The sequence below is a fragment of the Kogia breviceps genome, chromosome 14, assembly GCF_026419965.1.
Source record: "Kogia breviceps isolate mKogBre1 chromosome 14, mKogBre1 haplotype 1, whole genome shotgun sequence".
Classification (NCBI taxonomy): domain Eukaryota; kingdom Metazoa; phylum Chordata; class Mammalia; order Artiodactyla; family Physeteridae; genus Kogia; species Kogia breviceps.
In genome coordinates, this window is record NC_081323.1 from 52544370 (window position 1) to 52687145 (window position 142776).

The 142776-nt window shown below is 44.3% G+C and overlaps 4 protein-coding genes and 1 long non-coding RNA gene across 14 annotated transcripts in view; 2 read left to right on the plus strand and 3 right to left on the minus strand.

Moving 5' to 3' along the window:
* Positions 1-27257: 27257 nt before the first annotated feature.
* On the plus strand, positions 27258-81345 carry CSNK2A1 (casein kinase 2 alpha 1). Of its 7 annotated transcripts, XM_067013038.1 has the most exons (16): positions 27295-27413; positions 29607-31435; positions 49125-49191; positions 57005-57050; positions 57160-57369; positions 59403-59514; positions 63848-63949; positions 64460-64510; positions 66560-66619; positions 68101-68184; positions 72752-72862; positions 73761-73862; positions 75390-75490; positions 76317-76465; positions 77492-77578; positions 79969-81345. In XM_067013038.1, the coding sequence occupies exons 5-16, from the start codon at positions 57269-57271 to the stop codon at positions 80082-80084; spliced, it is 1176 nt and encodes a 391-aa protein (XP_066869139.1). In that variant the 5' UTR covers positions 27295-27413; positions 29607-31435; positions 49125-49191; positions 57005-57050; positions 57160-57268; the 3' UTR covers positions 80085-81345. The 7 variants fall into 7 exon arrangements, with proteins under 7 accessions (XP_058895141.1, XP_066869136.1, XP_066869139.1 ...); XM_067013036.1 differs by lacking the exon at positions 49125-49191; XM_067013037.1 differs by lacking the exon at positions 49125-49191 and having other exon boundaries at positions 29607-29862.
* A 9062-nt stretch (positions 81346-90407) lies between these two features.
* Positions 90408-92269, minus strand: LOC136792573 (uncharacterized). The gene is made up of 3 exons (XR_010836526.1): positions 92128-92269; positions 91596-91706; positions 90408-90774 (listed from the first exon to the last, which is right to left on the minus strand). It is a non-coding gene; the product is annotated as an uncharacterized lncRNA (long non-coding RNA).
* On the plus strand, positions 92039-109443 carry TBC1D20 (TBC1 domain family member 20). Of its 2 annotated transcripts, XM_059039157.2 has the most exons (8): positions 92039-92293; positions 98088-98273; positions 101411-101491; positions 104317-104503; positions 104695-104796; positions 105732-105873; positions 106700-106887; positions 107150-109443. In XM_059039157.2, exons 1-8 carry the CDS (start codon positions 92224-92226, stop codon positions 107403-107405), a joined length of 1212 nt encoding a protein of 403 aa, XP_058895140.1. In that variant the 5' UTR covers positions 92039-92223; the 3' UTR covers positions 107406-109443. The 2 variants fall into 2 exon arrangements, with proteins under 2 accessions (XP_058895140.1, XP_066869142.1); XM_067013041.1 differs by lacking the exon at positions 105732-105873 and having other exon boundaries at positions 92102-92293; positions 104695-104764.
* A 3726-nt stretch (positions 109444-113169) lies between these two features.
* Positions 113170-133516, minus strand: RBCK1 (RANBP2-type and C3HC4-type zinc finger containing 1). Of its 2 annotated transcripts, none has more exons than XM_059039147.2 (12): positions 132823-133516; positions 131618-131762; positions 124565-124658; positions 124255-124453; positions 122783-122904; positions 122530-122703; positions 121051-121331; positions 120030-120141; positions 116995-117174; positions 116164-116262; positions 115686-115829; positions 113170-114667 (listed from the first exon to the last, which is right to left on the minus strand). In XM_059039147.2, exons 1-12 carry the CDS (start codon positions 132842-132844, stop codon positions 114587-114589), a joined length of 1653 nt encoding a protein of 550 aa, XP_058895130.1. In that variant the 5' UTR covers positions 132845-133516; the 3' UTR covers positions 113170-114586. The 2 variants fall into 2 exon arrangements, with proteins under 2 accessions (XP_058895130.1, XP_058895131.1); XM_059039148.2 differs by having other exon boundaries at positions 121171-121331; positions 132823-133513.
* Positions 133517-141382: 7866 nt separating this feature from the next.
* TRIB3 (tribbles pseudokinase 3) overlaps positions 141383-142776 on the minus strand; it is a 10961-nt gene continuing 9567 nt past the window's right edge. For both annotated transcript variants that reach the window (XM_059039156.2, XM_067012652.1), the window contains exon 4: positions 141383-142669. In XM_059039156.2, coding sequence (XP_058895139.1) covers positions 142180-142669 — 490 coding nt within the window. In that variant the 3' untranslated portion in view covers positions 141383-142179. The remainder of the gene's footprint in view (positions 142670-142776) is intronic.

The following is a 142776-nucleotide window of genomic DNA, read 5'->3' on the forward strand; positions in this document are numbered from 1 at the left end:
AGGAGGGCCCAATGAAATGGGAATCCTGAGGCTCCAGCTCACCCCCTTTCTCCAGAGAACCCAGTTATGTTTTGGGGCGGGTGTTGCTCTGCTGCCAGCAGCTTCCCTCCTCCCAGCACTGGGACTCCAGCTCCGCATGTTCCAGGAAATCCAGGCCGCATTTCCCTCCAGGAGCCACCGCCCAAAGCGACCCTCTGGGGAGAGACAGAGCATTTTTGAGGAAAAGGGGGGTGAGGGTTGGGGGTGTGGGAGAAAGAGTCACCAAAAAAAAAAAAAAAAAAGTGGCTGGGCCAGGAATGTGCCTGGGTGAATCGGAGCCAAGCCTCCTGTCACATCCACAGCTGTGCCGGCCAGGGCGGGTGCAGGGCGCAGGCGGGGCCAGGTCACTCTCAGGACAGGACACCAGCTGCCAACCTGCTCCTGGTGGATTCCCTGCCACCAGCCTGGCGGGGGAGGAGCCGGGCAAGCGCCTGGGCCCAGAGTCAGGACCCGGGGCTCTGCCACCCCAGTCCACTCACCAGCCTGGGCCTCGGTTTCTCCATCTGTGCAACAACGGGACTTGGAGAAATGTTGAGACGGTGACTTTTCCATAAGAAACTGGTTGAATAAAGTGAGGGCGGCCATAATTTTTAGCAGAGGTTCTGGACCTGGGGTTCAGAACTCAAGGGCTCTGTGAACTTGGATAGGAACGAAATAACAACTTTATATTCACTAACCTCTAACTGAAACGCAGCATTTCCTTCAAGTACAAATGTGGACCACGAGCCCTGGCAGGGTCAGCAGTGACCTTGTGACAGTAGAAGTTGGAGACACTTAAGTCTGACATCACAGCACTTGAAGACCCCTCCATGTATTGTTTAAGCTCACTGAGACCCCATACCTGCCTGCACACCTTTTATTTAATGTGTTAATAAAGAAGCGTGTCTATTACTGCATCACAAACCCTTGTTGCTATTGTGGTAATGGCATCTCAGTATGATTGGCTCCCTTTGTATCCTATGCACTTTATTTTATGTGCTTAAAAAAACATGATTATGATAAGGGGTACATCCTATCACCAGATGCCAAAGGGGTCCATGGTACAAAAAGTCCCTGCTTTATATGCAGCCATTTTTAGTTTTAAATGGGGAAGTACTCTGTATACTGACTTGGAACGATGTCAAAACACAGTGCTAAGTGCAATGCAAAAAGCAGGATACACCGGTGTCTGTGTAAGAACCAGGCTGAGTACCTACATTTGCTTGATGTGCAAGGAGCCCCGAACTGGGAACAGTGGTCATCTCCAGGGTCTCAGGGAGACCCATCACTCAACACCTTGAGTACTGGTTTTTTTCCATATGCATAAGTATTCAGAAAGAGTCAGGATTCTGGGAAGATGGCTGTGACTGTGGTGGAAACACAGTTTTTGAATCTTCCCAAATCCCCACATCAAAACAGGCAAAGCAACTAGTTGGCAAACCAAAACCCCATGGACAAGATTTATATCAAAACCAAGTGACAGGGCTTCCCTGGTGGCGCAGTGGTTGAGAATCCGCCTGCCGATGCAGGAGACACGGGTTCGTGCCCTGGTCCGGGAAGATCCCACATGCCGCGGAGCAACTAAGCCCGTGAGCCATGGCTGCTGAGCCTGTGCGTCCGGAGCCTGTGCTCCGCAACGGGAGAGGCCACAACAGTGAGAGGCCCGCATACCGCAAAAAAAAAAAAAAAAAAAAAAACCAAGTGACAAGGTGTCCTCACAAATCCCCAAATACAAGTGGATGGAGACAAACCTGCACAGAATCAAGGTCTGCATAGGAGAACATTCACTCTGTATTTGTCTCGAGGGATACATGAATTAATAATAAAGTCTCAGTCTCTGCCCTAAGGTCCAGGTTTAGTGGGAGACACAGATAATCACAGAAACACATATATAATTGCAACTGTGACAAGAGTAATTCTAAGGGTTCCAGATCCTGAAAGTATATAACAGAACCCATGTCTGAAATATATAATGTTTGAAAAAAAAAAGAACAAAGGAAGAAAGAAAGAAAGAGCCCAGTATACAGACAGACACACAGATAATCCCTCCCTTGTAGGCCCATCTCAGTGGCCACAGGACAGTGAGGGCAGCTGTCCACCAACGCAGGCTCCAGGGGAGCTGCCCAGCCCCCAGCTCAGGGCTCAACACCCACTGCCCAACATCTTCCTTTGCGATGAATCATGATTGTGGACTAAAAACAAGGTGATGCAGCCAGGAAGTCTGTAGAGTCATAGGCATGGAGGCAGCCCCTCAAAGTGGAAAAAACACTACCCTCAGAAGCTGGAGACATGGGTTCAAGTCCCAGCCCGGCCACAAAATTCACAGTGTAAGCTCACACAGATCTCGGAGGTTCAGACAGAAGGCACCCGCCAGGTCCCACATGGCACACCTGCAGATGCCTCTAGACTTCCAGGAGGGCTCTTCAGCACCTCAGCTCCTCTGTTTGGGGGGAAATTGGAGGCCCTTGCCAGCCACTGAAAATGGAACAAGGTTAAAGGCATGTTATGCCCTCTCGCCTCAGGCTCTCCAGATACTCAGGTAGCACCCAACCCCCGCATGGACAAGAACAGAGCCCTTGGGACCCAGCCACACTTCTGTTCACTCTCAAGAGCAACCCCAGCAGGTAGGGGTCCTTATCCCCATTTGACAGATGAGAAAACTGAGGCTCAGAGAGAGGAAGAAGGTGACCTGAGGTCACACAGCCCTACTGTGCTTTGACCCAGGTCACTCGATGGGGGCGCATCACCCCCCGGGGACAGCTCTGTCCTGGCAACCCCAACCTCACGCCCAGCCTGGAAGCCCGCTCAGGGGTGCGGCCGTCTCCCTGTGAACAAGACTATTTTTAGTGTCAGCAGCAGGGGCTAGGGGCCAAAGCCAGGAGTGACAATGGGGGGAAGGGGGTGGGGCTGCTGGCGGCCGCCCCCGCACCCAGCAGCCGCCCCATTTCCTCGAGGAACCAGGCTGCGCACAATACAAGGAAAGCCGAGTGGGGAGCGGCTGGGGGCTCCCGTGGCGGGGGCTGACCTGGCCCATCAGGGCAGCTGGGGGCCTGGAGGAGGCCTCCGGACCAGGGGGAAATGGACCATTAGTCCAGCTGCCTGGCCTGGGCAGGGGTGATCTTTCATGCTCTACACACTCACACACACACAATTTATTCTCTCTCACACATACACACACTCACCTTAATCTCTCTCTCACACTCAGATTCATTCTCTGTCTCCGCCTGTTTCTCGCATGTACTCACCCATACACATACATACACACACACACGGGTCTTTTGCTAACTCCTAAGCCAGGGCATGGTCTCACCTCCAGCCTTGGAGGCAGAGAACTGGGCCCTGGGGACTCAAAAGGTGAGATGCCCACAGTGGCAACTCCCAACCAAGAGTTGATTGGGAGCCCAGGTGGGAAATGTCATCATGAGCATCCCAGAGACTCTGCCAGGTCATGGCTTCTTGGGGAGGGGTGTCCCTGCTGGGGAAGGCCCTAGCCTAGGGCTCCCAGTCAAGGGGGCACTGTGCAACAGGAGCAAGAAGGTGGCTCCCCACAGCCTGGCAGTGAGGGCTCCTTCCTTGGCCTCTACAAAGGGGTCTCCAGTGTTGCTGCATGGGGGCCCTGAACTGAATTTGATGTCTGAGGTTCTCACGGGTTCTCCCACAGCTTAGGGCAGGAGACTGTGTCTCCCATTCCCCACCCCTGCACTGCCATCCATCCCACCTCCACACCCTTGCTTATGCCATGCCCCCTGCCAGGGATGCCCTCCTCTATGGGGTGTCTCCCCATTCTCCTACCACCAGTAAAGCTCTGAGAGCAAAGACAGTGACATTCTTGTCTGCCATCACATTCCCAGAACCAAGCACAATGCCTGGCACAAAGTAGGTGTGCAATAAACACCTGTGGGATAAAATCCTTGCATCCTGCTGGAGGCCTCCCCTCCCCTCACCACAGACAAAGTTATCTCATTGGACCTTCTCCACTGTCCAGTGACAGTGAAGACAGACACATTCATACCCATTTCAGGGAGGAGAAAACTGAGACCCGGAGGGGATGCAGCTTACTGAAGATCATACAACGGATAGCGACGTAAGCAGGACTCACATCTAGACCTTGGGGTCCCCAGCTGTGTCTTCACAAGCCCACATCCGCCCCTGGCCATCAGCTCTCAAGTGTGAAACTGATGTTGTCTATGCAGCTGCAAGGGGTTCCTGACATCAAAGTCTAGCTGACAGATGAAAGTGACGGTGGGGTTGGGGAGAAGGGATGGGATTCCAGAGGTATGTTAAGAGATGGGACCAACAGCACCAGTTGATGGACAAGAAGCAGGGGTGAGATGAGAGGAGGCAAGGAGGTCCCTCCTTGGTATTGGGCCTGAGCAGTGGCTTGAAGGGCGGCCCTTTACTGAGTCCAAGAGAATCGCAGGAGGAACAGGTGTGGGCACATTGATGGGCAGCCAAATATCAGTGTCTAGAGCTCAGGGGAGAGCCTGGATCTACATCTAGATTTTTTTTTTTTTTTTTTTTTTTTGGCCATGCTGTGCAGCTTGCGGGATCTTAGTTCCCTGACCAGGGACTGAACCTGTGCCCTCGGCACTGAAAGCGTGTAGTCCTAACCACTGGACCGCCAGGGAATTCCCTACATCTTAGATCTACATTTAAGAGTGATCAGGGCATGAGTGGACTAAAGTCACAGGGCAGGGTGACATCACCTGGGAGTGAGTCCACAGAGGAGAGAAGATGGCAGAGTTTTACTAAGAGAGAAATCAATGATGGCAAGAGTGAGGTTTGTTTGCCCCAAGACTGAGGGCTTCTCCAGCCCTCCCAGGACCTACGCAGAGCTGGGTTCCCCTTCAGTGGGATGGAGTTTCACCCAAGGATCGGGAAGGGAAAGCAGAGGATTTCTGGACATGCACTGGGGGCAGACTCTGCACAGAATGAAAAATGACCTGCTGGAAATGTTTAAGTAATATTTGGTGGAATACTACTCAGCAATAAAAAGAAATGGACTGCTGATACATGCAACAACATGGAAGAATCTCAGAGACATAAAATGAGGAAAGAAGCCAGGCACAAAAGAGCACATGCTGTCTTATTTCACTTCTATGAAATTCTAGAAAAAGCAAAACCAAACAACAGTGACAAATCAGATTAGTGGTGGCCTGGGGCCAGGAGGTAGGAGTGACAGGTGAGGGGCACAGGGGAGTTTTAGGGTGATAGAAATGTTCTGCATCCTGATTCCATGGTGGTTACACAGGGTGCACATTGTCAAAAGTCATGGGAAGATACATTTTAAATGGATAACACTGGTACCCTTGATTTTATATTAATTATATCCTGATACAGTTGATATAAAAAGTCTGCACCATTTTCTCAACCTTGAGAATTAATGATTGCTTACAAGATGGACTGCGTTCTTTCTGGTAATAGAGGGTGCCTCCTCCCAGATGGCTCACAAGGCCCAACACTGAGGTTCATTTAGGGATTTGCTCAACTTATTTCTAGGAATGCAGGGTGCTGAGAAGGGAAGGTGGGCTGCTGTTTACTGAGCACATACTATGGGCAGGACTGAGCTCTAGTCCTGGGTAACTCACTTCCCCCAATACCCAAAAAAGTGAGTGCTCTTATTGTCCCCACTTTACAGAAAAGGAAAAAGGTGGAGGGAGAGGGGTCTTGCTCAACAGCACACAGCTGGTGGGCGGGGGAAGCAGGACTTGAACTCAGCCTGGCTCCAGAGCCGGCATTCCCTACCCTACCGCCATGTGGGAGAGGGTGCTCGGGCCACTATTCAGTGGTTCCCTCTTTTCTGGCCTCAAATGTTGCCCACCCCTTCCACAAAAGCCTAGGAGGGGCACAGGCGCACCCTCCTTAGAAGGCAGTTTGATGCTGTCACCTAGGGGTGACTGAAGGGGACCAAAGGGGCTCGAGTCCATCCGAGGGAGCTTGTCGATGTGTTTCTCCCACACCTGCAGCCAGTTTGTTCCATTTTCCTGGCTGGTGACCTGGGGCAAGTGCCTCTACCTGCCAGGCCTCTGTGTGTTCATGTGTAAAATGAGGATAGAAATATGATTTCTCCTTAATGGTCACAGAGTTTTCTTTTGGTGATGAAAATGCTTTGGAACCAGATAGAGGTGGTTGTGCAATGTTGTAAATGTACTAAATGCCACTGACTTGTACACTTTAAATGATTAATTTTATGTTATGTGAATTTTACCTCAACAAAAAAGAAAAAAGGGAAAAAAGAGAAAATCTGTGCAGATATAAATGGACATACACAATAAGAAAAAACCTACCTGTCTAAAAGTTGTAGTGCGGATTAAAAGAACAGTAAATATCAAGCACTTAGAATAGTACCTGACCCATATTACAATACGTCTTTAGTTCCATTGAAAGTTAGAGCCCCGATTGTTGCCAGGCTGCCATCCTTGCTGCACAGCCAGCTGCACCAGCCTCCTCCTGGGCTCCCTACTTCAGCCCTTGCTGTCCCACCTCCCCATCTTTTCTCCAGTGGCAGCCAGAGGGATGGGGGAATCATGTTAAAACCCAAGTCAGGTCATGCACTCCACTGCTGACAACTCTCCAAAATCTCCCCATGTCACATGAGAAATAGCTAAAGTACCTACAGGAGACTTCCAGGCCCTACGTGACCTGCCCCTGATGCCACCCCTGTCTGCCCTCATCTTCTATCACCCCCGTATTCACCTGCCTCTAGCCACGCTGGCCTCCTTGTCTTTCACCAGCCCCGGCCATGCCAGGCATGCTCCTGCCCCAGGGCTTTGCACTGGCCATTCCCTCTGCCTGGACTACTCTTCCCCAGATTCACATAGCTGCTGCCTCACCTCCTTCAGGTCTTTGTTCAAATGTCACTTCCTCAGAGAGGCTCTCCCTGACTACCCTCATAAAACAGCTCTGCTCCCCTCATAGGCTTTACAGTCTGATGTGATACTGTACATGGGATTTGTTCTCTGTGTTTAGCTCATCTCCCCATGAGATTGGAGGTTCCTTGAAGAGGACCTCAGTGTCTCTTCAGAGGGACTTAGTTTCTTGCTAGGAGCCCAGCCTGGCACATGGTGAGCCCTCCATAGATATTTGTTGAATGAATGAATGAATGCCCTAGACAGTGCCCATCTGGTCACTCAGCTGAGCTCAGAGTGTGTGAGCCACCAAGGGCAGGGACCCTGAGCTCACCTCAGCAGCCCCAGCATAGCCTAGCACAAGGGTGAAGGGGCATCTGTTGAGGGAACGCCTCTGCCCAGTCCTGGGTCCTGCCGCTTGTGGGACTCCAGACTTGTAGTGACAGGGGTCCAGAACCCCTGGCCAAGGGCCTGGCCTATCCCCAGCCCACCCCCAGCTCTCTCCCCTGAGACTCCAGACTCTGCTTCCTCCCTTGCAGCTGTACCTTCCGCCTCCCAGCCTCTTTCTTTCCTCCTCATCAGGGCCCTAGCTACGTCTCCTCAGGTCTTTATCTTCCCCTCAGCTGCTCTGGAAGGACAGAGGCCCTCCCTCCATCCTTTCCTTCCCTGCCTCCCTGGCCTGGGCCCTAAAGCCTCCCCCTCAGGCTCAGCACCCCACCCAGCCTCCCTCCTCACCTCCAGCCACTTCCAGGGGGCACAGCAGGGAACAAGGCCAGGCAGGAGTGGCCAGAGGAGCCTCAGGTCCCTCCAAAGGCCTCTGAGCCTCCAACTTGCTGTGTGGTCTCTTCACTCAAAGGCCAGCTCAGGAACTAGGCTGTCTGTGCTCCAGTCCCCACTCTGTCACTTGTTAGCTGTGTAGTTTTAGGCAAGTCATTTAACCTCTCTGTGCCTCAGTTTCCTCAGCTGAAAAGTGGGGGTCAAGACACCACCTACTTCAAGTGTTTGGAAGAGTAAAATAAAGCATGTCAAGCACTTGGAGTGCTTGACACAGAGAGTTTCTCTTAACACAAGGGTGCAATGCCACAGTGTGGAAGGGCTTTGTAAACTGCAAAGCCCTAAACGACCCTTGGCTGTGTATTTGTGCCATGTTTCTCACCCAATGGACCCAAAACTCTGAGGAAGAACCTCCCAGTGGCCCCTATTCTATCTCACATGTTCTCTACTGTCATCCTTATCAGTACATGATCAATAATCTCCTCAGGTTTCAGAAAGGCCACAGTCAAGGGTCTGTCTCCTTTATACAGGGTTAAGGTTCTAGGGAACATTCTAGAATAGCACCCCTCCAGCTAAGCCCACTGTCCCCAGAGGCCTCACATTAATCCAAAACAGGGGGCTTCCCTGGTGGCGCAGTGGTTGAGAGTCCGCCTGCCGATGCAGGAGACACGGGTTCGTGCCCTGGTCCGGGAAGATCCCACATGCCGCGGAGCGGCTGGGCCCGTGAGCCATGGCCGCTGAGCCTGCGCGTCCGCAGCCTGTGCTCCGCAATGGGAGAGGCCACAACAGTGAGAGGCCCGCATACCGGAAAAAAAAAAAAAAAAAATCCAAAACAGGGAAGAGTCATTATTATTCCATTTTACAGATCTGGAAGCTAGAGCCCAGAGAGCTTCAGGCTGCTTGACTCCAAAGCCCAGGCTCTATCGCTGTCCCCAGCAGACTGACTGGAGTCCCTGCCCAGTGGTCCACACCTGTGCCCACCTGAGCTCCTTGAGGACTCCTATAAGCTCCCCCAACACTCCTGCTCAGCACCTCCTCCCTCCAGTTTTCCCCAGGCACTGGCCTGTCCTTCCAGGATCTTTCTGATGCCAGTCAGCCTGGGAACGGCCAACACCAGATCAACTGCTCTTTCCCTCCTGATTCCAGAACAAGAGAAGCTGGTGTCACTGAGAGCCTGGGGGCCCTGGGCCTAGATTTGTTTGCAAACATTACCAACAGCCACCACATGAAAGGGGCTCTTCTTCCCATCTTACACTGTGGTTCAGAGCAGTTAGGTGAGCAACTTGCCTGAGGTCACATGTCTAGAGAGGGCATGAGCCAGAGTTGAAACTCAGGTCTGTCTGACTCCAAAAGGCTTCATGTTGGCCTTCAAAGAGTTCAGTGACATTGAGTGACTTCTTTCCCAACCCTAGTCCTCAGTTTCCTCATCTCTTAAATGGAGACAGTAACATGTCATTTGCTGAGTTGTGAGAATTAAATTTGAAGAGTTTATAAAGTGCCCAGAACAGCACTGGGCACATGAGTGTGGCATCGCTGAAGGACCGGGCACTCTGAGGTCAGGCTGACCTAAGGCCAAGTCTCAGCTTCACCACTTTTGCTCGTGGAGACAAATATTCTACCTCTCTGAGCCTCACTAGACCCATCTGGAAAACAGGGATGATCAGTGCCTCTCATAAAGATGGTGCTGGTCCCAAAAGCTTAATTTTTTAAAAGTTAAAACATAGCTCTCATAGAAATAAAAAGTAAGCATGTGCCAAAATTATATGTAATTCATTAGCATTTAACTGATCAGCAGGACAGAGAAGCTGGTTCAAAGAGTATAAGAGAGTCCGAAATGTTTATAATCAATGAAAGACAAAATGTTGAAATATGACTGCAGAGTGAAACTGGCAAAAGAACTGTAACCTTCGGGGTGATCTTTTCTACTGGACAAAAATCATTTGCAAGATAAATCTACAGGTGATTACATAACTTCCCTGCATTTGGGCCCTAACAAGTAAGTAAATGACGAGTCAAATAAAGATATGTTTCCCTAGAGAGTTAGATAAACCCCCCCCCCGGTGGGCTTGTTGGACAATGCTCCAGCATATTTCTGAAAGGACATGAAGCTCTCCTTTTGCATTATTGCCAAGTTTGGGATACTTTTTTTTAACCTGAGGGTGCAATGCAGTAATAGAGGATTTATAAGGGATTTTATAAAGGATTTATAAATTTATAATAATAAATTTATAAAGGATTTATAAATTTATTATTTGTGCAGTGTCTCTGCCCACCAAACCCAGAGCTCTGAGGGAGTCCCTCCCAGCAGCCCCTATGCTAACCAAGTGAGGTAGACAGTGAGCTAGAAACACTCACAAGACTGTGAACTATTTACAAACATCGTCTTACTCATCTTTATTTCCTTCCAGAACACTCTGAATGTCCGGGTTGGGACTAGGGTGAGGCGATGCTGAACATCACACAATCCATAAGTATCCTTTACATGGAGTCCCCACTCACCCACTGGCTCTCTGGTAGAGTCTGGAAAAGTCTTTGGTTTTATTTATTCAACAACTATTTCCTGGAGGCCTACTGTCCTGGGTACTTGGGATGAAGCAGAAAGCAAGACAGATCCAGTCCCTGCCTTCAAGGGCCTAGAATCTAGACAGGAGAAAATTAACCAAGATAGAGCCTAAACCAGGGGTCCCCAACCCCCGGGCCGCAGACCATTAGTGGTCTGCGGCCTGTTAGGAACGGGGCCGCACAGCAGGAGGTCAGCAAAGTTTCATCTGCCGCTCCCCATCACTCCCCATTGCTTGCATTACCGCCTAACCATCTCTCCCCACCCCGTCCGCGGAAAAATTGCCTTCCACAAAACCGCTCCCTGGTACCAAAAAGGTTGGAGACCACTGGGCTAAACAATTACAAATCACCACAAGCACTCAAAAGGAAAAGAACAGGGATGAACAGGAGCAGGGCCAACAGCTTCCTTGCCAGCAGAAGAAAAGCTCTCTGAATGGTGACATTCAAGTTGAGGCATGAGGAATGAAAGGATGTTAACCAAAGAACAGGCTGTGGGAAAGGCATCCCAGGTGGGAGGTACAGCACGTGCAAAGGCCCTGATGCAGGAACTAGCTTCAAGGAACTGAGCAAAACAGTGTGGCCACTGTTTAAGAAGCAGCAGGAGATGACAGACCAATTTTGTGCTTTGTATTTGCAGTGCTGACCTTTGAAACAGAATTTCTACTTTCTGTTACCATCTCGAAAGGGGACAGCTCTCCATTGCTCTCCTGGTTGTCTGAAAGCTCCTATTCTGTCTGTACCAAGTGATGGCTTCTTTCTCTTGTCCAAGTGCATGTTACTGTAATGTGGCCCTGAAAGCAGTTTTATAATATGAAGAATAAACAGCTTGAAAGAAAGAAAGAAAGAGAAAGAAAGAGAGAAAGAGAGAGAGAGAGAAAGAGAGAAAGAAAGAGGGCTTCTCTGGTGGCGCAGTGGTTGAGAGTCTGCCTGCCGATGCAGGGGACACAGGTTCGAGCCCTGGTCTGGGAAGATCCCACATGACACGGAGCAACTGGGCCCATGGGCCACAACTACTGAGCCTGCGCGTCTGGAGCCTGTGCTCCACAACAAGAGGCCGCGATAGTGAGAGGCCCGCGCACTGCGATGAAGAGTGGCCCCCGCTCGCTGCAACTGGAGAAAGCCCTCGCACAGAAACTAAGACCCAACACAGCCATAAATAAATAAATAATATATATTTTTTTAAAAAGAAAGGGAGGAACGGAGGGAGGGAGAAAGAAAGAAAGAGGAAGGGAGGGAGGGAGGGAGGAAGGAAGGGAGGGAGGGAGGGAGGAAGGAAGGAAGGAAGGAAGGAAGGAAGGAAGGAAGGAAGGAAGGAAGGAAGGAAAGAGGGAAGGAAGGCAGGAGGGAAGGAAGGCACTGGAGTGTTTTGGTCAGACACCTCTGATACCCCACCTCTTTTTTTTTTTTTTTTTGCCATGCCCCATGGCTTGTAGGATCTTAGTTCCCCAATCAGGGATTGAACCTGCGCCCTCGCGGTTAAAGCATGGAGTCCTAACAACTGGACTGCCAGGGAATTCCCACCCCACCTCAAAGGAAGGAAGCAGTCCTAGTTACCACCTCAGGCCTCCAACCAGGGGCTTTGACAGTGAGACCCCTGAACCAGCAGCATCAGCACCACCTAGAACTTGTTAGAAACACAGACTCTTGGGACCCACCCCAAACCTACAGATCAAACACTCTGAGAGTGGGACCCAGCAATCTGGGTTTCAACAAGCCCTCCAGGTGATTCTGATGATGTACAAGTTTGGGAACCACCGCTCTGGAATCAATAACCTACCATTTAGAAACATGACCCAGAGTCGCCACCCGGTGTTATTTTATGGGAACTACAATCTGGCCGCCACTTCCAGCATCAGCGCACGGGAAGAGGAAGGACACTTTCCACCAAAGGGACACAGACAGGGTCATGACAGGAGGGTGGCTTTGGTGTGTTCCTGCCCACTTTTCTCATATGCAAGGACACACAACGTAGGAGGGCTTCCTCAGTGAATAACTTCAAGTTTTCTCCCTGCTACACGTGGGATAAAACCCAGATTCCTTGCAGTCTGCTCTCTCCCTATCTTCCTGTCCTCATTTCCTCTCCCCTCTCACTCATGCATTCCCTGCCAGCTTGCTTCCTTGCTGCTTCTCAAACACACCAAGCATATTCTCACCTCAGGGCTTTGGTATTTGCTGTTCCCTCTGCCTGGAAAGCTCTCCCCTCAGACTTGCAAGGCTCACTCCTTCACTTCAGTCAGATCTCTGTTCAAATGCCACCTCCTTCAGGAAGCCTTCTGCGACTATACTCACCAAGGAGCTCTGGCCCTTCTCTCTTTCTATGACCCTGTCTTCTTTTCCTTCCTCCTCGACATTATCTTATACATTTATTTGATTTTTGTCTATCCTCCTTATGAGACCATGAGTTCCAATAAGGAAGGCATGTTTGTTCTGTTCACTGTTATAGCCCCAATACAAACAGTAGGTGCTCTGTAGATATTGACTGAACAAATGAATATACTCTGTGAGGCAGGTGTTATCGCCCTCTTTCCAGCCAATGGGGAGGCTGAGGCTCAGTAAAGTGATATGACTCATTCAAGCTCACACAATGAGTCAGGGGCTGGGATCCATATTCGAAGTAGGAGTTCTGGAAGCTGAGGTGTGATCTGTGATCATGGTGACACCTTGGCGTTCCTGAGGCTAGGGAGACTTTTCAATCTGGCCACCATGCCTCCATCTCCCAAAGTCGGCAAGCAGGGGGTTGTGAGTTCTAAAGAATGTTCTTCAAGGTCAAGGGACAGAGGGCAAGGGTCCAGTGCCGAAATCCCAAGTAGGGCAGCACTTCCAGGAGCACTGGGCAGCTCCCAGTGACTGGGGGGTGCCCCGAGCATAGAGCAGGAGGGGAGCAGGAGTGCAGACATCCTGCAATAGATCCCAAGTTGTACGTGGTATTCAAACATCCCTTTGTTAATTAGCGTAGGTGAAAACCTTGTTCTTAATGATCTGAGCCTGGGACCAAATTCTATTTCACAGCAAACACAATGTGCGGGGGCTTGTGTGTGTGTGTATTGGTTTTTTTGTTTGTTTTAGGGGGGTGGTTTTGGCTGCAATGTGCAACTTGTGGGACCTTAGTTCCCCAACCAGGGACTGAACCTGGGCCCTCAGCAGAGAGAGCTTACGGAGTCCTAACCACTGGACTGCCAGGGAATTTGGGGGGGCTTGTTTTGTTTTGTTAATTTTTAATGGGCTTTGTTTTAGGTTTACAGAAAATTTGTGCAGAAATTATGCTAAGTACCTTTATACTTCCTCTCCCCAACATACCCAGTTTCTTTTATTAACACCTTGCATTAGTGTGATACATTTGTTACAATTGATGAACTGATGCTGATACATCATTTTTAACCAAAATCCATAGTTTACATTAAGATTCACTCTGTGTTGCAAGGTTCTGTGGAATTTGACAAATGCACAATGTCCTGTATCCACCATGACAGTATCACACAGAAGGGTTTCATTGCCCTAAAAATGCCCTGTGCGCCATCTACTCATCCTCCCCGCCCCCAAATCCTTGGCAACCACTGATCTTTTTATTGTCTATAATTTTGCCTTTTCCAGCATAGTATTTGCTTGGTTTTAATATACAGTTAATCTGCCAGGAAAGCAACCACCACATTAGTTGGGAACAGAACAGGCTGTGTGCTTGGTTCAAAACTTTACCTAGAACCACTCACATTTTGGACCACCACGGCCATGCAGTTGTGGTGTTTGAGTTGTCAGAACTCCTGATTCAGCCCACAGTTTCACAGTGATTCTACCCACATCCATGTCTTCCCGACTACAGTCGTCCCTCGGTACGTGACGGGGATTGGTTCCAGGACTTGCCGCAGATACCAAAATCCGCCGATGCCCAAGTCCCTTATATAAAACAATGTAGGGCTTCCCTGGTGGTGCAGTGGTTGAGAATCTGCCTGCTAATGCAGAGGACACAGGTTCAAGCCCTGGTCTTGGAGGATCCCACATGCTGCAGAGCAACTAGGCCCGTGAGCCACAACTACTGAGCCTGCGCGTCTGGAGCCTGTGCTCCGCAACAAGAAAGGCCGCGATAGTGAGAGGCCCCGGCCACTGCGATGAAGAGTGGCCCCCGCTTGCCACAACTAGAGAAAGCCCTCGCACAGAAACAAAGACCCAACACAGCAAAAAGAAATTAATTAATAAACTCCTACCCCCAACATCTTCTTTAAAAAAAATAAAAAATAAAACAATGTAGTATTTGCATATAACATAAGCACATCCTCCCATATACTTTAAATCATCTCTAGATTACTTATAATACCTAATACAATGTAAATGCCACGTAAATAGTTGCCAGTACCTGGCAAATTCACGTTTTGCTTTTTAGGACTTTCTGAAAAAAAAATTTTTTTTTCTAATATTTTCAGTCCGAGGTTGGTTGAATCCTTGGATATGGAGGACTGACTGTACTTTGTGACAATATTGTGCCCAAATATTTATGTGTTGATTTATTCTAAATTACTTTCATTTTACTTTCTTTTATATTACAATTAAGGTATTATTTATGTTTAAAAATATGTGTGTCAATAGGTTATGTTATTTGTGAATTTCATTTTAGAAAAGAAAAGAAGCGTTATAATTATGGTTAAACGGAACACTGGGTCCCGATTTCAACCCACTGTTATACTGCATGACAATCATGGCAGCAGCAAGCACTGAGGAGTGCCTGCCCCTCAAAAGGTACTGTGCTAGGAAAGCGACTTGCACGTGTGAATCATTACATCTGCAGTTCCCCTACCAGGTGCTACACGGTGTGTAGTTTTACCCCATTTTACAGAGGGAGAAACTGAGGTTCAAACAGAATATGGTCCCTGAGTGGGACTGGAAATTGAATCCAAACCCATGCTTCTAACTCCCCAGCATCCAGCGGTGGATTTCCTTGGCCTCCTGGAAAGACCATGTTGTGCGAGCTAATCATCCTCAGGCCTTAAGGCCCCAGAAAAGGATGGAGGCACATGAGGCAGCAGAGAGGTCAAGAGAACAGGTTATGACCTGGGTTCTGTGTCACTTACTCATGTGTGACCCTGGATAGTCGCCCCCCCTCTCTGAGGATTAGTGGTCTCACCTGTAAAATGGGGGTAATGTCACCAAAGTGTGGTAGGTACTGTCCCTTTCCATGTTACCAATGTGGAAACTATGGCTCATAGAGGGGAAGTGACCTACCCAGTGTGAAATGAGGGATGACGGGATTGTCCTCTAAGGACACACTCCATTGCCCCATAAGGTCCGCATGGCTCCTTCAAAGCCCAATTCAAGACTCACAGGGGGCTTCCCTGGTGGCGCAGTGGTTGAGAGTCCGCCTGCCAATGCAGGGGACACGGGTTCGTGCCCTGGTCCGGGAAGATCCCACATGCCGCGGAGCAGCTGGGCCCGTGAGCCATGGCCGCTGAGCCTGTGCATCCGGAGCCCGTGCTCCACAACGGGAGAGGCCGCAACAGTGAGAGGCCCGCGTACCGAAAAAAAAAAAAGACTCACAAGTCACCAGGCAAAGGTCAGGGTGACCTGCCCTACACACCCATTCCCCAATCCAACCACCCACATGTGATTCCCACAAGGTAGGAATATCTGAAAGCCCCCAGTGGGCTGGGAGAGCTGGGGGGCTGTCTGTGGAAGCACTGGACCTCAGTTTCCCTGTGTTGGACTCCAGCTCCAAAACACAGCCCACATCAATCCATTCCTCTCCATCTCCCCCTACTGCTTCTACTCAAGTCTATGACACCATCACTTCTCACACAGCCCACCCCTTGCTCCCCTCCTCCTTGCTCCCCACCTAGGAGCCAAGGAGATCTTTTATGAGTGAAAACTCATATAAAGTAACCCCCTTGCTTAAACCTTCCATGGTTCCCTATTGTTCTTAAGCCAAAGGCCTCTGCCCACCTCCCTCATCTCATTTCTCCCAATGTCCCCTCCACTCTCCCACCCCTTCATGTATGTTCAGGTCCCACTGGCCTCCTCCACATGCCTTTAATGCAACAGCATGCTTCTCTCTTAGGATCTGTGGCCAAGCTGTTCCTCCTCCTTGGTCAGCCCAGTCACGGCCCCCTCCTTGCCTTCACTGGGCAAACTCTTCCTCCCTCCCTTCCCTAAGACAGCTTCTCCTGCTATGCATGCTCATACACCACTCACTCATAGCCTAGCCATAAGCCCAGTTTGTGATGATAGATTTATCTGGTTATCTTCTCCCCACTTGACTTAGGTCCACCAGGCCAAGGACACTGACTTGTTTCCCTTGTGTACTGAGAACCTAGAAGTGTCTGCGCAGAGTTGGCACTCAGGAAAACCTGCTGAACGGTAGAGTGCGGGCATGAATGGCCACCCAAAGGATAGGGTTGCCCATCTCCTCCGCCATGTGGACTAAGACACCCAGGGCAACTTGAAGAAGAATGTGGGGGAAGAGAGAGAAGCTGAGGATGGAAGGCAGAGGAAATCCCAGGCACAGCTCAGTCTGCTGTTCAGCATGAGCCTACATGTGCCAGATGCCATGCTGTGTGCTGGGGACAGTATGTACGCTGGGTTAGTGAGAGAACAAGCTCTGAGCCACACTGCCTGGGCTCAGAGCCTAACTCACTGCTCACTAGCTGTGCAAGTTTGGGCAAGTCACTAAACCTCACTGAACCTTGGTGTCCCAACTACCAAAGAGGAGAAGTTACTTGATTACAAAAAACCCATGCCTTAGGGCATTAGAACTTAATACGCCCTTGACACTCCAGTGGACCCAGCAGTTCTATTTGGTTACTATTGCTGAATCACAACCACTCCAATTTTTAGTGGCTTAAAACAACCATTTTTTCCTCACTATCATGTGAATCAGGAGTTTAAAAGGATCATCTGGACAGCTCTTGCTTGGTTGCAGTCAGATGTTGGCAGGGGCCATGCTTATCTGAAGGCTCAATGGCTGGCTGTTGGCTGGAAGCACCAACAGGTGGCTTTTCTACCATGGTGGCCCAGGGAAGGCAATGTGTCACATCTGTTACCTGTACCCCTTCCTTTATCTCAATTTCTAGCAGCCAGCTCAATGACAGTTGCCTCCTATCTTTCTAGCACACTCTATCCAGTACCCCAATGCCAACGACCCTTCAGCCCTACTGGGAGCTCTGATCTGTTGAGCCTATCACCTTTTCCCTTGTGTCCTCATTTGTCTTCTTGCTGAGTAAAGCCACAGGGCAGCATTATTCCCATGCACTGCACACCCGAGATGGCCCTGCTCCTCTCTGGCTAAACACCCACCAGTTGACACCCTCTGTGCTTGTTCTCCTGCAGTAGAATGTGGCTAGGGACCAACACACCACCACGTGGGCTGGTCTGACTTTACTTACATGATGGCTAGTCTCAATGAGGTCTTTAGCTCTGCCTGACAATTACACTAGAGTTCTCTTGTCCATTAATTCTCCTCAGGCAATTCCTTCCTCTTTTCTCCTCAAACCTCTATCACCTTCTCCTCCATTCTCACTCTTAGCTGAGGACCCTGCTTCCTATTCCACAGGAAAAACTGTAGCAATTAGAAAATACTTCCGGGCTTCCCTGGTGGTGCAGTGGTTGAGAGTCCGCCTGCCAATGCAGGGGACACGGGTTCGTGCCCCGGTCCGGGAAGATCCCACATGCCGCGGAGCGGCTGGGCCCGTGAGCCATGGCCGCTGAGCCTGCGCGTCTGGAGCCTGTGCTCTGCAACAGGAGAGGCCACAACAGTGAGAGGCCCGCGTACCGCAAACAAACAAACAAAGAAAATACTTCCACAAATTTCCACTACACAGCTACCTGCCTACCCTCATTGGTACCCACTTATAAATACTGTGCCTTCTCTTCTGTGACCAGGGCCCAAGTGCTCCAAGCCATGGTCAACCCTCCACTGTGTACAGATCCCACCATCTTTCTCCCTTCTAGCTACTTTCTTCTCCCTCTTTCATCATCATCATTTCCAATCTACTGAATCATTCTCATCAACATAAAAACATGCTAGTATTTCTGCATTTGAGTAACTTCTCTTGACCCCAGTTTGCTCTCCACCTACCACCCCATCCTCAGTCCCACAGCAAAACTCCTCAAAAATTGTCCATACGACTGCCTCCATGTCTCTCCTTCCATTACAGATAAGGTACAAAAATAGTACAAAGAATAACCATATACCAGTCACCCAGATTTTACCACCTTTGCTGTATCATTCTCTCTCTCTCTTCCTCCTTTTCCTGAACTCTTTTACAGTAAGTCGCAGACATGATTCCCTTTACCTCTAAAAACAAGTGTGTATCTCCTAAAAGCAAAGATATTCTCTTACAATAATCAAGATCAGAAATTCTTACACTGATACAATTATCTAATCTACAGACCTTATTCAAATTTCACCAGTTGTCCCACTAATATCTTCTACAGTAAGTGAAAATTTTTTCCTGGTCCAGGATCTCACATCACATTCTAATTCTTGTGTCTCTTTAGTCTCCTTAATCTAGAACTGCTCCTTAGTCTGTCTTTGTCTTTCATGAGCTCAACCTTTCTGAAGAGTACAAGCCAGTCATTCCGCAGAAACATCCCTCAATTTGGGTTTGTCTAATGTTTCCTCTTAAATCTGTTATGCATTTTGGCAGAACTACCACTGAAAGGATGCTATGATCCCCTCAGTGCATCACATGAGGCGGGACATGAGGTCAATTTGCCCCATTACTGGCGATGCTCACTTCATCACTTGGTTGATGTGGTGTCTGCTGGGTTTCTCCACTGTAAAGTCACTATTTTACTCTTGTAATTAATAAGTATCTTGTGAGGAGATACTCTAAGACTCTGCAGATATCCTGTTTCTTGTCAAACTTTAATCCACTATTGCAGCATCCATTAATGATTCTCTCCTGAAACAATTATTACTAGGGTGGTTGCCAAATGGTAAATTTCTAATTCCTCTTTTTCTGTATTTATTAGTTGTCCTTTTACTGTTAAGAGCTTTCCTTTCCCCTTATGTGTGTATGTATGTATTTATATCTTAATCTTTATATACTGTCTCTTAATCCCACTCCAATCAGGCTTTTGACCCTACCATTCTACCTAAACTCTTTCCTGTCAAAGTAACAATGCCCTCCACTTGGCTGTATCAGTTCTTGGTCCTCATCTTCCCTGACCTCTCAGCAGCACTTGACATAGATCAGCAATTCTCCCCCCTTGAAATGTTTTCCTTGCTTGGTTCCCAGGACACTTACCTCACTAGCTGTTCCCTCTCAGGCTCCATTGTTGGTTCCTTGTCTCTCTCTTTTTTTTTAATTTATTTTTATTTATTTTTGGCTGCATTGGGTCCTCCTTGCTGCACACGGGCTTTCTCTAGTTGCGGCGAACGGGGGCCACCCTTTGTTGCAGAGTGCAGGCTTCTCACTGCAGTGGCTTCTCTTGCAGTGGAGCACGGGCTCTAGGCATGCAGGCTTCGGTAGTTGTGGCACGTGGGCCCAGTAGTTGTGGCTCACGGGCTCCAGAGCTGAGGCTCAGCAGTTCTGACACCCGGGCTTAGTTGCTCTGTGGCATGTGGGATCTTCCTGGACCAGGGCTCGAACCCGTGTCCCCTGCATTGGCAGGTGGATTCCTAACCACTGCGCCACCAGGGAAGCCCTGGTTCCTTGTCTCTTAATGTTGGGGGCCCGGGGTCTCAGTCCTTTGTCCTTTGTCTTCTTTGTCTATGCTCACTCTGTTGGAGAGCTCACCCAGACTCATGGCTTTAGAAATCATTTCCACAATGATGACTCCTGTATTAATCTACTCTGCCATAAGATACCACAGACTGGGTGGCTTAAAAACAGAAATGTATTTTTTAATTTCTCACAGTTCTGGAGGTTGAAAGTCCAAGATAAAGGTGCCAGCCAGGGTTGGTTTCTGGTGAGAATTCTCTTCCTGGTTTGCCACCTTCTTCGTGTGTCCTCACATGACCTTTCTTCTGTACAAACACACACACACACACACACACACACACACAGGGAAAAAGAAAGAGATGGGGGGCATTCAGATGTCTCTTCCTCTTCTTATAAGGATTATCGGATTAAGGCCCCACCCTTGTGACCTCATTTAATCTTAATTACCTCCTTATAGGCCCTATCTCCAAACACAGTCATATTGGGGGGTTAGAGTTTCAAAATATAAATTTTGGGGAGACACAATTTAGTCCATAACAATTCCCAAAACTACAACTCCAGCTTGGGCTCAGATTCATACATGCAACTTCTAACTAGGCATCTCCACTTGGAAGTCTGATAGGTGCCTCAAATTTAACAAGTTCCAAATGGAACCGGTAATTCTCCCCTCCTTTCCCCTGAAACAAAGTTCTCCTCCTTATAGCCTTCCTCATCTCAGTGAATGGCAAATTCCTTCTTTCATTCTTCTGGGCAACAACCTTGGAGTCATCCTCAATTCCTTTCTTTCTCAAACACTCCATACTCAATCTGTGCCTTTAGCTTTACTTTCAAAATAACCCCAAAATCTAACCTTGGTTCAAACCATCACTATCTTTTGTCTGGATTGTGGCGGTAGCCTCTTACCTTGTCTCCCTGCTTCAGTCCTCATTTATATTCCATTTATTCTATACCCAGCAGTTACAGAGTTCCTATAAAAATGCAAAGCAGGTCCTGTCCTCTTTCTGGTCAAAACCCTCCAATATGGCCCACCTCACTCATAGCAGAAGCCAAAGTCCTTACAATGACCCACAAACTGTGCATGAACTAGTCCCAGGGGAATCTCCCTGATATCATATTCAGCTCAGCTACCCTATCTACTGGCTGTTCCTTAAACCCACCAGGCATGAGTCCACTTTACAGTCTTTGCCCACCCTCTGCTTGGAACAATCTTCTCCCATATACCCTCATGACTCCCTGCCTCACCTCTTCCAGGTGTTTCTTCAAGAATCACCTTCCCAGAAAGGCTTTCATTGACCACCTATTTGAATTTACACCACAGCATCCCCTTCTCCCTTCCCTGCTTCATTTTCCTCCATAGCGCTCAGCACCATCTGACAGAGCATACATCTCTCCACATGTCAGATGTAACACCATCTGACACGTCGCCCTACAAAACATGAGACCCGTGAGAACAGGGACTATTTTCTTCACAGTTGAACCCCAAGTAATAATCACTCACATTGATTGTACCCTTGCTATATGTCAGCATACTTTTAAGGGCTTTACCATATCACTTATTTAATCCTAACAGGACCCTATGAGATGGGTATATCATAATAATAATGTTACATAACAAACCACCCCAAATGTCTGTGCCTTACAGCAGCAAATATTGATTTCTCCCTCTCCCTCTCCCAGACCATTTGGGGTTTGGCTGATCTTGCCTGGGTTCTGCTGGGTTTGGCTACTCCATGTGTCTCTCATTCTTCTGGACCAGCCTGTTTGATGTTGGGGATTTGGATGGAAGCTACTGCTTCCCTAAATTGACACAGAGCACTCTCTTCCTACGTCTTTAGCTTCCTGACATTCAAAAGAGATAGAGTTCATGAAAAAAAATACAATTTAAAATTTAATACAGGGAATTCCCTGGCAGTGCAGTGGTTTGGACTCTGCGCTCTCACTGCCAGGGGCCCAGGTTCAATCCCTGGTTGGGGAACTAAGATCCTGCAAGCCATGTGGTGCAGCTGCCCAAAATAATAATAATAATAATACAAACTAAACACTAAACTACAAAACTATTTTTATCCCAGACTTTGCTATGTCAACTATGATGGGAACTCCGTTTCAAAAGATGGAATGCACTAATGACAGCCCCATCCTTAAGGCAGAGGTGGAAATTCCAAGGGGGCAATTGAAAACATGAGAGATCTCTTAAGGCCTCGGCTGAACTTGCACATTGTCACTTTCATCCACATTCCACTGGCCAAAGCAAATCACATGGCCATATCTAATATCAACGGATAGGGAGTATCAATCAGTCCTGACTGTGGGAGAGACTGAGTCATTGAATAGTAATCTAATTTGCTGCAAGATAGGTCATGCTGCACACCAATGTTCACAGTGGCGCTATTTACAATAGCCAAGAAATGGAAGCAGCCTAACACTTAGGCAGCCTAACACTTAGGCTGCTTCCATTTTTTGGCTATTGTAAATAGTGTGTGTGTGTGTGTGTGTGTGTGTGTGCGTGTGTGTGCGCACGTGCATATATATATATAATATATATATACATATATATGCACACACACACACACACACAAAATGGAATATTACTCCACCATAAAAGAAGAATGAAATATTGCCATTTGAAGCAACATGAATGGACCTAGAGATTATCATACTAACTGAAGTAAGTTAGAGAAAGATAAATATTATATGATATCATTTATATGTGGAAATTAAAAAATAAAACGAACTTATTTACAAAACAGAAACATCCACAGACATAGAAAATAAACTTATGGTTATCAAAGGAGAAAGGGGGAGGGATAAATTAGAAGTATGGGATTAACAGATGCACACTACCATATATAAAATAAACAACAGGGATTTACTGTATAGCACAGGGAACTATATTCAGTATCATATCCTCTCCCCTTTCTTTCTTCCTTCTTTTTCTTTTTCTCTCTCTCCCTTTTCTCTTTCTTTTTCTTAACAGGTAAGGAAACTAAGGCTCAGAGAGGTCAAATACAATAACTTCTCCAAGATTATACTGCTAGTAAATGACAGAGCTGGAATCCAACCAAATTGGAGTCAACTTTACACATGCCATATACACAAGGTCAAGAGGTTTGGACTTTCTCTGAAGGTGATGCAATGCCACTGAAAACTCTTGAGCAAGAAAGGTACATGGTGGTTAATAAACTTTCCTCCAGTAGCAGTGTGCAAAGCACATGGGAGGGGGAGAAAGGAGGGGCCCCCAACAGTAGTCACAAAACTTCAGGCCAGAATTGAAAAGGGGCTGGGCTGGGGTAGTGTCAAAAAGAAAAAACCAAAAAACAGTAAATGTAAAAACCAAATAGAAGTGAGAGACAAGTTGAAGAACACTTTAAAAATGCTTTTTTCTTTGTTCAGTGTTGAAATAAAAATTCATGTGTGTTGCAAAAAGAAAAAATCAAACAAAAAATTCACACAGTGCAGGTAGAAGTGTTTAAAGTTCTCTCCTCTTCCTGTCTCCTGAGATAAGCTCCATTAAGAGTTTGTGGGGCCTTCACTGGTGGTCCAGTGGCTAAGACTCCATACTCCTGGGTTTGATCCCTGGTCAGGGAACTAGATTCCCACATGCCACAACTAAGAGTTCACGTGTCGCAACTAAATATCCTGCACGTCGCAACCAAATATCCCGCACGCCGCAACTAACACCTGATGCAGCCAAATAAATAAATAAATATATTTTTTAAAAGAGTTTGTGGTAAATCCTTCCTGAACTTTGTCTAAAACTATATAATACATATACCCATTTTTAAGTGTGTTTTAAAAATGTGTTCTCACCAAACTTTTGTTGTCTCTTGCTTTTTCTCACATAATAGTATGGCAAGGCCAGCTTTCCATGTCCAGAAATTAAATGATCCTCATCACTTTTAACAGCTTTGCCACTTACTAGCTGTGTGACCTTGCACACATGGTTTAACCTCTCTGAGACTTGGTGTGCTTAATCTGTAGATGGGGATAAACATGTAACTGTCACATAGGGCTATTGTGAGGATTAAATGAGTTAACACACGTAAACATCTTGTATAGTGTCTCACACATACTAAGTGCTCTCCCTGTTAATAGCACCATGTTTAGCTGTACCATAACTTACTTAACCAGTTCTGTACCCATAGTCACTTAGTGTGCTATGTTGTTTACAAAGATGGCCACAATGATCCCCCCACCCCCACACATTACTCTTTGCAATTTGACTTTGATATTTTTTCCATTAAGAGATGGAGTCTATTTCTAGTCTCCTTGAATCTGAGCTGGCCATGTGACAGGCTTTGATCAATAAAATGCAGTGAAAGTGATGCTACAGCTCTTCCGAGCATAGGCCTCAAGAGGCCTTGCTGCTTTCATTCTTTTCCTTTCAGACACCATCATGAGGAAGCCTGAGCTAGCTTGCTGAAGAAGCCACATAGAGAAGAACCTAGACACTCAAGCCAGGAGGCCCAGCCACCTGCCAGACCTGTGAATGAGGCCATATAGGACCAGTGAGCTTGCTGACTTGCTAACTGACTGCAAATACAGAAGTAAGCCTGGGCAAGACCATGTACAGCACAAAAGAGCTGTCTCAGCTGAGACATGTCCGATTTGCCAATCCACACAAACATAACCACAAATTTATTGTCATTTTAAACCACTCTGTTTTGGGGTGATTTGTTGAGCAATAATAGAAAGCTGATATGCTGGGGCTCTTCTTATGCAGTGCCTATGGCCCTGGTTGGAATGCAAGCTCCATCTCTTGTATGTGACCTTGGGCATGTCCTGTAATCTGACTGAACCTCAGTTTCCTGGTCTGTACAGTGGGATACTTTTAGTTCCTACTTCATCGGGCTGATGTGAAGATTAAATGAGATGATGAACATTCAATGTGTGGCACAGGACAAGTACTGTGAACATCTTAACTGTGGTTGTGGCTGTTGTTATTGTTGTTTGAAGGAAGTCTAGCCTGAGAGTTGTGCTATGGGGGTCAGGAAGTTAGTATTAAAGATAACTGAGCTGGTCTTTGGAGGCTCCATAACTAGTGAACACTGGAGACTGATAGCTTTTTGGAACCAGAAACCTATACCAGGCTAGCCTGAGAAATGGCAGGGGTTGGGTCTCAACTGTGTCATACAAAGTGCAAAGGGTTGTATGTCTGTGCCTGGGTGAGCCCTCTGAATGATGTCAGGGATGGAGGCTGGAATTGGGTAAAAGAATGAAGAACTGAGGCTGTAGGAGGGGCTGAGATAATAGGAAAGGTGTGAGGGCTAAGTCTTGGGACTTGCCCCCACTCTTTTCAGATGAAATTCCAGACTCCTAATCATGGCCTGAACACCTTGGCCACCTCTCCCACCATATTTCCTACCCTTCTTCCCTTCACTCACAGTGCTTCAGCACCCCCTGGCCTCCTTCCTCAAACTTATCAAGCTCTTTCCTGCCTCAGGACCTTTGTTCTTACTGTTTTTTCTCAGAGGGAACTTCTGAACCACTCAAGCTAAAGTTCTCCCCTCTTTCATTCTTTTTCACAGCTACTTATATTTTTCCTTCACAGTACTTATTCATTTTTTAATCTGTGAATTATTTATCACTTTAGAAGGTGAATTTCATGAGAAACTGGTATCTGTCTTGCTCATGCCACATCCCCAGCATCTAGCACACTGTCTGGCTCATGGCAAGTGATCAACAGCTGTGAATTGAATAAATGTGAATAAAGACAGGAGAAAAGGAGCCACAAGAGCTGAAAAGACATTATCCAAAAGGTAAGTGAAGGCCTCATTTCCTGGAAGATGGCCTCACAGAAACCTTGGAATCATCTTGTCTAACCTTCTCAGTCCACAAGTGGGGAAACCAAGACCCATAATGGAGAAATAACCAGCCTGTGAGCACCTAGAGAGCCATTTCTGTGGACTCTCAGCCCATTGGGGTCAAATGCCACAGATCTGTCTGACAGATGAGGCTCAGAAAAGGTCATGGCCACCTCCCTGAGACCATCACTATATGTCTGCAGCTGCCACCACCCCATCCCACAGGGGAGGAGATTGTCTCTTTGGGAGCAGAGGTGCCAGTCAGCTGATGAACTGTGAAAGGAGGGCTGGAGAGGGTGGGCAGGCCCATCCTGGGTAGCAGCTATTCTGAGGCAGCTCAGGGATGAAAGCAGGTACCAAAATAACCCAACCTTCTAACACTTGTTCCAGTTCACACCAGTTCACACCTCTGCCCTACCAGAGGTGAGGCTAACACTTGAATTCCCCTCAGTAACACACACACAAGCTTTTAGCAGGGCCTGCGGGGAACAGGGTGATCATCAGACTCAGCCCTGTCCACTGGGGGCTCACAGTCTGATGGGAACAGGCAGGCTAGAGACCAGTCAAGTTGCTGAGTGATGGTGCCTAGGTCTGAGGGAACTAAAGGTAGGGAAGATCCCTAGAGGAAAGGATTAGCCCAATGGGCATACAGAAGTTAGCCAGTCCAGGTGACAGTAACAGACGTAACCGCCAGTGCAAAGAGAGGGAGGCTGACAAGTTCCAAGAATAGTCTGCAGTTTTAGTGGGTGGGAGCATCATGAAATTGAAATGAGAGTGGCAGAAGACGCGGCTTGGGGGCGAAGGGAGTGTCCAAATTATGCAGGAACTTGGATGTCAAGAGAAGAGCTTGGGCTATCTTTGGTGCACAAAGTTAAGACTTGGGAGGTTTTTAACCAAGAGGACGTCATGATCAGTTTTGCAAGATAGAAACTGCCCTATAGCTGCCCTGGAACCGTTGCCCAGGCAAGCGGGGTGGAGGGAGGCAGATCGAAGGTTGAAAACAGTTTATTCTGGATGGGCAGCTCTGCAAAGGGCTCCTGTAAGAGCCATGAACTGGTTCTCAGTCTCTAGAAGGCTAGTACCGTCACTTCCTCGACTGCTGCGCCACACCACTCCCGGGGTCCAACTTTCATTCACTTGTTCCGGAACTCGAAGTTTGAGCAGAAAAAAACGTGCTGCTGGAACCCCAACCCTAGACGAGGGGCCTGAGCAGCAGACTTCAACTCCCAAAACGCTTCGCTCTCCAGCTCTGAAGGTCGCGCATGCTTCTTTCCAAGAAAGGCGGGTCGGTTTGCCGACTGGTAGAACTCGCCAGCTGGGTGAAGTGGGGGAAACCTAGGGACCGCCATCTTACCTTGGGTCAAACCAATTATACACTTAATGGGAGGTTCGTGTTCTCTCTCTCGTCAGTTCGTACAGGAACTGAAATAAAATGCGCTTAATTACTGCAAGTCTCCTTATTATGCTTTACGTTGAGAACTTGTTCCATTTTGCCCCCCAGCCCGGAACTGAACTCCCAGGGATACAATGACACATCCCAGCATGGCGCCGCACTCTGCGAGATTCCGCTGGGGGAGGAGTCGGAAGCGGTCCCGCCCCGCCTCCCGGTCGGAGGGGGTTTCCGCTTCCGGCAGCGGTGGCTGCAGCCTCGCTCTGGTCCCTGCGGCTGGCGGCCGAGCCGTGTGTCTCTTGCTCCGCCGCCGCCATATTGTCTGTGTGAAGAGAGGGGAGAGCGGCTGCCGCCGCTGCAGCGTCCACCACAGGTACCGTGGGAGCCGTCAGGCGAAGTCGTTGGGGGGTGCGGGTGGGCCCAGGATGGGGCAGCGGGGCGCGGCCGCCTCTAACGCTTCTAGCAGACTCCCGAGCGGCCCTTCGCCTTCCCCTGCCCCCCCCCCCACACACACTAGCCGAGGCTCCTGCAGCCCATCGGGGAGGCCCTGGGCCACCCCCCAGGGCGGGGAGTGAGGCTTGGGGGCAGAGGCTGATAGGAGGGTGGGAACTGGCTCTCGAGAGGCCAGCTTGTTGCGGGGGAGAGGGCTGGGCTGGGGCGTGGACTAGGGGCAAGTTGGAGGAGGGGGTTGCCAGAGGGGGAAGCGAGCTGGAGGGGTGGGGCCGCCGGGGGGATGCTGGGGGAGGTTGCCTAGGGGAGTGGTGCCCGCAGTGTAGGCTGGGGTGGACCCTTCCGCGGAGCAGAGCAGCTGTAGTGGGGGCCTTCTAAGGTCCCTGTAGGCGAAATTGGGCTTCCCACCTGCACACTGGGGTGCAAGGTGAAGGGGACCCGGGGCGAGGTCGCTGAGGATAAAGGGGAAGGGACCATGAAGTGGGACAGAACGGGTGGAGTTGGAGTTAAGGGTTAGTTGGGAGCCTGGATGGAAGAGGAGAGGTATGTAGAATGAAAGGTTGGCTAAGAGTGTGCAGGTTAGTTTGTGACCTTTGAAGAGTAGGACTTTTGTTTTTGTTTTTCGGTTGTTGTTTATGTTTTTGCAGCGTTGGAACATTTCTAGCCTTGGCAGGTGACGGGTGGAGCTTATGTAGTTTGTTTTTGGGAAGGAAGGGTCAGGAGAAGTTGCTTCTTGGCTGTTGCTATTGTGAGAAGGAAAGAGTTCTGGAAAGGAGGTAGCAAATTAATTGAGGAAGACCTGATTACCTTTCAGCTGCTAAATTCTATTGAGAAGTGGGCGTGAGGAGAGGAAATGAAAAGAAAGCTAGAAAGGGAAGATTTTTCTAAGAGTTGGAAGACCCCATTCCATCTAAGGAGTGGCAGTAAATATCTGGATAATCAAATATAAGTGCCACTGTTATTTAGCTGTGTGACCTAACTTATGCAAACCTCAGTTTTCCTCTCTGTAAAATGGGGGTGATAATATTTCCTAGATGGTAAGTTTATGGGTGAGGAGTAAATAAGATAATTTGTGTCAAGTGCTTACCACAGTGCCTGGTAGGTAGTAAGTGCTCCATAGACCTTACCTGTCACTTTTATTAAAGGGACTAGCTGGTATATATGGGGTTCCTTCAATCTAGGTAAAGTTTATGGTCAGTAATCTGACAATAGGCAAGGCTTCGGAAAATTATATTTGTAGTTGTTGAGGTGTTTTTCTTTTGTTGTAAGTCAATTGACTTAACTGGCTTGGTGGACCTTGAGCTGAAAGACCAGGACCAATACTAGTTCTGCCTAGTGTCGTTTTTAAAAGTTCACCAGCAGCTTTACCTGGGCAGTTGTATCCTTCTGTGACTTTGAAATACTTGCCTTTCATTGGCTATTGGGGGAGGGTGTATGACTTGAAGAAAGAATGAAAATATTTGAAGTTTGCTTAGATTGGTTTATCAGCTGATTACAAAATGAGATCACCCTGGGGTAACTTTTGTTTAAATGCAAAAACCAAGCATGCCTAGTTATATCCTGTTATATGGAATACAGTAGAGAAGAGGAGCGCACATTTAAGGGGGAGCAATAGGTTAGTTTCTACCTAATGGGTTAATTGCCTAGCTGTTTGGGGATGAAACAAGTACCTTCTTTACAGTGTATTTTTGGTTCTATTGCCTATCCACACTCTTCCAGGGTGAGAGTCCTTGATTTTACCATTGTCTCTGTCTCTGAACATATAGCTTTACTTCACGTACTCTTTTGGAGAAAGAAGTTTTCTTTGGTAACTAAGTTTAAAACTTTACATAGGATCTGGGTTTGTAGTAGGCAGAATGACCACCACCACCACCCCCCAAGATGTCCAAACTCTAATTTCCAGAATCTGTAAATATGTTACTTGGTAAAAGGGACTTTGCAGATGTCGTTAAATATCTTAAAATAGGAAGATCATCCTGGATTTAGTGGGTAGGCCCAATCTAATCACATGAGCCCTTAAAAGCAGAGAACTTTCTCCAGCTGGGAGTCGAGAGAGATGGGGCAGAAGGGGAAATCAGAATCGAATCATGAGAGGGACTCCATTTGCTGTTGCTAGAGGGGGCCACATGGAAAGCATGAGAAGGAATGCGGGGAGCCTCTAGTAGCAAAGACCAGCCCCGGCTGACAGCCAGCAAGGAAATGGAGACCTCAGTCCTACAACCACGAGGAACTGAATTTGGCCAACAACCTGAATGAGCTTGAAAGTGGATTCTTCCCCAGTTTCCAGCAAGGATAACACCTTGATTTTGGCCTTGTGAGACCCTAAGCAGAAGACCTAGCCAAGCCCACCCAACTTCTGACCTACAGAAACTGTGAGACAATAAATTTCAATTGTTTTAAAGCCACTACATTTGTGGTTTTGTTATGGCAGCAATAGAACACTAGTGTAGATTTTGGTACCAAGAGTGGATACTATTACCTAAAAATGTGAAAGCGGCAGTAGAAGAGGCCAGCGAGTTTTTGAGGAGCATAATAGAAAAGACCTAGAACAGATTGTTAGTAGAAGTAGTGAGGGCTGAGGTGGAAGTGAGGTGTGCATTGGAAACTGGAGGAAAGAGGATATTTGTTACATAGTGGCAAATAAGCTTAGAATTGTGTCCTGTGGTAGGTGGAAAAGAAAACTTATAAGTGATGAACTTGGGTATTTAGCTGAGATTTCCAAGCAAAGTATTGAAGGTACAGCCTGGTTTATTTGTGGGGTGTGAGTCTCAGTGAGCTCCTGTGAAATTCATGTGAAGCCCACTAGGTTCTTGAGCGTTTTATACCAGCAAAAACAGTGCCAGCTTGGATTGAAAAACACAAAGTAGTAAATTAAAGAGAGCTGAGCTCTCAACCCACCCCCCCAACCCCCACCCCCAGTTTTACTGGTAGGAAGCAGGCTGGTAAAAAAAAAAACTACTTAGATGTGAATGTGCTCCTTTTCATTAAAAAAGAATGACTCAGAGGGTGGAACCAAGAGCCCAAAGAGGTGGAGTGGAAGGCTGCAGAAGAGTTTTCCCTGGCTTTGAAATGGAATGGAGTTTGCCCACATTTTGAAACTGCTTTGGACCGATGGATCTGCTTTTTCTTATATTTTCCCTACTTTCTTTTATATTTTCCCTGTTTGAACTAGAATGTCTATAAGTTGCCTTATGCCCCTCTCACCGTTGTATGTTGGGAACAGATAACTTTTTTTTTTTCCCTAGAAATTGTGCTCCAGGGGTTGCACTTAATGTATTATAACCAGAGCTTCATCCACATTTGATTTAGATGGTGAGATTTGGGAGTTTTGAATTGATGAGCTTTAGATGAGATTTTTGGACTTTGAGTTGGTACTTGAATGGAATGAGACCTTAGGATAGAATGGATATATTTGCATTTGGGAGAGATATGAGTCTTTGGAGCCCATAGGGTGAACTGTGTTAGGTAGAATGATCCCCCAAAGATATATGTGCCCTAACCTCTGGAATCTGAATTTGTTACTGTTTTGTGGCAAAAGGGACTTTGCAGATGTAACTGTGGTTTAGATCCTAAGATAGGAATATTATCCTGGATTTTCTGGTAGGTCCAGTCTATGCACATGAAAGCAGAGAACTTTATCCAGCTGGAGTTAGATTTGAAGCAGGAAAGGGACTCACCCTGCCATTACTGGAGGGGACCACGTGGAAAGCACAAGAAGGAATGCTGGCAGCCCCAGCTGACAGCCGGCAAGGAAATGGGGACCTCAGCCCTACATCCACAAGGAACCACATTTCATCCAACGATCTGAATGAGCTTGAAAGCAGATTCCCCACCCCAGAATTTCCACCAAGGAACACAGCCCTATGGACACCTTGATTTTGGGCCTTGCAGGACCATAAGTAGAGGATCCAGCCAAGCCTACCTCACTTCTAGCCTATAGAAACTGTAAGATAATAAATTGTGTTTTATGTTTGTGGTAGTTTGTTACAGCAACAATAGAAAACCAATTATAAAATTTAAAAATTTTAAGAAATAGAAAACTAATTAGAGGGGTTTTGCTGATTTTATTTAAGAATCTTTGGGGGATTATTTTCTAGAGAACAAAGGCAGCAAAGATTATTCTGCAGTGATTTGGTTCTGGAAGACTTCACAGAATAATGGTGTTGAGTGAAACCTAGGCCTCTTCCCTAGATGTTTAAGCATCCTGTTACTGTCATTAGATGCAATTTGAAGGGGCTAAATGACCAGCTCAGTAAAATGTAGATTCTAGAGTTCTAGGCCATCCTGGTAGAATTTCTATAAATTGATAATTCTTCCATGCCTATAATAAACGTCTTGGATAATTCATTCATTCATTTTTATTGGCTGAATAAGGCATTGAGTTTATTTGACAACCCTTTATAGACTTAATTCCTATTTTTTAGAAGAGATGGAAATGAGTGATTTTTTTTTTATGAATGGATAACCACTACTATATACAGTAGTCACTCTGGTCTTTCATACCTCCCACCCCAACCCAAAGTTGTTGTAAGGTCTTTTCTCCCTGTCTTTGTCATTTGAGGTTAATAAGATTTGGGTGTATAACTAAATCACTTTGCTGTACACCGAAAACTATTACAATATTGTAAATCAACTATACTTCAATTTCTAAAAAAGCCAATACAGTTTAAAAAAAAAGAAAGTTTGGGGATCATAATTGCAGAATAGAGTTCTAGCTTTTAAGAAAGGCTTTTTTGTTGTTTATCTGTATGTTATTGGTTAGATTCATAAAATGTGGACTCTCAACTTTAGTGAAAGGAACTTCAGAGGATGGAGGAAATAAGGCAGTTTCTCTTTGAGTTAGTTACCTGAATAGAAGGATGATTACAGAATTAGAGCATTTCAGTGTACGAAGGACTTTTTTGATTATCTGTTTGACTTTTAGGTTTAGAGTAAAAGAAATTGGGCCACATGAAGGTTAAGTGACTAAACCAAGTATCTCAGCCCTACAGCTGACCTAGAATCCTGGCCCAGGCAATGGGGATTCATGGCTTTTAAACTATATTCCCTGTGTACCCCTGCCTTGTCCTTTTTTTAGATTTTACCTTAGGTTATCTCTCTGTGCCTCAGTTTCCTCATGAGGGTCATTGTGAAGATTAGTTGAGATAATGCACGTAACACATTTAGCATAGTACCTAACACAGTTAAATGCCCAAAAGATGTTCACTGTTATAACATTTATGATAATAGTTTTGACAACTGTATGACAGCTTTTACATAAATATTACAGTACAATTTGTACAAGTTCAGAAACTGAGAATGATATGATTTGGCATTGGATTAGGTAAGGACTTAGCGTTTTAAGGTAATGCTTGTGATATTTGGTTTAAAATGAGAAACTGGATTTGATCCTTGGTCTATCACAATTCATTGGGTGACTTGGGCCAAGTTTGTTTCACAAGGGTGGTAGTGTGTTCATACACCTAAATTTCTTTGAACTCCTAAAATGGATAATTTCAAAAGTAGTACTATATCATTTAGTTGTTTCTTATTAGAGAGAAATCTAGGCCAGCTAGCTTTTCAAATGAAGAAATTCCTCTAGGATTATTAAGAAAAGGAACTGCTGTCATTTGTCATTGTAACAAATATTTACATTGGATTATAGACAACTGGTAGTTTTTCTTAAATATTTGGTATGGTCCAGGGTAGATTGAAGCTGACCAATTTGTTGACCAAACTTTTTTTCCTTCACATTATGGAAATCAAGGACTGAGTCTTTTTAAAAGTTTAGAAAGAATTAACAGTATCATACTAGGAGTGAGATTTCACTGGTTTCTACAAATTCTGTGTCTTTCAGCCTTAGACATAAGAAATGTACTTAGCAACGGTTACTGTGGTGGGCAAGCTTTTTTTACATTAATGATGACAGTGTTTTCTTGCATAGAAAATAATGTGTCATCAGAAGTGAAGGTTTTAGGGTTAAATACCAGCATACACTTAGAATAATATTTTATAATTTTATGTGTCACATCTTAAATGCCTTTATATTGGCCACTTTTTTCTTTTCATACTTTCTGGTCTTGTGGATTTTCTGACAGGTTTTTATTAGCTGAAACATTTTAATCTGCTTGGAAAATTGAACACTTGAAATTTTTCTGAAGTTATGACTAATGCACTAATGGGAATTTCTCAATTTAGCTAGCTGATTAATATTATATAATTTTTAAGAAAGCAACCTTGTTAAAAATGAATGTGTAAATTATTTTTCTAAAAATTTAATCATGTCATATCAGAAAGTACAAACTAACCATTTGGCTTTATTGAATTTATAACCAGTTTTAAACAATGTTACTCTTTCAACAAGCCCTGAGTTCTTGCTACATTTCAGATAGGTGCTGTGCTGAGGCTAAATTATCCCTGACATCAAATTTAGCCCTGAGGCTAAATTATCCCTGACATTGTAAACTTGTCCAGTGACATTTTGTAGCATCATTCCATAACTTAGTAGCTTTCTGGAGTGTTCTCTTATGAAAACTCCTTTGGCTTTGTATCTTAGGTATAGTTTCTGAAACAGCTGCAGAAATTTGGTGGGCAGTGGATTGAGAATTCCTCATTCTGAATGGAATTCTTTAACAGATTACTGTGAGGACTGGGAGAAGGAAGCAGCAGGATAGTTGGAAAGAGCTCCAGCATTGGAGTGAGACAGACCAAGTTTGGGTTAAGTAACAAAGGTTACTTAACTTACTCTTAAGCCTGGATTTTGTCATCTCTGCAGTTAGGATAACAACTACCTTGGGCACAACTTATTTATTAGCCTTCTGTTTCTTCATCTGTAAAATGGGGGTCAGTACTTACCTCAGCATATTCTTGTGAGGATTAATAGCTAAAGTGCCAGCTAATGTTATCTCAGGGGAGCTCTGAGGATTAAAGGAGATAATTTATAAAATGCCAGGTGCCTTTCCTTGCCCTGTCAGTGAAGACCGTGTGTTCATTGCCAGTGCTGCTACTCTTTACTCTATTTTCATTTTTTGCTGCCAGGAGTTCTTATTTTTCAGTGAGGCCTTTTGACCTGTACTTCTGTTTCTGGTGTGGCCTGCTGGGTGGGTGAGGTACTGAATTGCTGCTGCTTAGGGGTGGGTCAGTATGTAACTCATGCCCAGTGTAGATTGCCTCACTCACCTTCAGTGTGCATTGCCAAAGTGGTTATCTGGCCTTGGTGAACCTAGGGTTCTCTTGCTTCTAGTTAGAGAAGTAAATCTTCCCATTGCAGACTTGGGGAAAGTTCAAGCTTTGCTCACCTATAGACTTGTGAACCTGGGATCAGAGGTCTTATTCCCAGTGGTTCTTTGATCACAGTTTGGGAATTAACTTTTGTATTGTGTGTTTGGAGAACTTTTTCCTGTATTAACATGTTCTCTGTGTCTTGCTCTCTCAGGTAATCCACTAACTTGCTTTCTTTGATCTGTATTCTTAAATCATACATACATTCCTTAGGCAGAGGAGGAACCTGTCTTTATCAGTACTTTATAGTACTCTGTATTTATGACTCCATAGAATGAATACAAATAGCCTTGGGAGTTGTTCTTCCATCTTTTCAAACCTGATTTTGTATACCACTGTGACCTGATGGCCAGCCCATTCAGATAGAATAATGAAGACTCCAGATTGTTGAAACTCATATCCCTCACCCCTCACCTTGCCTCCAAATTTAAAGCAATCCATTTCATTGTCACATTAACAAAGGTAAGCTGTTGAATCAGTGTGCAGAATTGGGGAAATAGTGTTGAATTAGTGAAAATAACCTATTTAGGCTTTGAAACCTAACATTTGACTTGGGTTCAAATCTGGCCTCTGCCACTTAGTATCCATGTGACTTTTGGCAGGTTATTTAACCTCTGAATCTATGTTTATTTCTAAAAAGAGAAACTATATCTCATACCATATCTGGTTTATAAGATGCATTCAAATGGTAGTTATTACATACATAGATGGATTCTACTTTAGATTACTCTAGGTTGCAAATGAATCTTTTTTTTTCCAGAGGGTTGTGGCCAGTGGAATAAAGTTTCAGATTGTGACTTTATTTTGCTCGTGTTGCTTGGTAAAAAGATACACAGATGATAGCTTCTTTGCCCATCGTTTATTATATTTTGTATTATTGGAGACTACTTCAAACTTATGTCAAGTGTTTGAGATATAACTGTTAATTCAAATCAAATTGCTTGGGTTTTTTTGTTTTTTGCGTTTATTGAAGTGTAGTTGATTTACAGTGTTTCAGGTGTACAGTAAAGTGATTCAGATATATATATATATTATTTTTATATATGTAATTTTTTTTCATGTTCTTTACCATGCTTAGGTTTTCTTATAATTCTTCCCTTCACTGGAAGACCTCCCACTGTTGCTATGTTATTTATGTAACACTGACACTTTGATTCCTTTTCTGGCTTAAAGGTGGAGAAATGAAATTCACACAGAAGGCCCAAATGCTAATGTTTTTTTGTGATTCCATACTTGCTGGTTTGTTTTATGGAAATGCTTGAGTGTATTGTCTTTAAAGCGAGAATCCTGTAAGTTTTGCAGATGGGAATAAAAATAAGGCCCAGTGATATATTAAGATTATAATGTCTTGAAAATCCTGCAGGGTTATGCAAGCAGTAACTTGATAACTTCATGAAGTTATCAGGTGTTATTGTGAATATTTATATTCTGAATTCAGACCCTTAACAGGGCCAAAAAAAATTTACTGTTGGCTTTGAACAGGTAGTTTTCTTGCTTATTCAATGTACACTTGGAGTCTTGGGATTTGAGGGTTGGAGTGGGTATGGGGAACTGTCAGGGAGCTAATTGTTAACCTTTTTGGCCTGTGTATTTTTCCCCAATTAAAAAAAAACATTATTTTTATGGCGTTAGTTTGATAAAGTAGAGGGAAAAAGATAGCTTCATTTAATCTTACGTTCATTTTCCCCACTAATTTATTTTCTTTTGGTTTATCTCAAGCTATAGGGTTAGGAGGTTTAGGTTGTTTTTTGTTTTCTTGTGCCAGTGATCTCCCAGAAGGAATGGTAGTATATTAGTGAACTATACTTGAAAACTGCAAAAGGTGATTGCTTATCTCTTGAAATAAAGGGGAGCTCTGAAATAATAATTTTCTCAGCCTACTTGCATGGATTTTGACTATTGAGCTTATGATCTCTTTAGGTTAATTAAATCAGAATTTTTCAGCCAATGGACTATATCAGGGAGAGTTACAGAAGTGCTGAGATTCTGGTCCCCTCAGCCTTCTGGCCATTTGTGCAGGGTACAGGGCCTCCAAGCCAATGATCTTAGGTCCAAAGGTCTTGATCCTTTATCCAAGTCTGCCATATAAATATTTTCTCTTTGTGTTTTGACTTTTTAAAAGCTGTAAGCCCTAATTCAGAAAGTTCAGTAATTGAGCATTTTAACAGTTTTAAGACTCTAGGGGATTCCAATCTTAAAGTAGTCTTGGCTTTAAGTTTAGAAAAAAACATTTTAAAGTCTCTGACCCTCAAGCGATTCTCTTTCCATGTATATTTCAGGGGATATAGTTTATTTTTTTAATCTATTTTTAAAATAAATTTATTTATTTTATTTATTTATTTTTGGCTGTGTTGGGTCTTCAGTGCTGCATGCGGGCTTTCCCTAGTTGTGGCGAGTGGGGACTACTCTTCATTGCAGTGCATAGGCTTCTCACTGTGGTGGCTTCTCTTGTTGTGGAGCACGGGCTCTAGGCACACGGGCTTCAGTAGTTGTAGCACGTGGACTTCAGTAGTTGTGACGCACAGGCTCAGTAGTTGTGGCACACGGGCTTGGTTGCTCCGTGGCATGCGGGGTCTTCCTGGACCAGGGCTCGAACCCGTGTCCCCTGCATTGGCAGGCAGACTCTTAACCACTGCACCACCAGAGCAGCCCTCAGGGGATATACTTTAAAGTGTAATATTAAACGATTAAAGTTTGGACACTTGTAAAGAAATTAAATTTCTTATTTTTTTAAGCAGTAATGGAAGGCGAAACTGAAGTTCCCTTGTGTAAAACTGGTGTCCTCACCTGATTCTGAATGCCACTGTATCTTTTCTGAAGCTGACATTTTGTTAATCATTCATCAAGCATGGGTCTCATGCTGGAACATAAATTGAAGCCTAGGATACATTGTCTTCCCCTCTTCCTTCAGGAAAAAATGGGATATGCATAACTTGAGAAATTCAATTGTTTAGTATTTATGTAAATTATTAAGTTAACTTTTATTTTTTTTGCTGCTCACCTTGAGGGATCTTAGTTCCCTGACCAGGGATCGAACCCGTGCCCCCTGCAGTGGAGGCATGAAGTCCTAACCACTGGACCACCAGGGAATTCCCATCAAGTTAACCTTTTAACATTGATATTTTGCAGTGTGAAAAATGTACCTTTCCTTTTGTCTCATTCAGCGATTCTTAGTTTTCCTGGGGTTTACAGATTTCTCTGAGCCTGTAATGAAAGCTCCTGATCTTTTCTTCAAAAAAATGTACCTGCACAACGCTACTATATATATACTTCAGGGAATTAATGGACCTCTGATCTCATTGATAAACTCCATTTTGAAATAATTTGTATGGTCCAGTTTCCCCTTTTTATTATTTTTAATACAGTAACACTTGCATGACTTATTTGTCACAGTATCCTTTTTTTTAAATTGAAGTGTAGTTGATTTACAATGCTGTGCCAATCTTTGCTGTACAGCAAAGTGACTCAATTATACACATACATACATTCTTTTTTAAATATTCTTTTCCATTATGGTTTATCCCAGGAGATTGGATATAGTTGCCTGTGCTGTACAGTAGGACCTTGTTTATCCATTCTAAATGAATAGGTTGTGTCTACCAACCCCAAATTCTTAGTTCATTCCTCTCCCCGTCTCCCCTGGCAACCACAAGTCTGATCTCTATGTCTGTGAGTCTGTTTCTGTTTTGTAGGTAAGTTCATTTGCACCATATTTTAGATTCCACATATAAGTGATATCATATGGTACTTGTCTTTCCTCTTTCTGACTTACTGCATGTACTATGATAACTGCACTCTAGTTGCATCCATGCTGCTGCAAATGGCATTATTTTGTCATTGTTCATGGCTGAGTAGTATTTCATTTTGTATATGTACTACATCTTTATCCATTCATCTGTCAGTGGACATTTAGGTTGTTTCCATATTTTGGCTATTGTGAATTGTGCTGCTGTGAACATAGGGGTGCATGTATCTTTTTGAATTATAATTTTGTCCTGGTATATGCCCAGGAGTGGGACTGCTAGATCATTTCTATTTTTAGTTTTTTGAGGAACCTCCATACTGTTTTCCATAGTGGGTGTACCACCTTACATTGCTACCAACAGTGTAGGAGGGTTCCCTTTTCTCCACACCCTCTCTAGCATTTGTTATTTGTAGACTTTTTAATGATGGCCATTCTGACTGATGTGAGATGATACCTCATTGTAGTTTTGATTTGCATTTCTCTAATAATTAGTGATTTTGAGCATCTTTTCATGTGCTTCCTGACCATCTGTATGTCGTCTTTGGAGAAACGTCTGTTAAGGTCTTCTGCCCATTTTTCGGTTGTTTTTGTTATTGAGTTGTATGAGCTGTTGGGATATTTTAGAAATTAAGCCCTTGTCAGTTGCATCATTTGCAAATATTTTCTTCTAGACTGTAAGGTGTCTTTTCATTGTTTTTGGTTTGTTTGTTTATGGTTTCCTTTGCTGTGTAAAAGCTTGTAAGTTTGATTAGGTCCCATTTGTTTATTTTTGTTTTTATTTTTATTGCCTTAGGAGACTGACCTAAGAAAACATTGGTAGACTTAGGTCAGAGGGTTTTGCCTATGCTCTCTTCGAGGAGTTTTATAGTGTCATGGCTTAGTCTTTAAGCCATTTTGAGTTTAGTTTTGTATATGGTGTGAGGGTGTGTTCTAACTTCAGTGGTTTACATTGCAGCTGTCCAACTTTCCCAGCACCACTTGCTGAAGAGACTGTCTTTTTCCCATTTTATATTCTTGCCTCCTTTGTCAAAGATTAATTGATTGTAGGTGTGTAGATTTATTTCTGGGCTCTCTGTTCTCTTCCACTCATCTGTGTGTCTGTTTTTATACCAGTAGGACACTGTTTTGATTACTGTAGCTTTGTAGTATTGTCTGAGGTCTGGGAGAGTTATACCTCCTGCTTTGTTTTTGTTCCTCAGGTGTCACAGTATTCTTTCGACAAATATTTCTGAACGGTATTCTATGTCAGCTTCTGTGGTAGATTCCTCAGGATACAAAGGCACTATTCTCTATTTTTGGAGCTTTGTTTAGCTAGGGCAACAGATGTGTAAACAGTTCAGTGACACTGCTAGATGGAAAAGGTAAGCAAAGTGTGCTGTTGGAGTACAGAGGAGGGGTCTTGATCATTAGACATTTTCTGTAAATCTATGGTTAGGTCTGTATTTCTTAATTGGCAAAAAGCATACTGCAAAGTACTCCAAGGTGTTTTTTGTTAAGTTCTAACTGGACTAGTAATGGAAACTAAATCAAGGAGCAAATGGTGTTAAGAGCTTAAACCGGCTTGCTGTTTTATCTGATAATGCTGAATGTCTTCTTTGCCCATATTTTTCCCCAGTTACCGTTTTAAAATATATAATTTTTAATTTACTTATATATTTATAAATTTATATATTTAGTATAGAGCAGGGATTGCCAACTGAAATACCTGCAGGAGTTTAGCCAGTAAGATAAATGTATAGAGTTGTCCAGGTTTACCTGTGGCATCTTCTAGTGGGTTGGTTTTAGAGCCCATTGTTTGATAATCACCGTTAGCAGATCCAAGTGATTTTGTCAGTGCAGGAATGCAGAATCATTGTTACCAGAAAGACAGATTTTTCTCCTTCCTTCTTAAGAGAAACGGAAGGTTGATTTGTTTTTTAGTGTTGGCAACCAAGTCACACTTAGAAATGTTTATTATGAAAATCTTTAACAAATAATTCAACTTAGTATCTGATTCACTTTTTAAAAACTCTGTGGAAAACTTACACAGGAGTGTTCATACATAGCATTATTCATAATGGCCATAAAGTGGAAACAAATGTCCATCAACTAACTGATGAATGGATGAACAAAATGTGGTATATCCTTACAGTGGATTCAGCCATTAAAAAAAATGAACTACTGTAAAGCTACATCATGGATGAACCTTGAAAACATGCTAAACGAAAGAAGCCAGATATACAAGGATATGTATTGTGTGATTCTGTTTTTATGAAGTGTCCAGGATAGGCAAATCCATAGAGACAGAAAGCAGATTAGTGGTTCTTAAGAGGTGAGGGGGTATTAGGAGTGACTGCTATGGGATATTCATTTTCTTTGGAGGTGAAGGTAATGTTCTGGAATCATATGGTAGTGATGGTTGCATGCTACAAACATACGAAAAACCACTGAATTGTACACTTTAAAATGATGGATGTGATGTTGTGTGGATTTTATCTTAGTTTTAAAAATTGGAAGAAAAAATACTGTGTGAGCCAAATAGGACATATATGTTTACTATAAAGCAGAACGAATAGGCTGTGAATCTAGATAGAATATTTTAAAATCACCACCTCATTGTGACACTGTAAAAATTGCTCAGATTCACCTTCTGTAAAATGGGAAAGGTATTACCTAGGTCTTAGATGTGTTAGGTTTAAAAGTGATAAATATAAATCCCAAGGAGTAGTATAGGCATAGGCATTCACGTTTCTTTAGAATTGGAAGCTGGAAAATGTTTGCTGCCCTCTGTTCCAGACTATTATCTGTTGTTGGCAAGTCTAGGACAACCCACCCTATTAATTATTGCTTATTGATCACCTGCAGGGAGTATCTCCTGGGTAACCTATCTCCATGATAGTAAAGGAGGGAGAGGGAGAGGATATTATGCCTTATATTCTGCAGTTTCCTCACTGTAATCAGATAGGTTAAATGACAGATCCAAGGTCATATTTGGTCCTGGTGGCTCCAGTGTTCCTGTTCTTTTAAATCCAAGGTTCACATTTTTCAGTAGTAGAGTACTGAACTGTTTCTGTAGCTCTATCAAGGATTGTATGGCACTGTGCTCATCACCTGGGTACAATGCATGGCCTCATGAAAGCTTGTGGTTCCAAAGAAACATCTCACACATACTGACTGGCTTCACATCTCATTGGGAAGTGATAGTATGACTGTTATGTGATAAAATTTATATGCAAGACCAAAGAGCATCTTTAAAATTGGCTGCACATCAAATATCCATTATACTTGTACAGCCAACCTGCTTTTCTCGGTTCTGAACAGGAGCAGGTCCGTATGCAAGGAAATTTGATTTTTGCCAAAATATTGTCTATTACTGTCGTAATATCAGTTCATCAAACATTTATGGAACATATCAACATGCTTAGTCACTGTGATAAACACAGGGTATATACCAAGAGAAATAAACCATGGTTCAGGTCCTTGAATTGATAGTTTAATGAGTGAGAAGTATGTAAACAAAACACATGTGATAATGTAATGAGTATATAGGGGTGCTTTGGCACCATAGAGGAGGTATTTTGGTTCATTTTGGAGAGTTGTGGAAGGCTTCATTATGGACATAAAAGTTGCTGATTCTTGAAGGGTAAGTAGGATTTCCCCTTAGCAAGCTGTATTGTGGAGGGCATAAAGTATAATGGCACAGAAAAGGCGGGGGGAGCATGTTCAGTACTCATTTGCTTAACATTTTTTTAAGTTTTAAACTTTTTACAAAGTGTTATGGAAATACTAAGCTGTGCAGTAGGATAGAATGGAGGTTGAAAGCCGGTTAACAATAGTGATTGAAATGGAAATGGTTAGATATTCAGGATTTTCATTTCTTCTTGTATCAGTTTTCCTAAGTCTTTTTCCTCTAAGTATTTCAGATATGTTCTTCATGTTATCCTATGTTTTAGGATACCGCATATGATAGGATTTTCCCCTTTTTTAACTTTTATTTTTTAAATCAGTATACAGTAAAATTGATTCCTTTTTGTGTGTACAGTTCTATAAACTTTGACACACAGAGTCAAGTAACCACCATCAAAAGGAGGGGACAGAACAATTACATCACCTCCCTCATATTACCCAGCCTCCCACCCCTATTCTCTGGCAACCACTGTTCTGTTCAGTTACTATAGTTTTATCTTTTCACGAATGTTATATAAATGGAATCAAGCAATATATAATATTTTGAAACTGGCTTCTTTCACTCAGTATTGCTTTTGAGTTTCATCAAAGCTGTGTGTATCAGTGGTTAGTTCCTTTTTATTGTTGAGTAGAATTCCATTGTATAGATGGATCACAGTTTGCTTATCCATTTAAGATTCTTTGGTGATTATGAACAGAGCTGCTGTAAATCTACATGTATAGGCTTTTATGAACATAGTGAGTGGGGCTTCTGGGTTACGTGAAAATTTTTAACTTTTGGCAGCAAATTGCCAAACTGTTTCCAGAAGGGCTTTGTTATGCTATTTTGCATTCCTGCTAGCAATGTAAGATCTCTCTAGCACCTAGTATTGTCCACATTTAACTTTTAATTTGAAATAATTTCAGATTTACAGAAGAGTTGCAAAAATAGAATTCTCATGTACCCTTCACCCAGTTTCCCCTAATGTTAACTTATCACATAACCATGACACTTTATTAAAACTAAGAAATTAACACTGATACAGTACTATTAACTAAACTGTGGACTTTATTTGGATTTTACCAGTTATGTCCTTTTTCTGTTCCAGGATCCAGTCCAAGATACCAAATTACATTTAGTTGTTTTGTCTCCTCTAGTCTGTGACAGTTTCTCAGTCTTTCCTTGATTTTCAAAACTGACAGTTTTGGAGAAGACTGGTGTGAGATTCGTAGAATGTCCTTCAATTTAGGTTCTAATCTTTTTCTAATCTCTAATCATGAATAGATTATGGTTATGGCTTTTTGAGAATGACACAGAGGTGATGTGCTCTTCTCATTACATATTTAGGGTATATGATATTAACATAACCTATCTTTAGTGATGTTTAGATAGTGTCTACCAGGTTTCTGTACTGTAGAGTTGCTATTTCTCCCTTTCCATACTTAATCATTAGAAGGGCTTTCCTAAGTCCAACCCACCTTCAAGAGAAGGAACATTAAGCTCCACCTCCTCGAGGGAGGCATATCAAATAATTTGTGGACATATGTTAAAACCATCATAGTAGTTAGTAAGTATCCTGGAGGAGATACTTAGAGGCTATGCAAATATCCTGTTCTCTTAAAAATTTTACTAACCAATTTTAGCATCAGTCAGTAGATCTTGCCTGGGGCAGTAACTGTGCTAATCTAATGGTAATTTTCTATTTCTTTTTTTCTTTCTACATGTATAAGTTGAATTCTTGTGTAAGGAAGGTTTTTTAAATTTATTAAATCATTTCTTTATATAGTGTGGACTCATGGATGTTCATTTTATTCTTTGGGGTTACCATCTAATACTGTCATTATATTTTATTCAAATTGTTCAAGCTTTTGCACTTGGAACTCTTTCAGGTTGGCTCCCATGTCCCTTTGACTACAAGATTTGCCAGGCTATCTTATATTTTCCCTGCCTCTATCCTAGAATCAGCCATTTCTCTAAAGAGCCCTCCTTCCTTTTATTGGAGAAAGGTATCGAGAAACCAAGGTTTGGACAGTAGTTATTCTTGTTGCTACTCATTGACACTACTTCTAGGTGCTCTTAGTGGACAGAGCTAGGAAATTGCATCCAGAAATGTCCGCTGTTCGTGGTGCACAGTTCTATGGGTTCTAACAATACTTAGAGTAATAAATCCAGCTCTGCAGTATTAAACAGAACAGTTGCATTTCCATGTGTCAGTCACTCATGTTTTGTCTTCATAGTTTTACCTTTTTTAGTATGTCATATAAATGGAAACATAAAATATCTAGCTTTTTGGATCTGGCTCCTTAACAAAATATATTTAAGATTCATCCATGATGTTGTTCAAATAAATCAATAGTTTGTTTCCCATTGTGTGATTATACCACCATTTATTTATCCATTCACCTGTTGGACATCTTGGTTGTTTCCATTTTTTTGCAATTATGAATAAAGCTGCTGCCAACATTTGCATACAGGTTTTTGTGTGAACATAGATTTTCAGTTCACTTGAGTAAATACCTAGGAGTAGGAATGCTGAGTTATATGGTGTTTATTTAACTTTATAATCAGTGGCCAAATTTTTCCAAGATTGCTATACCATGTTGCGTTTTCATCAAGAATGAATTAGTTTCTCTTGCTCCGAATTAGTTTCTGTTACATCCTCACCAGCTTTTGGTGTTGTCAATTTTTTTTTTTTTAGCTATTTTAATAACTCTATAGTGGATCTCATTTTAATTTGATCTTTTGTGAAGTGTCTGTTCAGATCTTTTGCTTGTTTTTTAATTGGAGTGTTTTCTTATTCTTTGTATTTCATACGTGCAAGTCCTTTATCAGGTATGTGATTTGCAAATACATTCTATCTGTGGCATTTTTTTCATTCTGTTCACAGTGTCTTTTACAGAGCAGAAATGTTTTAGTGTTGATGAGGTCCAATTTTTCAGGTTTTACTTTTATGGATGGTGCTTTTGGTGTCATGTAAAGAACTCTGCCTAATCTCAAATCACAAGATTTTCTTATAAAGGTTTGATCATTTTACATTTAGATCCACAATCCATTATGAGTTTTTTTTTTTAATAAGGTGTGAGGTTTAGATTGAAGGTCGTCATTTATTATATGGATGTCCAAGTTTCCCAAGACTGTTTACAGAAAAGATTATCCTTTCTTCATTGAACTGCTTTTCCACATTTGTCAAAAATCATTTGGCCATATTTGTGTGGGTCTATTTCTGTACCTTATTCTGTTCTGTTGATTTATGTTTTATCCCTTTGCTAATGACACAGTTTTAAAAACTGTAAGCTTTGCAATAAATAACTTAAAATTAGATCATATGATTCCTTTAGCTTTATTTTTCTTTTTCAAGACTGGTTTGGTTATTCTGTTTCATTTGGATTTCTTTTTTAATCCAGTCTGACAGTCTTTTGTCTTTTACCAGAATGATTTATTTCATTTATATTTAATATAATTAGTCATATTTGTGTAACTTATTTCTGTTTCTTATGTTCTGGGTTTTTTTCTTACCTTTTTTTGGATTCTTCTTATTCCATTCTCCCCCACCGCTAATCTTTCTAGTTTGGAAATACATGGTATTTTTGTTCTATCAGTAAGATACCATCATAAGTACTGTAACTTGGAGCCATAACTTATCAAAGATGTTTTTTTGAACTTTTCCATAAATTTTGCTCTTCATTTTTTCTTTCAATTCACACCTTCCAAATGGGATTATTGTTCCTTATTTTCTTTCTTTAGAGATATTTACTGGATGTAGAATTTTAATGTGGCAGGTTTTTTCCCTCAGCACATTATAGGTATTAAACTGTCTTGACTTCATTGTTGCTTTTGGAGAAAACTGTTCTAATGTTGCTTCTTTGAATGCAGTCTGTGTTCTCTGCTTGCTTTTCAAATTTCTCTTTATCTTTGGTTTTTCTTCTGTTTTATTGCATGATTAGTTGTGATTTCTTTTTATTATTGATTTTGTTTGGTATTTGTTGGCTTCTGGAATGTGATTGTGTCTAATTGCTTCTGGGACTTTCTCAACTGTTAACCTCTTCAGCTGTTGCCTCTGCCCTGTCCCATTTTCTCCTTTTCTTCTAGTTCCAATTAAAAGTATATCAAACCACTTCACGGTATTATTCTTCTCTTATTTTTTCATAGTTTTGACCTTTCTGCTACACTGTGGATAATTTCTAGCCTGTTTTCCAGTTCCTTAGTTTTCTCTTCATCCTTTTGAATCTACTTTTTTTTGGCCCCGCCATGCAGCTTGTGGGATATTAGTTCCCTGACCAGGGATTGAACCAGCACCCTTGACATTGAGAGCGTGGAGTCCTAACAACTGGACCCCCAGAGAGTTCCCTGAATCTACTGTTAAATCAATCCATTTCAGTTACTTCTTATTTCTGAAAGTTCTGTTTTGTTCTTCCATGTTTTGAAATCTGCTGTTACTTTTTAAGTCTCCTGTTCCCTGCAGATATTCTGAAACTTACTTCTGTAAGCATAGTCAACATAGTTGTTAAGTCTCTGTGGGTTTTTTTCTGTTGTCTGTTCATTTTCTGCCAGTCTAACTATTGGAGTCTTCAACACCTAGTTATCTTTGCTTTTTTTTTTTTTTTTTTTTTTTTTTTTTTTTTTTTTTTTTTTTGCGGTATGCAGGCCTCTCACTGTTGTGGCCTCTCCCGTTGCGGAGCGCAGGCCCAGCGGCCGTGGCTCACGGGCTTAGTTGCTCCGCAGCATGTGGGATCCTCCCGGACCAGGGCACGAACCCGTGTCTCCTGCATCGGCAGGCAGACTCAACCACTGCGCCACCAGGGAAGCCCTACACCTAGTTATCTTTGATTACAAGTTGGATATTGTATATGAAAAATTATTTGTAGGATTCATTTGAAGCCCACAGCAAGCTTGTTCATGTCAGGTATCTGTGGCCATTGCTGGTCCAGGGACCATCTTAAAACAAGCTTCAGATCAGACATTCCCTCTATAGGGCTATAGTTCTTCCCTGGATCTTCTACTCCCTATTCACTCCCACCCTAAGATTGTAACTCTTTCAAGTCTCGGCTTATTATGATGAGGGCCTTGTCTTTATCCTCCCTCCCTCCCTTCTTTCCTACCTTCACTTTATTTATTTATTTATTATGAGGAGGGACTCCTCACCTTGTGAGAGCCCTGGTCTTTGGTTTCTGTCAGAACAAAATTCTAATTTTCAGGGATCAACAGAGATGCTTTGGGCTTCCTTACTTCTCTGGGTTCTCATTTTCTCTTCACTTTTGGCTATATGCTTGTCCATCTTATTTAAGAATGTGAGGGCTTCCCTGGTAGCGCAGTGGTTGAGCGTCCGCCTGCTTATGCAGAGGACATGGGTTCGTGCCCCGGTCCGGGAAGATCCCACATGCCGCAGAGCGGCTAGACCCATGAGCCATGGCCGCTGCAAAAAAAAAAAAAAAAAAAAAGAATGTGAGAGAGAGAGATGGGTGTGTGTGTGTGTGTGTGTTTAATCCATTCTCTTTGGTTCTCAGTAGGAGAGTTGACCTAAATAACCTAGCCCACCATTACTGAAGACAAGAAAGTTACCTGCAAAAATCTTGATTTCTCACTTTGAAAACTGAGAAGCAATCACACTTTCAGGGATTGTCTACAAGCTCTAGCTACTTGTCCTTTGTAGGCATTTTGCTTTGTGACCTCTGCAGTAGAACTGATTTGTTAAAGGAGTGGAGAAAGGAAGAGAATGAGATCTAAAGTGCAGTGGTTGTGAATTAATCATTGTTTCGTGGGAGAGGGCCACATACAGTAACAGTTGAGTAGAGTGCACTAGTGTTTTCCACCATAGATATTAAAAGGTTGTTGATCTGATGTGCTTCTTATAGAGGATAACAGGGTGTGCCAGCTTTTGGTCATTTTGGGATACAAAGTTATAGGTCTTTAAAATTCCTAACTTAGAGAATTGTGCTTTACAATTTCTTGTATTGGTGTTTCTCAACTGAATAATTCCTGTGCATCCTTCAAAACTGAGCTTAGATGTTATTTCTTCCCTGACTGCCTTTCCCCAAACATTGAGGTACTCCATAAATATTTATTGAATGGATGATAATGGGTTGGTGGGTGACTTAAGTTCCCTTCAATTCCTGCAGAGTACCATGACTTAATTGTTTCAAGCACTGATCAGATATTTTAATGGTCTGTTTTCTTTGTTGGAGGGCAGAATTACTTTCTCTTTATTCTCCAGGGCCTAGAGAAAGGATCCCTTCCTGGCAATCAAGCATGTTTCCTGGTACATAATAAGTATTAGATAAATGCTTAATGAATGAACATTCTGCTCTTGATTTTGAAAGGAGGAGATAATTGGAAATTAAGGGCAACTATGGACATTTGAAACAAGTAATTCAGATAGTATTAACTACTTATGCTTTTTTTGTGTTCATTTGACCTTCTAAACAGTGCCACTTTGAAAGGGGAAAGGACAAGTTTGTATGACTAAATGTTTGTCTTTGCTTCTACAACAAAGCAAAAACATACACATAGTTTGTTCCACAAATCCTTTTACCAGTTTTTGCCGCCTGATTGCTAAGAAGAGTTCATTCTCTGCTGCAGTGCTTCAACGGTGTTTTTTCCTCATACAACTGCTTTTCCTCTAAACAAGTGGTCCTGAATCATGCAGTCAGTGCAATATAAACACATTCCGCACTCTTTACTCTAGAACTCTTTGTCCTGCCTGTATGAGTATGAGCTCTTGTTCATTAACTATGGTTGATCTAGGGATGGGAGGGGGAACTTTTTTTTTTCTTAAGATGGAGACCCTAATAAATATTAGGGTTAAAAGACATAATAAAACTGTTTCACAGTTTGAAAATTTTTTAAATTTAGAGTTCCAGAATAGTCTTTTCTAGTTCTAATACTAGAAAATTGATCTATAAAGCTACATTAGTAAAAATGACTGATTAGACTTGTGCATTTTCTGATATTGGTCCATTCACTAAGCCTCTGATTTTCTTTTATAGTTGCCAGATTGAAAAACAGAAATCACATGGAGTAGAAGAGATTAGAGACAGAGACTGACTGAAGAGGGTAAAGGAGTTTTTATTGAAATTAATTAGTTCTATTACATTTATGTCAATACACTTATTAGTTTCACAGTACATATTTTAGCCTGATGATTTAGTGAAGTTTTCTTTTCCTTGCATTTTATTAAAGTATAGGTCAAGCAGAGCCATGTATTAATAATTGGCTTTGGTTGCAGGTGTGGTCTGACTTTAGTAGGGAAAATTTTGTTGACAAAATAATTTTTCATAGTCGATTAATTGGCTTTTATTAGGCTAAGCATTGAGCAAACAAAACTTAGCCATGTCTTCAGAGTCAGTCTTAGGGCTTTTAAAATAGAATTAGTGATCTGAAATTTGAAATTATTAGCCATGAAAGTTACATCTCCTTTTATGCAGTACATGAGGACAGTAAGAACTAAGTATGGTCATTTAAAATGGAAATTAGGGCTTCCCTGGTGGCGCTGTGGTTGAGAATCCGCCTGCCGATGCAGGGGACGCGGGTTCGTGCCCCGGTCTGGGAAGATCCCACATGCCGTGGAGCGGCTGGGCCTGTGAGCCATGGCCGCTGAGCCTGCACGTCCGGAGCCTGTGCTCCGCAACGGGAGAGGCCACAACAGTGAGACCCGCATACCACAAAAGAAAAAAAATAATAATAATAAAATAAAATGGAAATTAAAAGGAAAGGTAATACTTTTTCTGTAAGTTATATTTTTTTTAAAGTATACTTCTATTGTGAATGGTAGATAGGAGAATTGACCTTCAGGATACTCAGGACTCAAGCAGTTTTCCCAGCTTTCAGATAAGCCATTGTAAAAATTGCTAAACTAGAGTTTCTTCAGTATTCTCTTAATTCTAGTTGTTGTGGGAGAAAAATACAAATCTTAACTGTGGCCCTGCTATTTAATAGAAGAAGCTATAATGAGGGGGCAGGGAGTGAAGAGAAAATTACTCAAGAACCCTTGAGTTAGTCTTTCAGTTTTCCTAATTATGTACCAGATGACCTGAAGTGTTTAGGTGTACTCTTCCTTTTGGAGGCAACTTCATTTTTATTTCATTTTTTTTGAAAATAAACCAACATTGATTTGATTGACGAATAATATTTACTGGATGTCCTACAAAATGCAGAGACTTGAGCTGGGTACTGTAAAATCAAAAGATGAATTAGATAATGGATCTTGACTTCAAGGAGCTAGGGGTCTAATAAGGAAATTAAGGTATGGTGTAGAAAGTGGTAAGTTCAGTTTGATAGGAATGCAAAGACATGAACTTTGGGGGCCAGCCATTTTGGCTTTGAATCCCAGCTCCATCTCTACTGGATATTATTGCTAAAGCTACTGAATTTACTTAGGCTGTTTTCTTATCTGTAGATTAGGAAAAGAAATGCCTGCCACATAGAATTCTGGGGGAGAGGTATGAGGGGCAGATATTTAAAGCTGAAAAACTCTTTAAGCTCCAGACTTGTAATACCTGATTGCCTATTCAGTACCCTTTTTAATATGTCAAAGAGCAATTTTAACCTTACGTTCAAAACCTGACTTCTGAGCTCTTCCAGAATGTTTTCTGTCTCCATGAATGGCATCAACAGTCTCTCTAGCCAGAAATCTAAAAGTCACTTCCACTCCTTACCCCGTTATTCAGTCCACCCAGAGCTATTGATTTTACACCATAAATTTTGTTCGTCATATTAGTTCACTTATTTCCATTGCTACCACCATAGGTCAGGCCTCCATCATCTGTCTTACATAGGCCACTGTTGATAGCTTTCTGTTCCCCTGAAACTATTCTCTCTTGCCTGTCTCACACCCAGCCAGAGTAAACTTGTTCAAAATGTACATATGGGTCACTTTTCTGCTTAAAATTCTTCATTGAATTTCCATTATCCTTAATCTGCAGATAAAATCTTAAAGGCACATTCGTCTCACTGTTCTGCCTTGCTCATTATTGTATTCCCAAAGCCTAGCATAATACTTTTTCATAGTAGGTGCTCATGTATTTAAGGGATGAACAAAGGAAGGAATGTCTGAAAGAACCAAATCCATAGTTGAGAGATTTGGGCTGTCCCTGTATTTCCTTCCTGTTAGGCTGCATGTGAATATACATACACATTTACAGCAGTACAAGTGAAATAGTATTTCTGAATAGAATAATGTTTATCTTTTTTTTTCTATCTTTTCACATCCCCTCTTTACCCCATTCCATCACCCTCCTTCATCCCTCCCTGTACCATTTTATTTATCTGAAGTTGCTAAGCTATAGTTTAAGAACACACACCCCACTGTCCCCCACCCCTGTTTTCTTCTCCCCTCATAATTAATGAAGGCCAACTATTTGGAATTCATGTGAATGACTCTCTTACTCTAAGCAGATTATTTGGTATGCATGACAGTAAAGTGAAGCACCTCTTTGGGTTACTGCAAAATAGCTCGTTGTCCTCCCAGTGGAGAATCAAATTCACCAGTTCATAAATTAGGTCCAGTTGATGAGGCATAAAGCTGCAAGGGCCAGTCAAACAAGTACTTGAGAATCTCAGGAGTTTCATTAGTGAATAGCCTTGCTCTGAGCTTCTCAGAGAATGCCAAGGCCTTATGAGAGTAGAAGACTGGGTGATAAGAGTGTGATTGATACATGGGCTAATAAATGGGAGTTGGGGAATATTTTCCATGTGAGTCACATGATTTCCATGGAGAAATGAGGTCTCATTTTGTAATGGCATGTCCACCCATGAGTTGGCCCTCAGAGGCTGGGAGTTAACCACAGCTCCTATAATTTCTGTACTTTGAAGAAAACTAGGAGTGAAGACCACAGCCTTTTAAGGTTAGGCTTTGCTTATTAGTTTTCACTAAGGAGCAATGGCATAGTAATCATTTAATAATAATTTACATGTGTTCGGTGTTTTTGAGCCCTTTCTGGAAGATCATCTCACTTGAGCTTCTCTTCAGTCTGCAAGTGCAGTTAGGCAGGTTTTATAAGTGATGAATCAAAGCTGGAAGAACCCCAGTAGAGGTCCTGTAGCCAAATAGGGATTCGAATCCAGGACTTCACTGCTTGCTTCATCACTTTGCATATTGCATCTAATCCCATTTATTAAATTTGTGCTGATTTTACAAACTTCTTAAGTTCATTGGGGAAGAGCTTTGAGATCCACAGTTAAAGGGTGTCTCATAGAATATCAACAGAAAGAATAAAATACCTATAAAGGAATATAGAGACTGAAGAGAAAGATACTGTTTCAGAGAAGGAAAGAATTTAAGAGTTTAGTATCATTAAAATTCATAAATTCCTGGGACAGTATTTCTACTGGTTTAATGCTGTTATCTATACCGTTTTGGCTGTTTGCACACATACACACACCTTAACCCATCTCCCTAGTGTCTTTTGCTGTTGTTAGTGCAGTGATAATAGTCACCAAAAAAGCCAGCAGTCCTAAAGCACAAATGACCTTGTCTCTTTGGGAAGAAGAAAAGTTACAATAAAAGTGTCTGCTTTCTGGTTTTTTGCTTGTGTGTGTGTGTGTGTGTGTGTGTGTGTGTGTGTGTGTGTTTATAATTAATCGGTATTAGATAAAGATACATTAGGTTATTATCACCCGGGTGGTTTTATAAAACCAAAGAAATAAATACTTGGAAATAATTTTAAAGACAGTTTTGGTCCACTTTTTAGTAAGTATCTGAATGATTTTATTGTGTTCTGGCCATTTAAGTTGTATACATATGGGACCCCAGAGTTGAACAGAGGCAAGTTATAGGGGCTTTTATGAATTGGAGAATTCGTAGGTAGACAAATGGATCTTTTGATCTCATATATTGCTGGGGGGAGGTGGGAGTATCATTGTTTGTCACACTTTTGGAGGATAGCATTAACCCCCATCCTAGTCTTTCTTGCTCTTCCTCTAAAAGCTTTAAGCCGCTGAAATTTTGGGCATAAGGAGACATCTCTTCTGGCTTACTTTTTGGTGTAGTAGCTAAGCTCCAGCTTAAATACAACATTGGAAAGAACATGTAGATTGTTGTAAGTGAGTCTCGTAGAGGTCTCAAATAGGCATAGTTCTAAACACTTTACACATATTAGCTCATTGAATCCTCACCACAAACCTGAGAGGTGAATATAGTTATCTCTATTTTGTAGTCTGGTTAAATGTCGTCAGCTCCTTCTAGCTGTGTGTCCTTTGGCAAGTTACTTAACCTTTCTTTACTTCATTTTCCTCATCTGTAAAATGGGAGTAACTGTCCTTACCAGTTCCTTGTGTGGTAAGGGTTACGAAATAATTCACATAAAGCACGTAGTGAATGCTTGTAGATGTTAGCTGTTGTTATCTAACTAGTTTATGATTACATGGCAAAAAAAGATTATCAGGCTTCCCTGGTGGCGCAGTGATTGAGGGTCCGCCTGCCAATGCAGGGGACGTGGGTTCGTGCCCCGGTCCGGGAAGATTCCACATGCTGCGGAGCAGCTGGGCCCGTGAGCCATGGCCGCTGAGCCTGTGCTCCGCAATGGGAGAGGCCACACAGTGAGAGGCCCGCATATGGCAAAAAAAAAAAAAAAAAAAAGGTTATTATCACAAGAATCAGAAGTTTGGTTTCTAGTCCTTAACTCTCCTGTTAAGTAGCTATGTGATTATAGGTAAATTTTCCTCTTTCTGGGCCTCCATTTTCTTATACCCACTTTTTAAAAACTTTTTATTTGCAAGTAACTTCAAATTTACAAGAGGCAGAAATAAAAATAGTACAGATATGACACCAAAAGCACAGACAAGACAAAATAGACAAATTAGAGTTCATCAAAATTTAAAAGTTTAGTGCATCAGCGGACACCACCAACAGAATAAAAAGGCAACCCACAGAATGGGAGAAAGTATTTGCAATAACATATCTGGTAAGGGATTAGTATACAAAATATATAAGGAACTTCTGCAACTCAACAAGCAAAAGAAAAAAATTTAAAAATAAAGGATTGAATAGTCATCTCTCCAAAGAAGATAAATAAATGGCCAGTAAACACCTGGAAAAGTGCTTAGCATCACTAGTCATTAGAGAAGTACCAGTCAAAACCACAGTGAGATACCACGTTATATCCATTAAGATGGCTGCTGTTAAAAAAAAAATTACATAAATGCTGGAGAGGATGTGGAGAAATTGGAACCTTTGTGCATTGCTGATGGGAATATAAAATGATGTGGCCACTGTGGAAAAGAGTGTGCTGGTTCCTCAAAAAATTAAAGATACAATTACCATATGATCCACAATTCCACCCAAAAGAATTGAAAAGAGGGACTCCAGAAGATGTTTGTACAGCAGTGTTCATAGCAGCGTTATTCACAATAGCCTAAAGGTGGAAACAACCCAGGTGTCTATTGATGAATGAATGGATAGACAAAATGTGGTATTTACATGCAATGGAGATATTCAGCCTTAAAGAGGAAGGAAATTCTGGCACATACTACAACATGGATGAACCTTGAAGACATGCTAAATGAAATGAGCTGAGTGTAAAAGGACAAATATTCTACAATTACACTTACACGAGATACCTATAGTAGTCAAACTCAGAGACAAAAAATAGAATGGTGGTTATATAAGGAGCTGGGGGAGGAGGGAATTGGTGTTTAATGGGTACAGAGTTTCAGTTTGGGATGGTGAAAATTTTCTAGAGATGGAGGATGTGGTGATGGTTGTACTAGAATGTGAATGTACTTAATGCCTCTGAACTGTATGCTTAAACATTGTTAATTTTGATAAATTTTATATTATGTATATTTTACCACAATTTTTAAAAATATATGTTTCAACAAAATTAAAATAGTACAAAGAAACATCTGTATCCCCATTTACCCAGATTTACTTACTGTTATATTTTATCCCATTTGCTTTTATCATGTGTGAGTGCATTCTTGTATACACCTAATCTAAACCCAGTTTTGTCATTTGATCCGATAGTATTTTTTATATTCTTTTTTCTTTTTTCTTTTTTTTTTTTTTTTTTTTTTGTGGTACGCGGGCCTCTCACTGTTGTGGCCTCTCCCGTTGCGGAGCACAGGCTCCGGATGCGCAGGCTCAGCGGCCATGGCTCACGCGCCCAGCCGCTCCGCGACATGCGGGATCCTCCCAGACCAGGGCACGAACCCGCATCCCCTGCATCGGCAGGCGGACTCTCAACCACTGCGCCACCAGGGAAGCCCCCGATAGTATTTTTAATAGCATTTTCCCCCCTCTAGTACATGATACAGTCTAGAGTAGGACATTGTATTTAGTTGTCATGTCTCTGTAGCCTTCCTTTATCTTTTATAATGTTGACATGTTTGAAGAGCACAGTATATTTTACTCCCCACCCCGGAATTTTTTAATAGAAGCTTCCTCATTTTCTGTTTGTCTTTGCCTTGTAATTAAACTGAGGTTACAGTCTTGGCCAGAAAATGCATGGGTGATGTGTCTTCCTCAGGTTATAACATCTGGAGACTCAATATATATTTTTTAAATATGATTGGCTTTATTCTGTGAATTATGCATCAGACAGCATCCCATCAAACAAACAGAAGAAGGGTGTTTCCTCAATACAATTGTAAATAAATGCAGAGTAAAGGGAATCTACAAATGCTATAGGAATCTCAGAGAATGGAGATAAAGAGATTGGGGTGGTGGTGGTGGGGGGAAGATGATGAAGGAGACTTAGTTTACTGATTTGGTAGAATGCACATTTCTAAAATTTTACCAGCTTTTCCTCGGCATCAAATTCTGCATTAGTTCAGCCAATATATATTACTGTCTTCCACCAGTTTTTTTATTTACTTATTTTTAATTAATTAATTAATTAGTTTTATTTATTTAATTTTGGCTGCGTTGGGTCTTCATTGCTGTGCTCGGGCTTTCTCTAGTTGCATGAGTGGGGGCTACTCTTCGTTGTGGTCCACAGGCTTCTCATTGCGGTGGCTTCTCTTGTTGCGGAGCACAGGCTCTAGGTGTGCGGGCCTCAGTAGTTGTGGCTCGCGGGCTCTAGAGCGCAGGCTCAGTAGTTGTGGTGCATGGGCTTAGTTGCTCCGCGGCATGTGGGATCTTCCCGGACCAGGGCTCGAACCCGTGTCCCCTGCATTGGAAGGCGGATTCTTAACAACTGTGCCACCAGGGAAGCCCGACATTGAAACTCTGATGTATGGGAACAAATCTTTATTCTCTTCCTGGTTTCATCAAATATTAGAGTCAGATTAAGGTTTGTACTCTTGACTTTGCCACCATTCTAGAGTGTTTTAGCACCCTTACTTGAGCTGTAGAAAGCTGTTAAAAGGAAAGTGCTGTTCTTGCTAATGCTTTTTTTTTTTTTTTTTTTTTTTTTTTTTGGCTGCATTGGGTCTTTGTTGCTGCATGCAGGCTTTTTCTACTTGCGGCAAGCCTGGGCTACTCTTCATTGCTGTGCATGTACTTCTCATTGCGGTGGCTTCTCTTGTTGCGGAACATGGGCTCTAGGTGCAAAGGCTTCAAAAGTTGTGGCTCGTGGGCTCTAGAGCGCAGGCTCAGTAGTTGTGGCGCACGGGCTTAGTTGCTCTGAGGCATGTGGGATCTTCCCGGACCAGGCCTCAAACCTGTGTCCCCTGCATTGGCAGGCGTATCCTTAACCACTGTGCCACTAGGGAATCCCTTGCTAATACTTTTTGTAGAATGTATAAATAGTAATGCTGATGGGTTTATCCACAATGCCATTCTTCTCTTTCAGGCTGTCTTTTAAAGAGCATCCAAACTTTAGATGAAGAGGTAACAGGCTACTTTGTAGAATAGGATTAGGGCCAGTATAGGTTTAAGTATGTTTCTTGGGGTTTTGGTGTTCTGTTTTAATTTTTCCCCATGTTTCAGGAAACACTGTGATTGGGACAGTTGGGATATATTCATCAGTTAACAGGTAGGAGAGCCAGAGGTATATTTGAGACCATTACTCAGGATGATTTTTTTTTCTTCCTATATGCTTTTAAAAAATGGTTCCTTGGCCTTTGTGTGTTTTGTTTCTGCAGTTTGAAGAAAACAGTTCTGAAACAAGGTCTTACCCCCAGCTGCCTCTCAACACAGTGATTGCCATCTCTCCAAACGTCAAGTCCAACTTTGTCCGCCAACCTGTCTGACATGTCGGGACCCGTGCCAAGCAGGGCCAGAGTTTACACAGATGTTAATACGCACAGACCCCGAGAGTACTGGGATTACGAGTCACATGTGGTGGAATGGGGGTAATAATTTCCGTTTACTTCACTGTACTCACCCAAAGGTCTGACTCTTGTGGATTTGTTGAGTAATTTACAACAGGAAACTTCCCTGACTGTACAGATCTAAACCTCAAGATTGAACGCAATTTTTGTTTTCTTCTACAGTAAAGAAACAGGGTATTGGCTTTGGTCAATTAACAGTTCTGATGGGTTTACCATTTTAAAAACATTTTGGTCTCTTATTTTCTCTGATGTATATATTCTGTATGGTAACAAAGAGTTATCTATTGCTTGCTCAGCTAAGGGCTTTGCAGTTAGGTGAGAAGTAATACTTGAGAGACTTTTAAAACACCAGGCTCTTACATAAAGTATTTTTGAGGTCAGAGAATGTTGTCCCATGATGATACTGAAGGATAAAACAGTTCTCCGGAAAGATGTCCTCTTTCTGATGAGAAGCAAAATTAAACGCTTAAAACATTTGCCCTTATCATGAGGCTAGCCATGTGTAACGTGGAATTCAGCCCAAATTCCATCCTGAACAGTTGCAGTCTGCCTGAACAGCTGTGTTTGCCCTCCCAATTTTCTTTGCAGTCTCATTTGGATGTTTGCATTTCTTGTCCCAACATAGTATGTATTTAATTGATCAGGTCGTACGTTTAGTGATAAAATTATTTTTATATTCAAATTCAAAAGATAGCAATTTGAAAACTTGGCAAAGCGGCAGCTCCCATACACTACATTTTATATCTGTCCACATGTGATTTTCATAGCATGTAAATGGTCTTCAAAATTTGTCATAGGGTGTGTTTTAACGCTGATTGGGCCATGATTCTTAACGGTAAGTACATTATCTCTGCACAAGGAGGCGCAGTGTGCTTCAAAGATACCATCAAGAACCTTGGTACAGTGCCAATAAGTGTTATATCATTATTGATAATCTAACGATTTTCCTGTTACATCACATGCTTTGAACTCTAGGAATACCTGAGTTTTACTGCAGAAATTTCAACCACTCTCTTCAAATTAAGTGCTTTGAGCTTAGTTCTGCTTAAATGGCACTAAACAACCCTTTTGAGGTTTTGGCTTGGTGCTATTTGCTTGCTTGAATTTGTTTTCTGTGCCCTCCCACAGGAAAAGAGCTCAACCAGAACTAAGAGCTTCCTTCCCTAGACCTGCCATGATTATTACATTGTCCATTGTCCTTAGTACCTTTTACCTTCTCTGTTTATTCACTTTCTTTATTTTTTTTTGTTTTGTTTTGTTTTGCTTGAGGAAAATGAATGGCTGATTTTTTACACTGAATTTTCAGTGTCTCCAGCAGGAATAAATAGCATTTAGGCATTATTGAAAAGACTATCATTCTTTAGAGCAAATTCCTCTAAGTTGTAAGCAGAGGCAGGGAGTAAAATGTTAGCATTTCCTTTATTCTTTTTCACCTCTGATGTTGCTTAGTCGTCTTGGAATATGGGTAAAAGTAGGGGAAGGGACACCTAACTGTGGTTCATGATCTGTAGTGTGGTTTGCAAACTTCATTACGTGGACTGTCCTCAGAGCTTTGGAGGGCAAGTTGGAGGTCAAACCTATATGTTTGAAAGCCACTTATCTGCAAAGAGACCCATTAAAAATCGGCTGCTCCCAAAGTGTGGCTGAATTGAAATATTCTTGTAGTGACTTTCTGTAAGATGCCAACACTGAGCCAGGCACTGAGGGATAGGAATATATAAAAATGATTTTCCATGGGAAAGCTGTCTGTTGTTGGAGACAAACATACATAAATAACCCCAATACAAGCCATCTACATGTGGTATGTCAATAGAGATGTGAACAACTTGGGATTTGAAAGAATAACTGAAAGTCTTAAATTTTTTAATTCTAGGATTTGGAACACACATTTTAAATTGGCCAAATTTTTAAAAAATACAAAGAAGCCAATTTGGGAATTATTTGAAATACATGTTATTTCTTTTACTCTACTGGCTGTAGTTTTGTAAGTTGAATTAGTGCTTGATAATTTGAACTTTTTAAATCATTGTGACTTTGACTCTTTTTGTTCCCAGAAATCAAGATGACTACCAGCTGGTTAGAAAATTAGGCCGGGGTAAATACAGTGAAGTATTTGAAGCCATCAACATCACAAATAATGAAAAAGTTGTTGTTAAAATTCTCAAGGTAAGTACAAGAAGAGAGATTATAACTTCACAGGTTTTTGGAGTTTAGAATATTTTTTTAAAGTAGCGCTTGAAAGGGTTTTTGGAGTGCTTTAACACCTTGATTTTATTGCTCCTTTGAAGTCGATAGAAGAGATTATCTTCATTTGACAGATCAGGAAACAAGCAAGAGAAGTGTTTGACTTAAAATCCTACAGCTAGATTGTGGCAGAGGGAGGGAGTAAAGATTCAGTCTTCTCTGTCCTAGGTCTTGCCTAACACTGATTTCCTATTTCTTACATTTTTAGTTCTATTCCATGCCTTTGTTTTCAATGAGTTGTTAGCTCTACTGTGTAAAGATGAGGAGTCACAAATGCAGACTTTTAGAGGACAGGTGGATGACATTAATGCAGCTAGTCTGATTTAAGTGCCCATGATTAGAAGATGTGAGTGATGGGTACTATGGCATGTGCTCCCAGCTCTAGCTGATGATTGCCCAGCAGTAGTGCAAGTCTAATGTTGTTTGGTACTGTTTCGCAAAAAGAAACTAGACATTTATATTTGTATACTAATCCCCCTGGTTTTTAAATGCTGGCTCTAGTTTTTTAAAACACCATATAGGCCAGATTTGGCCAATGGGCTACCTGTATGCAAATTGTGATTTAGTTATAACTGTACTGTACACTGCCATATACCAGGAACTTAGCATACAGTTCCTTGCCACAGGAACTTTTCCATATTTGACACGAGAAGCAGAGGGACCCAGACTTCCTCAATTTATAGCACCCATATTGCCTCAGTGACTCTCGTGGCACCCCTAAGCCAAAAGAAATAGTTTTGTTTATTAAGTAATTAAGTCCAAATAACTTTAAAAAGTATTTATGTTTCAACTGGTATCCATTTAAAAAATTATACACATAAGTTGAAAGATAAAAGTTATTTTATTCTTATATAACCATAATTAATTACTATTGGCATATGTATACCTGTTAGTCACTGCACAACTTCTCAAATGTTGGAATCAGATTGGACACCAGCAACCTCATTTCCTGTTCCACATTGATTTTTGCACAATACTTGCTTTTTGTCACAGCAACTGCCGAAAACCCAGTTTCACAAAAATATGCCATTAAAGAGAATGTAGTGCAATCTAATACTGAAACTGAACTACCTCAGGCTGGTAGTTTTACTCAGTGACTGACAGACAGCAATTGGCGTTTTCCCTCAAAAATTAAAAATCCCACAGAACACCTGTGAATTTGCTGGGGGTGTATTAGCATACCTTTCGGGAACCAAAGTTTAAGTATTTTTATCTTATCTTGTGTAGGAAGAGAACTAGGCTGGAAATCGGGACATTTGGATTCTAATCCAAACTTTAAAAGTAATTAGCCATGGTAGTCCTTTTAAGTATTTAAGACATATTGGTTCATCTGTGAAAATGAGAGTTACCAGCATTAAATACAAAATTGTATATAGATATATACTTTGGAAACGGAAGTTCTGTGTAATTGTAAGATGATATTCCTATGGAAAAGTATATGATAGAGTGAGGTGATACATTATTTAGAGTCATCTGAAAGGCATAAATAATGAGTCTTACAGTTCAGAAGAGAGTGGTGATGGTTAGGCAAAGCTCCCTGGAACTGTTTTCAGGCCCTGAGTGAGAGAAGGATTTGGATTGGTGTGATGGGAGCATGGAAGGGAAGCATAATCTAGAATGCACAAGATTAAGAAAAGAGGAAGAAATAAGTGAGAGTAATGTTTCATGTTGAAGCTATCATGTGATCATACATGGGAAATAAACTTGGAAAGGGAGATTAAATTAGTGATGGCCTGGGAAAAGATAACATCTCCATTTCCTTCCAGCCTTGAAAAATATGATTTTTATCTCATCTAGGTTGTTGGGAGCCATTCATGGTCTTGAGTGATGGGTGGTTTGGAAAGATTTTTTTTTTTCTAGCTCAGTCTTTTCCTAACTGTACTGTATATGTTACTGTAACTGTGTAGCTAGATGGTATAATTATAGATTAAGTTCATTCATAACTAGATTTAAATTTTTTAATTTCCCCCCATTTATTAGACAAAATTTGTATTGATCACATTAAATTAGGATTTAAGTGACCTGCCTGGTCTGTCTAGCTTTTGTAAGTTTATAGATTTTAAGGGTTCTGTAGAATAAAAGTTTTGTAAACCAGTAGCTTTTTGCCATCAACCAGCAATTGGGATATAGTGATTTAGTAGAAAACAGGAGAGAGATTGATGGATTAGTTCCTGGAGAGTAGAAACATCTCCTAGATACTCCAGCAGATCAGAAAGATCTGATAGTCGAAGCAAATAGAAAACTTGTGATCAGCTTGTTTCCTAGACAGTGTAATGAGTTCTAATAGAAGCAAGGCTGAGGCCATGGATTGAATTAAATGTGGAATTCACTATTAGTAAAACAGCTTCCATTTATTTATTTACTTTTATTTTTTTATTTTTTATTTTTTTGGCCATGCCTCATGGCTTGCGGGATCTTAATTCCCCGACCAGGGATCGAACCCAGGCCCTTGGCAGTGAAAGCTCGGAGTCCTAACCACTGGACCACCAGGGAATTCCCAGCTTCCATTTATTGACTATCTACTTTGCATTGGGCCCTTTTGTAGCTGTAGTATTTACATCACAATTCTGCAAGGCAAGTGTAAAGTTCAGAAACACTTAAGTGCTTTTCCCAAAGCTATACAACTACAAAGCCAGGTTTTGAGGACAGTCGATTTCCAAAATGTGCTTGCTTCCTGCTGTACCATGTGCTTAGGACTCAAGAAAAGGTTAAAAGAGTCTACAGTATTGTTTGGTAGTTCCTAGATCTGGATTATCAACCTGAAAAGTGTCTAAAAATAGATCTCCAGCTCTGTTCTCAAGATTCTGATTCAGCAGATCTATACAGTTTTTATATTAAAAAACCCAGGTTGATAATCAAAGTTTAGCAACCAGTAGTCTTGTTAATGAAGAGATGATACATACTTACAACGGTTTCTAAGAAGCGTATGCAGTGTGTCAGTAGTCTGAGGTGACCAACACCAATAGGAAAGATTGCCTGGTCCAGTGTGGCAGACACAGCTCACACGTGGTTATTGAGCATTTGAAATATGGCTGGTCCAAACTGAGATATGCTGTAAGCATAAAATACAGCAGATTTCAAAGGCCTAATACCAAAAAAAAGAATATAAAATCTCTCATTAGTAATTTTTTATATTGATTTACATATTGAAATAATAACATTTTGGTTATATTTTTGTTAACTAAAATGTATTGTTAAAATTAATTTTGTCTGTTTCTTTATATTTTTTAAACGAGGGTACTAGAACATTTAAAATACACCTGTGGGGAATTCCCTGGCGATCCAGTGGTTAGGACTCAGCACTTTCACTGCCACAGCCTAGGTTCAGTCCCTGGTGTGGGAACTAAGATCCCACAAGACGTGAGGTGTGGCAAAAAAAATAAAAAAATAAAATACACATGTGGCTTGCATTATATTTCTTTTGGACCAGCACTGTTTTAGACTGTTCAGAAAGAAGGTTTTGTAGAGGCGGTGCATTTGGACCAAAGCCGTTCTCAAAAAAAACAAGAAAGAGATTTCTATACCACAGCAGATGTGGAAATGATGGGTGAAGATAAAGGAATGTGGAGGATATATTGGTTATAAGGCTAGACAGATATTATGTGTTATGTCTCACCCATATTCTGAGGTCTTTTCAGATATCTCATTTGATTCTTGCAATAGTATTATGAGATGAGTACTCTTGTTGATCGTTTTACCCGTACTGAAAGGTTTAGAGAGGTTATATAACTTGCCCATAGACACACAGCTAGCAGGCAATGAAAGAAGGATTCACATTAGGCACACATTTAACCCAAAAGGTTATACTGCACAAAGATGGTGTGGCCATCTTTGCTGTTGGTCCTGATCTCCTTCATTTCTATAGGGTGTTTATAAGACTTAGAGGAAGGAGTGGAAAGAGCCCCATGTTTCATGCTAATTAATAAAAAGATTTTTCTAGATATATCTTAGTATTACCATTTACATTCCTAGTTTGTATAGTTTTTAAAAGTTAACACATTAGGACTGATATTGGAATTAATTGGTAATTCTGCAGAATTTTGGTCTTTGGAGTAGAAATCTTTTTTTCTTTCAATTCAGTATTTGCTAAGTACCTGCAAAGTACCTGGCACAGGGCTAGGAGAAGGGGGATTCAGAGATAAATCTGACATATTTCCTTCCTTCAAGGAGCTCATAAGTAAGCCATTCTTGTATTACATTACCTGTTGAAATATCCTGAAATAATTTTTTTAATGATGTACTTTTACCCTTTCAGCCAGTAAAGAAGAAGAAAATCAAGCGTGAAATAAAGATTTTGGAGAATTTGCGAGGCGGTCCCAATATCATCACACTGGCAGACATTGTAAAAGACCCTGTGGTGAGTATAATAGGCGCTAGTAAGGCCCACCACGGCTGAGGTGGTGTTTGACCCTGAGCACAACTGGCCTCTGTTCCTCCCTCTACCATTAAGTCCTGCTTTAAAAGTGCTTAATCAGTTATACCACTTAACTAGCTTGGGTCTTTCTTTCAAAGAGACCTCCACCCACAGACTATTTCTTATTCTTCTAGGCTAAGAGACTGATAGCACTGGAAACTGAAATGTGTTAATCCATTTTGCAAACTCAGGTCCGATGCCGATGGGCGATGGGCGCATTGTTGGGCTGCCTAGAGCCTGGTGAGACTTCAGCTCCATGTCTTCTGTTTGAAATCCATCCCCAATATGACCTAAGTGTGATGATGATCAGAGTGGGGAGGGCTTATAGCAATAGAGGGTTTCCTACTACTGAGGCAAGGACTGCCAAATTCACGACGTAGTGTCCGCAAACGTTGTGCCCACTAAAGTTGCCAGGGCTATTACTAATGTGTGTTTTCTTTTTCTTTCCCCTAGTCACGAACTCCCGCCTTGGTTTTTGAACACGTAAACAACACAGACTTCAAGGTATAGTGTATAACCAACCATTTCAAGCTGTTGTGTTTTTAGACCACATAGAAAGTCTTTCAGGGATGTTACTGTTAGAAGAGCTTCCTTCTAACTTACTTAAAAAGAGCTTTTCATCCTTACAGTGCTAATTTTTTTTTCCTTTCCTCCCTCCCTCCCTCCCTTCCTCCCTCCCTCCCTCCCTTCCTCCCTTCCTTTCAGCTACATCGGGTCTTAGTTGTGGCATGCATGGCACGCGGGATCTTCGTTGAGGCACACGGGCTTCTCTCTAGTTGGTGGCGTGCGGGTTTTCTCTCTAGTTGTGGCACACGGGTTCCAGGGCGCGTGGGCTCTCTCGTTGAGGCACACGAGCTCAGTAGTTGTGGCATGGAGGCTTAGTTGCCCTGAGGCGTGTGGGATCTTAGTTCCCAGACCAGGGATCGAACCCACCTCCCCTGCATTGGAAGGCGGATTCTTTACCACTAGACCACCAGGGAAGTCCCCTTACAGTGCTAAATTTAAATATAGACATACTCTTGTACAAACAATGCTCACTTTCCATATCTTGGTATTTTGCCTTTTTGTTTAGTGCACTTTCTAATGACCAGTACTTTTATTTCTCACCATTTGACAGTTTACCATTCATTTGACAGTTTCCAGTGATGTCATATTTAATGAAAGCAATAGCTCATGTTTAGTCAGGATCCGGCCTTAGGGCATTTCTCTTTAAAATGACAAAGTTCAAGAAGAAATATATTGTGTGTATATAAAAGCAAGGACTGCTTGCTTATACCTTAGGATTCCTCAGAAGCTTTGGGTTCTAGATCTTAAAAAGAGATGGGTGGGTAAAGGGTAGTGTAAATTCTGGTAAAGCGCAAACCTCTGCAACAGATATCTCTGACTTCTGGCCAATTTCAACAATTCTCAACTCCAGCACAACAGAAGAATGTAGGCACTCTCTTGGGTTTTAACTTGTAAAGGTATTTGACTTGCCTTTGCTAGGCCAGTATCATTAGTTATATGGGACTTCCCTGGTGGTGCGGTGGTTAAGAATCTGCCTGCCAATGCAGGGGACACGGGTTTGAGCCCTGGTCCAGGAAGATCCCACATGCCACAGAGCAAGTAAGTCCATACGCTACAACTACTGAGCCAAGCCACAACTACTGAGCCCGTGTGCCACAACAACTGAAGCCTGCATGCTTAGAGCCTGTGCTCTGCAACGAGAGAAGCCACTGCAGTGAGAAGCCCACACACTGCAGTGAAGAGTAGCCCCCGCTTGCTGCAGCTAGAGAAAGCCCACGCACAGCAATGAAGACCCAATGCAGCCAAAAATAAATACATACATAAATTTTTTTAAAAAGAAATGTTAAAAAAAATAAAAATAATTTTTTTAAAAAAAGAAATGTTAGGTATCAATAAATGAGTGAATTCTTTTGCTGAGTGGAGGAAAAAAGGAGGAAGAATTGTTTTAGAATCAGAATGATAACTTCAAGGAAAATGTCAGCGGACACCACTGACCATTTAATGATATGTACATTTTTTTTTTTTAAGTCTGAAACTCTTTAGAAACTGGAAAAGATGACATGTTCAGAGTTTACTTTCAAATTGGGATAGTTCTGTTAAATTGGCTCAGCAGATTTGGCAGCAGTCCATCTGCATACCCACTGGTGATCTGCAGTGCCTGTAAGTGTAGGCCAAAGGTGAATTAATTCCCTACTAAGGAGGCTATGTGTTTGCCCACATGTGTTTTATGAGAAGATCTGGAGGTAAATGAAAAACTACAAATGTATATCAGTGCGTGTTGCATATGTAAATTGGTATGTTCCCAAAAGTAGATTATAGCTTCAGCAATATGAACTTAAGTAATTCTTCACTTTTATATATAGAGTTAAAGACCCCAAAGTATCTCTTTAGTGTTATGTTGGGAGAAGTAGAGACTGGTGAACAGACAGATCTTAGAACAGTGGTAAATGTGCCCAGTCTTGATTTGAATTATTACAAATGAGGATGAGAAATTTCCTTCCTTTCAGTACTATTTCATGGCTCAAATGTTGCATTTGTCTTTAACAGCAATTGTACCAGACGTTAACAGACTATGATATTCGATTTTACATGTATGAGATTCTGAAGGTAAGAGAACCTTGAATACTAATTATCTTTAGACCTCCCCTTTGTTAAATAATCCAAATGACTGCAGAAAAGCCAGTGGGTTAACTTTGTAAAATATGGGGTTTGGGGGTCTGTTTATATAAATTTTTAATAAATTCGTAGCATCAGAATTCTTATGCTGATGTAAAGGTTATGGAATAAGGGTCTAGTAAGAATATAATTTATAATGCTTTGTAAGGGGTATTTAGAAGAGAGGTGGGACTCCTTAACAAATATTTGTAATCTCTATCTTGCTCTCAGAAAAGTTACAGTTAAATTGTCAAAACTTGTTAAAAAAAAAAAAAAAACTCCTGGTGTACTGGCTTCTGGTGTACTTTATTTCACTTAAAGTTGAACAAGTAAAACAGTAAACTTTAACTCAGCCCTCAAAGGGCCATTGTCCTAAAGATTATGTAAATCTGTGCTTAGAGATTGGTGATTTAGAATGAACTTTGATTCCTGAAGTGGGATCACCAAATATATTGCTTCCAGTAGTCAGAAGATCAGCTTTATAGATAAGAAGATTGCTAAGAGTTGGCTAGTGTGTTACTAAATGAGGATTGACATAAAGCCTGCATTTGAACCTTAGAAGTACCCTGAAGAGACTGTGCCAGCAGAAATATTTGATCTTTCCATTGGCTCATGCATTCTTGTGCCAAGCAGGACTTCCGAAAGTTAAGGATATGCTTGCCTAACCCTGGGAACCATAGGAACCCAAGTTACCCTTCAGAAAGGACAAGAACTTGGCCAATGACAACTGACTTGAAGGCCTGGATTAGCAAGCCCCAGAGGTTATGCCACTCACTAGTTTGAGGTTGGACATGGTTTTCAAATTGGGTTTGTTGTCATAAATCAGGAGTTGGCAAACTCCTTTACAAGGACAAATGGTAAAATTTTTGGCTTTGTGGGCCATAGGGTCTTTCGCACACTACTCACCTCTGATGTTGTAGCATGAAAGCAGCCACAGGCAACATGCAAACAAATATATGTGGCTGTGTTCCAATTAAGCATTCACAAAAACAAGCAGCAGGCCATATTTGGCCCATGGGCCGTGGTTTGCCGACCTCTATTGCAGACTCTTAGCTGCTAAAGAATTACTGTTCTTTGAATAGGAGGTTTGTAGTACAGATCAGCTTTCTTCTTTTGAGGGGCTCGTGTTTGTGAAAATAATCCAGGCTTTGGGTAAGGAGGAGAAATTGGAAGTCATGTAATTGGTGTACGCTTTGAGTCTTTTTAACAAAAAGGATGTTGAAACAACTGTGCAAGAACAGGATTTGAAGTTTAGAGGCATGGATTTGCACAAGTCTCTAAAAAATACCTGCAGAAGTGATTGTCCTTACTTTGACTCTCAGGAGTGTTGTGAGGCTAGAAGGAAAACTATGGAGGAAAAGGTAAGGGACTTTAACTAAAAAATCACTCTTACGCAAGCTAATGCTTTCCTTTCTTACCTGTTCCTCCCACAGGCCCTGGATTATTGTCACAGCATGGGGATTATGCACAGAGATGTAAAGCCCCATAATGTCATGATTGATCATGAGCACAGAAAGGTAAAGTGATAGATGGACAAGTCTTATTTATCAACATGATAGAGTTAACAACCCATCTTCAGCATTTTATTCCTAGCATCTATCATAGTCCGTGGTACCTGTTAGGCACTTAATAAATATTTAATGAATGAACAAATCAGTGTGGAATCTACAATATGACATTAATGAACTTATCTATGAAACAGACTCACAGACACAGAGAACAAACTGGGGATGCCAAGGAGGAGGTGTGGGGGGGGAAAGGACGGACTGGGAGTTTCTAGAATAGATAAACAACAGGGTCCTACTCTATAGCACAGGGAACTATATTCAATATCCTGTGATAAACCCTAATGGAAAAGAATGTGTGTGTGTGTATATATATATATATATATATATATATATATATATATATATATATATATATATATATATGACTGAATCACTTCTTTACAGCAGAAATTAGCACAACATTGTCAATCAACCAGAATAAAATAAATTTTTTTTAAAAAATCACAGTGATTAAAACATTATTCATTCATTCATATTCCTATCAAAAAGAAAACAGATTAGTGTAGTGGGTAAAACATTAGTTTTGGCAGGGAACCTGGTTTCTAGTCTTACTTATTGAAAAACTGCTCTCATGGGAAATGCCTTTCTCCTCATCTGCCTCCTTTTTTTTGTTTTTTTAAACCTATACAGTGGGTATACAAGTACTATTTGTCTTGCATGCCACTCGGTTATTGTGAGAATTAAGTGTGTACAGTTGTGAAATGGATTAAATATTCAGAAAATGCTGCTGCTTATTATTAGCAAGTATCATGAGGCCCCTGAGCTCTACAAGTACTTTTAATGAAAGCTGCAGTGTTACATTTCTGTTTTTTAAGGTGACCCAAGCCCACCTTTTATGCAGTGATGGCTCTCTGTTGTAGGCTTTGGGGATATAGGTGATTTGTTCATTCAGTTAGTATTCTTTTAAGCACACACTGTGTAATAGGTATTGTTCTGGAGGCTAGGGATATATGTGTGAGACAAAAATAGGTAAAAAATACCTGTCCATACGAGCTCACATCTAGGGGAGACTGGTAGGATAGAAAGTTAAAAGTGATGTGGAAGAAAAAAATAAAACAGGAATAGGGAGTGGCAGATGGTGTTGCAGTTTTAGACAAGGTGGTAAGGAGAAGGTTTCATTAGGAAGGTGACATTTTGGAGAACACTTGAAGGGAATCAACCATGCAGTCTCGGGAAGAGGATATAGCAGGTGCCAACTCCTGAGACAAGAATGTGCCTGGCATGTTGGAACAGCACAAGGTTAGAGCTGGGATAGAATGAACACAGGGAAGAGGGGAAGGAAAGGAGATCAGAGAGATAAATAGAACCAGATCATGCAAAACCTGGAAGATCACTGTTGGGCCTTTTCTCCGAAGAAACGAGTTTTGCAGGATTTGAGCAGAGGGTTGGTAAGTTCTCACTTGTGTATTTAAAAGTTCACTACGCATCTATTAGAACAGCTAAAATAAAAAATAGTGACAGTTCCAAATACAGACAAGGATGCAGTGTAACTCAATCTCTCATACATTGCTGATGGGAATGTCAAGTGGCATACTCATTTTGGAAAATGTCAAACTATTGTTTTATAGTTTGTCAGTTTCTTTAAAAGCTATAAACAATCCAGCAGTGACATTTATCCCAGAGAAACTAAGACTTAGGTCCACACAAAAACCTTCAGTGCATAAATGATTCATCAAACTCTGGTGTATCTATACCATGTAGTATTGTTACTGATTAGTAAGAACTATTGATAATGCAACAGCTTGGATGGGTCTCACGCTGAGTGGGAATAAAGCAGTCTCATAAAGTTAAACTTGGGCTTCCCTGGTGGCGCAGTGGTTGAGAGTCTGCCTGCCGATGCAGGGGACACGGGTTCGTGCCCTGGTCCGGGAGGATCCCACAGGCCGTGGAGCGGCTGGGCCCGTGAGCCATGGCCGCTGAGCCTGCGCGTCCAGAGCCTGTGCTCCGCAATGGGAGAGGCCACAAGAGTGAGAGGCCTGTGTACTGCAAAAAAACAAACAAACAAAAAAACTGATGGTTCCATTTCTATAATACTCTCAAAATGATAGAGTTAGAAAACAGAGAGGTTACCAGGTGTTAGAAAGTGAGAGGAAGGTATAGCACAAAGGACATCTGTGGTGATGTCCTTTATCTTGTGGTGTAAGCTATATGAAGCTGCACATGTGATAAAATTGTGTAGTACTGTACACACACTTATGCATGTAAAACTGCTGAAAAAGGTCTCTGAATTGTCAGTTTCCTGGTTTTGATTTTGTACTATAGTTAGGTAAGATATTACCATCAGGGGAACTGGTGAAGGGTACACAGAACATCTCCAAATTCCTATGAATTTATAATCATTTGTAAATAAAAATACTTTTAAAAAGGATCATTCTGGTTCCTTTGTGGAGAATTGAGGGTAAAAGTGAAAGGTAGACCAGTTAAGAAAAGCAGCTATTGCAGTAAATCAGAGACTAGTGATGGCATGGACTGGAGCAATGGCAGTGGATGTGATGATATGGTCAGAGTACGGTAGAGCCAACAGGATTTGTTGACAGATTAGACTTGGGGTGGAAGGGAGACAAGAGTCCAGGGTGAAAAGTTTTTGACCTGAATGACAGGATAAATGGAAGTTAACAGAGGAGGAGGAATCTGTGGGAGAAACAGGTTTTGCGGGGAATTATCAGAGGTTTAGTTTTGGGATGTCTGTTAGGTGATCACAGAGAGATGGCTGGTGATATGTGTGGGCTAGAGAGTATAGGTGGGAAAAGCAGAGATACTGTGTGTGAAGTTACAAGACCAGAAATACTCATCTGGGAATACTTATTGATAAGACAGGAAGCTCAGGGACAGCTCTGGAGCACTGATAATTAAGAGGTTGAAGAGAAAGATGATAAAGAAGTTATATTTTCTTTCATACCTTTTGTTTTATTTCCCTTTGTTTACTAAAAGAAGACACTGAACTTAATTAACAGCGAACTTCTGGACACAGTGCTGGAGCAGTCAGGCATTACTCAAGACCTTACTGCTCACACTTCAAATCATGGTCATGGTTTGCACAAAAAGGGCAAATAAGGTTGCCTTTTTTTTTTTGAGGTATAGTTGCTAAGCTTGCCTCTTGTCCTCGCTACTACTGTTTCCACTTTCAGGATACATTTTGGTAAGAGCTGTTTTGTGTGGCTTTTCTCTTACTGCATTCACTCAGTAAATATTTTTAGGTTTTCTCCTGTGTACTGGGCATTACATTGAATTCTAAAACTTAGCAAAGGTGAATAAAACAGTCCCTACCCTCAAGGATCTTACCATCCATATTTTTTAAAAATGTTTTCTTCTTTACTCAGTTTTTTTTTTATATATAAATTAATTTTATTTATTTATTTTTGTCTGTGTTGGGTCTTTGTTGTTATGCGCAGGCTTCCTCTAGTTGTGGCAAGCGGGGGCTACTCTTCATTGTGGTGTGCAGGCTTCACATTGCGGTGACCTCTCGTTGCAGAGCACAGGCTCTAGGCATGTGGGCTTCAGTAGTTGTGGCATACAGGCTCAGTAGTTGTGGCTCGAGGGCTCTAGAGTGCAGGCTCAGTAGTTGTGGCACATGGGCTTAGTTGCTCCGCGGCATGTGGGATCTTCCCAGGCCAGGGATCGAACCCATGTCCCCTGCATTGGCAGGCAGATTCTTAACCACTGCACCACCAGGGAAGTCCCCAGTCCATATTTTTTAAAAAGGTAGCAAACAAATATTCAGTAAAGAGCTGTAGGTTCTATTAAAGAAATTTATCTGAGGTTGGTTGGGTGGGGGGCATATCAAAGACAATAGTTGCTTCTATTTGCATAATTAGAAAAGACTTCATTAAAGGAGCTAACTTAAATAACTCAAAAGATGAGGTGTTCACCACAGTAGGAGTCTAGATTGAATAATGGAGACATTCTAGTCAGATGAGCAGTTTAAGAAATTTGCAAGCAGCCGCATAGCATGCTTTGTGACCACCTAGAGGGGGGGGATAGGGAGGGTGGGAGGGAGGGAGACGCAAGAGGGAAGAGATGTGGGGACATATGTATATGTGTAACTGATTCACTTTGTTATAAAGCAGAAACTAACACACCATTGTAAAGCAATTATATTCCAATAAAGATGTTTTTAAAAATCACTAAAAAAACAAAAAAATTTGCAAAAGCACAAAGTGAGTTTGTATTTTTCAGGAACTGTAAGTCTCACTAGAGCAAAGGTATTAGATCCTGGAGAGAACCCTGTATGTCAAACTAAGAAGTTTTATTTTCATCCTAAATGCAATAGGTGGTCACTGAAGGGGTTTCAATAGAGAGTGACATGGCTGTTATTTTTAAAAAAGATTACTCTAGGGAATTCCCTGGTGGTCCAGTGATTAGGACTCTGCACTATTGCTCCGGGTTTAATCCCTTGTCAGGGAACTAAGATCCCACAAGCCACACAGTGCAGCCAAAAAATAGAGTACTCTAATGGCAGTGTGAGGGGTAACTTAAAAGATAAAGTCACTCATTATTTATTATCTTTTTCTTTCAGCTACGGCTAATAGACTGGGGTTTGGCTGAGTTTTACCATCCTGGCCAAGAATATAACGTCCGAGTTGCTTCCCGATATTTCAAAGGTCCTGAGCTACTTGTAGACTATCAGGTGAGGAGAGGAGGGCAGATAAAATTTCGGTCCTTGTGTTTATTTTGCACATAATTTGCAAAAAATGTCATTTTGCACTTTTGAGTAGGCCATTTATGCACATCCATGGCTATCCCTTTTATATGAATGTAAAATATGAACCACTTCAGTTCATCTGCCACAACTTATGGTATTGTCATAATGTCAGTAGAATATGAATAGATCTGCATTTGATCCTAACTGAAGAGAAAGACACTTTTTCTAATCAGAAATTACACAGCTAGTTTGAGAATTGTAAGCTAGATTTAACCAACCTTAAAAGTAAACTGAAAAAAATGTTCTCTTCTTAAATTATCTCTAAATATAAAGACCTACCCTCTACCAAAAAAGAAAAGAAAGCACTCTTCTCATGGAAACAAAATCCTTGGTAATACCTTTCCTGCCCCAGTCCTCCCAGGTGTTATTATCAGATACCTTAAAAAGTTCAGACTCTGTCCTAGAAATTCCTTTTCTGGCATCTTGAGGATATAACCCTGAGTTCAAAAAACATTTTATACATAAAAATATTCTTTACAACATTATTTATAATCGTGAAAAACAGAACACTATCCTGTTGTAGGGGAAGTTAAAGATTAAATTCTGAAGCATTCGTGCAATAAAAAAATGACACACATTAGAAGGTTTCCATAGGCTGACAATTGGGGTGTTCTAATGTAAGTGAAGAAAGTAATTCAAAATAGTATGTACAGATTTAAAATGAGAGGGTGGGAATGCATAGAAGAAAAACATGTTTTTGGTATTTGGACTTTAAGTCAGTGGAGTGGTTTGTTTTTAATAAAAAGCTTTTCTAAAAAAATTTGAAGTGACAGGATTCATTCTTGTCATTTCATGTGTGATGACGACATTTTCTTTAATGCAGATGTATGATTATAGTTTGGATATGTGGAGCTTGGGTTGTATGCTGGCAAGTATGATCTTCCGGAAGGAGCCATTTTTCCATGGACATGACAATTATGATCAGGTGATATATGTTGTTCCTATTAGGAAATTTACTGGTCTTACCTAGTGATGGCCAGATCTTCTTACCCATTAGAAACTGCAGTGAATCTTGCTAAAATACAGATGCCTAGGCCCCTCACCTGAGAGCTGTTAAATTAATGTTAGAATCTGAGAGTGGGGCCCTAGAATAATTTTCAGTTAATGGCTTGTCAGCCAACCTGACATTGATCCTCAGATTGGTGTCTTGGGAACTATTGGTTTAGCTTTTTAAAATTAGAGTTTTTCCTTTGCATTGCTCGTTTAATTGTGAGATATACTTGTATGTACATGTTTTAGGAAATATTTTATAATTCAAAGAATAATAGTTTTAAAATATAGGATATTACCTTAGAATCTCCTAATGTGAGCTTTCATCAGGGTTAGGAATGTTTTCTCCAACATGTTTATATGCGGTATTACTGTGATCCTTTTGTCTCATCATATGGATTGAGTTGATGTATGTCAGTAGAAATACAGATGGTATTTTTTATACTAGAAATATAGATGGTGTTTTTTATACTAGCTTCACTTCCCCTTGTAGATCAAGGGGCCATTTCATTCAAGGGAAACTGGAATGATTCTAGGGCCTTGTGGAAGGAACTGTTGCCTTGTTTGAGCACAGTGACTTTTTTTTTAATTAAACTTTATTTTGAGATAATGTAAATTCATGTGAAGTTGTAAGAATTAATACAGAGAAATATGGTGTGCCTTTTATCCAGTTTCCCCCTAATATAACTTTTTGCAAAACTATGTACAGTATCACAACCAGGATGTTGATACCAATATAACCAAGATACAGAACATCTCTGTCACCTCAAGGATACTTCATTTGCCCTTTTATAGTTGCACCAGCTTCCCCTCCCCCTCTTTCATGCTTCTCTGTTGTAATCTCCATTTCTACAATTTTATCATTTCGAGAATGTTATATACATATGATGACCATTTTTCATATGAGTCAAAGAATACCATGTGAATTCAGTTAAAATCAGCAGCTCTTTATCAGGTGCCATGCAGAATTGAGGAATATAGACAAAAAGAAAGAATAGCCCCTCATTTCGAAAGTCCTTCATAGTCTATCTAGTAAGGGAACCAAACATATAAGAAAGTAAGTTACAGTAGTAAATGTCAGAGTAGAAGTGTAGACAAGATACAAAAGACAGTTGTAATGGGAATGAGTGGTCTGAGTATATGGGGTTGGGGAGGAGCTTCCCAAAGGAAGTGACATCTTCAGCTGGGTTGTAAGGGGGGAAAAAAATACGACTTCACCAGAAGGAAGGAAGCAGGTTATAAAGTGGTTTGCTTTTTCTGTTTGATACATTCACATCAGTAATAATTTAGGGAACGTTATGTGGAAATCCATTCATGTTGTGCAAAAAAATTTGAAGTAAATTGGGTGTAACATTCATACCTGTAGCCATGATGATCCAGTTCTGTTAATTCAGTCATGGTTAATTGTTGATTTAATCATGTAATATGCTTTTGGTGTGGGTTTTGTCTTCTTCAATCCTAGTTGGTGAGGATAGCCAAGGTTCTGGGGACAGAAGATTTATATGATTATATTGACAAATACAACATTGAATTAGATCCACGTTTTAACGATATCTTGGGCAGGTAAGTCACAGAATAAAATCTGTGCGTCTGTGCCTTGAGCAGTTTGGGTGTAAACTGGTACTTCGGATCCCCAGAATAGTTATGTTCTCTTTTCCAACACTGCTGAGGTATCTGGTCCAGTGCTACAGAATGCTGCATAGGCAGCCCTGTGATAAAAGCACTGCATTGAATGGCCATTTCCCCAGATTCACTTACAGGATTCTGAGTGTGGAGGTTGTAGTCAGAAGATTCCTGACTATGTAGAGTCTAGTAGAAGGGTTACAGTTGAGTCAGAAATCAAAATCTGATTCAGCTTGCTTCTCTAAATGACAGAATTGTCTCTAAGAGAAAGAAATAGTCATAGAATAAGCACATGCTTCAAGACTGATGTGCAGACAACAGACTCTAAAACTAGTGACTAGACACAATACTAACTCATTCACCATTTAACAGGAGGAGGTGGACTTTCTTGATACAAAGGCTTTTGCTGGCCAAGTGGCAGAGATGCCAGGAAGGGGGGTTGGGGGGATGGGGAGGGAGGCCTGGTTAGCCCAGCCACCTGACCCTCCTTGCTGTGCAGGAGCATTCAGTCCTGTAAAGTAACCTGAATTATGTTTCATGAAATTGTGGGGACCCAGATTTCTCTTTTCTGCAACACTGCTATTTCCAGTCTCTCCAATTAGCTTTGTTGTCTCTGCAGTGGCAGAGCGGTGTAAGACTAGTCTCTTGAGTTTTTATTTCTCTGGTGATTGGCTGGAATCTTAGCCTCTAAGGAAAAGGTAGGCGTGAAACGTTGGGCTTCTCTGCCCCTTGGTCCATTTCTCATTCCCCCCTTTTGGCTCTGCAGACATTCCCGTAAGCGATGGGAACGCTTTGTCCACAGTGAAAACCAGCACCTTGTCAGCCCTGAGGCCTTGGATTTCCTGGACAAGCTGCTGCGGTACGACCACCAGTCACGGCTCACTGCAAGAGAGGCCATGGAGCACCCCTATTTCTGTGAGTCCAGCTGTTCAGTCCACAGAACCTGTGCAGGCCTGCCCAGTAGATTGTACCAGGCAGGGGAGAATATATACTGTGAAGAAAGCTCTGGGCCCAGAGCCCTACAGAACAGAATTGGAATTCCAACCTCCTGTACTTAGCTTGCTGCAAAGTTACTTCACCCACAGTGAGCCTTGGTTTCTTCAGTGGGGACCATGATTGTTGAGAGGATTCTTATCTAACAGAGTACCTGACTCATGATCACTCCTAAATAAATTGCTTTTGTTACTGTGTGGGTGACACTTCTCAGTGGATAGTCTAGAGTGGTTGGATTAGAACATACAGCCCTATATCTGTCCTGTCTCTTGTTAATCATTTGTTGGAGAGAGCCAAAAAGGCTTGAAAACCTTATTGTATGAACACCTTGACCTAGGTTTGTGAGTATAGCTAACTGCTGTCATGCGTGAAAATGCCACTTAGCTGCACCCCATACTCACTGTGTTGGGTTGTTCCTTGGGGAGTGGTGGGATGGTATTTTAGTGAATCAATTACACTCTTGCTCAGTCTCCTGTACCTGAAGCAGACTGAAAGGCTGATGGAGATGTAGAGTGAAGTCTGTGGTCATAGCACTAATTTGCACGAGCCTGTAGTTTTGGCCTATTTGGCACCAAGCTGTGAATTGCAGTAAAACCAATTTACTCTGATAATGTATTTCTATCTGGGTAAGGGTAGATTGTATTATGTCATTAAACTCTAACAGGATTGGTTTTGTTTTAAATTAGCTCTACTCTGGATAATTACCTCCTTTTCCTACTATTTAGTTTAGTAGTTGGCCTTTACCACAGTTTGACAGGAAAGATAGTTCTACTTTGTATTACTTGTTCAATTCATAGTGAAGGCAGTTGACACCTTAATTCCATTACTAAGGGAATAATATGGAATACAAATAAAATGTAAAGAATGAGGATGACTGCTTTAAGGCCCCAGACCATTAGTTTAATCCTTCAAGCATAATAGAATCTAACCTTTTTGTCTCTTTTCTAGACACTGTTGTGAAGGACCAGGCTCGAATGGGCTCATCTAGCATGCCAGGGGGCAGTACGCCTGTCAGCAGCGCCAATATGATGTCAGGTCAGTTCATTGGTAAATTTATTTTTTTATAAAAAGATAGAAGTCAGTTATCATTCTTAATTTTGCTCCCTCTTTGTGACCTAATTTCTGTGGCCCTCCCTCTTCTCTATAATGATTACCTTATTGACATACTGACCTGTATGGCTCTTCCCACCAGGTTTCAGGATGCTTTTAAAACCTGGTATACCTTAATGGCCCTGCCTTGAGTAAAAGTATCAACAGTCTCTTCTAGGCCAGAATCACAAAAATTATTTGGGACTTGAAAGTCTCAACAAGCCATGAAGAGTAAAGAGATCCTTTCATCTCACAGGTTAGAGTGACAGTAGGTGATGCTGTCCTCAGAAACAAGATTAAGAAAATGAGGGAGAGTAGAGATGGGGTTTGTACATGGGTATATATGCGTATAAGAATGGTTCTCAGGCTTCCCTGGTGGCGCAGTGGCTAAGAATCTGCCTGCCAATGCAGAGGACACGGGTTCGAGCCCTGGTCCAGGAAGATCCCACATGCTGCAGAGTAAATAAGCCCGTGTGCCACAAGTACTGATGTCTGTGCGCCTAGAGCCCGTGCTCCGCAACAAGAGAAGCCACTGCAATGAGAAGCCCGCGCACTGCAACGAAGAGTAGCCCCGGCTTGCTGCAACTAGAGAAAAGCCCGTGCACAGCAACACCCAACACAGCCAAAAATAAAATAAATAAAACAAATTAATTTTTAAAAGAATGGTTCTCTGAGTTTTTCCAGAGCAACTACAGTGTGCCTAGTAATTATAATGGTTTATATGAAATTATCTTTAATGTTGTTGAGTCATTATGATTTAGAGCAAGTTTTTACCCAGAAGAAACCACAGTTACCCAAAAGAAACCATAGGCCTGTCCCCTAAGAATTATATATGTAGGCAGCATCCACATGGATATACTCATGATCGTGAGGGCACTTACACCCTCAAAGAATTGCTGTTGTCTAAATTCTTTTTTTAAAGAACTAGCTGCCTTCTAGAGTTTATCCACTGGGTATCATGCCAACGTGCAAAATGAGTTATGTCCAAGGTTACTCATTCTAGCCTTATCTATAATCAAAGAACATTAAAAACAGCTCCATGTAGAGTAGGGAACTGATAAAATGAATTACAGGGCATCCATTCAGTGGAATGCTATATGGCTAGAGAAAAGAATGAGTGTTTGTGTTCTTGTCTAGTTTCAACTCCAAAGTAGTAATGTGAAATGAAGAAAGCAAGATGCCAGGACCATGTCCAAGACCAGGAATGAGCAAGAATATATAATCACATTCTTATATGTGATTCTTTTTTTTTTTTTTTTTTCCGGTGTGCGGGCCTCTCACTGTTGTGGCCTCTCCCGTTGCGGAGCACAGGCTCCGGACGCGCAGGCTCAGCGGCCATGGCTCACGGGCCCAGCCGCTCAGCGGCATGCGGGATCTTCCCGGACCGGGGCACGAACCCGCGTCCCCCGCATCAGCAGGCGGACTCTCAACCACTGCGCCACCAGGGAAGCCCATATGTGATTCTTATATGCATATTTTTATAAAATTATATATAAGTATATGCATAAAATGTTTCTGGAAGGATACACCCCAAAAGTGGTGCCATAAGTTGGCCAAGTGACAGGGCAAGGGAGAATTCTCACTGTATACTCTTTTCAGCTATTTTTGAGTCATGTAACTATATTAGCTATTCAGAAAATATGTAACATTTTGAAAATGTAAAGAACTAGCTGATTGAGGGCAGTCTAACAGGTAATCTGATCATGGGTGGAAGAAACTAAATGGAAGTAAATCCTAAAATACTATTTTAGTTTACAGATGAGAAATGATCCTTTCTGCACTGAAAATGCTGGCTAACTAGGGAATGTGGTCATGAGCATGAGCTTTGACTCCAGCCTTCTACTGTTCAGTTCATAGTGACTAGCCACATGTGGCTATTTATATTAACTGAAATCAAATAAAATTTTAAAATCAGTTGCTTAGCTACACTAGCCACACTGCAAGTGCTCAGTAGTCACATATGGCTAGTGGCCATCACGTTAGTACAGATTACAGAGCATAAAGTTTGGTTGGACATGCTGCCCTAGACAGGCTTGGGTTGGATTCCAAGCATAGATACCACTTACTAGCCATGCACCTTGGACAAACTGCCTAAACTCTCCAAACTTAGGTTTCTTTACCTGTCTACTAAATTTATTGGAGCTTGTCATTTTAATTTGTGAAGATTTAATTTGAAATTAGATTTACTTTGTAAAAATTTAAGGAGAGGCCTTTAATTAAATGAGAATGTGTGTCACTTTTGCGATAGGTGCTTTGAAAAACTGGTGACTGAAAAACTGGTGACTGAGATTTCCATGGTTAGTGTCTCTAGCTCACTGTCAGCTGTTGTCTTTCAGGGATTTCTTCAGTGCCAACCCCTTCACCCCTTGGACCTCTGGCAGGCTCACCAGTGATTGCTGCTGCCAACCCCCTCGGGATGCCTGTTCCAGCTGCCGCTGGCGCTCAGCAGTAATGGCCCCTTCTGTCTCCTGATGCCTGAGCAGAGGTTGGGGAGTCCACTTACTCCCTTGATGCAGCTTGCGCCTGGCGGGGAGGGGTGAAATACTTCAGAAGCACCGTGTCTGAACCGTTGCTTGTGGATTTATAGTAGTTCAGTCATAAAAAAGAAAAATTATAATAGGCTGATATTCTTTTTTTTCTTTTTTTTTCTTTCTTTTTTTTTTAACTCGAACTTTTCATAACTCAGGGGATTCCCTGAAAAATTATCTGCAGGTGGAATATTTCATGGACAAATTTTTTTCTCCCCTTCCAAATTCAGTTCCTCTCATCACTAAAGAACAAAGATAAACCAGCCTCAATTCTGGCTGCTGCGTTTGGGTGGAGATTTATTCCCATGCCCACCATTGCTCCCCTACCATCCCACACTTTGAGGGGTTTGTATTTCATGCTCTCCTCCAGAGATTGCAAAAATGTAGCTTCTTGAAGGGAGGTGGGAAGGAAGGAGGAAGGAAGGACCCAACCTGTAAGAGCAGTGTACTGCTAGTCACTTATATCACTTTACTCCAAAAGTGCTTCAGTGGGGTTATACTGGTGAATCTAGTGGAAATATATCTTAGTTACACTGAGATGCTGAAAATCTACCCAAAGTGCAGACAGGTCCTGAAAATGTTTGTTCAGTATCAATCATGTCTTATTGACCTAACCTAAATCCAGCTCACTTATAATTTAGTTTCAGTTCACTTTAATACCGTCCCTCCCAGGCTCCTTACCTTGGTCCTCTTCCCCTTTCATCTCCCAACATGCTCTATAGCTGGTAGGAGGGGGAAGGCAAAATCTTTTTCAGGTTTCTTTGACTTGGCCCTTTTGAATTCAGTTAGTTACTGGGTATAATTATTGCTTTTTACAAAAGAAAAAAACATTGTCTATGTTGGTTTCATGCTAGTAACTCTTGAAGAGCTAATGAGAGATGTGGCCACTGCATTTTATTTTAAGCTTTCTACCTTCTTTTCCTCCTACCTTCCCCTTCCCTCACATGCCATCCATTGAGAAGACCTGCCCCTCAGTCTTGTAAATGTACCTGAGAAGTAGGAGCAGAGCCACTATCTCCAGTGAAACTGAAATGGTAGACCTGTAATTGTGGGAAAACTAAACTCTCTTGTTACAGCCCTGCCACCCCTTGCTGTGTGTATATATATAATACTTTGTCCTTCATATGTGAAAGATCCAGTGTTGGAATTCTTTGGTGTAAATAAACGTTTGGTTTTATTTATCAAGGTTAGATTTAAGTTCCCTGTGTAAAGGTCTCGCTGGGTGGGTGGCTCACGTTCACATCTGAGGGGCCTGCAGCCCTGTACCGTGGAGGCTTCCCAAGGCCCCCATTTTTATACAACCCTCGTTCAACCCATGGTACTGGGCAGGTAGAGAGGCCTTAAAAAAGCTCCACAAGCCAAAGCATCTCTGGGGATTAAGGATCCTTTGCCATAAATTCATTTTGTGTCTCAGCAGTGCAGGGATTGGGGATGGGAAAAGTCGCCAGTTTTTGTGTGTTTGTGTGTGTAAAGTGGATTTTCCACTGTAATCCAGCCACCTAAGTTTATCAGGTGCTTCACTGAGGAAGCCTAGTTTTTTAAGCACAATAGCAAAACCATCAGCTCTGTATTTTCTCCTGTTGCTTCATTACCATAGCTGCTTGTGGGGACTAGGAAAAATTCTTCCAACATATTTTAAGGCCTGAAGTCTTAGTTCCCCATTCTCCTACCTTTATAGATTCACAAGTCTTTCTCACCTGGGCGTCATAGATAAACATAATTGTTTGAGGAGTTGAATTTAATGAACTTATCTAACTTTGTAACCCATCTTAGCTCTAGTAACTTTATCACAGGTGGTGGCTTTAGTGAATATAATGGTAAACTTCAGAGGAAGCTAAAGCCTCCTTTTATAATGCTTCTCAACCATAGGGAAAACATTCTGACTATGTGGCAGGGTGATCTTCTTCTTCGTGGCCACTTAACAGTGGATATTTATATTGTTCTCAACCCTTTTATGCCCTAGAATGCTGTGGGGGTTACCATGTTGAATTTGTGCAGAACCTCAAAGCACCAGATGTGCCAGAGATGCAGTTTGAGATTACGTTTGCACTGGATTGTGATTTGAACAGGACACTTATGACTGATGAATTATTTCTTTTGAGGAGGGGAGGAGGGCTGTAAATCAAGACTTCACATCCCACCCTTGTAGCTCAGAAAACCTAGGTGTAGCTGAGGCTGATGTGGGGAGCTGCAAACAGCTGGACCTCCTAACATGCATCAGACCTTGCAAGAAACGTGAGGTGAATGCAGAGGACTCTGAAATGCCACCCAAGAGGCTTTTAAAAGAAATAGAAGTATTTAAAATGCTACTTAAGGAGTCACTGCAGAAGCATGGAAAAAAAAAAAAAAAAAAGACCCAATTGGGTGGGGGGGGGCAAGGGTTTACAGAGTAACAACTTCTGTGTTGTTGTAAATTACCTCATCTGTATACCTTGTATTGGGACACTTCATTTCTCAGCACTACCTGTGTCTGCATTGATTAGATGGCAGGAAATGGAAAGCCAATCTAAGACAGTTGTGTTGGCAATTACTCTGAAAGGTTCTTTAAGTATTTTTTTTAACTTTGTTTGAAGTGCTCCCTCCCCCCTTTTAAGTTTGAAGTCATAAGTTCCCCCTCCCCACCTTGATGATTTATTGGTTGTAATTGTATTGTATTTGGTATAACTAAAACATAACTGTGCTGGGAAGAAGTTGTGCCATGAAGGTCTTTAATTTTTTTTTAATAAAAACATTTAAACAAATGAAATGTCCCTGCAGCCTGAGCAATATGCTTCTCCAACCGACACCGTGTGTGTGATAGATGGCTTAGTTCGCAAGTGCTTTGAATTTAATACTGGGCTGATGGAGATGTGAAATGGGATGAATTAAGGTTGGTTGTGGAGCACTGAAGTGTAGGAGTTTTTGACATTGAGATACAGTGAAGAGAGCATTGACGTTGTTGCTAAACAGGACTGGTTTCATTCCTGCCCTTGTCACATACTTGGCTACTTACTTCTGAATTTGTTTCATCATCTATAAAATGGAGCCACTGCTTCTTTAGGATTAAATGAGAGTAAATTTCAAGTGTCTGGCACCTGTTATGCCCTTGTTCAACCTAATACCCCTGGCCCCTGGTATGGGGGATTAGTCCTTGGCCCTGACTTTGCAAGTAATTCACAGTATGATCTCTCCTCTGGCTCTCTTAGGACCCAGTGTGTTCAGTCAGGGGAGACTGGATGAGATGTCTTCTGAGTTCCTTTTCAGCTCTGACACTGATTTTAGAAAGTTTGAATTGGTGCGTAAATACGAAGGTCCATGGAGACGGTTTGGTGGCAGAAAAGACCAGTGCTCAGTGAATGGCAGGAAGCCCTGTGGAAGGTCAGCCTTGGAGAGACCTCCAGTGCAGGAGGCAACGTGCAGTCTTGGTGCCTGGAATGAAGGTATGCTGGTGAGCAAATGGGAACATATTTGGCAGCTTTAATAGAAACTACCTAAAGGGCTGGTAAAAGAGGTGAAACAGAGTTTACTTGCTTATTAATGTCAAATGAGTGAATTCTACAGCAGTATATACACTTGAATTTTCATTTATTCTTTCTCATTTAACAACAGTTGAAAAGTTGAAATCAGGAAATGCTGTTATCCCAAATTCTTAGTTTCCTTTAAATGTCCAGTGCATCCATATGTCAGTAATATTGGGAGTTGAGAAATGTGGTTTAGATAAAAGGAACAATTGTGTAATATCTTATATCTGAAATGCCTAACTTACATGAACATTAATTTCTCACATTTACTCTTATTTTATCCATGAGACAGATAAGAAGATTAAATTGTTAGAGTGGGCCTATTAGAGACAGAGGAATATATTTTGTAAAATTAGATCTTCAGGGTATGGCTAATTACTGTAGTCCTAAAGTAGTAGAGAAAATTGTGGATTGGTTGACAGATTTTGAAATTTTTATTTCCTGTCAATCTTTAAATTTCATCTTGTTTCACCTGTTGTCAAGTGTGGTTACAATTAGAACTGACCTTTTGAGTATCTCTTGAAAAAATCTAGTTTTGTCACCACTCCCACCAGCAGATTTCGCTCCTGAGATTAGAATTGGGTTTGAGTAGTTGTTTAATCTTAACAGTCCTTGCCTGTACTTCCCTGCTGGTAATTTCCTCCTCCCTTGTGCTGATTGATGCTCCATCCTATGGAAAAGTCACCTCTCTCTGCTTCCCCCACTGCCATCACTACCCCTGCGCCCTTTTTCCTTATAACACCTGACCTTATGTTATTTTTGTCTCTCTCCCCACCTGCATGTAAAGTCCCTGATGACCTTGTATGTCTTAACTAATCTGTGCATCCTCATAAAAACCTTTTTTTTTTTTTTAATGTGTTAATATCCTTCAGAATTGAAGAGGATCAAATGGAGTAGCACAAGGAAAATGCTTAGCACCATACCAGGCTCATAATAGATGCTCAATAAATAGTAATTCCATACTCCACTCCCAGTTCCACCTTCCCCCTCCTCCACACACAATAAGTTAATGGGAATATTGTTGAATAAAGAACATCTCAAGTTGAGAAGAGCCTTGTTCATAGATGTGCAGCTATAATTATAAGACACAGGCCAGACTGGATTAACGTGACAAAATGTTTATTTAATGTTTACTTCTTTATTTAAATTAGTTAATAATTCATTGAGCCCTTGGTGAAATCTTGAGTGGCTGAAGGCTGAGCAATGATCCTGACCAATTTAGTAGAATTAGGTGCTACAATATCCCTGCTTTCCACCATTGGGATATAACAATGTGAAATTCAGGCTGGTCTCCAAGAAGAACAGATACATAGAGGGTGTCACAAGGTAGTCTGGTTCTGGAGTCAATGTGGACAAGTGCTTTTAGGTTTCATAACTCTACTATGATTCTGTGCTAAATTTAACCACTTCAGAGAAGCAACCTAGTAGAACTATAAATGCCCTGGTTCTGATAAGAGTTATGTATGTCTGGCTGTGTAGTTTTGGCACAGTAATTTAACCTCACTGAATCTTCACAACTGACTTAAATTATTATTGTAAAACATTTTAGATGTACCAAGTTGTAAAGAGCCTATATAGCACACCCATGAACGCACTGCCAAAGTTGTCTATATTACCAATACAGATGAAGCCCCTCTTCTCTTCCTCCCTGCTCCAGAGGTTCTTATATCTTCTTCATATGTAAAATTGGGGTGTTAATACCTATTTTACAAGGTGGTTATAGATTAGACGATAAATGTTTGGAAAGTGCCTGGCACAAAGTAGAGTTGGGCTAAATATTCACTTCCACTCTGAATTGTATAGTTGTGCAGGTTACGTGCAGAAAAAGATGCCATGTCTATAGGAATGCCATAGACTTGTGCATTTATTTCTACAGTTTTACAGCAGATGGCAGTAAAATATCTGGTTCTAGAAGAAACAAATCCATGCACAGATGCAAGTTGTTTCTAATTTCTATGAAGGCCAGCATTGCCCTGTTATCACCCCCTTTCACTCTTCTCTAAGATTCTATCACTCTTGTCTCCTCTGAGTTTTTAATTTCTCTACTGAAAGCCAAATATTTTTGCACTATAGCAAGTTACAGTCTGGATTTGCCTCCCTGTGGTCATAATCACCAGAGATTCTTAGTGGTCTCAATGTAAGAAGCTCTTCCCCAGGCACCTCCAGATGGGAGTTTATAGGATGGACAATCCCTTTCTTAGAGAAGTTCCCGAGGGGATTGGGTATTTCTGAGTCAGCTTTACTCTTGCATCATCTGCTTTGACAGAATTTTCTTGGCTCCTCTAATGATGAAAAGGAAAAGCAGCAGCAGCTGGCAGTTGGTTTCCTGATTTCACCCTGTGAGTCAGAGTCTTGGCTATAGCTAAACATTTGTAGACTTATCTAGAAAGGGAGGACTTTGCTTCTCTGTGTTGAACAGTTCTGGGATCTACACGGTGAACTTCCTATGAAGAAACCTAAATACCCACAGCTCTCCACACCTCATTCTGTTCACTGCTCACCCACTCAGCTCTGTCCCCTCAGCCCAGAATCAGAGTTTCTTATGGACTCATCTTCTTGACTGGTCTTTCCAGAATTCATTTGTTTATAAAATATGCCCCTCAACAAACGTGTTGATATCTGCGAGCCTGGTCCTATGCTAAACACTGGAGATTGGGAGAGATGAGACGCAAGACCATGGGGAAATGTGTTATTGTCAAGCAGAAAGGCAGGAAACAAATTGTTCCCTAGGAAAAAAATCATATTGCTAGTCAGCATGGCGGATTGAGCTAACTCAGATAGGTACCCACCTCCTGCTCCAAATATGTGAGGATGCTAACTGACATAATTTACTTTCAAATAAATAGCCAATTTCAAAGAAAAAAGTGAAATTCCCAGGTGGCAGAAAGGAAGACGGCATTCATCCTGAAGGTAAGTGGGTATTGAAGAAACAGTGGGCCCCCGACACCAGGCTTGGATACAGATGGGCCTCAGAGCATAGGGGCTAAGGTTTGAATGCCCCCAGGGAGACAGGAGACAGCCTCAGTGCCTTTGAAGGTAAAAACAAAGAATCCCCTGGCACTTGAAAGAAAAGGCTGCTTCTGGGTAAAAAGATTAGAGGAAAACAAAATATTAGCTGTAGTTGCTTCTGGGGAGGGAGTTCGTGATGTACAAAAACTCCTTAGGAAGAAAGAAGTCCTGAATTTTGGAGGGAGGAAGAATGGTCAGGAAAGCCTTCCCAGAGGAGGGACTGCTGGATCTGGCTTGGGAGAGGTCCAGCCTTAGCAAGTCCGAGCTGCCAGGGCCCGCACTTGCCATCAGAACCCATGTCTCTTGCTTAGTTCTGCTTCCTGGACTGCCTTTTCATAGCAGTGCTTCCAGGAATCCCTGTCCAGGTTTCTAACCAATCATTATAGATAAACTTTCTTTCTCTTGCTTTTTGCTCTCTGGTCCTTTCAATAAAAAAACATTTATCCTCACACAGATCTTTAGGTCAGCTGTAGTTCAGCTGATCTAAACGGGGTTCAGCCAAGCAGCTCTGCTTCAGGTTGAGGATTGACTGGGCTGGACTGGGCTCCTGTGTTGATTGGTTTCAGGTTTGCTCCATGTAGTTACTTCTGGGTCCCATGCTGAAGTTGCGGCAGCTACCCAGGGCATGTTCTGGTGGATTGCTGGGATACAAGAGGCCAAAGGACAGACACCAAGCCAGAGAGATCCAAGAAGCTGTAAGAACACCAAGTTTATACACAACTAGGCATATCATATTCAGAATGCTAAAACAGAAGACAAAAATCTTAAAGGCAGCTCAGAGAAAAAAATGCCACATTGCATACAGAGGAAGCTTAGAATTATCAGAGACCATGCAAGCTAGAAGACAATGGAGTGACTTTAGTGCTGAAAGAAAAATAAAGCAGTCAATTTAGAATCCTATACCCACTGAAAATATCTTTCGAAATGAAGAAGAAATAAAGCTTTTTCTCAAAGAAAAACAGGAAATATATTGCCAGAAGAAATATTAAAGGAATATTAAATATTAGAGGAAGTTCTTCAGACAGATGGAATATGATGCCAGACAGAAACTTGGATCTACACAGTGAAATTAAGAGTACTGGAAATGGAGTAAAAGTAAATTTTTTAAAAAAATTTAATTGCCTTAAAAAAATAATTGAAGTCTAAAGTAGGAGGTCATCAAACTTTCTGTAAAGGAGCAGAGAAATAGTTTAGATTTTGCAGGTTATATGATCTCTTGCAAGCAATCTACTGTTGTGGCATGAAAGCAGTCTTAGACAATAGGTAAATGAGCATGGTTGTGTTTCAGTAAAACTTTATTTATGGACTCAGATTTGGATTTCATATAATTTTTATGTGCCGCAAATTATTCTACTTTGATTTTTTTGCCAATAACTTAAAATTGTAAAAGCCATTCTTAGCTCATGGACCATACAAAAGCAGTCAGTGAGCTGGTTTTGGCATGCATATGGGTCATCCTTTGGTGGCCCCAGGTCTAAAGCAAAAATACTAGCAATGAATTGTGTATTTATAGCATACGTTAAAATTTTAAAATGTGAATAAATGAATTGTGATATATCCATATGATGAAATAGTAAACAATAAAAAGTAATAAACTTGATATGTGCAACAACATGGGTCAATCTTAAAATAATTATGCTGAGTGAATACCAGACGAAAAAGACTACGTACATTCCATCCATATAATATTCTAGAAAATGCAAACTAACTAGTAACAGAATGTAGTTAGCAGTTGTCTGCAAGTGTGAGGTGAGGCAGGGTTCCGGGTAGAAGGGGAAGAGAAGGAAGGATTTCAGAAGTGAAGCAAAGCATGTGACAACAGCATGGAGAACAGAAGGGAGGAAATGGGAATCTACAGTTGTAAGGTCTTTTATACTATCCATGAAAGCAGGATATTTGAAGCCAAATTGGTTAATTTAAAATGTGTATTGTGAACGCTAGGGCAATCACAAATTAATCTCCACCTCTTGCCCACTCTCAGTCCCAGGGTTTGGGGACTTTTCTTGGAAATGCTGAGACAAAGACGATTCAGCTATATTTCACACGGTCAGATGTAGAAAGTATGTGAGAGCTGGGGCTGCCAGCCATATTATGAACCCAGGGCCTGTGGGAGAATGCAGTCAACATGAAGAAATGGTCAGCTGAGAGATGGGACACAGAGGGGCAAGAACTTTTCAGTTGTGAGCCAGTGAATCTTTTTGCCTGTGCTTTTTTCTGGGGGGTTGGGGGGTAAAATTTTCCGTCACTTGCTGTTTAACAAAATACCACAAATCGATAAAAGGCCTACAGGAGAATATCTGCTGCTTTGAATTTCTCCAGGTAAGGCCTGCACCTTCTTTTATTTATTTTTTTTAATTTTTTTTTTTTTTTTTGCGGTACGCGGGCCTCTCACTGCTGCGGCCCCTCCCATCGCGAGGCACAGGCTCCGGACGCGCAGGCCCAGCGGCCATGGCCCACGGGCCCAGCCGCCCCGCGGCACGTGGGATCCTCCCAGACCGGGGCACGAACCCGCGACCCCCGCATAGGTAGGCGGACTCCCAACCACGGCGCCACCAGGGAAGCCCTGCACCTTTTAAAGAAGCCAACGTTTTTGGCACCAGGGACCGGTTTCATGGAAGACAATTTTTCCACGGACCAGTGGGGAGGGATGGTTTGGGGATGATTCAAAACACATTAAATTTATTGTGCGCTTTATATATTACAGTGTAATAATAGAAATAATGAAATAATGATACAACACCATAATGCTGACAGGAGGCGGGGCTTAGGTGGTAATGTGAGCAATGGGGAGCAGCTGTAAATACAGATGAAGCTTTGCTCGCTCACCCACTGCTCACCTCCTTTTGTGCAGCCCGCTTCCTAACAGGCCATGGACCAGTACCGGTCCGTAGCCCGAGGGATGGGGACCCCTGTTTCAAAGGACTTGATCGATTAGGTCCACCCAGGCCAATCTTTCTTTTGACTACAAGTCAACTGATTTGAGACCATTACCTCTGCAGAATCCTTTCATCTCTGCCATATAACATCACTGGAATCATGAGACAGATCCCGTGATAGTCACAAGACCTGCCCACACTCAAGCAGAGGGAATTAATTAGGCATGTATACCATGGGGTGGGAATCTTGGGGACCATCTTAGAATCCTTCCTGCCAGAGTGACCTAAGATGCCCCTGTGCCCTGTACTCAATCATGAATCTCTTGGTTTCTGGGATTTTCCATGTTCCCCCAGATTACTAGGTTGCTCTCTGTCTGACCTCTTTTCACTTGGCTTTGCAATTGCCTGGTTACTTGTCTCTTTCCCTTTAGAAGTTGAGCGACTCAACATTTGTCACTCTACGGCCCACCTCATAGCCTAGCACTGGTTTGGGCCATAAACATTTGTATGGATAAGCGGAGGTGATTCTTATCGGAGAAAAGGATTAATCTAGATGACATCAAAGACCACATTCAATGTTAAAAAATTCTTTAATTCACCCTGCTGACTCCATCCAGTCCAAACTTTGAATATGGTTTAAGAGGTTCTAACTTGTCCCTGCACACTTCTCTGCCCTCACTAGTGTCAAAGTTTACTTTGTCTTTCATGCTGTGCTATAAGAACACTAAACCCCTTGTAGTTTCTAGACTATGATTTGCTTTCTGTTAGCTTCAAGATGGTGCCTGTGCTATTTTCTGAGGCTAGAATGCTCTTCCCTACATCAGCTGACCTACATCAATTAACTACAAATGTTCAAAGGAACTTAATTGACTAAGTTTATTAATGGTACTGTTACCAACCCAAACTTGGGTCTGCTTGCCCGTGCACAGTAAAGCCAATCTACTGACACCACTTTGTGGTGAAAGAAAGTGCAGCATTTATTGCAGGGCGCCAAGGAAGGAATCCAGGCAGCAGGTGCTTAAAAGACAAATTCCCTGATGGGTTTCAGGGAAAGGTTTTTAAAGACTGGGTGAGGGAGGGGGGTTGTGCAGTGCTTGATCAGCTTGTGGACATTCTTCTGATTGGCTGGTGGTGAGATGATCGGGAATCAACATCATCAACCTTTTAGTTCCAACTGGTCTATGGACAGCACACAGTTAACTTCTTCCACCTGGTGGGGGTTTCAGTATCTGCAAAACAACTCAAAGGATATGGCTCAGAATATTATCTACAGCCCTTGAGGAGGAACTAAAGGGCCTTGACTTTGTTCAATAGCTAAACTATTATTATTTTGTCTCGTTTGACTGTTTTCCTTTCTTTCTGTATTTTTCTCACTTCTCAGATTAAATTTATTTTTTGGAACTTGAGGAAGGCCTAGGAGGCTAAAGTTTTTCTACAGACAAGGGGCAGGCAGAGGACATGGTTGGTGGGTTGGGGGCGGTGGCGGGGGGGTCTGTCCTGGGAAGGGCCCATAGGGTCCTGCTCAGTTACAAGTACCAAAGTGATTGTTACAATTTACTAGATTTATGAATGGAATTGTAAAATTTGTCAGTTGAAGGAAAAATAAGGTTTGGGGATTTCTAAATTTAATACATTGAGTATTCGTTTTAAAAAGCAAATGAACTTCAGAGTCATTTCTGCTCATGAATGCTACCCAGAGGACATAAAAGAGGACTTAAAATGTGATGGTGGACCATGGAACCTGAATGAAACCAAGACGGGCCAGTCATAATGGGTTCCATGTGCTAGACGCTTCAGGATAAAGAATTGTCATGGTAGGGGTCATCCAGCAACCAGAATCATGGGAGTTTCAGTGAGGGGGGCCTAGCATTGGAGATTTAAGAGGTGGGGCAGTTTCTGGCCACAACGATAGGGGTGTGACCAAGGGAATGAGTGGCCTATTGACGAGAAAGGACTGCATTGGAGAAGAGGCCGTCAACGACCTGATAAGACAGATGCTCATTTTGGATGAATGGCCAGTTTTGTACAACTCAAAGGGAATAATGCTTACATAACCCTCCATGTGAACGGCGCCTTTGGCATTGTGCAGTGCGTAATCTGCATAATCGTATGCGATGGTTCTGCTAAACCCTGAAGTCACCAAGTACGATGACAGGAGTACCTGTGGGGAGGTGAGACAGCAGGTAAAATTTTTGGTAAGCAAAAACAGAGTGAACAATTGTGGAGTAGTTACTATATGCTTGGTAGTGTTCTAAGCACTTTCCCAAGAACTCTTGTGAGTTCAGTACTTTTATTATCATCAGTACCATTTTACAGATAAGAGAAACAAAAGAAATGATAAAATCTGCTCCTGAACACATTTCTTCAAGAGTGCCACGCTCTGCAAATTCAGTTGCAACTAACTATCCGGGGCGCGCTCCCCGCGCTCTTCCTCTCACCGCTTAGGGCGCCTGCGCGCCGGCTCGGGTGACCGCCGGCTGCCCCCGCCGCCGCCCGCCCGGCGTAGCGGGGTCACGTGCTGGCACGGGGCGGGGCCCGCGCGGGGACGCCTGCGCGCCGCGGGCTGACCAAGCCGAGCTTACCCTGCGGAGCCGGCGCTGGATCCCGCCGCCGCTGCCTCGTCTTCTGTCGTCTCCGCCGCCAGCCGGGGCTCGGGCCCGGGCCCGGGCCCCCGGGACATGGCCGTCCGGAGTGCGCAGGGTGACGGTCCCACCTCCAGCCGCTGGGACGGCGGCGCGGGGAAGGCAGGTACGGAAGCCGGCCGGGGCGCCGGGGCGCCGAGGAGCGGCCTGCGAGGACGGCCTGAGGGACAGGGGCGGCCCGAGGGTCAGGGGACAGCTGCCGGAGGAGGGGGCCGGGGGACCCGGGGCGACCGCGCGGGGTGCGAGAGAGGAAAAGGCTGAAGACCCGGGTCACGTCTGAAGTAGAAGCGATCCTGGAATTGGGGGTCAGCGGATGCTGAGGGGACCGGAGGAACCCTGGCTGAAGACCCGCTCCCCCAGTGGGAAGGACGGGGCGGGCGGGGGCCCCGCGTCCCACCTCGTCGCATCTGGAGAGGAGAATTGGGTCTCCCTGAGAACCGAGGCCAAGCCTCGCCCTCGACCGAGACTGTCCGGCCACGTCCGCAGGCTCTGGGGGCCGCCTCCCTAGTGGTCAGGCCGGTTTCCCAAACTTCATTCATCGGTCGCAGTCTGGAGTGACGCGGTGTCCGTGGACCACATATTTCTTTTAACTACCACGAAATTCACCCTTTAAAGTGTACAGTTCAGTGGTTCTTAGTACATTTTTACAAGGTGGGGCAACCATCGCACTGTCTTAATTCCAGAGCATTTCTAATGCCAAAAAGAAAGGCCATCATTCCCCCGGCCCCATTCTCCACAGCTCCTGGCAACCACCAGTCTACTCTGTCCCATACTGTGCCACCTATTTTAATGTTTAATTGTGTAAAAAGCGAGTCTCTCTATTTTTTATACTGTCTTATACTAATTTCCATGAAATAATGGTTTCGTTGTGCGCTATGTTTTCAAATATGTTTTACATACAGTTAATAAATGGAGAAGACTAAGGTAACTTTCCCACTTTTCCATCTTCTGGTGGGTGGTGCCCATAATAGAACCAACCACTTATTCAACCCACGTTTTGATGAAGCACCCGGTTATTCACATTTTGTTTCTCTGGGTTCATTTTGTTATTGCCCTTTTCTCCTATTCTAATGCTGCATGGAAATGGAGCTCATTCCTCGTATTACTCCTCTAGGCCCTTTAGCCTTGTAACCCTTTGCTGGTGTTTGTATAACATCTGTCCTCATGGCATAATAGTCATTGCCTCAAGTGGTATGGGTCTTGTGACATGATGTAGTGTAGCTGTGCCTAGGTTTCGAGACTTTATCCTTGTTTCCTTGATTTTGCTTCTTTGGATAAGTGGGAGGAATTTAGAGATGAGAGGGGTTTGTTTGTTTTTCTTGTTTGTTTTGTTTTTAATCATATAGGGGAATTGACAAAATTACTAATACTATTAAGTCTCTTTTGTAGAGGTTATGATTAGATTGGTTTACTCTCTAGAATATTTTTCTCCATTTTGGGGGTAGTCTTTCTTCATATGCGCTTGTCTTTATTTTTCAGGTAGTTAATGAATCTCTGCTAATTTGGGTACTGTTTGTTGTAACTAATTAGTACCTCCAAAAACAGAGTTTCTTTTATTTTGTTTTTAATAGGAACCTTACTCAGAGTAAGGTAAGGTTTTCCTCTCGCACTGTATTTCTCTGGTACAGATATGAAGTTAAGGCATAATTTTTTTTTTCAAGCATAAATTTTTAAGTTAATTTCCAATGTCAACATCAGGAGTTCAAGGGGTGGAGCAGGGGGTGTCTGTCTGGGAGGATTTCTTTCTGACTTGCTCTTTCATTGTTTTGATTAAGGCTAGCACTGCCTATTTAAGTTTAACTTCTGTTTAAAGTCTGTAAAGCTTTCTTGACATGCAAGCTTAAACCAAATAATCATTATGGAATTTTATTCTTGCGCATAAGATTCATTTATTAAGCGTGTAGATCATTTACCTGATCTAGGTCACTGATGTGTATTTTGCTGATATGGAAAAACTTTGAGAGGAAGCATAGCCAGTGCTCATTTTTAGCCATTGTCCTTTCCTGTGTATTAAGTTCCCCAAGCCAGATGCTTTTGAAGATACCTGTTGCTCTAAGGAAGCAGAAATCTCTACCTGAGTTCCGTAGCCAGAATAGGGAGAGGTTTGAGACAATAACAGACTCAGCCATCTTTATCTGAGTTGTTAAGAACTACTGTTTCAGTGCTCCTTATTTAAATGATCATTTTAATGGAGAGCAGGACAAGTAGTACCAGTGTCATTCCTTTTTCCTTTGTTGAATGAATTACTTTTCAGGCAGCAGGGATTTATTTATAGCAGTGTCTTATATTTTGCAGCCAGCTCTAGATTAGTCATTTCATTCTGTCGTGGTTATGAAAGCCAAGACCTTTATTATAAAGAAATTTGGAAAATATCAGCTTTGGAATATATAGTACATCTCCCTTATAAGTGGAGCAATTAAAAAATTGGAGAAGAAAGGATTCAAGGGGATTTGAAAAATGTGGGCTTTTATCCCAAGCCCAAATATCGCATTGTCAAGTCCAGCAATGTGTCCTACCCCAAAATCCATATGTAAAATTTATCTTAAAATAGTTAGACATTAATTTTAACCTTTTTCCAAGCATCCCAAGAATAGCTCTGACTTTCCTCTTTCTGAAGTGAAGAGGATATGACGTGTAAATTAGTTGTTCATTTGAGACTCTGCAGAACCTCTTCTCCCTCATTGTGTAGTCTAGCAGTTGAACTCATCACTATGTAATTTATACATCTCTAGCTCACTTGAGTTTGCTGTTTTCTCCTCCCTTTTTATGTCACAGTCAAAAAAGCCTGTATGTACGTTAGGTGCAATGAAATATTTGTCTGTGGGTGTGGCACGCGTAGGAGTACCTTCTTCATCTGCCACTAACATTTAATTGCTAGAATATGGGATTGAGAAAGGCGATATTGGGGTCTGAACAGACAGCCACTAAAATCCACAATTGAGTAGCATTCTACTCTGGGAATCACCAATACCTTTAGTAAAAGGTCAAAGTGCCTACAAATCTATGTAGAGTTTTCTGGTGTGGATATTCTTAACAGTAATATGGGAAAAATAATGCCATTTACTATAGGCCAGTTTTTCCAGAGGAACAATAGCGAAGCTAAATTATTTGTTCTATTCCGCTCGTATGTGTTGAGTTTCCACAGAGCATCAGAATCAAGATGATAGTAGTAAATTTTGAAATGCAGGATTTAAGTAGAATCCAAACAGTTTTTAGAGAAATAAGTATTGGAGCTGTGGCTTGGGTTCAGAATTAGTTAAAATTTTGGCATATTATTTACCAAAACCTACTGGAAATCCAGCTGGTTGCAAACAGTTTTATTTCCTCCAAGATATAAACAGTGGTTTTCCTTTTCCCCCAGGTTGCTGAATAGCTTAAGTGGAAAGAGGGGTAGTGTGGATATATGTCTTAAAAAATTGAGGAAAATTTTCCATACTTTTAGGAAATAGGTTAACAAGGTTTCTAAATGTCAGTTACCTCAGTAAATATTTAGTATTACCATTTAAGTGTTATTAATTTATGATGTGTAGAAAGTACAAGAACACTCTAAAAAAATTTTTTAATATCTGATTTTTTTCTTTGTTGGAAATTAATTCAATTCCTGCTCATATTTTGTCTCAGCCTATGTTGTTATATGAAGTCTTTTCTGTTTTCTGTGTCTCAGTGATCCCTCTTTGGAAACATACAGGCTTCTCTTCCAAAGGATGGCCGTTTGACCCAAAGTAAAATCCCTCTCTGTCTTCCCCTTCAGTGGAGGATAAATCCAGTTCAGACTCTTCTATTAGCTGCATTTACTGCAGTCCTTCCAGCCTCTCCTCCTTTACCTAACACTTTAGCCTCTTGGAATTTTTCTGTTTTCAGGGCATGATGTTTCTTTAATGTGACAAGGTCTTTGCACGTACTCTCTGGAATGCTCTCCCTTCAGCACACTCTTCCATGTGCAATCTTTTCTTTAGGGAGGTACCACAATATATTCTTGGTGAAGCCTTTCCTGATTGCCTCAGAAGTAGTTATTCTTTCCTCTGGGTTTTCATGATTCTTCATGGTTCTATTATATCATGTATAATAATTAGGTCGCTCCCTACTGTGAGCCTCTCAAGGGCTGGGAGAGAGTCATATTCATGTTTTTATCCCAGTATGGTGCTTATTACTAGTAGTTGCACTTTAAATGATCGACTGATAAATGAATGGATAGATCAATGGACAGATGGATGGATGGTAAGACACGCCCAAGCCAAGAACTTGAAGCACTTTGTAAATAAACATTAACCTACTTCCACTGTTATTCCTCTCTAAAGCCTAACCTACCTTCCAGTGTTATCTTCCACTTTACATTAACTCCAGTGCCCTGTACCTAGTATATGCTACATAAATATTATTTTTTTAAAAATTATTTATTTATTTATTTATTTTGGCTGCTCTGGGTCTTAGCTGCAGCACACGGGATCTTCATTGCAGCATGTGGGATCTTTAGTTGAGGCATGCGGGCTTCTTAGTTGTGGCATGAGGACTCTTACTTGCAGCATGCATGCAGGATCTAGCTCCCCGATGAGGGATTGAACCCCCTGCATTGGGAGCATGGAGCCTTACCCACTGGACCACCAGGAAAGTCCCCATAAATATTTTTTAATGAGTTCATTTACTGTTAAATGAAAGGGCCTGTGTTTCTGTCTCCACGCCTTTCTTCTGCTCTCCTCCCAGCCTCTCAGAATCCTCCCCTTTCTTTTTAAATTGCACTCTTCAGTAATGCATTCTCAGATTAGCCTGACCCACAGCTGTCTGAACTCTTGGTGTCTGCACATACCTTTTTTGGGCAATTATAGTGCAGTGCTTTGTGACATCTCTTTGGTGTTGTCTAGTTTAACTTTTCTTGTGTTTGCTGTTCCCAAAATCAGCCATTCTGCATGAAAACTCTGATAGCTTATTATTACCCCATTATTTTAAATAGAAAAATTATAATATGATGCATATTAACCATAGACTCAACCAGTCTCCTAAAAAAGTAATTTAAACACAGCAAAATGCCTGTGTATAAATAAGAGACTACCACATAAGGATATAAGATGCTTAAAACAGTACTTCCTGATCATCAGTAATTAATATGGTTTTTGAGAAACCGTTGCTTTGTATGCAGTATCATGCCTCTCTTACCACTAGCCACACTGGAGACCCAAGTATACCCTTTGACTTTCTACTTTTGAAAATATCTCCATGTGATTCTGGTGTTTTACCAGTTGTATTAGTGTGTAACCGGAGACTTTTTCCGCATGTGGTTTTGTTTAAAAAAGTAATATTGAGGACTTCCCTGGTGGCTCAGTGGTTAAGAATCCGCCTGCCAATGCAGGGGACATGGGTTCGAGCCCTGGTCTGGGGAGATCCCACATGCTGTGGAGCAACTTAGCCCGTGCGCCACAACTACTGAGCCCATGTGCCACAACTACTGAAGCCCACGCTCCAGAGCCCATTCTCTGCAACAAGAGAAGCCACTGCAATGAAAAACCCACACACCGCAACGAAGAGTAGCCCCCATTTTTCACAACTAGAGAAAGCCTGTGGGCAGCAACGAAGATCCAACACAGCCCAAAATAAATAAATAAATTTATTTTAAAAAGAGAGAGAGATATGTATGCTCTGTAAAGTTTAGCATTAAGAAAGCACATCATTCTATTAGGAAAAACTGTTAGATATATCTGAATGTACTGAGCATTTATTATAATTGTAAGTCCTTTTTTGTTACTTATCTCCTTAGTGTTTTGCACACTATGTGCTAGTGAAATATCGGTAGATTGACTTCAAATATACCTACCTTACCTCAAACCAAGTAAGGAGATTGAGCCCTGAAGAGAAAATGTACAAATGCTGAATGTGTGCCTAATGCCCTTTTCCCTTCTGTTTTGCAGACTTTAATGCCAAAAGGAAAAAGAAAGTGGCAGAGATCTACCAGGCTCTGAACAGTGATCCCACTGATGTGGCTGCCCTTAGACGTATGGCTATCAGTGAAGGAGGGCTTCTGACTGATGAGATCAGGCGGAAAGTGTGGCCCAAGCTCCTCAATGTCAACACCAATGATCCACCTCCTATATCAGGTAATTAGGGGTGAGGTGCTGTGAAGGAGATAGGAGGCAGGGAAAAAGAATGCCAGGCTCTTTGATTTTTATGCTCATTTCAAACCAAGAGTAGATGAGTAAACACCTAAAGCATTTTAGGATATGCTTGAGCCTACTCTGAAAATAAGACCAAACTGGTAAGTAGAATTTTAATAAAAAATGGAATGAGTTTTTATTAGGTAGGTAGGTAGCTAGCTATTACTGGCTAGTTAGGGGAGTTTATTAAAAATGTATATTCTGGGGCTTCCCTGGTGGCGCAGTGGTTGAGAGTCCGCCTGCCGATGCAGGGGACACGGGTTCATGCCCTGGTCCCGGAAGATCCCACATGCTGTGGAGCGGCTAGGCCCGTGAGCCATGGTCGCTGAGCCTGCGCGTCCGGAGCCTGTGCTCCGCAATGGGAGAGGCCACAGCAGTGAGAGGCCCGTGTACCACAAAAAAAAAAAAAAGAAAAAGAAAAAAAAGTATATTCTGGGAATTGCCTGGTGGTCCCGTGGTTAGGACTCCATGCTTTCACTGCTGAGGGCCTGGGTTCGATCCCTGGTCCGAGAACTAAGATCCCACAAGCTGCACGGCATGGCCAAGAAACAAACAAACAAAAACGTATATTCCAGTTTACATTCACTTAGAAGTGGGTTGTAGGAATATGTATTTTACCAAGAATCCCACCTAATTCTGACACACATGGACTGCATTTTGAGAAACATGGGGCTATGGGAAGAGATAATACCTCTACGGTCCTTATAAAAACAAAAAAACTTTTTATGAGGAAATACTAAGACCATTTTGAATTCTAAAATTCTGTAATTCTATGAAAAACTGTTACAGTTGGCCCCTCCAAGTCCAAGGATTCAACCAACCATGGAACATATATATTCTGGAAAAAAAAAAAAACCTCCAGAAATTTCCAAAAACAAAACTTGAATTTGCTGTGCTCTCCAACTATTTACATATCATTTACATTGTATTAGGTTTTTAAAAAATTTTTATTTATATTTTATTTATTTATTTTTGGCCACATTGGGTCTTCATTGCTGTGCAAGGGCTTTCTCTAATTGCTGTCAGCAGGGACTACTCTTTTCTGTGGTGTGCGTGCTTCTCATTGCAGTGGCTTCTCTTGTTGCGAAGAATGGGCTCTAGGTGCGTGGGCTTCAGTAGTTGTGGTGCATGGGCTTAGTAGTTGTGACTCGCGGGCTCTAGAGCGCAGGCTCAGTAGTTGTGGCACACGGGCTTAGTTGCTCCATGGCATGTGGGATCTTCCTGGACCAGGGATCAAACCCATGTCCCCTGCATTGGCAGGCGGATTCTTAACCACTGTGCCACCAGGGAAGTTCTGTATTAGGTTTTATAAGTAATCTAGAGGTGATCTAAAATATACGGGAGCTGTAAAACAACTATACCTCAATAATAAATAAATAAATAAGTAAGTAAGTAAGTAAGTATATGGGAGGATGTGCATGGGTTATATGCAAATGTTACACCACTTAATACATGGGACTTGAGCATCTGTGGATTTTGGTATCCTTGGGACCAGTCCACCTCCAATACCGAGGGGCAACTATACTTATTTGCAAGACCCATGTAGTTAAAAAAAAAGTTCCTTAGAATACAGTGCAAAATACAAAAGAAAGTACAGCAAAACAGTGAATCCACTTTGTCATTTATTCACTCCACAGAAATTTATTGCTTTCCTGCTATGTTTGGCAAAAGTCCTGGTGCTGGGGATTCTTTCATTCATTTGGCAAGTACTAATTGCACTCCTAATGTGTGCCAGGTACTAGAGATGATTAAAACAGCCTCTGCTGATAAAAAGTTCACAGTGTTGTGGTACAGCCGAGTACATGGTATTTTTGTTTGTTTGTTTTATTTTTTAGTATGCCTATTTTATGTTTTTTTAAAATTTATTTATGGCTGAGTCGGGTCTTAGTTGCGGCATGCAGGATCTTTTGTTGCAGCGCTGGTTTTTTCTTCATTGCATCACACACGCTCTGTTTCAGCGTGCAGCCTTGTCTCTAGTTGTGGCTTGCAGGTTTTCTCACTCTAGTTGTGGCACGTGGGCTCCAGAGGGTGAGGGCTCTATAGTTTGTGGCACTTGGGCTCCATAGTTGAGGCGCGCGAGCTCAGTAGTTGTGGCGCGTGGGCTTAGTTGCCCCACAGCATGTGGAATCTTAGTTCCCCGACCAGGGATCAAACCCACATCCCCTGCACTGGAAGGAGGATTCTTTAACACTGGACCACCAGGGAAGTCCCGGAGTAGATGTTTTAAGTTGCCCCTTGTCATTATCTTTGGAACCCAGCTGCCTCAGAGCAGTGATCTTTTTGTTGGAAGGAAAAGGCATTGCTATATTCACACTCTAAATCCTGAGATGGTGTTCCGTCAGATTCCAAATTTCCCATATCTTTATAAGATGAAGTCTGTATATGCGGAAGTATTGTACAGGCTCCTCTAGTAAGTTTTGATTTTGGTTATGAAGGAAATGTACACTTTTATATATTTAACAGCTAGAGACTGCCTCCTTACTTTCATTTGGGCTTAACAACTGAACACAAGTACTATCTCCTGTTTGCAGTGTCTTAGTTTTAGAATTGCAGGGTCAAGAGAGGTTAGGTTCTTTTTTATGTTAGTTTATCGTAATACTCCTTTCTAAACAGCTCAGTGTCCCCTAGACTTTACAGATGTTAGAGTTTTTCCAGTGGTCTGTGGTTTCCACATTCATGATCTTATTTGATCCTTACAGTAATCTGAGAGGTACATATGGAAGGGAGTAATCCCCATTTTACAGATGTGGACTTTGAAATTCAGAGCAATTCCCGGTGACACACAGTAGCAGCCTGCATGCAGCTCCTGGCCTCCTGACTTCTCCTCTGCTGCTCTTTGCACTCTGTAGCCTCCTGGGTAATCTGTGTTCCCTCCTCTTATGGTCATCATGACTTGTGTGAAACAGCGTATTTGGAACTAAACCAGGGATTCCTCTCCAAATGTTGTATCTTGAGTCATGTCCCCCTTCAAGAAAAGCCCAAGTATGTCTTTCAGGCCTTTTATGTCATGCCAGGATGTTTTGCTCCTGATGTGGCTTCCCAGACATTCTTGCAATAACATGTTCTTTTTCCTTCAATAGGGAACGACCTACGACAGATGAGCAAGGACTACCAACAAGTGCTCCTGGATGTCAGGCGGTCTTTACGGAGGTTCCCTCCTGGTGAGACGCGCTCTCGGTCTTCCTGGGTGGGGGGTGGGCAGGTGGCTTCTGTCCCAGTTGCACTTACTTTCCTGTGTTGGTGCTTGCTTGTCCCAGGAAGCTTCCATCCCAGCACAGAGCGTGACCACACGCAGGACCTCCTCAGGGACCCATTGTGCTCCCCATCTGCCGCGTCATTCTTTCACTGTCTCAGTCAGTTCAGAACCCCATTGTGAAGGCCTGAGCCTAAAATAATGTCTTTTGGCCTAGAGGTGGTGAATGAGAGAAGAGGGTTCTTTCCCCTTCAGAGCCTTAGAGGAGACTTTATAGGGATTGCTAGAGCCATCAGTCTGGCTTTAAAGAGCAGATTGGTTTGGAAGTGGTCACTGTAACAAGAACTATTAATATCTTCATTTATACATAGCGGTATCTTGCATATACATATATTGGGGCCCTTGGACTGGAAGGAAGGCCAATCACTACATGTTTTAAGAGTCTGTTCCTGGGCCTTCCCTGGTGGCGCAGTGGTTGAGAATCCGCCTGCCAATGCAGGAGACACGGGTTCGTGCCCTGGTCCGGGAAGATCCCACATGCCGCGGAGCGGCTGGGCCCGTGAGCCATGGCCGCTGAGCCTGTGCGTCCACAGCCTGTGCTCCGCAATGGGAGAGGCCACAACAGTGAGAGTCCCGCATACCGCAAAAAAAAAAAGAGTCTGTTCCTAAAATTGTCTCCCCATTCCCAGGAATAATGAGAAGAATGACCATCGTCTCCACTTTCACAATGAAGGAAACTGGCCGGCAAACCTCATCTGTTTCTCTTCCTTTGGCAACTCCACCTTAGGTCCATGAAGAGAGGAGAATTGCTAGAGGGAACAAGAGCCTCTAAACCCATTTTCTCACTCTTCTGAACCCATGCTCTGGCATTGGATTTTGTCTGTTAAAGGACCTCTTTCCTGCTTGCACCCTTGGTTCCTGGAAAGGCTGTTGTGATTCCTTTGTAGCCAGTAGCCTGCCATCTTGGTTTTGATAAACACATATGCCTATGGTCCATTCCCCTTTTCCTATCCTGCTGGTCTTGAGGAGACCACATAGGACAGATGCATTCCATATTTTTCCCTAGGTAACCTGTTTTCCCTCTGAGCCTTTTATTCCTCTCCCATCTATGTGACGTCAGTCTATGATATTATTCTTGTAGGTTGAACTTTCCATGTGGTTTCATATTTTTTTACATTCACGTTCTTCTGAGCTTAGCTGACCTCTTTTATACTGAAAATTCAAATAAGGTTTACTTTTTTTCTCTCATTACTTTCATTACTTTACCTATCCATAGTAGTTGGTTTACTCCATGTTCTTTTTTATCTTTTAGAGTATGCCTTTTTGAGAAGGGGTGGGTAAAAACGGGCAAGAGATGAGCTTCACTCTTACCTAAAAACCTTTGTTCCATTTAGTCTGGGCTCTTGCATTAGCTGTTTTCTCTCACAAGATCTGTTTTTGACTGGAAAACCTAATGGTGTAGGAAAGCTGCGCCGTGTGCCGTTCTTCTAAAACAGATCATGAGGCCAAGGGTTGGCATTTTTATACTAAAATTCAGATGAGCTGAGGAGCCACACTGACCGCTGCCAGAACTAGATGCGCGTGCCAAAAGGCCTCCCGAGACAGTCTCTTCTGTTTCCAGTTGCATCTTTGGATCAGGGAGATAGTACTTCCTGTGATATTTAGTTTGTTTCTGAGGGGAACATGCATCTCTTACATTTTTTGTTTTTATATAATTTCATACCTACAGAAAAGTTGCAAAAATAGAACAAGGAATTCCCCAGGTGGCTTTTACACAGATTTTCTTATATGTCAGCCTTTTACTATATTTACCTTAGTATTGCTTTCTCTCTCTCCTTTGTGGTACACACACGCAAATTTTTTTCTGAACTATTAAGAATAAATTACACACGTGGTGCCCCTTTATCCCTAAATATTTCAGGGTGTATTTTTTTAAAACACGGCTCTTATTACATAATCACACTTAAAATCAGTAACACATTGACAGTATTTACTGCTGTCTAGTACAGATTTTATTCAGATTTCACCAGTTATTCCAATAATGTTCTTTATAGGAAAAGGAGATACAAATTCATGCATTTTCCATTCAGTCTTCATATCTCTTTAGCTTTCTTTATTCTGGAATAGTTCCTTTGTATTTTATGACAGGCCAGATATTTTATAAAATCTCCCTCAGTTTGGGTTTATCTGGTGTTTCCTCCTTTTAAGAGTCAGGTGATGGGGCTTCCCTGGTGGCGCAGTGGTTGAGAGTCCACCTGCCGATGCAGGGGACATGGGCTTGTGCCCCGGTCCGGGAGGATCCCACATGCCGTGGAGCGGCTGGGCCCGTGAGCCATGGCCGCTGAGCCTGCGCGTCCGGAGCCTGTGCTCCACAATGGGAGAGGCCACAACAGTGAGAGGCCCGCATACGGCAAAAAAAAAAAAAAAAGAGTCAGGTGATGAACTCGTGATAGGAATTCCACCGAAGTAGCGCTGAGTTTTCCCTGCAGCACGTCAGGAGGCACGTGCTGTCCACTAGTCACACTACTAGCAGCGTGACCTGTGGTGACCTGGGTTTTAAGATGGTGTTGGTTGGGTTCCCCCACTGTAAGGTAGCCAGTCGTGGCTCTTTCCTACATGTCAGGCAGTATCAACAGTGTGTGGATCTTGAATGTGTTGCCAAATTGTTGTAATTTATTTTATTTTATTAAACACTTTCTCTGCTAATATCCACTGCTGACCATCTTCCTAACCTCTGTGTTACTAGGCTGCTTGCCATGTTCAAGTGCATCTCCCCTGTCCTCCCCTCCCCAGGCATGCCAGAAGAACAGAGAGAAGGGCTCCAGGAAGAACTGATCGACATCATCCTCCTCATCTTGGAGCGCAACCCTCAGCTGCACTACTACCAGGGCTACCACGACATCGTGGTCACATTTTTGCTGGTGGTAGGAGAGAAGCTGGCAACATCCCTGGTAGAAAAATTGTCTACCCATCACCTCAGGTACCAGCACAAAGCAGCATAAGAGGGTGGTATTACTCCTCAAGTCCCCCTGGGGATAACTCCTCAGCCCATTTCCTAGTCAGTGTTTTCAGTGGTTTGAACCCCACTCCACCCTACTGCCCCTAAACCCTGATCCCAACCCTGATCCCAGTATTTGGTCTGACCAAGCTCATTGAATTGTCTCCTTCTAGGGATTTCATGGATCCGACGATGGACAACACCAAGCATATATTAAACTATCTGATGCCCATCATTGACCAGGTGAATCCAGAACTCCATGACTTCATGCAGAGGTATATACGTGTCTACATTTATGTGTGTACATACACACACACCCCTCTTCAGCTTTCTCCTAGCCTTTGTTTATTCTTCACAAGTGTAACTCAATTGCATCATCGTCTTACGTTGATTAGTGTTAGTTCTTCCGAGTTGTCCTTTCCAGTTATCAGCAGTCTGGATAATTCAGTTCTGTACACAGTCTTGGAACACTTTTTGGGTGCTGTGCTTTTGGGGGGATAGAAGAGATGTCACAGCCCATGCCCTTGAGGAGTTTACATCTAGTGGAGGGAGGTGGACAAGGTAAGTACACCAAGGTAGACTTTGAGGTTATTGCTGCAACAGAAGTACAGAGTTCTATAGGATCCAGAGGCGAGACAGACAAGGCCATCTGTGGGTTGTTTTATTCACCATATACCAAGGAGAAGAAATACTTCTTTGCAGCTCTCATATGATTTTTCTCTTCTGTTTAGTTGGAAATGTGTCCTTGGCCAATGCCTGCCTCTCTTTAAAAAAGAAAGAAAAGGCTGTGTTTTAAGGTGTTTCAGTCACCTCATGTTAACTGTAAAATTAATACAGTTGTGTTTTCAAGCCTGAGAATATGTGCCTGTGCCCCCCAAAGTATGGACTTTCTCAGAAGGAAAATGGTGGTGTAGTTCTCTGAAAACAGCTAATTCTTGTTGCTGTAGTTGACTTTCCTGGCCATTAGGAGAGCACCCAGGGAGATAAGGCCACCAGGACCCTATTGTGGTATTAGTGTCGTGATGTTGGGTATATTGTCAGGACTTTCTGTGTTGTGAGGAGAAGATGCTGAATTTGTAGGTGGCTGAATTTTCCAGAAAACATGTTTCCCAAATGCTTTCTTCACACAGCACTGAGGACAAAGAAGGCCCAGGGAGGGGGAAGGGATGACTCAGCAGGGAACCTAACGTCTGGACTTCCTTGCTCCTAGTGCCGAGGTGGGGACCATCTTTGCGCTCAGCTGGCTCATCACCTGGTTTGGGCACGTCCTGTCTGACTTCAGGCACGTCGTGCGGTTATACGACTTCTTCCTGGCCTGCCACCCGCTGATGCCCATTTACTTTGCAGCTGTGGTAGGTACAGACCATGAGCCAGCAGCTTGGTGTGCATCCTCAAATCCAGCTTGATCATGTTCCCTAAAGGGAAACCTGGTGATTATGGAAAGATGCAAAAGACAGCACTTCCCCGGGCTGGCGTCTCTGGACACTGTTCTGTGGAATGTTAATGGGAGAGTCATGGGAGAAAAAAATGTTCTGTGTAACAGTAAGTTTGGGAACTGCTAGTTAAACAGAATTGTTAGATTTGTTTACTGCTTGATTCTTCTGAACCTTTAAAGTGCTCCTGTGCATTGTGAATCATCAGGGTTTCTGTTGACAAATCCTGGAGCTCGTACAACCCCAACTCTGGGTTTAAGAAAAGAAAAAGTGTGGCATTATGATTGAAAGTTGAGATGGCTTTTAGTCGGGGTTGAGGGGCCCCAGTTATTAGAGGGGCCTGAACCATCAGGTATGAGAGTGGAAGGTGGGCACTCAAAGCACTCTTCATTGTCCTTTAAAGGGAGCAAGACCATTCTTTCTGCTGTTTTGAACCATTTCTTCTGTGCTGGAGCTAGGAATCTCTAGTAATCCTTCTTCCTTCCTCCTAAAAGAACCTCCTTCATTTAATTGGTCAGCCTTTTACGTCTTGGGGTGGAAGTTTGCCTCAGCAGGAAGGGTTTGCCCAGTGGGAAAAGTGCTCAGATATGTACATCATTACTTCCTAGATGAATACAAGAACTTGCTGAACTTTTGGGGTGAGCCCTGTTTGGTACCAATTTAAATTCACCTCTAAGGAGAATGAAATGAAGTGGCCAAGGCCTTGTGTGTTCTGGTGTCTGATGCAAGGCCTTGCTCCCCACAGATCGTGTTGTATCGAGAGCAGGAAGTCCTGGATTGTGACTGCGACATGGCCTCAGTCCACCACCTGTTGTCCCAGATCCCTCAGGACCTGCCCTATGAGACACTGATCAGTAGAGCAGGAGACCTCTTTGTTCAGTTTCCCCCGTCCGAACTTGCTCGGGAGGCAGCTGCCCAACAGCAAGCTGAGAAGTGAGTGGGGCCACGGCACCAGTTGAACAGGGGTGTTCGTTAGTGAGCAGAAATGATGGAAGACTGTGTCTGGTGGGGACGGGGCTGGGAGTGGTGTTTTCAGAGACCTATGCTTATGCTAGTGGAATCCCCACTTGAGACTTCATGGGTCTTTATAAGAAGAGTTTTCTGAGCAATGGATGTCTCTGCCCTCAGCCTATTTAATCTAGTTTTTTCCTTTCTTCTCTCATCCCATTCCCTTCTGTCTCCTTCTCCTCTGCAGAACGGCAGCCTCTACCTTCAAAGACTTTGAGCTGGCGTCAGCCCAGCAGAGGCCTGACATGGTACTGCGGCAGCGGTTTCGGGGACTTCTGCGGCCTGAGGAGCGAACAAAAGATGTCCTGACCAAACCAAGGACCAACCGCTTTGTGAAGCTGGCAGTGATGGGACTGACGGTGGCACTTGGAGCAGCCGCTCTGGCTGTGGTGAAAAGTGCCCTGGAGTGGGCCCCAAAGTTTCAGCTGCAGCTGTTTCCCTAAATGCCTGAGAAGACACTTCCTCTTACATGACATCAAGGTCTCACCCTTCCATGGACAGATTGGGAGGGGGTGGAATTTCCTTTATTTAAAGGGTTTCTGTCAAGGGTTTTCTATTTCTGCACCCTTCCCCCCATCCGTGGATGCCTTTGCTTCAGAGGCCAGTAGCAGAGCCTGAGTGACGCCGGGCACTCGGGTCCTGAGCACAGAACTCTTTCTGCCTCACAGTGGGCTTCTGAGTGGGCTCTCTGCTGCCTCCTCTTGTGTTGAGGGAAGTGGGTTTCTGCAGCTCCTGGCTGCCTTTGGAGCTCGCTGGGCCTGGTCACTGGGGAGCATCTTGGCTGCTCGTAGTAAGCTGGACCACTGAATGCCCTCCTGGCAGCTCCTCCCATTCTGACTGCTTCAGCCAGACAACGAAGGACGGAGCTGCTGCTGAAGAAGTCAGACCTTGGAATGAAGGCGAAGGGGCAGAGAAGGCCAGCCTGGGAGCAAGATTGGCCCCCTTTTAAGAACAGCTCCATTAGCTGGTCAGAAATCTAAGAGACACATGTGAACTAGGTTACTAGGTAAATCCTACCTATTTTCAGCCTAGAAATCACTTGGGCATTTCCAGTCAAACAGGAAGGAATGTTACATTTTAGGGCGCAGACATAGGCTGGTTGTTGCCTGCCTTTTTTTTTTTTTTTTCTCATTATTCTCTTCCACAAGCCACATGACGATGCATATAAAAGACACTTTTACTACTATTTTTAGAATTACATACACCCAACATGTAAAGTACCCACACTTTTACAGTAATAGTTCCTTCATGGAAAAAAAAAATCGTTCTCATCAGAAGGATGGGCTTCTAAAACCCTGAAGTTTCCTTTCTACTCAATTATTTAACATTTCACTTTAGTCCGAGTTGCTGTTGGAAACAGCCCCACACTTCCATAGTGCCCACTTCTCCAGCTTCCCTTCCTTCCCTCCTGTTTTCCTCCAGTCACCCTCCTACTCCCAAATAGGCATCCACTCACAACCTTGGCTTTGTTTTTTGGGTTTGACTTATCTCCTCAACTACTGGTCTCTCCTTCCTGGTAGGAAATGTCACTGGGAACTTGTCAGCACCCAGAAAGGGACAAACTGCATCCTGAAGCGTGTGGTGGGAGCCTGGGATAGCCAGCTTGAGGCTTCCTAAGGACTCTCCAGGTCTTAGAGAACAAGATGGATATTCACTTCCTCTGGTACAGCTTTTCCTATAAGCGAAGCCAGGTTTGTTTTAGATTAACTGTGGCTTGAAAAAAAGTGCCTTTTGCTGCTTTGAAGAACTGGGGTGTATAGTATGAAGCAGCCATGTACTTTTATTTTCCTGGTCTGTTGCTGGCACTGTTCTCTCTTGGCAGGTGTTTTCTTAAAGTAAACATGCCAGAAGCACTCCACCACACCACACCCAGACCTCCACATCCTCCCCATATGCCCACGGTGTGCAGAGTGGTTAGGAGAGGCATCTGTCTCCACTGAGTTACACTAAGCACTTTACGACCAAAAAAAGCTCAAAGTGGCAGGTCATTCTCCATAGCAGGAGTCCCACCTGGGGTTAGCATGATGTGGATGGATTAGTCTAGAAAGCGGTAGATTTATCAGGACAAAGGAAATTCCTCCAGGATCTGGATGATGTGACAGAAGTTCCCAGTCTTCTCCCGCAACAAGTTTGCCCTCTTGTCGTCTTTCCAAATGGGCAGCATTGGCCCCTCCTGCCACAGGCCCTTGGGCCTGTCTGTAAATACTGAAGGAATTGATGGGGAAGAGGAAGGGAGGTGCATGTGATCAGGGTCCCAAGGCCGTGGCTTTTGGGATCCCAGGAAACAGGTGGCATTGACTTTTGTTGTGGCCTAGGAAGGAGAAAGTTCATTTGTTTTATAGCTTTTCTGACATCAGGATTATCCCCCTGCCAATGAGAAGAAAGCATCTTTTTACCTTCAAGTGGTTTACTATTCTGTAAGGAATATGTGTAAATATTTTGTACAGAGCCCTGTATGAAATAAACAGCCATATGTGGTTACTAATCTCTTCTGTCATTCTTTCCTTGTTGGAGTGGCTTTAGCTTTAGACATCTGGCCTTGATGCTCCCTCCCTTCCACCCCTGACCTGGAGATGTGCTGTATCTGTGGACTCCTGGTTGGCCTTGACTTGCCCAGAGAGCTTGGACAGTACCTGCAGTCCTGTTTCTGTTTTTCCTGAGGCAAGAACCCATGTTGCCTGGGTTCACTGTTTCCTTAGCCCAGAGGGGAGACGTAAGGGGGCTGAAGGCTGAGCAGGCATCACTCAGCTCCCCGACCGTGTCCCACCACCAGAGGCCAGCTGCCCATGCTGTCCTTTGATTTGACTTGTGGAGGACACAGGGCTGGCCAGGACACCGCCCTGCCTCTGGGAACTCACCAGAGAACTGCACTGAAGGAGCAATTTGTTTTCAGTGGCAGTTTCATAGTTGATTGAATGTAAAGAGAATTTTGATAAATGGAAAACTGAAGGAAGGGTATGTGTGGTGAAATAAATATTTGGGTTTTGTCCCCACTTCCCCTGAAACCCTTAGAATTTTCTGAGTGATAGGAGTGTCTTTTGTTGTTCATAGTGATTTCCTTTTGATTCCACCTGAGTTTATGCTAATGAAGTGAGTTAAGGTGGGACTCCTGGATAGCCTCAGGATGGCACAGGTCACCGGAAAGACCAAGTGATTAGACAGTGAGAACTTGGAGCCCCACCACTGACCTCCTGGGAGGGGAGGGGAGGCTGGACATGGAGCACTGCAAAAACTCGATTCAGAGATCGGGAGAGCTGCTGGGTTGGTGCACACATCAAAGTGCTGGGAGGGTGGCATGGCCTGAGGGGGCTTGGGAGCACTGCACCCTCTTCCCCCTGTTCCTTGCCCTATTCATCTCTTTTATTTGTCCCTGAGTTGTGTCCTTTATAATAAATCAGTACATGTAAGTAAAGTGTTTTCTTGAGTTCTGTGAGTACTTCTAGCAAATTATGGAAACTGAGAGGGTTTTGTAGAAACCACTGAACTTGCAGTTGGCCAGGCAGAAGTGTGAATAGTCTGGGCACCCCATTTGCAGCTGGATCTGAAGCGGGACAGTCTTGTGGGACTGAGCCCTTTCACTTGTGGCAGCAGATGCTAATTCCAGGTAGTTAGTGTCAGAACTGAATTGAATTGTTGGACACTCAGTTGGTGTTGGAAATCAGAGAAGTGGTGTCAGAAGATACTGCACAACACGAAAGCCTGAGGGGAAATTAGTGTAAAAATAATAGCTGAATAACAAGTGTGGGTGTTTTGTAGAAAGATGGAGTGGGCAATGTTAATGGAAGGGTACTTGGGGCTCAGGCCATGGAGAGCTTTGAGCTCTGTGGAAGGGAGTTCGGACTTTCTGTAGGCAGTTTGGGGGATGAGGATGGGCCATGACCAAAACTGGGTTTGGAGAGAGTTCCCGGTGACATGATGGCAAGTGTGTTCCTTCCTGGCTACGTGAGCTTTTTCAAGTCACTACATCTCTAGAACTCACTGTCAATGACAGTAAAATAGGGATAGTCCCATCCCACATGGACGGTTTAATGAACTGATGTTTGTGAAAATACTTTACAAACTGAAGTTGTGCAAGTGTTTTGATTCCATTTCAGTGAACATTAATGGATCAATGAATGCCTTAAGGGCTTCCCTGGTGGCGCAGTGGTTGGGAATCTACCTGCCGATGCAGGGGACACGGGTTCGAGCCCTGGTCTGGGAAGGGCCCACATGCCGCGGAGCAACTAAGCCCGTGAGCCACAACTACTGAGCCTGCGCGTCTGGAGCCTGTGCTCTGCAACGGGAGAGGCCGCGACAGTGAGAGGCCCACGCACCGTGATGAAGAGTGGCCCCCGCTCGCCGCAACTAGAGAAAGCCCTCGCACAGAAACGAAGACCCAACACAGCCAAAAATAAATAAATTTATTTAAAAAAAAAAAAAAAAGCCTTAAACCAGCCTTGCACTTGGGCCTGGGGCTCATCCTTGGATTAAGTGGTGACTGAAAGGAAGATAAGGCCAGAGGCTTTTGCCAAATCCAACTGAACGATGATGGGGCCTGAGGCTCAGCCTGGCTTGCTTTCTTCCTTTTGCTGCTGGTGACTCCCTGCTGCCTTTTCTCCTGTCCTCACAAAGCCCCTTTACTTGCTAGTTGTCTTTTCTGCAGACTTACATTTGGTTGGAATTTGCCAAGCAGCTTTTGTGAGCTGGCAAGGCTGTGGGCTTGCCTCCAGCTTCCTGCTTTTTAAGTGACTGGCTTTCATGGCAGCCCCAGACACTAGAAGACACATGTTACTCTGGCACGGGCTGTGGGGCCCATCCACCACTTCCTGCCCACATTAGCAACTGCTCTTTATCTGAGCAATGTGCTTCCCCTTGCCTTCCTCATCCCTGGAGAGAAAGACTGTGTCACACAAGCACATTTGGGACCTCCAGCTGCTTCCTCAGGTAGATGATCTGAGTCCAGAGCCTGTGGGGTTTGGTTTCAAGTCCGCCCTAGAGAGTTAGTGCTGGGGCCCAGTCTGGGGTGAACCCTTGGGAGGGGGAGGCACCTCCACTTGACCCTGCAGTAGGGAGCACTTGTGAGCCTGCCCCTCTTAGATCCTTCACCCACTGGCATGTGAAGTATGGCGCTGAAGGTTAGAACCCCAGGACAGCCCTGCACCCCTCCATTTGCCCTCGTGACCCCCTATTTGGCTGCAGCAGACATAAACTCGATGCCTGCCTTGGTGTAGATGGAGTGGGCCAAGTGAAAGACGCACGCAGCCCATGTGGTACCCACCCCGCCAGCCTCAGTTTTGATACAGCCATGGGTAAAGAAATGTTTCATTAACACTTCTTAGTACTCATGGGAGAAAGAATGGTGCAAGGGCACAGGAAAGGCCGTGTGAGAGCTGGGGGTGACTGTGGTGAACTGGATCAGGAACATCACGTGACTCTGGACCTACCCTGTGGAAATGAGAAGCCAGGATTACCAAGCTTCGACTTTTGCAAGAGAACTTGGGCATCTAGATTTTAATGTAGCATCTCCAATTTAAAAATACTGGCAACCAATTCAAATTTCTAAAACAATGCTGGGTAGATTGTTTACCACCTGTGGCTTGCTGGTTTGTACCTGTGCACCAAAAGAATGGTCTGCTTTCCTCCCCTACAGGCCCCTAAGGTTCGCCAAGACAGACCCTGGCAGGAGAGGGAGGAGGGAGGAGCCGGAGAGAGCAAGCGGTTAGCCCTGATCTCGGGCCCCGGAGGTGCAGGCCCAGCGGCCGTGGCTCACGGGCCCAGCCGCTCGGCGGGATGTGGGATCTTCCCGGACCGGGGCATGAACCGTGTCCCCTGCATCGGCAGGCGGGCTCTCAACCGCTGCGCCACCAAGGAAGCCCTGCCTGACTTTCTTGCTCCCAGGGCGGGGCTGCCCCTCATCAGCCAACGCAGAGCAGGAAGGCACTCACGTTCTCTCACCTCTCTGCTCACAGAGCCTGGAGTCAACTCTTTTGAGCCTTGGCACCCAAGGACAGGGTGGCAATGCCTTTCCAGGGTGTAGAATAAGCCCTTTCCGCCCTGCCCCAATGACATGCCCCAACTCTTGGAACCTGGAGTCCAGACCTTGAGTCGCAGAGACGCCCTCCGCCTGTTGTAATGATGATCCACATCCCGGCTCAGACAGTGGGCTGGTCTTCAAAGTGGGGGGTGGGAGGGGTGTTGGAGGGGTCAGAGAATGAGGTAAAAACAGAATGGATGCCCAGAACCGTGTTTTATTAATCTCTGACCAGCACAGAGTGGGCATAGTAAACAGCACTGGACCAATACCGTGCCATCTTGTCTGAGATGTTAAAAATTAGGATCACAAGGCTTCCCTGGTGGCACAGTGGTTGAGAGTCCGCCTGCCGATGCAGGGGACGCGGGTTTGTGTCCCGGTCCGGGAGGATCCCACGTGCCGTGGAGCGGCTGGGCCCGTGAGCCATGGCCGCTGAGACTGCGCGTCCGGAGCCTGTGCTCCGCAACGGGAGAGGGCACAACAGTGAGAGGCCCGCGTACCGCAAAAGAATAAAAAATAAAAAAATTAAAAATTAAAAAATTAAAAATTAGGATCACAATCTCACCTGCAACTGCAGCAGGTTCACCTCTTCCTGAAATATCTCTGTTCTCCAACATTGGATGCCCACTGAGAGGTCAGAAGTTTGCAGCAAGAATCTCCTGCCAGCCTGTAGCTGCTGCCTCGGCCCCTCCCTCCCCCTGAAGCCCACACTGACCTGCAGACCCCGCCTTGTGGACTCTCAACACACGGCAAGCTGCCTGTCCAGGCCAACGCTGACCCAGAGCATCCTGCCCCTCGAGTGCGTGCAGGGGTGCTCAGTCCAGTGCAAGTATCCCAGTGCTCAGCCGCACCCTCGTTCTACACTGACAGGGGCCAACACATCAACTTTTGGCTGCAATCCCCAGAGAGCCTGGGATCCTGCCTGTCTCCGTGTAGAGTCGCAGCCCATGACCTTTTCGCTCCCTCTCACAACATCACACTCATCCCTTCCTGGAAAACCATTTTAATTAGTTTACACAGGCAGCAAAGAGGGAGATATGGAAGCTGGGCTGGCTGGGCTGTCTTTAGAAACTGCCAGGTCTCCCTCTTGGCTCTGAGCAGAATTAGCAGCAATTCTAAGAGGCCCCAGGCCTCCAACAGCAAAGCCAGAGAAAAGTCACCCCCAGAAAGCCGACAGGGGAGGTGGTAGGCTGTGAGTGCTCAGCGTCCTGCAGACAAGGGAGGTGGATGAGGGAAGTGTGGACTCACACGGGGCTCTCAGAAGCTCCATCCAGCAAGACCTCCGGCCAGGGCTGTGTTTAAGGCTGGGTTAGGCAGAGATGGGAGCCACAGAGAGGAGATGAAAGGTCTGGCTGGCAAGCCCCAGGGGAAGGGCAAAGGCACTGGGGCAGATGCAGCCACGGACAATGGCCAGCTCAGGCAGGGCCTCTGCAATGCCCAAAGCAAACAAGTTCATCCACACAGCTCAGGGGCCTTGGCCTCTTCAGGGCCCCTGTCTCAGCCAAGCGCAAAGGCATCTCCCAGGCCAGAAATCAGAGCCAAAGCATCAGCCCTGTCCCACAGCAGCTTGCAGATGTGGGACTGGGTCAGCATGGGGACCAGGCCATCCTCAGCTCAGTGGCAGTTCTGACAGCTGGGGTGGCAAGGAGTCCCATTCACCCGGCAGCGGCAGCCCCCGCTGGTGTCTCCCGGGCCCTAGAGGATGAGGGGGGAGAGGAGAAAGGATCAGGGCAGTGAAGACAGCGGGCCCCTCCCCCTCCGCCATGCACTCCATCACACCCCCAAAGCACAGACTCCCACCCTGGGCCTTGGCTCGGGCACATCCCCCTGCTAAGATGACCCTCTCAGCCCCAGCTACCAGATGGAGGCAGCCAGCCGTTGAGGCCTTTCTGGGCTCCTGTAGCAGCCTCAATTATGCGGTCTGGCTACCCACCCCTGGACCTGGAGCCAGAGAGGACTTGATGGATTTTTGCATGTTCGGGGTGGGTCAGCACACTGGCGGCATGAGTGTGTTCCTTCCACCTCCACCTGTCTCACTGTCTGCCTGTACGGATAACGCCGAGCCCCAATTCCAGGCACACTCCTCCCCACGACAGCCACCATGAGCCACCACGCGTGTGCTCTCCATGTGACAGATGCACTGCGCTAAGCACTGCTCTTGCACTTTTTCATTTGATTCTGACAATAAGCCTGAGGCCCAGCTATCATCGCCACTTCACAGACGAAGAAACTGGGGCTCAGAGAAGGCAGTAACAGCCTAACCACATGGTCAATGTGTGCCAGAGCCAGGGACCCATCCCTCTACCTCTGACTCCCACCCACACCCTTGGTCGCTGTCCTCTAGGGCAGGGGTGGGCAAACATTTCTGTAAAGGGCCAGACAGTTACCTGAGTCTTTGCCGGCCAGTCGGTCTCTGTCTTTGTAGTGCAAAAGCAGCCACAGACAGTATGCAAACCAATGAGCGGGGCTCCCATAAAACTTTACTTATGGACACTAAAATTCGGTTTTCATATCATTTTTACATGTCATGAAATATTCTTCATTTGATATGTTTGTTCAACCATTTTAAAAGATGTAAAAAACGTTCTTAGTTCACGAGCTACACAAATGCAGGCAGTGGGGTTAGAACTGGCCCATGGGCTGACCCGTCCAACCTCTACTCTCAGGCACTCTCCCACAGCAGCCCTGAACCCTCCGCTCCCTGGGGACTCACCCCGGGGCCCCAGCGAGGACCCTTGGTGACCCAGCAGATCTCGGTGTGGCAGACAGTGCAGCGGATCCAGTCACAGCCGTCCTTCTTCTGCACCACTATCTGGCACTGTGGGCAGCGCATGGCCTCGCCCTGCTGCAGCATGGTCTGCAGCAGAGCAGGTGCCGACCTTAGGCCCAGCCCCGCTCCCCGGCCCCGCTGCAGAGAGAAACCGGCCAACCCCCCGAGTCGCAGAATCACTCTCCCATGCTGCCGCACCCAGGCCCGGGTACATGCAGCCTCCTCTCCCATGCGTCTGCAGTCTCCTCTCTCCACCCGACACTCCTGCTGCTCGCCACTTGTCCCGAGTCCCATCTCCGGATGGGAGTGATGCCAGCGGGAGCTCAAGCCTCCAGGGCTGGATGAACCACAGTCCTTGCAGAGAAGTCCCCATCCCTCCCCAAACTCAATCCCCCGGCCCTCAGCCTCGACCCAGCCTCACCCTCAGCATCTCCGTCGTCTGCCGGGCGGCCACGTCGTTCTGAGCCCGCAGGGCCAGGTCGTCTTGGTACTCCTTGCAGTTCATCTGTTCGTGGATGGCCTGTAGCAGGACGAGGGGCTCGAGGTGAGGAAGTTCCCCAGGGAGTTAGAGAGGTGAGGACCAGAGCAGGCATCCACAGAAGCACTTAATGCTTCTACATGGTGTCAGTGACAGAGCCTTCCCCGTAAACCACACACACCCTGAGGCCAGGGAGGTGAAGCCAGGGTCCTCACATATGATAATAATCATATATACCTATTTATTTTAAGTCCTGACAGGCACAGAAATCCCTAAACCGCAGACCCTCGTTGCCGGCTGTGTTCTGCCCTGGTTGTAGGCCTAATGCTCTGAGAGTGAGCTTGCAGGGCTGCGAGCAGGCTCAGTCCTGCCTACTCGCCCAAGACCAGTCTCTGTTGTGGTCACCTGTTGAGAGGATGAGGGCAGGGATGGCCTGAGGTGAGGGGTCAGGCAGGGCTCAGTTCAGGACAGGAGTTGACACTCGGTCTGGAGCCAGGGCTGGGGTTGGTCTGTGACGGAACGGAGTTCATCAGAGGCCAGGATCGGGGCTCAGTCTGGGGCCAGAATTATTCAGAGGCTCAGTCCAGGCTCAGGGCTCAGTCTAAGGCTTAGGCTCAGGTCAGGGCCCAAGTCAAGCCTGGCCACTGACACACAGCTCTAAGTCATGGCAACCAGGTCAGTATCCCAGCTCCCTTCCCAGGAGAACAGACGTGGAATGGCAGTGAGCTCCTGGCAGGAACAGAGTGACTGGGCAGTGTGGGTCCCTGTCCCCACCTTGCAAAGCAGGCAGTTGACATGGAAACACACAGGGCAGGTGAACTCGTTGACATCATCCTCAAAGAAGCACCATCCTTTGCAGTCCAGGGTCTTGCAGTGATAGCTGAAGGCACTGCGGTTTTCTGCAATGGAGATGCCCAGGTCCAGAAATCGCTGGTAATCCTCGGGGCTCAGGAGCTGCCAGCAGACCACAACCTTGGTGCTCTGGGTTCAGAACACCTGACAATGTGCCCTCCTGGCCACCAAATATCCCTCAGGAAGCCCCCAACCCATAAAGTCCAACATAGCAGTGTTGAAAACTCCATTCAAAAAGTGGGTTAAGGGAATTCCCTGGCAGTTCAGTGGTTAGGACTCTGTGCTTCCACTGCAGGGGGCATGGGTTCGATCCCTGCAAGCCGAATGGCTCAGCCAAAATTTAAAAAAGTAAAAAGAAAAGTAGGTTAAAAGTTCTGGAGATGGATGATTTGCCACAGCAATGTGGCTACACCTAATGCCACAGAAATGTATACTTAAAAAATGGTTAAATGGTAAATGTTATATATATTTTACCACAATCTTTTAAAAAGGGGAAAAAGTGGACAAAAACAATAACAAGCAATGCCAGGAAGATGTGGTTAAGCTAGCATCCTGGTACACAGCACTCTGAGAAAGCCATGTGGCAATAATGTTTCAACCATCCCAAACTTTTCTGACCCTTTGAGACTTATTCTACTTCTACCAGTTTATCCTAAGAAAATAATATATAAGAAGGAAGAGACACCATGCAAAATGTTCCCTGAAGCATTCCTTACAAACTGGAAGGAATTATTAATAATAATTAATATCAATAATTATTGATATTAATTATTAATAATAATTCCAGAAACTGGAATTATTAAGAGAACTAAACAGGATGTATGCCATGGAGATTTATAATAATCTTTAGAAAGGTCTTGTAGCAAAATAGCAAAAGCCGTTGTACCTACACTGGTTACAATGAGGTAAAAATCATGTCTCTGTGCTATATCTTGACTGAGTGGTAGTCTTAAGAGTTACACTTGTCAAAACTCATCTAACTGCAGGGCTTCCCTGGTGGCGCAGTGGCTGAGAGTCTGCCTGCCGATGCAGGGGACATGGGTTCGTGCCCCGGAACAGGAGAGGCCACAACAGTGGGAGGCCCGCGTACCGCAAAAAAAACCAAAAACTCATCTAACTGCATGCTTACAACAGATGAATTTTATTGTGTGCAAGGTATACCTTAATAGTTAATTTTAAAAGAAAAACAAAACATGTCTACCCAGAGACACCAAAGGAAACAGGAGAAAATGCAATCAGTGATTTTCTGGGATGGCAGAGTTGGTGGGTGACTTTTCTCTTTGATTTCTGTTCTTGTTCTTGTGGTTTAGGCATGTTTTTTGTAAAACAACCTCCACTGCATTACTCTACTGATCCCTGTCCCTTCCTCTTTCTCTGCCACACTTGACTATTCTCTGAGGCTTCGGTCAATGTCCAGGGGCTCCAGGGAAGCATGAGCCCTGCAGCTCCTTGGGATGAACTCTGGTCCCATCACAATGCCCCTTGGCAGAGGTGGGTTTTACAGGGAAAGCCTCTGGGCAGCAACTGTGGGTGCCTGGACATATGGAATGATCTATGTCTTAGGGCCTCTCCAGGCAAGAGCAAGGAAGCCAGAGCTGCCTTTCTCAGGTGCCCCACAAACAACAGTTAAAAATGGGGCTTCTCTTAGTGTAAAGGCTGGGAGTTCCCAAAGGCCCACCCCTTCTGTCTGCCCTTTTTCCCCTGAGGCAGAACCCCTTAGGTACCAGGAAATACTTGGTAAAGTTTAGGGGGTTCTGAGAAGCAGCATCGTAGGAAATAGGCAGAAGTGATGTGGAGAAACGGGGTCTTGTATATGTGGTGGTGGGGGTCTCTCATTTGGACCTCAGCCACCTTTGGCCCTGCCTCCATGTTGGCCTGGGAATTCCAAGATGCCCAATTCTGGGAAGGCCATTCCCCAGCAGTTTAAAAACCACTGATCAAGTCCAACAGTCCACTTTACAGATGGGTAAATGGAGGTGCAGAGAAGGGAGAGCACTTGCTCAAGATGGCCAGAAGTCAGGGGCATAACTCGATAATAATAACACTAATAATAATAGAAAACACACACATGCAGACACATACAGCCCTGTGAAAGGTTGCTGGAGGAGTGGCCCCTATTTGTTCATGTCTCCCCAACTCCACACCCTTGGGTGGGTCCCGCCCACTCTGGGCTTAAGCATGTGACCTGCTTTGCCAAAGGGACAGGAGCAAGCGAGCAGCCTTGTTAAGCGCTCCTGCACTGGCTGCTCTTGAATCCTTGAGACACCAGCACATGAGCAGGTCCTGGCCAGCCTGGGGTGTATGAGACCAAAATGGAAGGAGGCCCTGTCATCCCAGCCATCACAGATAAGACCATCACACCAGTCCATGACAGTGGACCTGCCAGCTAAGCCCAGTTGAGCTCTGCCAGGCCCAACCTGGACCAGATGAATCATCCAGCTAAGCTCAACCCAAACTGCTAACTTGGAGATTCATAAGCTAAATAAATGGTGTTTGTTTTGAGTCTGGAGTAATCTGTTACACAGCAGAAGCTAACTGATACAAGGGCTAACTGATACCACATATCAAGCACTACTCCAAATTCTTCACACATGTCTTCCACTATAATCTTCACAACCCTTGAAATAGAAATTAACTCTCTGACCCCAACCAAGATGAGAAAACCAAGGCACAGAGAGGCTGCGTATCTGACCTGAGGACACCAGACCATCTGGCCCCTGAATTCCCCCCTGCTAACTGCTCTGCAGTCTTTTCTTCATAAGGGTGTTTTCTTCACTAGGTATTTCCCCTAGTTCCTGTCCTGCCCACCCCTTGGGCCTCCAGCATCCCACACAGAAAAGGCTCTTGATAAGTGACTGGTGCCTGAGACGGGGACTCTCAAACCAGTTCCCACCTGCCAGCTCAGGGCCCAGTTCCCTGGGACAGGGGGGTGTGCCCCTTCCTCCCCCAGGCCTTACCGCCCGGATCTCCCTCTCCAGCAGCTTGCCCGAGCATGAGTAGGTGTTGTCAATGAAGGGGCAGGCAACCTCGGCCTCCTGGCTGTTGCGGATGGTGCCCTGTAGACACTCCCTGGGGGAGGTATGAAGGGGTGGGAGGTTAGGGGTCATCCGAACCCCATCCCCCAGGACTCCAGCCCTCACATGGTGAGGCCTGACCCCAGGCGGGCTTCTCCTCAATACCTCCTTCCTTCCGATCCCTCCCACCAACCCATCATTTCTGTCTCCCCAACTGCCACCCTTATCACTCCGGCCCAGGTCCCATCACCTCACCTGTAGGACTGCAGGAGCCTCCTCACTGGGCTCCCTGGGTCTACCATGTCCCTCCCCACAGCCTCCCATCCCATCCCACCCAGAGCAAACCGGAGAGCCCCGGTGACTCACCCTTCCTAATACCGCTCTGTCCCCATCCCCTAACCCCCTCCATCCCTCTGCTCCAGCTACACTGACCCCTTGCTGCCACAGGCAGGCTAGGCACATACCCACTTTGGACCCCCTGGTGTGCTCAAGTGCAGCCTCCCTAGTGGCTTCCCAGCCCTCTTGTAGGGCAGAGCCTCTGTTACTTTTATCATAATCCACTGGTACTTAGCATTTGGCACAATTTACAATTATATCAGTGATTATTTGATTAACATCGGCCTGCCCACGGGAATGTAAGCTTCAGGAGGTGGAAAATGAGCTTTTTTGTTCACTCCTGGATCCCCAGGCCTAGCTCGGTCCCTGGCACCCAGGGCAGCTCATCAAATGTGTGCTGTCCAGGGCCAGGTGTGGAGCCTCAGAGGGCAGACTGTCCACCAGCGAGGGTCAGGGCGGGGTTGGCACGGGCTGCCAGGCCAGAACCCAGGCCTTACAGGGGCCTGGTGGTTGTGTGGAAGGTCACACGCTCTGGCGACAGAATGCCTGAGCTGTGTGGCCTCGAGCACGTTGCTGGCCTCTCTGTACCTCACATTCCTCCTCTGCAAAAAGGGGAGAGAGTGCCTACCTCGCAGGTTTCTGTGGGCGTCCAAGGAGATGTAAGAGCACTGCGCCCCACCCCCTTTCAGCCATGGGTACTGCGCAGCTGTGAGGAACTACATCGCTGGGGGTGGGGTCAGGGCCGCACCTGCAGAAGGTGTGCAGACACTCACGCAGCACCACGGCCTCGCCGGGCGCCAGCACCGAGTAGCATACGGGGCACTCGGTAGGCTCGGTGTTCAGCACCAGGCTCCGCTGATCCAGTTGCACGTGCTGTAGGTAGTTCCCCTCCTGCAGCTGCTGCTTCCGCTGGGCATACGGGGGTGGGGCCGCGGGGCGGGTCAGGGTCTCAGGGGTGGGCCAGAAGGGCGCAGGACCAGGGGATGGGTCAAACCTGTGGTGCCGGGGGTGGGGTGGGGGGGTGGGGGGGCAGGATCCTGGCGTGGGGGGCAGGATCCTGCGGTGGGGGTAGGACTGGGCAGGCTGAGGTTAGGCGCAGGAGATGCTGGGAAGGGAGGGGCCGGGAGCAGGGCGGGGCGGGAGGCAAGGAAACGGGGGTGGGGTGGGGTGGGGGTGGGGGTGGGCAGGAGGAGGGGCAGGCACTGGCAGGTTAAGGCTGCAACCCGGGGTCAAGCCAGGGAGCGATGGCCTTTGGAAAGGAAGGGGCCAGGGTCTGAGCGGGGAGTCAGGAGTAGCAGGGCTCCCATCTCTGCCAAGAAGCAGGACAGGGCTAGGGCCAGGGGGGTGAAGGCAGAGCCAGGTCAAGGTCACAGAATAGGTCAGGGGTATGGGAGGTGGTGATAAAGCGAGGGAGCAGAGCAAGGCGGGAGAGAGAACAGGGTCCGGGCCAAGGCTGTAGATGGGACCAGCAGTGAGGTCATGGCCGGTGTGGGACAAGGGCGGACTGGGTCCAAGTGGGGGATGGGAGCATCCGATCAGAATTGGGAACGCTCAGGGTTAGGTATCTGTGTAATCAATGTGAGCATAACATGATGGGGGTGGGACTGTGGGAGGAACAGGACAGAGGGCTGGGTCAACCTCCCAGGGAGTGGTGAAGGGCTAAGTCCAAGATCCTAGGAAGTCTGGGTGGGCCACAGCCAGGGAGGAAGAGGAGGTCAGGGCTGAGTGGAGCAAGAGCTAGGTCACAGGCGGACAAAGGGCTGGCGGATGGGGGAGTGGTCAGGGTCTCAGCTAGGATGTTGGGGTCAGAGCCCGGTACTCTAGCGTGCACAGTGAGAGTGTAAGTCAAAGCCAGAGGCAGCGCCACAGCCCACGGCGGGGGGTGGGGCAGATAAGCCTGGATGTGCATCACACCCGGGGAGCAGGGTCCTAGCGACAGGTTGAGCTCAGGCAGAGGCCGGTCACAGTCAAGTGCAGGGTCACCACCAGTGGTGTGATCAGGAGGGGGCAGCAACAGGGGGAGGAGCGGCAATGTGGAGGTGCCTCCCTTCCTGGCCTATGCCTCCCCCATCCAGTCTGCAGGTGTCTGTCCGGGGTCCGCGCCCACCTGCTGGTACTGGCGCAGCGCCTCCTCCTCACCGGCCAGACGCGCTCGCTCCTCCTCGTCCGGCTGGTATGAGGCAGGAACCTGGTAGGCCTCGGGCCGCGCCCGGCAGCACATCTCGCAGCCGGGCCGCGTGGGCTTGTTGATGTAAGTGCAGCCAGGGCACTGCCAGCCCACCTGGGGGCAGAGGGGCGGTAAGCGCAGGGAGACGAGACGGGCGGGTCAGGGGTGCAGGGGCGCGCACTGGGCAGCTTACCGGCGGGGGCTCTGGCGCAGCGTCGTTCTGCCCCCGCCCCGGCTCCTGGGGGCCCCCGGGCTTCGGGGGGACTGGCTCCAGGGGTCCCCGTGGCTGCAGCGTGAGGTCCTCGAAGCCCAGATCTGGGGAGGAGGGTTCAGGGATGGCGGATCCCTGCAGCCCATTTCGTCCACACCCTGGGACAGCCAGGAACCCCGGGCTCTGCACTGACCGCCCCCTTCTATCTCCCTCCTTCCGGAGGAGTCTCCAGCTCGGTGGTCCTACTGGGTGGGTCCAGACCTGGCCGAGTGGCTCCCAAAGGTCAGAGTCCCTCCTCCACCCATGACTGCTCCTGGGTCCTCCCAGCTTAAAAACCCTGCTTGAAAACTGATCTCCTGTGCTCCTAAGTGTAGCACCTAGAGGGATGAACAACACTTCTGAGGTAGTCCTGCCGAAATACTGAATCTGAATCCATTCATGAGGGCAGATGGGACAGAAAAACAAAAAACAAAACTGGCCTGGACTCTTCAAACAACAGGAGAGCCAAGGGAGGACAGGAGACCAAAGACTGAAAAAGCCTGAGCGACACCGAGGCCAAGGACTAGGTCTTTCACTATAAAGGACATTAGTGAGACAACTGGTAAAATTTGAGCAAGATCTGTCCATTAGATCAATGGACCGTATCAATGTTAATTTCCTAAATTTGATAGATATATGTAGTAAGAAAATGACCCTTTTTTTTAAAGGAAATACACACAAGTATTTAGGGGAAAGGGACAACGTGTCTGCAACTTACTCTCTTAACAGTTCCAAAAAATTACTTATGCATAAATAAATACTGAGAGAATGACAAAGCAAAATAAATATAGTCAAATGTTAATATTTGGGGAATCCACACAAAAAGCACATAGGCATTAGTTATACAATTCTTTATACCATTTTGCAACTTTTCTGTAGGTCTGAAATATCTCAGAATAAGAAGTAAAAAACTTAGAATAAAAACTAGCTATTGGGGCTTCCCTGGTGGCACAGTGGTTGAGGGTCCGCCTGCCGATGCAGGGGATGCGGGTTCGTGCCCCGGTTCGGGAGGATCCCACATGCCGCGGAGCGGCTGGGCCCGTGAGCCATGGCTGCTGGGCCTGCGCGTCCGGAGCCTGTGCTCCGCAACGGGAGAGGCCACGACAGTGAGAGGCCCGCGTACTGCAAAAAAAAAAAAAAAAAAAAAACTAGCTATTATCATATCCAATTTACAGATTTAGAAAACTGAAGAGCAGGGATAAGAAGAGATTTGCCTGAGGTCACACAGCTGATAAATGCCAGGCCAGGGACTGAACTCAGCCCCTCTCCCCTAGACCAGCTGTTCTCTAAATGGTTCCCCAAATGGCTCCTTCCTGGGGTGTCCTTTGTCCTCTCTTCCCCCTATGGATAAGGACGAGAGCCCCTGGGCTCTGCCCCCTGCTCCCTCTCCCCTGCAGCCTCAAGGAGAGCCTCACCCTCCAGCATCCGCAGCTGCCGTTCCCGCTGCAGCTCCTGAGGGCTGAGTGAGGTGTTGCGGGCTGACAGCAGATAGAGGTAGGCGCTGGCCCCGTTCCGCCGCACCCCGTGGGAGTGCAGGGTCTCCTGGTCCCGGGCCAAGCGCTGCCCAATCACCCACTGCTGCAGGGTTGGCGGAAAGCCATAGTCCAGGAACACCTGGCAGGGAGGATGCAGAGGGAGTGTGGGGAGGGAGGAGAAGAGTAGAGAGAGGCAGGGCAAAAGGGGAACCTCCACCCTGACATGTCTTCCTTTTGCCCCCTCACTCACCATGTCCTTGAGGGAGGCCACCGTCATGTCAGGCCGCACCGTGAGCCAGATAGTGACCGTGTGCATCTGCGCATCCTCCACGCTCACCCACAGCCTGCGGGGAGGGCAAGGGGCCGCAGGTCCAACCTCAGCCACCAGCCAGCTCCTGGATTCCCACTCCCCTGTGCTTCCTCCTGTATCAGAACTCGCTGCTTAGGCCCCTGCAATGGCTCCACATGGCTCTCAGAATAAAATCCAAACTCACTGTGGCATGGCAAGGGCCTCCATGCTCTGGCCCCTCCCAAGCTCTCCAACCTCTTCTACTGTTGGCTATTATTGGCTCCTTAGCCAAACCACAACAGTTATCAACTGTATGCCAAGACTCTTCAAAGCACTTAACGTGTATTAACTCATGTAATCCTCTCAGTGAACACATGAGGCAGGTACTGTTGTCAACCCTATTTTAGAGATAAAATCAGGAGGCACAGATAGGTTACAGTGGCTCTGCCAAGTAAACAATTAATAACTGTTAGAGGCAGGATTTCAACCCAAACAGTATTATTCCACAGAAAGTGGTTTTAAACACCAACCTTCTCAAAGATGCTCAAACTTTTTTGGAAGACCAAAGGCATGAAAAGGGAGGGCTAAGACAAAACAACAGAACTGATCCCAGGACACAGAAAAATTAGGGTGTAGAACAATAATAGGAAAGCCCACTTAGAACCTCCAGAGTGATTTGGGAAAACGCCGCATCCTTACAGCAAGAACAGCAAGAAGCAATCAGAAAATAAGGAAGAATTCCTGTGAATGTAACAGTGACTCCTTACTAACCTAACCTTCAGGTCAAACTACAAGTTCACACGGAAAATGAGAGATATTAAATTACAGCATGAGTAGGAAATTCATAAACTCAGAATGTGGGAGAATTCTGGAGGTCAAAGACCAGATTTCTTTAAAAAAATTAATGGCACTAAAAATAGAGAAAGTGAATAAAACAGACTCAGACAACATTAAGAAATGCTATTTGATCTCACTTGGCTCCTGATTGGAACAAACCAACTATAACAAACACTAAGGAGGGAGTTACAAGTGGTCAGGACTCTGGGGACCCAGGTTTAATCCCTGGTTGAGGAACTAAGATCCTGCAAGCCATGTGGTGTGGCCAAAAACAACAAACAAAAAAACACTAACGAAATAATCAAGGAAAGTTGAATATAAATACAGTATTAGGGAATTTTAAGTAATTATTGTTCATTTTTTAGGTGTAATAATGGTATTGAGGTTATTTTTTTAAGTCATTTTTTAAAAGACATATCAAATTACTTACGAATGAACTAATAAAATCTGAGACTTGCTTTAAAATACTCCAGAAAATACCTCAAAATTCCTCAGGATAATGATTTTCAACACCCAGCCAACTATCAGGAAAATAAATTTTTAGACATGTATAGACGCCAGAAGTTTACCATCCACCTCTCCACATGAAAAGTTTTTGAAATATAAGAAAAAAAAAAAAAGAATAGCTGAGTCTTATGCAGGAGAATGGAAGAAAAGTAAAAGGAAATTTAAAGAAGGACGAGATCTTAACCTTCAAGACATTCTTCAAGCAACAGGGGTTTTGAAACATGAAAGTGCATAAAGTTTCAACTGTACTACTTATTCTACACTGAGTAATATTTACAAAATCACAATACTATAAATGCTATTTTAGTGGGTTTACATTTTTAGAATCAACCTAGAGGCAAAGCATAGAAGCCTGAATTTTACTTAGGAAACAAAATCTAAAAGCTATAACCTTAACACCAATAACAGAAAAATACAGTTGGAACCCTCATATCTAATGTCATCAGGATCAGTGGTGATGAGTTAGTCAGAAAAATTGTTAAAGCAGAGAGCTGCATAAACAGCTGCCGACTTTAACACTTAATTTTACCTCACAGGATACAAATGCACATTCAATGGCCAATCTCTAAGTAAAAGGACAATGGCTTTTTGAGTACAAATCTGCTACTGGAGTTCCCCATGATTTTTTCTTTTTGTATGAACCACACACATTATACATGGTCTATAACTTCCAGTATCAGCTTCTTTAAAGTGGAGCAAAAACTTACATTCTCAAAGTATCTGAGTACAGAGCCCTTCTAGATTTTTACCATATTTTTTACAACTGTCCCACCCTAAAATGATAACAGGTTTTTTTGGTGCCTCATCTCTATCTTGTCTTTCTAAAGCAATCAACTTAGTTTTCATAGACACAATTCTCTTTTAGCACTCATGTTTTATTGTTTGATGTAACAGCTAATTAAATTATGCTGTGGCGGTAACAAATACAACTGATATAAATAAACAAGCTGTGTGTAGTGGTATGTTTTACAGCAGAAACTACAGTGCCATTTAATATTCAAGTATTTTATTTAAATCAAATGGCCAATTGATCGACAGATTCAATGCGATCCCTATCAAAATTCCAGCTGACACTTTTTGCAGAAATTGACATGCTGATCCTAAAATTCATATGGAGATTCAAAGGACCCAGAATAGCCAAAAAAAATCTTGAAAGAGAAAAACAAAGTTGGAGGACTCATGCTTCTATTTTAAAAACTTACTACAAAGCTATAATAATCAAAACTGTGTGTTACTGGCATAAGGACAGACATATAGAGCAATGGAATAGAAATTAGATTCCAGAAATAAACCTCAGATTTATGGTCAATTAATTTTCAACAAAGGTGCCAAGATATTAAACAGGGACAAAATAGTATTTTTAACAAATAATGCAGGTACTTCCCTGGTGGCACAGTGGTTAATTAATTTTTATTTATTTATTTTTGGCTGTGTTGGGTCTTCATTTCTGTGTGAGGGCTTTCTCTAGTTGTGGCAAGCAGGGGCCACTCTTCATTGCGGTGCGCGGGCCTCTCACTATCGCAGCCTCTCTTATTGCGGAGCACAGGCCCCAGACGCGCAGGTTCAGTAATGGTGGCTCACGGGCTTGGTTGCTCCGCGGCAAGTGGGATCTTCCCGGACCGGGGCACGAACCCACGTCCCCTGCATTGGCAGGCAGATTCTCAACCACTGCGCCACCAGGGAAGCCCCGGCACAGTGGTTAAGAGTCCACCTGCCAATGCAGGGGACACGGGTTCAATCCCTGGTCCTGGAAGATCCCACATGCTGCTGAGCAGCTAAGCCCGTGCACCACAGCTACTAAGCCTGCGCTCTAGAGCCCACAAGCCACGACTACTGAGCCCTTGTGCTGCAACTACTGAAGCCCAAGTGCCTAGAGCCCATGCTCCGCAACAAGAGAAGCCACCACAATGAGAAGCCTGCGTACCACAAAGAGAAGCCCGCACACCGCAATTAAGCCCATGCACTGCAACAAAGAGCAGCCCCTGCTCACCGCAACTAGAGAAAGCCTGTGTGCAGCAACGAAGACCCAATGCAACCAAAAATAAATAAATTAATTTCAAAAAATAATGCTGTGATATCTAGATATGCAAAAGAATGAAGTTGGACCTCACACCATATACTAAAATTAACTCAAAAGGGATCAAAGACTTAAATGTAAGAGCTATAACTATAAACCTCTTAAAAAAATAAATAGGGATACACCTTTATGACCATGTATGAGGCAGTGGTTTCTTAGATGATGTCAAAAGCGCAAACAACAAAAGAAAACAGATAAACAGTCCTTCATCAAAATTAAAAACTTGTGCTTCAAAGGACACTATCAATACAGTGAAAAGACAACCCACAGAATGGGAAATGAAAATATGTGTCCATTGTATACATATACACCACATTTTCTTTATTCATTCATGGTTACTTAGGTTGCTTCCATGTACAGTATATATAAACAATGGAATATTATTCAGCCATAAAAAGAAGGAAATGCTTCCCTTTGCAACAACATGGGCCTTGAGGTCATTATGCTAAGTGAAATAAGTCAGACAGAGAAAGACAAATACTGTATGATCTCACTTATATGTGGAATTAAAAAAAAACGATGTCAGAGAAAAGAATAGACTGGTTGTCAGGGTGGGGGGTGAAGGTGGTCAAAAGGTACAACTTCCTGTTTTAAGATAAATAAGTTCTGGGGAAATGATGTACAGCATGGTGACCATCGTTAACAATATTGTATCATACATTTGAAAATTGCTAAGAGAGTAAATCTTAAAAGTTGTCATCACAAGAGAAAATAATTTATCACCATGTGAGGCAATGGATGTTAACTAAACTTACTGTGGTAATCATTCCACAATACATACATATATTAAATCATTATGTCATACACCTAAAATGGTTCCTAGCCTCAATTTCCAACCTGTGGAAGGGGGAGGAGGGGGAAGGCTTCCCACACACCACCAAGCAATTTTCAGACACCAGCAGAGCGTCCTACAATTCAACTCGATTCTGGAACTCTCTACCCAGAGACAGCGTCAGCTTCCACAGGTTGAGGGCTCAGTCCTACAAGACTGCCCCACCACTTCACACACCAATTGAAAGCTCAAGTGTCACCTGTTCTCTGACTGACTGGTTACAGGTTAGGGATTCCAACGACCTCCTCCTTGGGTTTGATTATTTTGCTACAGCAGCTCACAGAACTCAGAGAACTATTTACTTACTATATTACTGGCTTATTATAAAAGGCTGTAATAGCCAGATAGAAGAGATGCATAGGCAAGGTATGTGAGAAGGGGCGCCATTCTCACCAAATCTCCAACCTGGAAGCTCTCCGAACCCTGTCTTTTTGTGTGTTTATGGAGGCTTCATTACATGGGCATGACTGATTAATCCATTGGCCACTGATGATCAATTCAACCTCCAGCCCTTTTCCTCTCCCCCAGGATCAGGGTGATGGGACTGAAGGTTCCAATACTCTAATCACAGGATTGGTTCCTCTGATGACCAGCCCCCATCCTTAGGTGATGTAGGGGCAGTCCAAGAGTCACCTCACTAACATAACAAAAAGCACATTTATCATTCTCATCACTTAAGAAATTCCAAGTGTTTTAGGAGTTCTGTGCCAAGAACACGAAGAAGACAAATATATATTTCTTATTATAAGTCACAATACCTTAAACTAACTATATATGTCAATTATATCTCAGTAAAACTGGGGAGGGCTTCCCTGGTGGTGCAGTGGTTAAGAATCTGCCTGCCAATGCATGGGACACGGGTTCGAGCCCTGGTCCGGGAAGATCCCACATGCCATGGAGCAACTGAGCCCGTGCGCCACACTACTGAGCCTGAGCTCTAGAGCCTTCGAGCCACAGCTACTGAAGTCCGCGTGCCTAGAGCCCATGCTCCGCAACACGAGAAGCCACCGCAATGAGAAGCCCGCGTACAGCAACGAAGACCCAACACAGCCATAAAAAACTGGGGAAAAAATATGTCCATATAAAAACTTGGACACAAATGTTCATAGCAGCGTTGTACATGTTAGCCAAAAAAGTGGAAACAACCCAGATGTCCATCAACTGATTAATAAAGAAAATATGGTATATCCATACAATGGATTATTATTCAGTCATAAAAAGGAATGAAGTTTTTTTTGCGGTATGCGGGCTCCTCACTGTTGTGGCCTCTCCAGTTGCGGAGCACAGGCTCCGGATGCACAGGCTCAGCGGCCATGGCTCACGGGCCCAGCCGCTCCGCGGCACGTGGGATCCTCCTGGACCGGGGCACGAACCCGCGTCCCCTGCATCGGCAGGCGGACTCTCAACCACTGCACCACCAGGGAAGCCCCAGGAATGAAGTTTTGATACGTGCTACAACATGGATGAATCTAGAAAACATGATGCTAAGTGAAAGAAGCCAGACACAAAAGGTTATATAGTGTATGACTCCATTTATATGAAATTTCCAGAATAGGCAAATTGCTAGAGATAGAAAGTAAATTAGTGGTTGCCTAAGGTTGGAGGGATTGGGGAAAAAAAGGTAGGGAGATAAGGAGTGACTATTAGCAGGTATAGGGTTTTGGGACTTCCCTGGTGGTCCAATGGTTAAGACTCCAAGCTTCTACTGCAAGGGGAATGGGTTCAAGGGGCACAGAGCAGCCATTAAAAAAAAAAAAAAAGAAGTACGGATACAGGGTTTCTTAAAAAATGTTCTAGAATTGGTTACCGTAATGGTTGCACAACTGTGAATATACTAAAAGCCTTGAACTATAAACTTTAAATTGGTGAACTGTTTAAATTGTTGAATATGGTCTGTCAATTATATCTCAATAAAACAAAATCAAATGGGATCCACCATTGAAAATTAGAAACTGTAAAACTATTGTCTTACTACACAGCAGGAAAAAAGCAGGAAAAAACAACGTTTATTACGTGATTAACATGTGCCAGGCACCATGCTAAGCATTTCAGCATCAAGTTTAAGTCTCCTGGGGCAGACTAACAGTATCCATTAACCCTTGCCTTGAATTCTAGTGGAACACCTGGCTGTATTTCACAGCCTCCCTTCAAGCTGAGTGTGGCTGAGACTAAGTTCTGGCCTTGGGAATTAAGTGGAAGAAGTGTGTGCAACTTTCTGAGCTCTGTTCTTAAGAGGAGAGTGGGAGGGGGTGCCCTTCTTCCCTTCGTCTTTCCTGCTGACAAGAATGCTGATGCAATGGCTAGAACTGGAACAGCCATTTTGGACCATAAGGTGAACCTCAGAATGGAGGCCATGAATGGCATAATAACAAGACAAAAGCATGAGCCTCTGAGGACTACAGGGAGCAGAGCCTCCACATCTGGACTGTGTACCATCATCAAACTTGTTTATACCACTGTTAATATGTTTCTTTCTGTTATATGAGACCTAACACCCTAATACACCTCCTAACAATTCTAAGAACAGCTACTAATATTGCCCCATTTTCATTTTCTAAATGAAAAAAACAAACTCTGAGAGGTGAAGTGACCTACCCTAGATCTCAGAGCTGATTTGTAACAGAGCTGGGGTTTGAAGCTAGGTCTCCTGACACCAGAACCTGCCATTAAGAATAACTTAACTGTTCTATAGGCAAGACTATATCGCGGCCCACTGGGGTTCAGGAAGCCCTAAGTCCCTGGTCAGCTACGTACTCCTCACCTGATATCCTGTGTCGGGGAGACCTCAGGCTTCAGTTGCACATTCAGGGGCACCCGTTGCTCTGCCAGCCATATGGCACACTGCATAGCCACCTGTTCATCCCCGCCAGCCACTGCTCGGGTGAGTCTCTGGGCCACCTCCTCAGCTGAAATCCACAGTGGAAGCAGGTTAGCACAGGGTTTATTTTTCAGGAGCTGAGGTTAAGGGGGTGAGGAAGGAGGTGATCCTTTGTACATGCTGCTTCCTCTCTGTCTTCCTGGTGAACTCCTACATATCATTCAGCACCCAGCTTAAAAGTCCCTTTTCTCTGGGAGGCCTTCTCTGTCACTCCCCACTCCCCCTCCCCGCTCATTTGGTTCTGTTTTCCCTTCATACTCCCAGGTCCCCCCATACTTCCACTCATTTATACAACAAACATTTATTGAATTCTTACTGTGTGCCATCACTGTATCAGAAATTGGTCTTCAACAGTGAATAAGATAAACAGGGTCCCTCTTCTCATGGACCTCCCAGCCCAGTAAGAAGACAATTAACAAATTTAACAAAAGAAAAAGATTCAGATTGTGATCCATGCTGGCAAGGAAATGAACAGGGTAAGGAAGGAGATCAGGGAAAGCCTCTAGAAGGAGGTGACATTGAAGCTGAGACCTGAAGGAGGAGAAGTTGGGTATGTCAAGATCCGGTTGGACAAAAGTGTTCCAGGTACAGAGAAAGGGAAAGGGAAAGGCCTTGGGCAAGAAATGGCTGGATTAGAACAGAAACCGGTGGGGCTCCAGCAGAATGACCAAGTGGCCCAATGGGGGAAGGCAGAGGTCAGCTAAGCCAGCAGGCCTGTGGGCTACCCAATTGCTCTGGGCTTTGTTCTAAGAACAAGGAGCACAGGAAGGTATGTGAGCAGGTTGGTGACATGACCTAACTTAAGTTCTCCCACGCTGGGTGGAAGGGGCCAGAGAGAAGGCAACGACCCTTGAGGTCTGCTCCCTCACCAGCCTGGGTGGTCTCCTGTGTCCTCTGGGAGCTCCCTACACCCTTCCCAGCAGAGTTGGCCCACTGAGGCCTCAGGGGCATCAAGTAAATGAATGACAAGAGGCCCCTGGAAGGAACCAGGCCCCAAGGGAGGAAACTGAGGGGCAGGTGGTGGGACGGCAGGGTTAATGCCCCTCCCCCCCCCCGAAGTTTCTCAGTTGCCTCCAGGCTGTGCCCACCTTTCTTGATCTTCTCGTCCATCTGGCGTGGTTGTGCCCATCCCCCCAGGCGGGGGCTGCAGCTCCGGGGAAATGCCACCTCCCGGTCACTTGCTAGAGGACGGGCGACCACTAGCAACTCAGTCCAGGCCGGTGGCCTCTGGCGCGGCCCAAGCCTTCTTTGTGCCTCGGTGTCCCCGGTGGCAGTCGGGTGGCATCACACTACCCGAGGACCGGGGATGGGGCCTGGGTAGGGTACGGGCCGGGACCCCGCGTCGGAGGTGAAAGGGGGCACCAAGCCAAGCCCGCAAAGGGCAAAAGAGGAAACGGGACAGGCCTGGGTGCGGGGTGGGACGACGCACAGCCTGGGCGCTGGGAGTCCCCGAGGAGGGCCTCCCCTTTACCCTGCTGGGGAAAAGCGCCCTCCGGGACGCTGGATTTCAGCCCAACTCCCCCGCGGAGCGGCCCCTGTCAGTCAGGAGAGGGAGGGGAGCAGCCTCCACGGAAAAGAAAGTGAAAGTGGCGGCCCCGGAAGTGGGGCGGAAGAGTCTCGCGGGATCCGGGTCTATCCCCGGTTCCGGCGACCCGGCGGCGGCCCCTGCTCCGGATCTCGGCGGTCCGGGGCGCTCTATCCCGCAGTCCGAGGCGTTCCCACCCCGCACCCGGCCGGACCCGGACTCCTAGACTCTCACTCACCGGAGCAGCCTAGCCGGAAGCGCCGCGGGAGGGGTGGGGGAGTGGGCGGGGCCGGGAGGGGCGGAGAGCGACGTGGAGACCGCCCCTGCTCTGTCCAGCTGCCAGCACTGCGGCGGGCAGGCCGGTCCTTGCTCCTTTTGCAGAAGAAATAGAGGCTCTGTTTGTTTCTGATCTGCACGAGGCCATGCAGCCGGATATAAATCCAGGCCGGACGGCCTCAGGAGCCCACCCTTAGCCAGCCGGACGCTGCCTCTCGGCGGTCACTCTCCACCTTTTGATTGGGCCACTAATGAAGTTTGTTTTCGCCGGGCACAGGCTGGAAGCTCTTTGCATCATCCAGTCTTCCCACCCTGAACTTTTCTCACACCCCACATCCCATAGATCAACAGATCCTATGGGCTCGGCCTGCACGATAGTTCCAGAATCTGTCACCTCTCACCTCCTCCACCCCCCATCCCAATCCACCTCCATCCTTTCTCCTCCGGCGTACCGCACCAGACTCCTCATTGGGCTCCTTGCTTCCCCTTTTGGTCACTACAATCCATTTTCCACCCAGCTGCCAGAGGGTCCTGTTAGAATCAAGCCATGCCACTCCTCAAAACACTCCCAGTAGCTCCCATCTCACTCAAAGTAAAAGCCGAGGTCCCCCCAAGGCCTGCAATTGCCGCCGCTCCTTCTCTGACTATTATCCTTTTGGCTCACTCCACTCAAGACCCATTGGCCTCCAGATCCTGGAACAAGGCAGACACACTCCCACCTCAGGGCCTTTGCACTTGCCATAGCCCAAATATCTTCATGGATTGCTCTTGCCAAAAGTCTTCCCTGTCCACTCTATCTGAAATTTCACACACATGCACCTAAATCTAGCATTTTATATTCTCCTTCCTGGCTTCATTTTTTCCCAAAGCATGTATTACTATCTAACAGCATATTTTACTTCTTTATCTTGGTTATCTTTTGGCTGTTTCCCTATTCTAGAAGATGGGGACTTTTGTGTGTTTTGCTCATTGCTGTGTTCCTGGTGTCTAGAACAGTTTCCAACATGTAATAGTTGCCCATGGATTTTGTTAAATGAATGAAGGAATCTCAGATTTTCATCTGGGATCAATTTCTTTTTGCCTGAACTATATCCCATAAGACAGAGGTTCTCAGCCTGAGCTGTATGTTTGAATCACCTGGGGAACTTTAAAAATCCTATGCCCAGGTCACATCTCCGATCAATTGACTCAGAACATCTGGGGTGGGTCCAGGTGTCAGGAATTTTTAAGCTCTTTGGTGAGTGTAATGGGAAGCCAAGTTTGAGAACTGTTGTTTCAGAAGTCCCTGTAGGGTGAGTCTTCTCGTGACAAACTTTCTTGGTTTGTTTGAAAAATCTTTATTTAGACCTCACTCTTGAGAGACGTTTTTGCTGGGTATAGAATTCTAGCTGGCATTTCAGCACCCTGAAGACAGCATTCCATTGTCTTCTGGCTTCCATTGTTGCTGTTAAAACATCTTCACCTGTCAATCTAACTGCTGTTCTTTCTTTAAATAGCTTTATTGAGAAATAATTGATATACTATAGGACCCATTTAAAGTGTACAATTTAATAGTTTTTAGTACAGAGTTGTGCAACTATCACCATGATCTAATTTTAGAACATTTTTTAAAATATTTATTTTTATTTATTTGGCTGCATCGGGTCTTAGTTGTGACATGCAGGATCTTTGTTGCAGCATGCGGACTCTTTGTTGTGGCACATGGGCTCTCTAGTTGTGGCACGCAGGCTCAGTAATTTCGGCACATGGGCTCTCTAGTTGTGGCGCACGGGCTCTAGAGTGCGTGGGCTTAGTTGCCCTGTGGCATGTGGGATCTTAATTCGCCGAACAGGGATTGAACCCACATCACCTGCATTGGAAAGCAGATTCTTAACCACGGGACCACCAGGGACCACCAGGGAAGTCCCTAATATTAGAACATTTTTACCACCTCCAAAGAAACCCTGTACCCATAGCAGACTCTCTATCTCCTACTCTCTAACCCCCTCTGCACTAGTCTACTTTTGGTCTCTATAGATTTTCCTATTCTGGACACTTTAAATTTAGTCTTACAATATGTGGTTCTTTGTGATTGATTTCTTCCATTTAGCATAATGTTTTTGAGGTTCATCCATGTTGTACTGTTGTTCTTTTGAAAGTAATTTCTCTGGTTTTTTTCCCTCTGATTGCTTTTAAGATTTTTTTTCTTTGTCTTTGGTGTTTTCACATTTTTACTATGATGTGTCTGTGTGTAAAAATTTATGGAGTCTCTTGACTCTGTGATTAATGTCAGCTTTCTGTCTTACTAGTTCCCTCTTTAGCCACATCTAATCTGTGGTTTAACCCATCTGTTGAATTTTTTATTTTGGTTATTGTATTTTTCATTTTAGAAGTTCTTTTAGGTTTTCAAATCCACTTTGTTACTTGATATAGTTTCCTATACTTTGGCCATAGTTTCAAACTTGTTATGTATTTATTTAAGCACACTAAGTGTTTCTGTTTTATAATGTCTATCTGATAGTATTGCTGTCTGAACTCTGAGTGTCTGTTTCTGCTGGTTTTCACTCCTATTGCCTTGTTTTCTTCTTCTGAGCCTGCCGGTTTATAATGGTCACGTTCACCTGAGCCCTGAAGTCACCAGCACAAATTTGTACTGGAGGCAGATACGTTCTTTCAGACGTTCTGGTCTTAGCCTTTGTCCTTCAAGGGCAGAGCTGGCATTCACTTTGGACATTTTTCATCCCAGTGGGTAGACTCTGTAGTCATTCAAATCTGGGTTCAGTCCCATAGTTCAGTCCCTATCTGTGTGGCCCTGGACAAAAGATTTCCCCTCTCTGGGCCTCAGTTTCTCCCTCTGTACAATGGTGATCATCATTGTCCCACCCTCATAGGCCTGTTTTTAGGATCTGTATCAGTTATTGGTTATTGATAAATAGCAAATTACCTCAAAACTTAGCATCTTAAAACAATAATAGGGCTTCCCTGGTGGCGCAGTGGTTGAGAATCCGCCTGACGATGCAGGAGACACGGGTTCGTGCCCTGGTCCGGGAAGATCCCACATGCCGCGGAGCAGCTAAGCCCGTGAGCCATGGCCGCTGAGCCTGTGCGTCCGGAGCCTGTGCTCCGCAACGGGAGAGGCCACAACAGTGAGAGGCCCGCATACCGCAAAAAAAAAAAAAAAAAAAAAAAAAAAAAAAAAAAAAAACCAATAATAAACATGTAGATCTCACAGAGTTTCTATGGGTTAGGAATTCAGGAATAGTTTCTTAGGTAGTTTTTGGCTCCAGGTCTCTCAGAGGTTGTAGTTAAGATGTTGGCTGGGGCTTCAGTTATCTGAAGGCCTGACTGAGGCTGGAGGATTGACTTTCAAGAAAGCCCACTCATAGGCCTGGTTGGTGCTGGTTATTTGCAGAATGTGTAAGTTCCTTACCACATGTATCTCTCCATAGGGTACTTGAGTGTCCTAGCAACATGGCAGCTGGCTTTTTCCAGAACAGATGATCCAGAAGAACAAGGCAGAAGCCATAATATATTTTATGGCCTATACTTAAAGTCATACTCGTTTATTTTCACAGTTTCCTATTAGTTACACTGTCAGCCCAGCTCAGGGTAGGAGGGAACTATACAAGGGCGTGGATACCAGGTATAGCAGATCATCGAGGGCCATGTGGCTATCACGTATCAAATGAGATAGTGCATATAAAGCACTTAGAACCATGCCTGGCAAGTAGTGTGTGCCCGTAAACATTAACCATCCCTAATAAGTGTCCTGGCTCTGCTCTAGGCATGTAGGATCTATACAGCAACCACTTTCATTTACAAACATTTATTGAGCAGCTCTGTGTGCCAGGCACTGTTCTTGGAGCCAGGGAGAAAGTTGTAAACAAAGCATATCCTTGGACTTATGAAACTCACACAAACAAATGATAGAGAATGTCCTGCCAGGTGGTGCTAAGTGCTGTGCAGAGCCACAAAGCCAGGTGAGGGGAGAGAGAACAAGGAGGGAAAGAGAGCTACATGTCTCTCCCCAGGACGCTGGTACAACTTAGGTGGTGGCTAAGATTTTGACATGATAAAGCCCCCCACATCTGTGAGCCCATCCTAGCATCACAGGCAGGTAGAAGTTATGCCCACTTTATATACCCATTTGCAAACAACCCAGAGAGGAGCTACCATGAGCTCTCTGAGTGCCCAAGGAGGCAGGATTTCTCCAAACACAGAGGTTCTCCAACTCAGATGCTCAGCAGCATCACCCAGGGTGATTGTGAAGATGCAGAGCCCCAAGTGTTCTAACTCACTAGGTCTGGGCAGTGTCCAGGGATCTGCATTTTAAACAAGCATCCTAGGGGACTGACTGACCACCTCTGAGAACCCTGTTCTTCGGGCTTCAGTGTGTAGGGGAGGGCATGCCCGCTCTGAAGAGTCTCCAGGTCCAGCCTCAAGGGAAGGGCAGGGCTTAACCACACAAAAGGAGGGGAACAGGCTGAGGCCCAGAGACACCAAGCAATAGGCCCAGGGACCTACTACTTGCAGGTTCAGTTTTAGGTACACTGTAGTCAACTTACTTGATCAAGTATACCTCATGTTGTATATTGAAGAAAAAAAAAAAGGCCACATATTATATTCAGGACCTCCCACTGAGAGGGAGAATTAATTTCCCCACCTCCTGGATCTGTCTGTGGGACATGCTGATGTGACAGAAGCACAGCTTGGCCACTGGGATTTGTTCTTCCTTTTTGCTTTTTTTTTTTTTTTTTTTTTTGCGGTACGCGAGCCTCTCACTGTTGTGGCCTCTTCCATTGCGGAGCTCAGGCTCCGGACGTGCAGGCTCAGCGGCCACGGCTCACGGGCCCAGCCGCTCTGCGGCATGTGGGATCTTCCTGGACCGGGGCACGAACCCGTGTCCCCTGCATCGGCAGGCGGACTCCCAACCACTGCGCCACCAGGGAAGCCCCCTTGTTGCTTTTTGAAGCCCCAAGACCACCACATGAAGGAGCCAGCGCTGAGTCTGTTGGAGGCTGAGACCACGTAGAGCTGAGATGAGCCATCCTAGCCAAGGCTCCCTGGAGCCTGCCAATTGGCAGACGAGTGAAGCTGAGCTGTCCTGGTGAGCCACCCTTTGCCTGCAGCCGCATGAGTGACCAGCTGAGCCCAGCCCAAACTGCTGACACAGACAATCACGAACCACTATGTTTGGGGGTTTGTAATGCAGCAAAGACTGATACAGCCTAGTTACTGGGGAAGAGAATTTTCTTTCCTTCTCTTGTGGCAAGTTTTTCTTAGTCATAGTAATTAATACTAACTGCCCAACAGACAAACTCCAAATTGCAAAGATTTAACATAGGAAGCTTCATTTCTTGCTCAGTAGAATCCAGTGTGGATCTGGTGGTCCTCCTCTAACTTGTAGCTAAGGGAACGCATGGCCTCAAGGTAGTTGTGGAAGGGAAAGATAGGGATTAAGGCCCATCAGCTTTCAATTGCTTTAGCCCAGAAGTGACCACCCCTATGTCACTTCTACACACACACCTTTGGTCAGAACTAGTCCTGTGACTGTAAGGGAGGCTAGGGCATGTAGGGGAGCATGGGACTTATTGGTGACGCTTGTCTTTGCCACAAAGAACATACCACAGGTATAATTAATTTCTTCATTTGTGTGGTTATCTGTTTAACATAGGTCTCCTCTGTTAGACTGAAGTCCACGAGGGCAGGGACCACGTTGCATCCGTCTTGCATGGGACCTGCTCTACCGTTGGTTGGCATTAGGAATAGTTGTTGAATTGCTAGGTGAATGAATAATCGGGCAGGCCACAGTGTGATATTTTGTGTTTATCTCCCAATTGCATATAAAATCCCCAATTAAATTTCTAACAGTCCTTCTCTCCCTGTAATATATAAAGTAATATATATGTATTACCTTTGATATTGTAAAACTCTTATACAGTGATCATTCAATGAATACAAATAGACATGGAAAGTCCCCCCTAATTGCAGTCAGGGGTGAGGTTATGTGCATTGTATTGCTTGGTAAGAGTGAATGTGCATTTTTTTTTTGGATTTGCATTTTTATGTGACAGTTTTCTTGTGGCTGCCTCAGAGTGGGCTTGGCAAAAGTTCCTGCTTCAAGGCAAAACCAGGTGAGTTGTTCTCTCTGTTGTGTGGTTTTGGATGAATCTTTTGCTCTCTCTAAGCCTCATTTTTCAGGAATTCCCTGGCTGTCCAGTGGTCAGGACTCCACGCTTTCACTGCCATGGGCCTGGGTTCAATCCCTGGTCGGGGAACTAAGATCCCACAAGCCACGTGGGGCGGCCTAAATAAATAAATAAATAAATAAATAAACAAACAAACCTCATTTTTCTTATCTGTGAAATGACAAGAGCATCTGCCTCATAGGGTTGTTCCTGAGGCGTAGATGAGTCTCTCTGTGTAATGTAGATAAAGACCTGCCACTTGGCAGCCCCCGTTTTATATAAGCTGTCCCCCCTTGCCCTTATTCCACAGGCACCAAGGAGAACACAGCTTGTGAAGGAGCTGGGGCAGGGTCTATGGAAGGGTTTGGGAGAAGGGTGAAAGCGGGGGACTGCTCCATGAGACCCTAGACAGAGCTGGGCCCTGTTCGGGGTGATGCTGGGTGCACAGAGAGGAGGCTGACTTGTCCCTGTCTATATTAGTTAGCATTTGCTGTGTAACAAAACACCCTAAAACTTAATGGCTTAAAACAATGATCATTTATTTTATTTAGCCCATGATCCTGTGGGTCAGTTGGGGAATTCTTCTGGTCTGGGTCAGCCTGACTGAACTCTGCATTTGTAGTCAGATGGGGGGTCGACTGGTGGCTGGAGGGTCTAGGATAGCTTCCTTCACCTGTCTGCAGTTAGCAGGCTATTGGCCGAGCTACCGCCTTTCTCTTCCCACTACCTCCTCCTTCTCAGAATTTGATTTTGTTCATTTATCACTACCCCACCCTCCCAACCCCCCACATGTAGCATGAGCCTCAGGGAGGCTGCTCCCACCTACAGCTGGAGAACTGGCATGATTAATTAACATAACTGCATTTCCCTTGCTGGTGATTGGCCAGGAGGTCACAGTGGCCCAGTTCTGGCCAAAATGTCATGACTGTTAGGAGTGCTCCTGGGAAAGATTTCCCCATCCCATGGAGGAGCTGGAGAGAGAACAACTAACTCTGACTGAGGACTTGTTATGCCAGCCACTGTTTATTCGAAGTGCTTTCGCTAAAATAACCCATTTGATTCTCTTGAGTTAGGTATTATTATCCCTCATTTTACAGATTAAGAATCTGAGGTATAGAGTGATTCAGAAACTTGCCGAGGGTCAAACAGCTAGTGAGTGTTGGAGCCAGGATTTAATTCCAGGTAGCCTGACTCCAGAGTACTGAGTTCTCAAGTACTACCATGCCACCCTCCTTCTTCCTCTGGTCATGGATCTCTCTTATGTGACACCTGGGGCTGCTGTAGCCATTGTGCCATCACGTACCTGAGACAACAGAGCAAAGAGACAGAATGAGCCCAGGGAGCCAGGTCCTTGCTAACAGCTCTGAGAGCCGAGCCGTGAAGCCCACTCCCTGCCTGTTGACCTCTTGCTTTGTGTGAAATACGTTTTCTTCTTTTTAAAGCCACTTTAACTCACGGTTTCAGTTACACGCAGCCAAAAAGTATCCTGAGACACAAAGACATCCAGAAGGAACAGAGGGAATGAGGGAAGACCTACTGGGTCTTCTGTTCTCGTGAACCACTCAAGCTTAGATTGACACACAAGGCCTCTGGCCTTTCACCCTGGGGCTGGTTTGGAGGCAGGGAAAACTCATAAGAGATGGGGAGGAGAAGATGGATGAAATAACCCGGAGAAATGACAGTACTTCATAATTCCTTTATTAGGCACAAGATAAAAACATACTCATGGCATCCAAAACCCACAGTGTTGATACGGGGTGCTGGACCCCAAGTGTCCCCAGAACAGAGCTTGGGACTTTTCAGGAGGCCAGGGGACAGAACCTGCCTGATCCTGGCCCCCAACTCTGGTGCTCAGGTCAGGGGCCACTGAGGTGGACAGGCCTGGCCCTTCACTCCAAACTACTCTTTGAGTTAGATGAAGACCAGCCTCACCATTTGCACTCTTGATCTTCCACCCCAAATCCTTGGCTCAGGCCTGGATGGAGAAGCCCTTGACCAAGAGGACAGAGCTGCTGGGAGCACAGTTCCCAGCACGGTCTGGGCTCTAGAGTCCTGAGTTACAGGGGAGAGGCCTGGAGCCTTTGGCACAGGGATGCTTCCCTTTCTCTGAAAAGGTGCAAGATACAAAGGCAGCTGGTTTGTTTGTGAAAGGGACTGCCCCATGTCAGAGGTACCTGGGCATCAGCATGAGTGGATGCTGATACCTGCACTGTGGGTGCTCAGTGTAGACACTGCCCGGTGGGCATGGAAAGTGTTGTCAACTCTGTGAGCAGGAGCGGGGCTTGGCACAGCGAGCTCCCGAGGACTCGGTGAGGCATGAGCTCATGTGCACAGGTGTGTGCATCCAGCACACTCCACACACACCTCCTCCTCTCTCCCTCCCAGAAGGCACTTAAGGTTCAAAGAGGCAGGAGAGAGCTTAGAGATACCCTAGCTTCAACTTGGCAGTCTGAGGCTGAGAGTCCAGTAGGGTGGCGTTAGCCGTAGAGACACGTATCTCTCTCTCCCTCCTCCTCCGCCTCCTCCAGCCCCAGCCCTTCTGGGACCACCTGGTCAGCCTCGCAGAGGCTGGATCGCGAGGGGGGTGTAGGGATCACATTCTCCCGCAGCCAAGGGTGCAGCAGGATGCCTGAGGCCGTGAGCCGCTCAGCTGGCTCCCTTCGGAGGAGGCAGCGGACCAGGCAGCGGGCTGGGGCTGAGAGGCCCTCGGGCAGGGCGAAGGCCCCACGGAGGATCTTGCCAAAGAGCAGGGCAGGCTCTGAGTCCTGGAAGGGGTAGTGGCCAGCCAGCATGGTGAAGAGTGCCACGCCCAGGCTCCAGACGTCTGCTGCCTTGCCGGAGTAGGATGGCCGGGAACTGAGGATCTCGGGGCCCACATAGGCTGGGCACGCGTGCTTGTCCCACAAGGAGTCGTCAGGCCCGGTCAGCACACGGGCATCCTCCAGGTTCTCCAGCACCAGCTTTGTCCTGTGCAGGGGGAGAGACGGGGGGTCAGATAGTGGGACCCCCCACGCCACCACCCCACATTGTCACGCTTAATGGCACCCATTTCCCAAGTACCTGCTGGCATTTGC

What these genes read in the sequence shown, in the direction of transcription:
- RBCK1 (XM_059039147.2), bottom strand. Translation starts at nt 132,844, where the DNA reads ATGGACGAGAAGATCAAGAAAG. An exon ending in GCAGCTGCGGATGCTGGAGG is followed by an intron (nt 122,905 to 124,254) that starts GTGAGGCTCTCC and finishes CCTCCTCCCCAG; the next exon opens with ATCTGGGCTTCGAGGACCTC. An exon ending in AGACGACGGAGATGCTGAGG is followed by an intron (nt 115,830 to 116,163) that starts GTGAGGCTGGGT and finishes GCTCTGCTGCAG; the next exon opens with ACCATGCTGCAGCAGGGCGA.
- TBC1D20 (XM_059039157.2), top strand. Translation starts at nt 92,224, where the DNA reads ATGGCCGTCCGGAGTGCGCAGGGTGACGGTCCCACCTCCAGCCGCTGG. An exon ending in TTGTCTACCCATCACCTCAG is followed by an intron (nt 104,504 to 104,694) that starts GTACCAGCACAA and finishes GTCTCCTTCTAG; the next exon opens with GGATTTCATGGATCCGACGA. An exon ending in CCATTTACTTTGCAGCTGTG is followed by an intron (nt 105,874 to 106,699) that starts GTAGGTACAGAC and finishes TGCTCCCCACAG; the next exon opens with ATCGTGTTGTATCGAGAGCA.
- CSNK2A1 (XM_059039158.2), top strand. Translation starts at nt 57,269, where the DNA reads ATGTCGGGACCCGTGCCAAGCAGGGCCAGAGTTTACACAGATGTTAAT. An exon ending in GACATGACAATTATGATCAG is followed by an intron (nt 73,863 to 75,389) that starts GTGATATATGTT and finishes CTTCAATCCTAG; the next exon opens with TTGGTGAGGATAGCCAAGGT. An exon ending in TTTAACGATATCTTGGGCAG is followed by an intron (nt 75,491 to 76,316) that starts GTAAGTCACAGA and finishes TTGGCTCTGCAG; the next exon opens with ACATTCCCGTAAGCGATGGG.